The 107,944-nt window shown below is 49.1% G+C and overlaps 2 protein-coding genes across 9 annotated transcripts; one reads left to right on the forward strand and one right to left on the reverse strand.

Annotated features, from left to right (window-relative positions):
- Positions 1-252: 252 nt before the first annotated feature.
- Positions 253-70,514, reverse strand: GTF2IRD1 (GTF2I repeat domain containing 1). 8 transcript variants are annotated; one of them, XM_066202138.1, is made up of 28 exons: positions 70,410-70,514; positions 46,895-47,023; positions 44,730-44,871; positions 41,706-41,852; positions 37,849-38,032; positions 35,983-36,293; positions 35,458-35,547; positions 34,550-34,633; positions 32,985-33,168; positions 32,062-32,087; positions 29,159-29,279; positions 26,686-26,723; positions 25,592-25,672; positions 23,785-23,874; positions 23,172-23,231; positions 22,633-22,698; positions 20,371-20,554; positions 19,193-19,251; positions 18,954-19,019; positions 18,050-18,133; positions 13,966-14,149; positions 13,218-13,246; positions 7,867-7,914; positions 3,793-3,870; positions 2,551-2,743; positions 2,058-2,095; positions 1,232-1,368; positions 253-458 (listed from the first exon to the last, which is right to left on the reverse strand). In XM_066202138.1, the coding sequence occupies exons 2-28, from the start codon at positions 47,015-47,017 to the stop codon at positions 384-386; spliced, it is 2,922 nt and encodes a 973-aa protein (XP_066058235.1). In that variant the 5' UTR covers positions 47,018-47,023; positions 70,410-70,514; the 3' UTR covers positions 253-383. The 8 variants fall into 8 exon arrangements, with proteins under 8 accessions (XP_066058235.1, XP_066058234.1, XP_066058229.1 ...); XM_066202137.1 differs by having other exon boundaries at positions 23,172-23,234; positions 23,752-23,874; XM_066202132.1 differs by having other exon boundaries at positions 23,172-23,234; positions 70,410-70,487.
- Positions 70,515-92,554: 22,040 nt separating this feature from the next.
- MKS1 (MKS transition zone complex subunit 1) lies at positions 92,555-105,671 on the forward strand. Its single transcript, XM_066202031.1, has 17 exons — positions 92,555-92,652; positions 92,725-92,929; positions 93,729-93,884; positions 94,281-94,378; positions 94,572-94,700; positions 95,021-95,125; positions 95,842-95,950; positions 96,760-96,816; positions 97,704-97,746; positions 98,236-98,298; positions 99,335-99,405; positions 100,175-100,238; positions 101,753-101,860; positions 102,384-102,517; positions 103,197-103,279; positions 103,371-103,468; positions 103,939-105,671. Exons 1-17 carry the CDS (start codon positions 92,555-92,557, stop codon positions 104,043-104,045), a joined length of 1,728 nt encoding a protein of 575 aa, XP_066058128.1. The 3' UTR covers positions 104,046-105,671.
- The last annotated feature ends 2,273 nt before the right edge of the window (positions 105,672-107,944 follow it).

Here is a 107,944-nt window from a genome sequence, read left to right on the forward strand (position 1 = left end):
AGCTCTGCACATAAATTTTTACACCTTTGAGCTAAATTAAATGAAGCATCAAAACATTTCAGACCTCTTGGCATCAGCCACTGGTGACACTAAGGATTTACTGAGCAGCCAAAGCCCAACAAGGTCTGTCCCAGGGGTGCCCTTCTGCCCTTATTCTTACCTATAAATCTTATTTATCAATACTATATGTAATAAAATAAGTACTTTTAAGAGCAAGGCAACACTTTTTATTTTTATTTAAAAAGGCCTTGATGGCAGGAATATAGTGTAAAAATCATTGGAAAAACTAAAAGGCATCGATACATATTGGAATATACACTTTTTACATAAATTACATTTATTTATTTTTTCTTTCATTTGAGGTTCTTATTTGATATTGAGGTCTAATAGTTAATAGGTCCTGGGATCTGGACGTTTAGACCACCATAGTCTAACATGTACATGTTCATGGGCCATTGCTGAAAGAGAGGAAGAGAAAAAGAAGGCAAAAGTCTCCGTTAGGACACAACACTAAACCATGCATACATCAAATCTCTGACATGTTCCAACAATTGGCTGTTGCTCCCACTTTCCTAGTAAGAGAAAAGAACCAACCCCAAACCAAAACACCACTAGCAAACTTGACAAAAACCCTTTTAAGGTTATATTTCTCTTGTGCATTTTTTGGGGGAGTTTTATTTGGTATCATCCACAACTGAAGCCAAGCCCTGAAGGAGTGCAGTTGTATGCATCCTCCTCACTTTATCTCATATTTTTCTCACTTTGTGGCATTCTAGAGCTCTGCACTGCTCTCAGAACCGAGCCAAACTTACACCCAGCACAGCTTGGACCCTGGGGAACGACGGGGTTCTGCTGAGAGGCACCACAGACCTGAGGTGATGTCGCCAGCACTCGTGTTTTTACCCACTGGGATGGAGGGATTTGCTTGAGCCTGTCTCATAGGCAGCACCCACTAAAGCTGACCACCCATGAGGCACACTGCAGGAACGCAGGAGAGCCCCAGGGCGTGTCACTTCGCTCTGCTGACCTCCCCCAGACAAACCCTGCAGAAAAAGACAGCCCCACAGGTGTGTCCCCTCCTTCGCCAAACCTGCTTGTGCCATTTTACATCATATTTTACAGTGTTTGTCAGGTAGAGGGAGGTGGTGACAGCTCGAGGAGAACAGAGAGCAGCATCCTGAAGCAGAAAGATAGGTAGGCAGTAACCCCCCTAATATCTGGAAGGCTTTACCACAAGCGAGATCTGATTTGTTGATGATGTAGACTCCATATTGGAAGAAGAGGAAGAGGAAGAAGAGGAAGAGGAAGATACCGAGTTCCCTTCGGAGATCCTCTTCCGCTTCCGTTTGGGAACACTGATGTCTTTCTCTGCAAGGAGAGAGGGAAGGCATGAGGTGTCTGAGCCCTGAGAGTGCTCCCTAAATGTAGGGACTCGTCTTGTCACTCTGACCTGGCCTTCCACAGAGCATCCCCCTGCAGGGATCTGCTGTGCTGCCACAGAGCTGTCAGCCTTCCTCACACTGCAGGCATGCTCCTGCTTGCCAGATCTCCCTTCTCTATTCATCCACCTCCTTACATAAGACTTACAGGATTGCAGTTATCTCTAGGACTGCTAATTCTGACACATTTGATTAAAACTGCCTGAGATCTATTGGGATGATGGGACAGAGAGAAACACATTCCCGGTGATGACAGAAACCTTGCTGCATTAGAAATTCAACTGCTAAACAATGGCTCAAATTAAGGTCTTTAACCAGGGAATAAATTGCTCATGGTGAGTAAATTGCTAATGGCAGAGGGATAATCATATCCTCCAGAACATGCTGGAAGTTTGAGCCAAACAGCCCAGTCTTCCCACAGCTCATGGAAGGGGAATCCTCCAAGAGGATAGTGTAGTCTGGAACAAATGCTGAGCCTAACTTTTTGTAGGTAGGACCGTCTCCCCATCCTGCCCAGGGGATGTGGGAGGTTCAAATGCCACCTCACAACTCCCATCCATTTTCTCTCCCACAGTGCCAGGAAAGCCACAGTTATGTCCTACCTAGCCCTTCCCTTACCTGTTTGTTTGGCCTCGGTGCAGATTTCAGCAAATGGCCTGGGGAAGAGACAAGGAATGAGTCAGTTGTTTCCCCCTGTGCTGGGACACAGCCCAGACCCTGACCCTGACCCTGAACTGACTCCTCCAACACCCCTCTGTGTGGAGAGGGTCTTGGAGCAACCCCAGTGCACCCTGGAGAGAAGGAACCTGAAAGAACTCAACCGGGTCTCTGAGTTACCAGCTCCCATGTCACGACCCTTCCCAGCATCATCATCCCAAACTGCACAAGAAAGGGGGGACAAATCAGCCCTGCTAACCCCTCACTGTGCCCACCCATGGGCAAGTACCTCCCCGCAGCACCGGACAGTGGATGCCAGGGATGGAGCAGGTCCTCCACAGATACGTGGCGGCTCCGGTGGCCTCATGGTGAGTTGCTCTGCTTATGGCTGAAGAGGTGAGGACAACACTTAACAGACAGAAACCTCCCCCATCACAAGGCTGGGAAAACTTACTGGAGCTGGTTTATAACCACTATTCGGATGCTCTCCCGTGCCTTCAGGATCTTCTCCAGCCGATGGATGTCATAGGTATTGGGATTTCGGAAAGGGATATCGTCCGGCAGCCCAGTAACCTCCACAGAGTCAGGACTGTCCCTGATGAGTTTATAGGGCACCATGACAGGCCGGTTCAAGCCCAGAGCCTCTCCTGTAAAGGCAGAACAGAGGACAGCGCAACAGCTTTACCCTACAGGGCTCCAGAACCAACCAGCTGAAGGATCAAGAGCCCTGGGGGACTTCGGGATGCCATGGCTGCTGTGATGCCCAGCTTTTGCTGCAGTCACAGCCTCCCCAGCCATTTTTCATGCACCTGCCCAATTTATTGTCTGCTCTGTTATTCCCCATGTAGAATTCTGTGAGGAGCCTCAGGTGAGTTCAGAACACACACACTGCCACACTTGCCCAAGCCCATGGCTGGACCAGCAGCAGCAGCAGCAGCATGCAAGACAGCCCAGGACAGAGGGGAAATGGAAGAGATTTGCCCATTTCCTCTGTACATCAGCAGGTCTGGGAGTCATTGGGGTGGATATCAAACCCATTCTCATCATCACATCACACATCACATCACATCACATCACATCACATCACATCACTCCTGCCCATTTCTTGAACCAATTTGTCTCTTTGGCCTCCACAACATCCTATGGCAGCGATACACCTCAATTTAATTCCTTGCTGCACTAAAAGCCCTTCCTTCTGTAAAATTAAACCTGCTGCTCACCTCTCTGGGTACCCCTTCATTTCCTGCTCACTGGGGAGCAGAGAACATCCCTCACTCCTGCACACTGTTTCTGACTGCAAGAGCCTGGTCCCACCTTGCATCTCTGCAGCCCCAAAACCTGAAGCTGTTAGTGGCCACACAGCCACATTTCTAACTTTCCTCCAGAGAGTTTGTCCCATCAAAGGCTGACATCAGACTGAACAAATCCTGCTTCCGTACTGCATTTTGCCATAGCCCTTCCCCTCTCCGAGGATGAGCTGTCAACAAAGAAGGTAACGGTCCCAAACCTGCCAAGAGTGAGACACAGGGACATCCCTTGGGACAGGCTGTAACATGGAGCAGCAGGACAATATCTGTGCTGCAGCAGCTGCCATGTGCTTGGGCTACAAGTAGAGGCCTTTGTGGAAACAATTTTAACTGTGGCTGCTCTCAGCAAAACCAACCTCACCCTATGATGTGTGCAAGCAGAGACTCACCGTATTTTTCATTGAAAAGCTCTTTCACTTGCTCTCGGAGAATCACCTTCTCTCCAAGCCTGTTGGCATCGTCTTCATCTGCAAAAGCAAGAAAGAACAGGGGTGAACTTAACTTGTTTCCTTCTGAGCCCCTGGAAAACCAATCTCACTGACATAATGCAGGACAATATCCCTGTCCCTCTGCCCCTGCATGGGCTGGGGACACTGGGCTGGGGACACCTCAGAGGTGCTGCTCTGTGCCTGCACCCTGTGACACCTTTCAGAGCTGTGCAAAGCAGCTCTAAAACGCTGCCAGGTCTCCATTTGCCATGTGCTGCCACAGCTAAAAGCATTTTATATCTACTTTGCGGGGCTGTAAATGACTAGAAAAAAATGCAAAGCAAGGAAGACTCAAGCCCTCAGTGCCATGAATGCTCCCACAAGTGACATCAAGGAATGAGAGAGCACTTTTGGCTAAGCTCCTAAGTGAAGTATTGTTTTATAATATGCCATATAATCAGCTTGGCTTTACTAGCTTTTTTAATTATCCTCATTGTGCTAAACAGTTTCCCTTTCATTCTGTAATTTCAAATGATGTGCCTAAGTCAGTAGATTTTTACACTCAGCTCTTTAGCATCCTCAGGAGGCTTCAGGAGAAATGACTGGGGTCATGACCCTAACCCTTGACCTATGGTCAAATGACCCTAACCCTAACCTGTCCCTTTCAATGCCTTTTTTCCCCCACAGGTATAAAGTACCAAGTGAACACACCTCATCCGCCTCTTGCTGTGGTCACCCCTCCAGCTCTCAGCAAGCTGGGATGCACAATGCAGGACCAGCTCTCAGTGGGGTGGACTCCCCACCTTCTCCCCTCCCAAAAGAGATCCTCACTGCAGCCAAGGCAGGCACCGTCACCCAGGCTGGCAAGCCACTGGGTAAAAATAATGGAATCACTGAATGGTTTGGGTTGAAAAAGACCTTCTAAGACCATCCAGTTCCAACTTCCTGCCATGGGCAGGGACACCTGCCACTAGACCAGGTTGCTCCAAGCCCTGTCCAACCTGGCCTTGAACACTTCCAGGGATGGGGTAGCCCCAGTTTCTCTAGGCATCCTGTGCCAGGGCCTCTCCACTCTCACAGGGAAGAAATTCTTCCCAATATCTCATCTAACCCTGCCCTTTGTCAGTGTGAAGCCATTCCCTTTGCCCTTTCACTCCTGGCTCTTGTTCAAAGTCCCTTTCCAGCTCTCTTGGATCCTCTTTAGGCTCTTTCCTCTTTAGGAAGGGGCTCTAAGGTCTCCCTAGAGCATTCAGGTGAACACCTCCAGCTGTCCCAGCCTGCCCCCAGAGCAGCAGTGCTCCAGCTCTTGGGTAAGTTTGTAGCCTCCTTTGGACTCATTCCAACAGGTTCAGGTCTTTCTTGTGTTGGAGGCCTCAGCCAGATGCAGTGCTTCAGGTGGGGTCTCCCAGGAGCAGATGGCTATTCATGGTGGGTTTTCACAGCATCAGGGTGATCCCTGCAAACCTTGGCATGAGGGATCAAGGCATCCTCTGCCCCCAGCCTGCAGCTGTTTAGTTTCATTTTGAGCAATCACATGATTATGATTCATTTATTATTTTGAGCAATCATATGATTTTTGGTTTGGTTTCAAGTAAACACGTGGCTGGAAATTCTGTTTTAAATGTAAGGTGAAAATCCACTGCATGTCCCTGCCCCCTGCATGGGTCTGATTTCAGTGCTCAGCACTCCAGGCAGAAAGACCCCTAATCCCACATCCTACTCTGCTGCTGTGGGTGCTGGAGAGAAGCTGGCAACCTCAAACCTCTGCACCCTGCTACTGCAGGGTACAGCCTCAAAAAAGCCTCTTCTCCACCTGGAAAACAATTGCTTTGCCTGGATATTATACACACACACAAAAAAAACCCAACCAACCAAAAAAACCCCAAGAACTTTCTGCAAAGAGAGCTCAGGGGCAAGTTGTGTTTCAAATCCAGAAATGGCAACAAAGCAGCTTGAATGGCATGGAGCAAAACATAAATACAGTAGATGAAGATATCTAAGTCATGCCTTGTGGTGCCACTCTGGAGGTCATGGTGGACCAGAGGGGACAGCCCTGTGGGCTCCCTCTGTGACTTCCTTGTCACCAGTGCTCAGTTTCTGGGCTGTATATACGTACCCGTATGATGTAGATGGTAGCAGACAAAGACACACCAAAATTCAGTGTTCTCACTCATTTAATCCTCTGGGACTGAAAAACACAGCAGCTCTTTCCTTTCTGCTCATGCCCCAAGTGACCCGAGAGCAAGAAGCGAGATCCCAAGAGATCTTGTTTTTTCCACCTTGAGGTGGGCACTACTCCCAAATTGCCATTCAAGGACACAAACAAATGTCACGAAAATCCTGGAACTGAGCATGCATAACAGCGAAGCCAAAGAGGAGCCTCCGGCCACTGGCACTGCTTCCCAGGGACTTACCCCTCCGTGCCCAGGCACGAGGGATCTCCATCTCCCTTTGACTACCCATTAGGGTTTGGGAATTTATCAATTCAAGGAGTAAATTGAAGGAAAGAGTAAATCAAGGAAGCCACTAGAGTGCTCCTGAAATGCGCCGAGTCCTTCCCATAAAGCAGGTTTATCCATGCTGTTGGCTTCAGGTCTGTGTTATCTTTTTTTTTTTCTTCTTTTTTTTTTTTTTTTTTTAAATTAAAATAGTAGCTAGTTGATGAACTTTTCTCCTCAATTCTGCTTGCCTGAAGTCAGCACCTCTGCACTCCACAGATGTTTACATAAAACTGGTCACATTTTTAAAGCACCACTTGCTTTTCTTCTATAGGACTTGTCAGAGCTTAACATTTCTTTGAGAGACACCAAGCTACTTTTAGTAATTATTAAAGCTGAGGTTTAGGTGTCTGCTGTTGGGCAATAGAATCCAAACCACTGCTTATACTTCTAATGACTCAACCCCCCCCCACAAAACCAAATCCAAGGTATCCCAAGGTAAATAATGGTTCTGTCTGTGTTCACGGTGTCATGTGCAGAACCTTGATCTTAGTGGTGAAGCCACAGCATAGTTGGGCAGGATACCCAATGGAGCCTTCTTCCTTCCCATGCCACCACCTGTACCTTCAAACGCTGCTCAAGGGGATGCCTGTCCTCTGCTCAGCCACAGCTCATGGAGTAACAACCTCCTGTTACCCAAAGACTTGTTGCAAAGCCCTTTCCATCAGGAAAACTGTCACTGCCCAACACATCCCACTGAGAATATGGCTCAGATTCCTTCTGCAGGCGATCCCAGACTCATCAAAGAGATACTCAGCCAGCAGGCTGAGGGCAGGCTCCTTACAGCAGCCTGGGATCTGACCCTGAATCCTAAGAGGATTCTTTCCCCTTCCACCTTCCATGGCTGCAATTCAGTCATACCCCTGTGTAAATCTGGAATAAACATGCTGACTTTACTGAGGCTATTCTGCAGTAACTCAGGTTTAAATGCAGTTTGAATTTATAAATTCAAAGCAGAGCTATAAACTTGTGGGAGCAGCAGTTAACGCCTAGACCCACAGCCAAACTGCCAGGGGATGGCACTAAGGCTGGATCTGCTGTAGCTGTGCTGTGCCCTGCCACAGGCACAGGCAGGTGAGCTCTTCCTTACTCCTGTACATCAGTCTGTATCTTACATCCCTGGAGCCTTCATGGCTACACACCAACCCTGACCCAGAGTATGCGTTAAAGCAAAGCAAAAAAAAACCAAAAAACCCAAAATGGAAACTCTCCTTATGAAAGGCAAGTGGATTTGTAAGAAATTAATTGCTGGGACACATGGATGAAGGATGAGAAGAACATGGCAGGTTCGTTTGGCTGGAGTGATGGCATCAATGTTCAGGGACTATAGCAATGGTGCTTAGAAATGCAGAAAGGATTAATAACAACAATAAAACACTGTATCATTCACTTGTGGATATCACAGGGAAACAGAGCAGCGGGGAAAAAACAATACCTGAAATTTGGTGGGAGGGTTTAGACATTTTCATTCCCATATTAAATCACAAGTGCATGTCTTGTCTGCTACCACCTACGATGCATCAACTGAGCTACGTACCATTCAAAGCAGCATAGGCTTTTTCCAAAGATGTTATCCGTCTAGGGGCTACAGCACAGGTTAATGGAAGACAAAAAAAAAAAAAAAAAGAGAAAGAAAAAGAGATCCATGAGTGCTGCAGCTTGGTTTCTTGGTCACAAACAAAAGCAAAACCCAGGATTAAAATTCCTCTGGTCCCTTGGCACAGAGACATTTTGGTAGCTAATAACTGCTGGGTAGGTAATAATTTACTGGTGAGCTGGGCTCTCCACCTCATACTTGCTTTGCTAGAATGTGCTTAAGCCTGCAAGCATCCCTTTAGCTATGCCACTCTCCTGAGCAGCTCAAGGTCCACTTGTGCATAAGGATGCATGGCCAAATGGCAGCATTTATGGCATGTGCCAGAGCAGCGGCAGCTGTGTTGCACAGCTGTTCCAGTGCCAGAGGAGAAAAAAAAAAAAAATCTGAGGTTAAAGCAGATGAAAAGCAAATGGGAAATCGTGTCAATTCTGCATCAACAGGAGAATCGGGAGAAAAAGGAGTCCCTAAGGAGAGGCTGGTGCTTGCCACTGACTCCAGAGTGATGAGTGACATAAAAAGAAATTAACTTCCTGTGGGAAAACAAGCAGGGATGGGACTATGGCCAGGATTTGCATAATGGGCAAAAGGAGGAACGAAGCGGCTCATCCTGCTGAAGTCACAGCCACAGGGAGAGCTGCTGGGGAGGTCAGGGCTGCAGTACCAGGGCAAGGAAGGGGCCCAGAGGGGAGGCTCTTGATGCCAAACTGCAGTGAGCTGACACTGGCAAACTGAAGGGGATTTGGGAGACAGCAGGAGCATGTGTCCAAATTTCCTAAGCAGAGGCATAAGCAACCTGAAGTAGCTCCAAACACCTAGCTCAAAAATACGTGTTCCCCATTTCAAGCAGGCTCAGGAAAGCAGCCACTGCAGCACAGAGCTCTGCTGACGCCCTGCACGTGGGAGGAGAGCCCTTCAGTTCAGGGGCACAAAGGAACAGAAAAAACATGTGGTTCTGCCCAGGACAGCTGCAGGCACTGAGATTTGGGTGTAGACCCACATGCGCCGGGGCTCTTCACCCCTGAGCTGCAGAAAGACAAATTCTGCCATCAGTAGTTCCAGCAGTGCCGCTAACTGCCATGCTGCAGGATCCCACCCCAAAATAGGAGATGATCTCTGCAGCTTAGTCCCCTAAATCGCTGGTGACACCCTGTGGGCAACACTGCACTAAATGCTTCTGCAAAGGGGAAGAGATACAGATGGGTCATGCTGGTGCTGGGAAAGCCAAGCTAGAGCCCAAGCCAAGAGGGAGCAAGGTCTTGGCATGGCTTCTGTCAAGGAGGAATGCAGGCAGGAGCACAAGCAGACTGCAGGCAGCAAGGGAGAGCAACATATGGCAGGATCTTTCCAACGTGGCTCAGAACTGGTTTAGAAGAGGCAGCATGGCATTTCCTTCGGTTGGCAGCAACTCAAAGGCTTTTGCAGCATTTCAAGGTGATGTTATGAAATCACCGTAAGAAAGGTAATTAAAATTTCTTGCCCTGCTAACTCAAACGTGGCATTCAGCCTTAAGCATAGGAAGCATCCCACCAGGTTCAAGGCAACTGTCCTGCAAGGAATGGGGTGCATCCCAACGTGCTGCACTACAGCCAGGATGGGATGGCACCCCTCTCACTGTTTGATAAGCACCCTGAAAAACGAGGGGGCTTGGGGTCTCTGAAGGACACAACAGGACACGAGGGTGGTGGAGAGCAGGAGGAAGGAAAGAGCAAAGTGAACACGAGGGCTTGGATGAGCAAGGATGCCACACACAGAGGCAAATGGGAAAAGGAGACCAAAGCTAGGGAAAGAAAAAGGTGATTGGAATCACGAACATGCTTATAAACAGGCTTTGAAGCTCCACAGCTATTCACAGCTATTTTAACCCTCATAATTATCCATATATAAAAATATGTGTTTTTATACACACACACACACACACATATATATTTGACCTGCCTGATTTTTCTCCTTAGACTAGAAAGAGTGACCAGTTGAATACTCAAAAATAATCACCCAGGGCCTGACTGGTGGGTTAAAAAGGGTTGGGGGGTGAAGGCAGATGGATATGGACCTTGAAAAGCAACCTGGTGATGGAGCAAGATGTGCTCAGCCCTCACCACAGCTTTCCTCTTTTCTATTTTTCTTGCTAGGAGTTTCCAATGCGAGGCACATCTCATCAAAGTCTTGAGGAGGATTGTGCTCTTGTGATTAAAAAAAAAAAAAGTATATATATATATAAAGGATGCCTGGATGTGTGGGTTTTTTAATTAAATAACACTGCCTGCCCTACTTTATTAATTGGAATATGGAAAATAATCTATCATGGTGGTAGGGAGCTTGGGGAATAGGACAGATGGAGCTGGTCTACATTTTCAATCAAAGCACATAAAAATTAACATACAGAAAGATTTTGTGTGTGTGTGCTAGATTACTTATGCCTGATAGTATTTTCCAAAGACTCGTATTAAGCCAGTTTTGTATCTGTGCCTCAGGAAAGAAAAAACAAAAGGAGAAGTGTAGTGTTCATAGCACTAGAGCTTCACCCCTGCTCGCTCACTCCTGTTTAATGCTGAAAGACCCTGCTGCTTTCAAAAAGGGGTTTTGAAGGTGTCTTTTGCAGAGCGGAGACCAACAGCGTGGAGAAGAGGCACTGGAAATCAAAAGGAAAACTTCTGAATGCCAGGAGGGTTGTGCTCCTGGGTTAAAGGGCCTGGGGAAGGCATGCAGGTGAAGTGCTGGCACTGGTGGCCTCAGGGCCATCCTCCCACCTTTGAGAGGCTGCAAAATTACACTGCAGAAGGATTTTTTTTTTCCTCAAAAAGAGCCTCATTCCCTGCAAAATCTACCTTCTGCAAACAGCATCCCTGCAGGCACACAGCCCCCAGCTGCTTCTGCACTAGCAACTCCCCCACCTCCCATTCCAGGAAAAATACCATCTCAACATACAGATTATCTTGAGAAAAAAGCACGTGAGATGTTCAGATTATATTGAAATCCTTTTACCTGTTTCTGTTACACTTAAAAAATGGGTGTCCCCAAAACAAAGAGATCTGTGCTCCTGCAGTTACTGGGAATGCTCTTTGCAATGTAGGAGGTGCACAACTTTAAAGCATATGAAACCCCATGAAGGTTTAACTTAAAAGGTTAAAGGTTTAACCTAAAGGCAACTAAAATCACTCCAAAGTGATTTTTTTTTTTTTTTAGAATTACATTAAATTTCCCTTTTTTAAACACGTGCAATCTTCTTGTAATATTTTAGCTAAAATGATCCACAAAACCCATTAGCCTCCCTTACATTTATGATGTTACCTCCTGAGTTTTCCAGCTTTTAGAGACCTCTGCAATGCCATACTTGGGAGCAACTACTGCTTTCATTTAACCCTCCTCTATGAAATAAAAGTGATTTTCATTGACTTTATTTTAATGCCAAGCATGCTGCTGCTCTTTATTTAACATGACAGGGCTTTACTACACAATGTTGAGGTAAAAAGAAGACTCTTTTAATTTAAATTTTTAGTGACCTGTGGCTAGCTGGAAATCATTCATTTTGTTAAGGCAGATGAAAAGCAACCAAAGTCAAGGCAGTGACTGCATCACTGTATTGCCATCAACCACTTCACAGTGGTGGGGTGGGAAAGCAAACAATGGGTTAATTGCTGCCCATGGGGATTAGGGAGGGGCAAAATACAATCAGCTCTTTTCTGGAAGAGACATTCCAGTGGTAATCTGACTACTAGGAAATACTTATGGGTCCTGACACTGTCTCTGAAGACTTGGCAAATATGGGAAATTGTCTACGACAAATTGAGACGTCAAGTAAGAAAAATCCCTCACCTGTATCTGCTCTTATTTAAAACCTCAGTGGGAGGAGGGGGAGCGAAGCACCCAGCCTGGCAGGGATGCTGTGACCTGCTGAGCCCACTCTACTGAAATACACGTGAAATGTGTCTTGGGCTTTGTGCTAGAAGGCCGGGCTGCGAGGGGAGCATTCAGCTGGAGAAGGAGGGAAAAAATGTAGCGCATTGAAAAGAAAATCAATCTCCTCTACATCTCTATTTCTCAGGCTGTGCCTCCCAGCCAGGTAGCAGCATGAAGTATTTGCCTTCTGATGTGCTCCTTTGTTCATGGTGTGATTTGTGTCAGATCAAGGTCTCTTAAAGTAATTATACCATTTAGAGTGGGGAATGGAAAGACAAGATGTGGCTGGAGGAGTGTACACACAGCCATGTAATTCCGTGGAAAACTAGAGTTCTGCAAAACTTGTGCTTCAGTGAGGGCTCATTTTAGGTCCAGCTGATGCCAAATGGCACATTGCTGCTTAGGACCAAAAGACACAAATCTAAGGTCTTGGGGGACCTCTCTGTCATTGGCTTGGGCCCTACACAGGGACACAGAAGTGAACACATGGACCATGTCTGAATTCTCCTAGAAGTGAACACATGGACCATGCCGAAATTTTACTGACAGCTCACCTTTTGTTGGAGTTCTAACACCTTCCTGCTATTCCAAATAAGGGCATATAAATGTTTTCCTGTCTGTCATATTTGTCTTTCCTAAACTGTGCCATTGCCATGGAGGCTGGCCAAGGAAATGGGAAGCCATGAATAAAGATGACAAGGTTCTTTGCACCCATCTGTGCTCTTCCAACAGTTGTAATTACAGACATTTAAAACCGAGACAGGTTTTTACCCACGTTTCTGACAGCAGCTCTCTTTTCAGCAGCCAAGAAATGAGAGACAGCTACTGCAGGGACTCACGGTGAGGGACACTGCTCTGGGATGATGACTTGAGCAGCTGTGTATGGAGCTCACCCTGGACACCCTGTCCTCTCCTCTGCCATGTCTTCCCTGGTATATCTGCCCGTGGAATGTTCACGAGCTGGAGTGGACCTTCACTGCCATGCTACTGCAGCCCAACACGGATCCTTGTGGTTAATCACTCCTTACCACGACCTCCTCTTGCTACCCAACCCACCAGCTCACTACAACACAGATTTATTTTAAGAAAACACTTGAGAAAGTGGGTGATTTCTTAAACACAGAAAACAGATCCCTGCCCTAGATTAGCTCTTGAAAAATGCCATCATTTCAAGGCAACAGCAGCAGTACTGATGGGTGACGCTGAGGCCAGCTGTCTCAGGCAACAAATGCACCAAACAACAAAACCAAAGTGGGAAGCCCAGGAAAGTGAAATCAGAACGACCTTCCTCCAGCTGATAAAATTATTGCTTGCCATCCACAGTTTACAACTCCCTGACCACGACTAAACAGCTAGCCAATGCATTGCTTAGGCAAAAAGGCATCATCTCTTACCTGGTTTGGGGATGAGTCCTTGAAAAGGCCTGTGAAAAATAAGGAAAAAGGAGATTTTAAATGAAATGGTACCAGGAAGCAAGCATGCCTGGGCTGAACACCCTCCCATGTCCCATGGAAGGCTGGGGATCAGCCTGTCCTTCACACAATTCACGTGGGACCAATAGGAGCTCTGTGGGGATGAGGTCCCTGCTCGGGGCAGCATGACGCACCTCATGCTGCATTGATAAGAAGACAAACAACATGGTCCAGCAAAAGGGTGACAGAGCCACTCTTTCTTTCCTGACTCGGCTTACTGTGATACACAGCGGAAGTGCTTTCCCCTCCCTTCCCATGTCCATCCCCTCTGGCTGTGAAATGCAGAGGACCCTGCCACAAACAGGGGGTGCTAAAGCACAGCAGGTCTCTGAGCACTGCCCTGCATTAGCAATAACCTGCCTCATGCCTCCTAAAAAAGGAGCTGGGATTTCTCCGCCTGAAGATCAGTCACACCAAGCACCTTTTTCTCCTATCACTGCCTTCCCCATCATCTCCTCAGGCAGCAGAGGGAAGAAAGCAGGACTGTCTGTCTTACGGTCCCCTCCTTTCTGATGAACCATTAGCTGCCACCTCAATTGCTGTCTTGGGGGACTGGAGGCATTCACAGACCTGCCCCAATGGGGCTGCAGAGCAGGGAGTGCATTTCGGTGGGCTCCCTCCTCTCCCCCTCTCTGGCTGCACGGGATGGCTGACCCCTCTCACCACATACCGTGTCACCGTGAACTTGATTTTATCAGCGACGGCCAGGATCCTCTCCAGGTTTTGGGAGCCAAAGGTGCAGGGCTTCCTGAAGGGGATCCCAGGAGGCAGCCCCTCTATAATCACCGACCCTGGGTTGCTCTTAATGCGCTTGTATGGCACTTGCACAGGGTATTTAATCCCCAAGGCCTCACCTAGGAGAGAAGGGAGTGGTAATTAAGTAGTGAGTGTGCAGGATGCCAGGGATGCCATTTCTGTTGCAGCTCTGGATTTTTCCCCAGCCCTATCAAGGCACAATACAGTGTGGGCGGGCTGCTCGAGGCACCAGGTCAAGGTTAGATCAAGGACCAACATTTTCAGGCTGCCTCCATGAAGACAGTGGAGGGGGCCAAATACAGGCACGTGTGTGCAGCAGAGCTCATGGGGCCGAGGAGATGCACCATCCTGCATGATGATGCCCATGCACTGTAGTGGGAAGGATGGAAAGCTGCTGCTCTTTGCTTTGGGACGTTATTTGGAGATAATGCTACAGGTTATGTTCCCTCTCTTAGGCCTGGCTGCAGGATTGAGGCTACATATTTCCTTGCAAGTACCTGGACAAGTCTTACCCCTGCCTAGAACATGGCATGTCCTGGTTGTGGCCAGGACAGGGTTAATTTTTGCAGTAAGCTGAAGGGGGTATGGCTAGGACCCAGAGGTTATTAGGTACAGAACCACTGGTCACAGCCTTGCTTGGTTTGTTCACGTGGTTGTGGCACCTAATCCTGTATATGCCCGCATACATGAACCATGTGCTCCCCATGGTGCTGTTTTTCAGAGCAGGGAGAGGGGTCAGGATTGCTTTATTGCTGTACTGAGGGGTGTCAGTTTGTAGCATGATAACATCAAGGGCAATGAGGGTCATTTGGGATATGTGCTCAGTGTTGCTCCCCTGCCCTGACCTCGAGTGCTACCTCTGGGAATTCATTAATAATTGTACCTGTGGAGGGAAACAGGGCAGGACGATTCTCCCCAGCTTTCCACCTCCTTTTTCTCCTTCAGGCCTGTTACAATTGTATGTTAAGGAAACCATGCACTTGTTGCTGTCTGCCAGGCCTCCTCAGCGTGGTCCACACCATGGTTAGAATCAAGAAAGAGATTTCTAGGAAGTTATTCAGAGATCTGCCCCAAGGATGGATAGTCATGGAATGTGGTAGAAAATGGACCAAGTCTGAGGGAAATTCTTGGCTCCAGTGGTTTGGAAGTTCACCCTTGGACAACTACAGGACCCTGATGAAGTGACAGACTATTTGCAAGAAGAGTGTTGTGGCACCTCTGGAGAGGAGCAACTTCTTGCAGTGTGCTAGGCCCTGGCTGTTTTTCAGACACTGCTTGTCACTAGACAGCACCCTTGGGAAAAGAGGAGGACAGCAGAGCAGCAGGCACTGTGACCACTCAAACTGCACCTGAACCACACGAACCACTTATGCCATTAGCAGTCACCCCTATAAGGAAGAAGAAATCCAAGACCAAACCAATTCACTTAGTGAGGGATGAAGAGGAAGAAGGGCCCTCACAACAGGAGGAAGAGGCAGGGCCAGAGAAAATCAACCGATCCCACTCCTGGGTGAGCTGTGATACATGCAAAAAGATTTCAGCCACCAGCCATGTGGTGACCCAGCTGCTTCAGTGCAGGGATATCACAGCCCACACTGTGGAACTAGATGGAAGTGAAGCCAAGCAACTGGGATTCCTGTCCTGGGATGTGGGCACTGACAAGGGCACTGGGGAGAGGACAGGAACTCTCAGACTCTGGAGGCAGCTCCTGCCAAGTGTGAGGGAAAGACATTCTCCCAAGGATGATCTAATAGTGCACCCAAGCAGGTGGAACATCATGGAGAAAGGTATCCAGTCCCTGAGAGAACTATCTGTGCTTGAGGCAATCTATAGGGATTCAAATAATGAGCAATCCCCAGTAGATGCAGATGAGGTCCAGGATATCCACGTGGCAGAAGTTTGTACAAAGCACACCACTGTCGTGTGCCCACTCATTGGCATTAATGTCAATGAAAGGAGAACAAACACTGCTTCAGGGGACTACCCAACTCTGGCACTAGGAAGATCATCCTTTTTTGTCCCTATTTACCTGTGCCTTGGCTGTGGAAAGACTGTCCAAGACTGTGGACAGAATATAAAGAGTCCAGCAAATGAAAGAGGAAATGTCCCATGCCCCAGCAGCATGGACCAGAGGCTCTGCTATTGGGAGCAAGTGCCCCTGCTTGAGACAGAGGGGACAAAGCACCAGGTAACCTGTGGTTTTTCCTGCATGGCCACAGAGAGGACATGAGGAAGGGGGATGGAAAACCCACCTCTGCCCTGGCAGCACAGGTATGAGAGTTGAGAGGAAGAACAACCACCACAGGAAATTCCTCGAGGCTAAATGCCACTCCAATCTCCAGTGAGGAAGTCCTCAGAGACAACAGGAGGGTTGATGTTGCTTCCAATCCTCTTGAAGGGACCTCCAGTTCACATTTACAAGCAGTGAGCATGGAGTACTATGGGCTGAACTAGAGGGGCCCTGCCTCCAGCCAGGTGGAGAAAAGGGACAGTCGGATCTCTTGGACTGTGTGGATCCTTGGCACATCAGACCCACAAGCACATAAGGCTTTAGCTGACACTGCTGCACAGTGTATCCCGATTCCATCAAGATGTGCAGGGGCAGATTCCAGCTCCGTTTCTGCAGTGACAGGAGGGCAGCAAAGTGGTGCCACCACGGACATTGCAAATGTCTTTTTCTACATTCCTCTGGCAGCAGAGTGCAGGCTACAGTTTGCTTTCACCTGGAGGGGCATCCAGTACACCTGGAAATGACTGCCCCAGGGGTGGAAGTACAGCCTCACCATTTGCCATGGAGTGATCCAGAGTGCACTGGAAAAGGGTGAGGCTCCAAAACACTTGCAGTATGGGAATGCAGCCGGACAGCAGGACTCAGAGCACTGCTCAACTTGTGACTGAAGTGGATGTGCAAAGTCTAGTGGGCCACAAGCCCTGCCAAGTCAAGGCAGAACCCTGAAGGAGGAACCAAAGGTGTGTTTGGTATGCTTTGTCTGAAGGAAATCACGCAGGATTGTATACATGCCTGTGCGGGTTTGTGCAAAGCTATGATTTAGCAATGTTACTAAGAAATGTGATTGTTGCTAATTTTAGCTATAGCTGAAAAGGTGTATATATATTGAGCTCTGTAATCAATAAATTGGCTTCATGCATGCAAACCATGGAGACCCCATCTCTTCAATCACTGACACTGCAGTACATTGGCGACATCAATGTGTGGGGCAACACAGAAGAAGAAGGTTTTGAGAAAGGGGAGAAGGTAATGCAAGTCCTCCCGAAGGCCAGCTTTGCCCTAAAGCAAACTAAGGTCAAGGGACCTGCCTGTGAAATTCAGTTTTCAGGAGTAAAATGGCAAGATGGATGTTAGATTCCAACGGATATGGTCAACAAAACAGCTCTGTCCTCAGCAAACAGCTAAAAGGAAACAGAGTCCTTCCTTGGGTGCTGTTGGGTTTTGGAGGACACGTATTCCAGATTACAGTCAGATTGTAAACCTCCCCTATCATGTAACCTGGAAGAAGAACGATTTTAGATGGGGTCCTGAACAACAGCAAGTTTTTGAATAAATTAAACAGAAGATTTTTTAGGCAGTAGGCCTTGGGCCAGTCAGGATGTGCTCTACAGAATGTGCTCTACACCAGAGCTGGGGAGAATGGTCCTTCCCGGAAGGAAGGTTTAACCTAAACCACAACATGGAGATAATAGAATTTCCCTGCTCTAGGAACAGGAGGAGCAGCATCTTCCTGTCCCCCAGCACTCACTATGGCCTGTTCCTATTCCCTTCCCAACCTACCACCACTCCCTGTGCTCCCACAGCTCCTGCAGCAAACAGCGCCAAATCCCAGATCCGCTATTCCCTCCTGGCCCTCCTAAGGACCAGCAGCTCAAGGGGGAGATGAGACAAAGTACCTGGCAAGAAGGAATAAGGAGCAGAGGGGAGAGATAAAGAGCAAAAATTAGGAGGGAGTAAGGGGGGGAATAAAACAAGCCTGTTTTCTCACCATATTTCTTATTGAACAGGTCCTGGACTTGTTCCCGCAGCGTGTTAGCAATGTCTATTCTGGAAAGCCTGGCATCATAATTTTCTGTAAAATAAAGAAACAATTATAGATTTCTGCTGGTATATTAAAAGGCACTCTGTGACTTTTAAGTAATGCCATTTTCTAATTATAGGAAAGCCCTTATCTTGCAATTAGCTAATCTGTGGAGTGGGTCATTCAAAGTCCTTAAAAATAATCTAAACAGAAATATGTTGGGTTATTTTTCCCTTGCCTGTTTGCTAAGAATAAAAGCCACGTGAAATTGAAGATTCAGTTGTGATAATTACTGGCATTAAAATATAACACACTCCAAAGCCTCTCAGAAAAGCCAAAGACTTTGGAAAAGCTCCCCATCTTTGTGCAAAGCCTCACAGGCCCCCAGGGCCCCAGAAGAGATGCCTGAGCAGGGGAGCACTTGCCTGTCCAGTCCACAGGCTTCTCACCATCCCTGTGTCCCCCAAGGGAGCCACCATGCTGCTGCCAGCTGAACTCGAGTGGCATTTATACAAACATCACACAGGTGGAAAAAGCCCCAGAAAAGGCAAACCCCTAGGCTTGGAAACTTAATTATGCATCTCACAAGGTCAGACAGGGAGATAAGCCATGTTGGTTAATTAGGGCACCATGCAGAGCACTTCAGGCCTCTTCTTGGACCTGTGGGACTGCCTGCCCTGGCAGTGCATCTTGTCTTCTAGTTGCCTGGTGCTTTCCATCCTCTCATCCCACCTCCTTCTCTCCCTCTTCCCAGCCTTGTCTTGTTCCTCTGCCAACCCACCAAGCCCCAACACCCAGGTCTGCCCCATGCAGCCTCCACAGTGGGCCAGGGGCTCTGCCTCAGCCCCCACATTTGCCTCCAGCCCCACACCTTGAAAGCCCTGTCTCTTCACAGCGTCCTCCAGCAGCACCTCGCTCGAGTCCCTCTCGTCGGCGGCTGAGACAGGGGACATAAGAGGAATTAGGATTCACAGTGCTGCCAAGGGGGATGCATGGGAGGGGGTTTTCAGCCAAAAAAACAAGGTGGGGAGGGAAGGCTGTAGGAAACCATTCTCACTCCTCTCCTACCTAGACCTTAAGAGCCCAGCTGCCAGGTGTCTTTCAGCCTACCTTTGGCTGCCGAGCCGTCTGACACCGACTCCTTTATGCCCTCTGCCAGCAGCTCCGGTCTGGAAAACAGGGAGAGGCAGAGGGCATGTGAGTGACCTCCCTGCCAGTGACAACCTGCTGCTCCAGCATCCTCAGGACACCGCTCCTACAGCCACAAACCATTCCCTCTGTCTGGCTAATGCCATTTAAAAGCTCCTGCAACACAGCGGGAGAACTTTGGACATAGTTTTCATGCTGACAGACTCTTTAATGAGCTGATGTGTCACTCCTTGGGATGAGATTAAGCAGGTGATGACTGAGCAGCTCAAGTCAGCAGCTACAGACTTTTAGTGGATATGGTCCTGAACGTTTCTTAGGGATGGGAGCAGCTGTGTATGGCTTCTTTCAACATAAAATCGACCCCCAAAATTGCCATTTACATTGCCTAATACTAAAGCTGCATAGTGAGGTGATAGTAGGGCTTGTTAACAAGGTGCACTGAAGCTGTGTCACAAAGGAGTGGATCTGAGATCAGGACAGGAGGAAACCCCAAAATATGGCTGGGCTGACCTGAGAGTTGCTATGCTGACACCACAAAATCTCCATGCTTCCAATATTTATTTTCTGTTTCAGTCACCTGCAGCATTGGTTGTGCCAGCATTTGCGTGAGAAACTGCCCCCAAAATACCTAAGACGTCTTAAAATCCATCTCTGCTGGATCTGTTTCCTCTTTCAGGGCAATGCTATTGCATTACATTGGTTGTGGCTTTTCACAGCCCTCCCATAGCTCTTATCCCTTGCTCCTCAGCACAGGGGCAGCATCCTTCCTCATGTCTGCAGCATCCCACGTGCATATACACACATCTGGACCTCAGCTGGAGCCACTTTCTGCAGTAAAACCCCCCAGGGCTCCCAGCCCCTGTCCTTGCTCCGAGATCAAGGCACCCTGAAGTTTAAAGGCCTCTTCACCCATCCTGCTGAGGTGGCCAAACCTTTGCAAAAGCAAGTTAAAAACCCAAAAGACATGAAGGGACAGATGACAACACCATCGCTGCCTCCTACAGATGGGCAACAACCCTTGTCTGCTTCTAATCAAGCAAATTTATTGAAGTGATGGGTGCTCCCCAGCACAATGCACAGCAGCAGGAGCTCTGAGCAAAAACATCCTCCCCAAGGGACAGCCACCCCACCTGCCTTACCTTTTAATGACAAACTGGATGTTGTTGCTCGCTTGCAGGATCTTCTTCAGCTTTGCAATCCCGAAGCAGTTGGGGCGGCGCAGCAGGATGCCTTCTGGCAAGCCCACAACAAACAGGTCCTCAGGGTACATCAGGAACTTGGAGTAGGGGACTTTGACTGGCTCTGATATTCCTATGGCTTTCGCTGCATGGGGACCCAATCTCATTAGTTTGCTGGACCTCCATGTCAGGTCTAAGCAACAGCAACATGGTATGTTGCTGGAGGGATTGAAGAGGCTTTTGGGGAGTTTGTGGTCACTCTGTGCTCCATGGGGATGTTCCTGACACTGGCAAACATGAGATGAGGGACAGAGCTATGCAGCCACCTGGAGATGGCTTTTTGCATTATTACAGCCTGCCTTCCTAAAAAGGCTGCAAGCATCCCTCCACAACACAATGGAAACACATCCCTCCACATCCAGACCCCCATGGAAACCCCTCTGCTAAGTGAGGGGACAGGGAATGTGCCTGGGGATGCCCCATCAGCCTGTGCAGACCAGCAGGGTGAGGACTCCCACTGCTCTGCTAAACACTGCCAAAAGCAACCAAACAGCCAATGTCAAGCAGTGCTGTTTGGATAGATGAAAAAACAGGTTTGTGTTGACTTGGCACAGCCCAGTTTCTGGTAGCAGAGGAAGGCCACAGAAGTGGCTTCTTTGAGAAGCGGCTAGAAGCTTCCACCATGTCTGAGAGAGCCAATCTCTGATGGAAGATGGATATGCTATGGGGTCAATTAGAGCAGTTCTTCTTCTAGTCAGAGGAAAGGAGGAAGCGAGGACGTGTAAGGGAAAACAACACGGTGGCACCAAGGCCAGTATAAAAGAAAGAGGGAGACTAAGTACTCCAAGCGTCAGAGCTGAGATTCCTCCACAAGCTGTGGTGAGGATTATGGTAAAACAAACTGTCTCCCTGTAAGGCATGAAGTCCACAGGTGATGCAGAGATCCACCTGCAGGCTGTGAGAAAAGTGCTCACGCTGGGGCAGGTGGATGCCAGAGAAAGCTGTAATCTAGTGGGAGACCCAAATACAGAGAGAGGGCACCTGCTTCCAAGCTAGAGCAGCCCAGCCTTGAAAGACTGCACCCTGCGGACGAGTGACCCATGCCACAACACCTTTGGGAAGACTGTTTGCCCATGGGAGGGACCCCATGGCATAGCAGGAAAAAGAATCCTCTCCCCGAGTGAACAGAAAAAGAGCTTGAATGACAAACTGACCAAGACCCCCATACCCTATCTCCCTGCACTGTTGGTGGGAAAGAGGGAGAGGCTGGGGGAAAAAGGTGTTTTAAAGGCTTATTTTACTTCTCATTATCCTCCTCTGACTCTGTCAATAATAAATTTACTTTATACTTTTAAATTTGAACCTGTTTTGCCCTTAGACTGTTTTCTCCCAGTCCTTATCTCAACTCATGAGCCCTTTGTTTATTTTTTCCCCCTCTCCTCTGCTCAACCGTAACAGAAAAAAGTAAGTGAACAACTTTCATGGGTATGTGGTGTTTGGCCAGTGTCAAACCACAACAAAGTTAAAACCCCACCTCATCAGTGTGGATGATGACTCCCAGTTACTACAGTAACATGGGGAGCAGTGAGAGCCACTGCTCCAATGGCTGTTCCAGCTGCATCCCCAGTGCCCACCCTGCCTGAGAGATCCTGGCTCATCTCCTTTCCCTGGTCACAATGGGCTTTACCAGCTCAGCTATGCCCCTGGCTTTTGAGGATTGTCAGGCACAGCCACATCTCCTGGTCCTAAAAGTGGCAAAAACTGTCTGCCATCTCTCAAAATGCATGTGTGACCCCACTTGTATTTCTTCTCAGTTAAATAACCTCTCTAAGTAGAGGTGAGCAGAGCATGCTCAGTGCCAGCCCCCACCACCAAGGTGCCACCAGCCCTCCTGAGCCATGCAATGATCACCATGGGTGGAAAATACTCTCTTGAGACTTCAAGCAAGTGATGGGGGAACCACTTTGGGCCTTCCCTCTGCAGGATGAAGGCTGAATGCCATGGCAGCAATTCCTGGGCTGCAGCCAGTGAAACAACTTCAAGGAAACCCAAGGGGAAGAGCTGCAATAACAAGGCTGGAGGAGGTTTCAAAGGCATTTGTGAGCCCAGCTGACAGCAGATGAACAAATTAGATTGCATCTCCACTCTGGGCTGCCGGTTTGGAAATGGCTGGTGACAAAGCCAGCGCCTGGCATGATGAACATGCGTTAATGACCATCTTACCGTATCGCGAGTTGAACAAAATTTCAACTTGTTTCCTCAAATGACTTAAAATGTCCCCTATACCATCTGCAAAAAAACCAAAAAAACAAACAACAATACAGAAAAATGCTCTGAGCAACCAGCTGCTTCCAGGGCAAGCACTGCACAGGTGAGCAGCCCTTGCCTGACTTCTGGCAGAGAGAGCCATTCACTCTCCATGCCCTCAAATCAGTGCTAGTCCTCTGAGAGTGGCCTCCAAACTGACCTCCTAACAAGGAAGGGCAAAGATGCACCTGCTACAGAGCTATGCTAGCAGACAGGAGCAAAAGAAAAAAACATAGAAGGAAAAGTAAATTCAAGCACAAAAGGAGAGGACAGAGCCCAGGAACACAATGATACCCTTCTATGGGCAGAGGTTTTGGAGGCTAAAGGCTAAAAGATAAAGGTTTTGCTGATAACATAGGAAGTTCACAAAACCCAACCTAAAATACATCTGTGTGCACCCATCCTTCCAAAAACCTGCAAGGATGGGCGATGCTCAGAGTTCACCATACACTCACCTGATCCCTCCATCTGCTTTTCTTCGTGTCGAGACTCCTCACTGGCCCCCTTCTCTGTCTCTGCTGAGGAAGAAGAGGGTTAGCAGCAGCAGGCACCAGCAAAACCAGACAAGACATAAGCAGGAGCTCTCCAGGTGCCCTGCAGCCACTCAACTGCTCCCTCCCCTCACTAAGCTCTGAGCATGTGTCCCAGTAGAGGCTGGGCTGGTACCAGCATGCCAAGAGCTGCATTGGCAGAACAAATCCAGTGCTTCCACACACGAGGGCTGCCCACCCTTCAGCATGGGCTCCTTGGGAGAGGAAAGACCCAGGAGGAGCAAGGGCAGCCACAGGGCCAGCATACATCCCACAGGTAAACTCCAGGTGTGCACTGGGCAAAGGGGCTTAGGTTTGCAGCATGCTGGAGCTGAAGAGAGGATAGGAAGGAACAGCAGTGCCAAGAAACCCAGAAGTTAGTCTATCAGAGCTCCCAGCTGGCCTCATTGAGGCCAAGACTCTGGAACTGGGTCTCAAGCTCCACCACTTTGGATCACAAATGGCATTCACTCATTTTTGACACATGCACGAACACCCGTCCTACCGTTCAGTCTCCCAGCTGCTTCACTTCTGGTACCTGCCACCGTTTCCAGGATGTATCTTGACTCATCTGAGGCCACCTGCGTGGGCACCGGGTCGTGCATTTCAACTGGACCAGGTGATCGGTCTGTGGACAAAAACCCATGCGCACCTTTTGTTCTGATGCCAGCAGGACACTGTCCCCAGAACAGCGTTCAGAGGGTCCTGGACATCAGCAAGGGCTGAGTGAAGGGTCCCCCACTCCCAGGAGTCCCACAAACCACCAGAAAATGCTCTGGGGATGCATCTGCCTTCTTCCTCCCAGAACCACCCAGACCTCATCCCTGACACACACCTGAACTTTCAGTCTGAGGGAAAGAAGCAAAAATCTCTTCCTAACCTCCACAGAAGGTGAAGAGCAAAACTAGTTCAAATTATTTACTTGGTTTAATTCCATCTAGACACTCAATTTTGACTTTAAAAGCTAATGCTACTTCGATTTAGCTACTACATTGGGCGAAATGGTTCCACTAATGCTGCCTTCCTCAAAAAATCAACCCTCTTTTGGTTTCCCTTACATTAAACCTGTCTCCCCAAGTGCTAGGCTGTTTAATGCCCTCAAACTCCCATCCAAATTCAGCTTTAAATGAAGTTTCAGCTAGTTTATATACTTCAATCAGGTTGCTTCTGACCTCACAGGCTAAATAATCCCAATTTCACCAATTTGTCCCTGTAGGTGAGCACCTCTTTTCTATTAATCCTCCTCCTTGCTTTCAGCTGTATTCCCTCTGACTGAACTCGATCTTCAAATAAGGCAAGAAAAGGTGGACTCTGGGCTTGAGGTATGATCTCCCTGGCACTGGACAAGTGGTAATTCTTCCCACTCCTCCCATGGACCTCCAGCTTACCACGTATCAACTTTCTCCTCTTCCATTAGCTGCCAAGTTAAAAAAGAAAATGTTTGCTCTACCACTATACCTTGTTCCTTCTCCTCCCCCTAAAGTAACCATAGGTAAGTCTATTCTTCATCAATCCTGGAGTGACTCCTCAACTACCACCTTACTATGGGGACTGCTACAATTTGGGTGCATCAGAGATTGCACTGGGGTGGTGGGGCCTGGTGTCACTGCTGTCCCCAGAATCACTCACCCTCAGGCATGTTAGAGTTCTGTTGCTGCCCTCATTCTGTGGAGCTTATTTATTAATGGCTGTAAAGCACACTGAAAATGCAAACTGCTAACAATCCATTTGTTAAACCCTGAGGATCATCCTACCATTCGCTGCACTGTCCAGGACAGGTAAGTGGAAAACTGACTCTCCCAGCTGCCTCTCAAGCATGTCATCTCCATCACAACCCAATGCCACTGACCTCTCTGGGCAGAAATGTGGGTAATTTCCCCCATCAGTGTCAACAATTCCAACACCTTTTTAGCATAGTGCTTAATACTTAACCTGTCTACTATTAGACCTGTTTTTATGAACTCTTCAACACCAGGCTGGTTTTCTAAATGAAGGACCTCTTCAAAAGCATCCTGTACTCAATACCTGGGATCCTCCACATGAAGCAAAGCAGCAAACCAGGCTCGCTTTCTCCAGGGGGAAGGCAAGATAGGAAAGCAATGAAGGAGAGAGAAAAACAACAAAGAGCCCTAAAACACCTTCCAGTGCTCCCAGGAAACCTCAATACGTTCCTCAATATGTTCTTCCCAGCTAAGGAAGACCATTGCAGGTACGTGGGGGAACCTCACGTGCTGGGAAACACCCTGCAAATGCCTCTTCTCAAAGCAAAATGCTGAAACACCGTGCAGCAAACAAACCCTGCCTGCGCAGCCACCACTGCGCACAGGTGGTACCCCAGCAGCTACCTGGTACGGTGATCTGGATGATGTTCAGCTCGTCTGGTTCGACTTTGATCTGCCTGATCCCACCTAGCTCTCCTGAGGTACCTATGGGGAAAGGCAACGGAAGGCAGTCGCCAACAGGATCCAGCAATGCCACACCTGCCCAATACAGCACCGGTGCAGGGAAAGCGTGACCGGCTGGCACGTGGGGACCAGCTGAGCTTGCCACAACAACAAGGCTTCAGTCCAGTGGCCCAGCAGCATCGAGCCCACAGCATGCAGGGACACCTGTGGGCAGGGCTTCTGCAAACAGCTTGGCTGGCAGGAGCTGTTGGTGCCCTCCAACTGGCAGCTGGACCTTGTTAAGTGCTTGTTTCCTGACTTTCTTCACTTAAAATGAACCGGGCCACCAATGGGTGTTGGTGGAGACACTGGAGGAGCTGTCTCCAGCGGGCAGCTCCTAGCAATTTTTATGCTCCCAAACTCATGCCTGGAACTTGCCTCTGTTCTGAGAGGGCTCACTGCATCACACCAAGATGAGACCAGGTGAACCCCGGCGAAACTCAGTGTGGGTTCAACCCCAGCAGATGAAAGCCTGTGCTGACCAGCTGTCCCAGGAGGAGGCTGCCCACAGTCCTCAGCCCACTTCCTCTTCTCTCGAGATAAATTTCCTCACTTAGGGTGGGATAGATCCACTGCAAAGTGCTGAATCCCAGCTTGCAGCTTGGAAAGGCAAGGCAGCATGGCTTGGTGTGGTTTCAATGGATCCAAGCCCCTAAATCTGTGGAAAAGCTTTTCATTGATGGTGCTCAGAATACCAACACTGCTGACTTCTCAGTGGGGGCTTTCAAAGGAACTCAGAAAACAAAGACCTCCCTTAGCTTTGCATTTAAGCACATGCTTAAGTCTCACTATTTCAATTTACGCATTTTTAGGCCCCAGCTGGAGGGGCAGAGGGTAAGAGCCTTCATCTCTGCATCAAATGGGGATAAAGTCCTTAGAGAACTGCACTGTGGTGCGATCATGCAACGTCACACATTCAAGTTACTTTGCAGGCATGTTTCTCTAGTGTGCCCCCCATAACACTGTCTTGCAAGAGAAAATTAATTATTCCTCACCTGGTTCACAGCCTTCAGAAACATTACACTTCTCAGACCTGAAAAGGAAAGGCAGACAACAAAGGTAGTCATGGTGTAAGAAACGAGAGAGCTTAAAAGGCAGTGGTGTGTGGACTGATCCTGGCAGGAGGGAGAAATGCTGCCTGGTATCACAGAGGGCTGCGAGCTACAGAGGGGTTCCCAGGGTCACCACATCCATGGTCCCAGCAGTGGCAGAGCATCCTTGGCTGGAGGGTCTGCGAGTTTCTCTGCAAATAAGCCCTGCTCTCAAACCCACCCTGGTCCTGCACCCTTGCTGCTGGCAGCCCTGCCTCTAGACACCCATGGATGGAACTGCAGCAGAGAGCTCCTGAAAACAAGAGAGGCTGTTTTTAAGCCCAAAATTTGGTTGGCTCCATCCCTTTGCGACAGAGAGCAGTGCATAAGTATTGCTACAGTGTGGCTGCTCATGGAGGTAAAAAAATAGGGAGAAAGGAAAAATCAATTGATTCGGTAAATATTTATTCTGTTCAAAGCTTTTCTTCACTGAAAACTGGGCACTATCCCAAATTCCCATCTACAGTTAACTTCACATGCTCAGGAATTTACACAAGTTGTTCTGCATCCAAATGAGATTATTTTGCATTCTCAGGATGCATGTGCTTTCTTGTCTCTCTCTTGAATAAGGACAACCATGGCTCTTTGGCAGTAAGGGACCCAAGGAACCACTCAGGAAAACTCACTCCTGCACAATGTCGGTCCTTCAGGGGGAAGGAAAATCCTTCTGAGCCAGCGCCTGTTGGCTCAGGAGGGATGTTCAAAAGCACTTCTCATTTGCCTAAATCCACTCAGGAGCATCAGCAGAACAAACCACAAAATAAGCCAGGAGTGCTCTTGAAATATTCTTCCTAATTGTGGAAAAGCCGAAAGGATCATTGCTCTAGAAGGTACTGTATAGACTACCTGGGAGCCTTGGGAAGGGTTTTAAACTCTCCTACTTCAGGTCAAAGTAAACCTTTCACCAAGGAAATGTGGGGGGAAGGCTTCCCTGGGGAGTGCATTACACCTCACAGTGTCTGGCCCTTCTCCTGGACTATTGAACACTGCACTTTCCCTGGAGCAGGACTCTGACATGGGAGACCATTCCTATGGAAACACCCCTACCAAGGCACAGAGGTTCCTCATTTGGAGAAAGAAAAAAACCCCAACAATCTTGCACAAACCCTCTTTTGAAGCTGAAGATACCCAGAAAGCTGGAGACAAATGCCAGCCCTGCAGGCCGGGCAGCTCCAGAGGTCTCTGCCCTCCAAAGCTGTGGTATTTCAGTACTGGCCATATTTCCAGGCTCACTCTTTGCCTGCTCTAACGCTGCAGGTTCTGCTGTCCCCGACATGCGTTAGGGGCACACAGCAGACACATCCAAGGGGACAAACCTGAAACAGCACTGGGGAGAACCAGAAGAGACTCCAATCTGTCATAGGTTCATGTCATTGAAGAGTCAGTAAAAGGGAAGGAACACAAGGGATGACATGGATGGGACAAAGACAAGTTGCCTTATTTCCCCATCCTAACCTGCACAGGTTAGCAACCACATAGCACTGTCTGAAGCACCAGCTGGTGCAGCTGTCAGTGCTGGGCAGTGAGGCTTTGTGCCAGAGAAGCTGAGGAGCATTCTTCACTCCACTTGTGTGAAGCAAGGCTGGGAAAAGGTTCCTCACTTTACAGCAGTTCCTAATGCTATAAAGTGTTGCCCTGCCTCTCTTCCTTAAAGTGATTTTAAAGACTAAATTACACCTTGCTTCCACTGAATAAAGAATGAAGGAAACTGGGGCTAAAAAGAGAAAAACACCTCCTGGATCTCTCAGTCTGGGTTGGAAAGCTGTATGCTATGTGATATATGCTCCACAGGTGCTGCCAGCATGTTTTGGACCTGTCTAGCTCATGGCACGGTTGTAACAGAAACAAGTACTCTCATAAAAAACCTCCTGCCCTGCTGGAATGTATAACCCCCCCCTTTATTAAACGCACTGGTAGGCTCCCTGTGAGCTTTCTAAACAAGCAACACTTAATTAGCAGGATGCTGCTACAGTGTGGGCTGAGGGTAAATCCTTTAGGTCAAGCATTAACACCAGAGACGGTTCCAGCAGATAATCCCAGGCATGGCCCTCATTTCATCAGTTTTGCTCTAAATTAATGATTCCAAACTTTTGGCTTGCAAAAAGACAGGTCTGCTTGGCCTCCTCCTGTGCTGACTAGCTGTACCACTGCAGTGGGATTTTAGGGAGGCAGGAAAGCAACACCAGTTTAGCCCTTCACCTTCCCATTATGGACTTACAACATCTTCCTGATGTTCCAGCGTACTCATGGCACCCTCCTGCACCCACTGGACATTGCTGATGAACACATCAGTAACCTGCTGTTCACATGAATAGCCCCAAAATAACTCTCTGAGGGATGTCATTTTACAGGGAACAGCAACAGAAGTCCCACTTACCTGCTGTTGGCCTGAGAGGTCCCCACCAGTTCCAGCATGGCCCCACGGTGAGGCTCGGGGGAGATCTCCCGGGGAGGGCTGGAGGGCTCCAGCTTGGTTGGATCTTTGGTAAATTTGCTTCCTGTTGCCAGGTGTGCATGGTGGGTTTTGGGAGAAAAGAAAAACCAGGATTAGTGACTGGAGATGCCAATGTTGCAGCTTGTCCCCCTCCTAGTCCCACAGCTGAGGTCAGGGTGGGAGAGTAGGTTTTCAAATGTCACCTGCTTGCAAAGACAAGGATGCCAATTCCATTGGGTTCAAATGTTAAAATATTAGCAAGACATCTGCTTAAACTTCTCCATAACTATTTGTGTGCTGGGAAGCCCTGCCAGGAAAGAGCACCTCCAGAAAGGCCTGGCTGAGAGGACAAGGGTTCCAAGAGGCAGGGACTAAGGTCAGAAAACCCATGGCCATGGATCACTGCTGTAGGAGCAAGCCCTGGAGTGGGGAGAGCCCTGTCCCAAGGGAGGGGATGTGCTGCACTGGATGGAGCTTGGCAAAACACTGAATACCAGAGACACAGGCAGGCCTGTCTCACAGCTCCAAGCCCACCAAGCAGCAGGAGAAATCTGTCACAGCAACACAGAGAGGGACAGATGCATCCTGCCACCATGAAAAACTTCCTCTCTCTCTCTTCCCTGCTCCTCAGCAGCCTGAAAGGAGCTGAAATGAAGCCTCAACAATGACCTTGGAGATGGAAAGAGTAAGCTGAAGGTGGAGTAGGAAATAAAATCAGGCAGGGAAGGTGAGCAAAGAGCTGAAGAATGAAGGCTGGGGGAAGGAGGGAATGAGACTACATTGTGAGGCTGCAGAAACCACAAGGCGTCATGTTAAATAGATGTTGTCAAAGGCCCTTTGCTGATCTCAAAGCACCATCACAACATCCCCACTCTTCTAAAACATATTCCATCTATGGGAACCTGATGCCACTTTCCTTTTGGTTCCAGCCTGTGAGAAAGGGCAGGGCTCTGGCAATAGGATCAGCAGAAATATAGAACCTTAAAGATACTATTTATCTACTGACAGTCCAAAACGCTCCTTTTAATTTGTGCTTTCTATGAACCAAATCTTGTTCTTGCACCAGCAGAGCCTGCCTGAAGCCGCTACCCAGGGGAGTAACAAAAATAGGTTTCCGAGCAGTGGTGGGTATTTTAATTAAAGGGTGAGCAAAACTTTCTGGGGAAGCTTTGGGATACTTCGCAAATGGCAACTTAAAATACAGCTCCACTCAGAAAATAATGTCTTTGCAGAAATGGCACCTCCTGACTCAGCAGATGCAGGGGTTTTTTTTTTGCACAAGCTGATGTGCTGATGCAAACCACAGAGAGCCAGGTTTAATGGGTTTTGCTTCTGGTAGCCCTGCAGGGACCTGTCAAGAGAGTGGGATCTGACACCCACCTCAGCTCTGCTGGGTTTGCTTCCTCATCTCCAAATATCCCTACCATGTAATCCACAAGCTCATAGCACTGTGGTATCCATCAGCAGGATGTACATGATGCCTCCCTCAGACCCTGTGCAGCCATTATGCAAGGAAAATCCAAGCATCCCAAAACACAGCTCAGTGCTCCATCCCTTGGGGATGGGGTAGAGCTTAAAGAAATCCTTTTCTTGAGGGGAAGAAAAAAAAAAAAGCCATAAATGGCTTTAGACAAAGAAATCCCCCATGTAGGTGGGCCCCCTCCAGGTTCTGCAGGAGGTCCCCTCTGGGTGACTGCAGTGTCATCACACTCAGGGAAGGACTCTTAGGGCTGGGGCTGTCGTGGGGCCAGAGTGATAATTTGGCTGGCAGAGATATCTGGGAAGAAGGAAGCTTTGGAGAGCTACCAGCACGTGTGGTTGGCAGCTCAGGGGAGAAAAAAACAAAACAAACCACCACCCCAAAACATGTCTTTACTTGTGAGCCAAGCCCAGGCAATCCAGGACTTGGGTGTGATAAATTTAGATGCAATGCCATATTCCAGGTGTGCATGAGGGCAGTGGGATGAGGGCATTGCTGGAGTGCAGATTGAGTCTGACAGCATGGGTACCTGTCTCCTTGTATGCGCCAAGAAGCACTTATCATGGAATCACAGAATGGTTTGGGTTGAAAGAGACCTTAAAGACCATCTTGTCTCACGCCCTGCCATGGGCAGGGCCACCTTCCACTATCCCAGGTTGCTCCAAGCCCCGTTCAACCTGGCCTTGGACACTTCCAGGGATGGGGCAGCCACAGCTTCTCTGGGCACCCTGTCCCAGGGCCTCTCCACCCTCACAGTAAAGAATTATTCTGGCTTCTCCAGTTCAGAGAAAAAAGGAGTAAAAACACAGAGCAAAGAAAGTCAAAGAACTCCATCCCCACCATTTTGTCACAGAAAAAATGAACCTTTGGGTTTTTTGGGTTTTTTTTTTGTTTTGTTTTTTTTAACTGTTAGCAGCTGGATGATGCCAGCACGTTCCAGTAAAAAAAAAAAAAAAAAAACAAAAAAACCAAACACAAAACAAAACAAACAAAAAAAAACCCCAAAAAACCTACCAGTGAGGAACACAGCAGTGTTTTCTTTCTCTTGAAAGTACAGATATATACCATATACCGCCTTTATTGTGGCTCAGCCTGATTCAGGAGCCAGCCCAGCCTCACACACCAGGAATTCTCGCTTAAACCTTCAAAACTCAATTTTTAAGGGGAGGACAGAGCTTGCACTGATACCAGGCAAAGGCAATCTCAGCATGTCCTGGTGTGGGGCACAGACAAGGTTTCTCCTTACTGAGCATAACTGCATGTGTCCTGCACTTCCTCTGCTTACAGGTGACATTATTTCAACTCTGCTTCTCTGGATAACCTTTCAATTTTGTGGGCAATAAATCAAAGGATCTGGAGAACATACCTGTAAAAATTCTTTCATCAAACATCCTAGGAGAAAAGGAAAAAAAAGAATTAGAAATAGATGCTGCTAATGACTGAATTGGAGGTTAAATAAATGAATAGCATTAAAACAAGTCAAACTAGTAGATTTTTTCATTCTCCAAATGACTTCTTCAGCTAAAAAAGGCCTTTTAGCCTGTTGTGCAGCCCAGCAACCTTATGGCATGAGCTTTTTAACTAAAGCACCTCTAAATCTGCTTATAAGTCATTCTCTCAATTTAACTTATTAAATGAGGCTGCAATGGGCTGGCTTTACAAAGAGAAACAGTGGCACCAAAGTAGCTGTTTCAATTTCCAGTACAGACAACTGACCACGATGTCATCTGTCTCCTGAATATTGTATTTTGGTGCTACCTGCAACTTTGCTCATAGGAGCCAACTGTGCCCAGGGCCACATTCCACAGCCTGACCCAGCCTGGTGCAGCCTGGACAAAGCAGCTCCTCTATCAACTGACATCAAGAAAGCTAATCCCTTTTAGGTGCCTGAATTCCATCAATGTTGGTGATTTTAGTCCCCTTGGGAGCCGTGTCCAGGATTTTTCTGCGCTGTAGTTTCACATCTCTAGGAAGGGAACAACACAAGTGCTGTAACCACCTTCAAATGTTTGGGGTGGCATCAGCAAAGTCTGGTGCCCATGATCACTTAAAACAGGGTGGCAGAACTTGAGGGGTGATCATGGTACAGCCAACTCTGCCACATCCTTGCAAAAAGAGAAAGAGAGAGATGAAAACCAGAGATTTGCAGGGGGAAAGAGCTTTCAACTGTCTTTCATAAGAGGGTGAAAAGAGTTTTTCGTGTCAAAACCTGCGAGCAGGGAGGGAGCACAGCTCAAACCCCTGACACCCTTGAGCCACACGCTTCCTTTTGCTTTCCTTGCCACCCACCTTTTGATGACAAAATGGATGTTGTGCCTCTCCTCCAGTATCCGTTTGAGTTTGGGGACACCGTAGGTGCAAGGCCTTTTGAAAGGAATTTTGTCTGGGATGCCAATGATCTCCACTGCCTCAGGGTCACAGGCAATCTTCCGGTATGGGACAGGGACCATGTGGTCTAACCCCAAGGCTTCAGCTGAAAGGCGAACACGTGGTTTTTCACTTGCACAAGTGCTTTGTCTTTTACAGATGCTAAAACAAAGGTGTAAGTGCTTGAACTTAAGCAGAGCAAATGCATTCTGCCCTCTTCTCTACTTGTCTCAGAAAGTGAGCCCCAGGAGCAGCTCTCTCTCATAAAAAGGAAAGCAGCAGTAAACACAGCTAAGCGTCTTCCAAAACCCCCAAACATGCCCAGTGATGCTCAAACCAGGAGTGAACTGCCCCAAATATCATTCACAAACTCCTTGTGACCCACTACAGCAGGTTAGTGAGCCCTGTGATTCACAAGCTTCATAGCACATGGAATCATAAAATTGTTATTATTGGAAAAATCCTCTAAGATTGATCTCAGCTGTTAACCCAGCAGCACCATGTTCACCAAACCACACCACCAAGTGCCACATCCATATGCTTTTTTGAACATTCCAGGGGATAGTGACTCCATCACAACCCTGGACAGTCTGTGCTAGCACCTGACCATCCTTTCAGGGAAGAAATTTTCCCCAGTGTCCAATCTAAACCTTCCCTGGAGCAGCTTGAAGCTATTTCCTCTAATTCTATCACTTGTCACCTGGGAGAAGAAACCAAGTCTCACCTGGCTACAACCTCCTTCAGCTAATTATAGGGAGTGGGAAGGTCCCCCCTGAGCCTCCTTTTCTCCAGGCTGAGCCCCCACAGCTCCCTCAGCTGCTCCTCATCAGGTTTGTGCTCCAGACTCTTTCTAAGCTCTGTTACCTCTTGGACACACTCCAGCACCACAAACATAAATCACAAGTTAAAATAAAGGTCTTGTCTCAAGCCCATATACAGGTGACACTGCACACACCTACAGCCCATCTGTAACTCAGGAATTATACAGCCTGATTGGGATGGCACAGCTGAAGAGCCCACCAGCCCCAAGTGGTTTCCCAAGCTTCCACCTGCCCAAATGCCCAGAAGCTACACCAAAAGCACTGCCCATGGCAAAGGGAACACTAACAATATATGCAAGCCATGCAGACGGAGAAAAAAGCAGCTGCAACAACATCCACCTTCTTTTTACCTGCCACATGTACGTAAAAGGGCCACATGCCACCACTCCTGGTGCCCGAGTGCTAAGATCCAGCATGCCACATTCCCAGACAGGGCTGCTTTACAGCCCAGTTATAAATTCCTTGACAATGGTGTGGGGTTCCAAACAGAAATATTGACATAACCTTCAGGAGACTGGGAGCTGCTGAGCTAAATGTGTTAGGAAGAGCAGGGAGCTCTAGCATATGGCTTCTGCTGCTGTGTTAGGGAACAAAAATGATTGCTATATAATGATATGCAATCCACAAGCACTGCAGATGCATAATGGGATATTAACTCCTACTCACCATATCTGCTGTTAAAAAGAATTTGCACGCACTCCCTAAGGGTGTTGATGTCTTCAGTTTCTTTTATAAAACTGTCCCACTTATCTATCAAAACAAAATACAAGAAATAAGAAACTTCCATATGGTTCATACACAGCAGATGCACTTTTTTCCTGCAAAGTGCTGCGAAGCAGGAACAAGACTTTAAAATTATTTCCCTGTTCCTGAGCGAATCTTGCCAGGCTGGCAGACAAGGTTTGGGCCTCTCCAACCCCAGACCTAAGCACTCTCCTTGGCATGTGCCAAGCAGATTCCTAAGAAATGACCCCATAAAATCTCTCAGCCCTGGAATGAAAGACCCTCTTGGACAGAGCCAACTCCACCTGGAATGAACCCTTGAAAGGTACAGCGCTTTCACAAGTGTATCTTTTCTATCTTCTTCTCTTTCCCAATCTTCCCACCCGTATTTTTTCTCCCCTTTAAGGCAGGCATGGGTTTTTAGGCTGCATTGCCTGGAGCTGGGGAAATGAAGCCTCCTCCCCACTGCTGATCCCCCCAGGCACTGCTGCAGAATCCCGCTGGGATTAGTGAGTTTCAGTCATTTTGAGATAATGCCAAGTTTTCAGCAGGTATGTGCTGTTTGCAGCTGGGGCAAACAGCCTCTCCCAAAGCCATGCCTTGGCTCCCTGTGCAGGAAGCAGAGATGGGAATTCCCAGCCAGCCAGCAGTGCTCAAGGACCACTAGAAGCATCTTGGAATGGCAGGGATGGACCGGAGCAGAGAGAAAGGTCTTGGCTCCAATGTGAGATGCGTTGCCTCTCCACTGCAGAGCGTGGAGAGGGCTGGGGGACTGCTGGGGAGAGATGCGGTGAGGGGAAACCTTTCACTAAGGCTGCCAGCTGCCTTTAATGCTGGAGCAGGACACAGACCTGTCTTGTCATGGACGATGGAGAAGAGGATGCGCTTGGATGAGTGCACATTCTGGATGAGGGGACCTCCGGAGACTGATGATTTCTGTCCTGGACAAGAGGGGAGACAAGGAGAAAGGGCTGATGAGAGCCTGACCAGTGCTCCAGGCACCACCACAAGACCCTGGGTGCTGTCCCCCACCAACCCTCCTGTCTCTCCTCCCTGCACCCTGGTCTGCGACACCAGGTGCGGTGCTGGCCAGACCAACCCCTGCCATCCCCACTCCTGCTGCCCTTCTGGCCCGGTGGTGCAGCACCTGTCGTTTTCGGGGCAAAACCAGACGTGTGCCCTGCCAGCACCTCGCAGGCACCCAGGGAAAGGCCGGAAGCAGCGCAGCGTGGCAAGGGCTCTGCTCATTTCCACACAGGCCAAGCTCTACACTGCTTTTCACCCAAAGAACACCCCAGAACCCCCGGCCTGCCCCCTGCCACCGGGGGCGGGCTGCGCACCAGGCCCTCATCCGAGAGCAAACTCCAGGCTATTACCACAGCAGTCGCTGTACTCCTGTGAGGAAGGCACCTTCAGCTCTCCCGCCGGCCGGGCCAGCAGCGCCTCGGCGGCCGCGGTGGGCCCGGGCAGGCCCGAGGCCGCCTCCTGCTTGAGGTCGATGGTGACGGGGCCGGGCAGCGAGACGCCGTACAGGAAGTTGGTGATGGCAATGGCCGAGGGGGCGTCCTGCGCGGCGGCTTTGGCCACGGGGCCGCTGGCACCAGAGTCTCGGCTGCCCTTGGAGGCGAGGGAGGAACAAGTTAACTCGATGTTGGGGTTGGGCTCTCGGCTGGGCTCATCTGCTGGCCTGAGGGGAAGGAAGGGAGAAGAGGAGGGAAAAACAGGTTCCTTTGGGCCCATGGTGGCACTGCTAAGCTGCAACAAGCAAGGACGTGGACAGGGAAGGAGGGCCGTGCCTGGGAGGGTGGGACGTGCTGCACCACCGGCTGCCAGGCTCCGTGATGAGGAGTGCCATGAAGGACTCCTTCTAACTCCTCTAATTACAGGGTTAGAGCACCTCTCCTATTTGGAAAGGCTTGACAGCGTTGAGATTGTCCAGCCTGGAGAAGAGAAGGCTCTGGGGAGAACATACTCTGGCCTTCCATTACCCAAAGGTACCGGAGAGCTGGAAAGGGACTTTTGACAAAGGCAGGGAGTTACAGGACAATGGGGAACGGCATCAAACTGAAAGAGGGTTGGTTTGGATTGGATGTTAGGAAGAAATTCTTCCCTTTGTGGGTGGTGAGGCCCTGCCACATGTTGCCCAGGGAAGCTGTGGCTGCCCCATCCCTGGAAGTGTTCAAGGCAGGGTTGGATGGGGCTTGGAGCAACCAGGGATAGTGGAAGGCATCCCTGCCCACAGCAGGGGCTTGGAATGAGATGGTCTCTAAGGTCCCTTCCAATACAAACCAGTCCGTAGTTCTGTTCTATGATTCAGAAGTTACATCCATCACTCAAACTCCTGAGCATCTTCAGGCACCTAAATGGTTCTTGTCTTCTTTAAGTGGAGCTGGTTGGTCTTACAGTAGCTCAAAGCATTTTTATTAGCTAGGACCAAGCTGCCCAGCTCCATGCCTAGTGCATTTAAGGGGTAAAACTTTTAATGACCACAATCACATGGCTCCATTGCCTATGCCAGCCCCCAGCACCCATGGCACATTCAAGGGGGAGCTCAGTCAGCCCACAAATGAGTTTCAGACTGAAGAAACCAACCTGCTCCACATGAGGCGGGGAGCCACAAGCTCACAGACAGCTCAAATTCTGCGTGTCCTACTTTTAGCTGTCTCAGCCTGATTTTCCAGAAGCATCAAGCCTTTAGAGGAGATATTTGGTCATGCTCAGCATTTTTCTGAATGGATCTGAGGTGCTGCCAGCCAGGCAAATGCAGGGGAAATGCACCTAAAACTACTGAACCCCTTGCGTAAATGTGGCCAAAAGGGGGAGTTTGCTCTGCTGCAGTCCCCCACTTCCCTCCTTGCCTGGCATTAAAAAACCCATTTCAGCCTGGGAAGACACTTGCAGCATTTACCCTGGAAATCCCTCTGGAGATAGAAAAGCACTTAGCTTACCGCAGTGGAAATTTTGGCAGAGACACATAAAAAGATGCAGTTAATGTGCATGTTTACACACACTTTTTATAGAAACGAGTCTGAAATGGACTCAAGCCCCCCAGCACGAGCAAATCTCTGTGCAAGGCTGGATTTGGCACGGCTGGGCCCAGGTTTGTGGGTCTCAAGGAGAAACTGGGACAAGGGAGGGACCCTCCGGCCTGTGCCACACAAAATCATCATCTGCCAGTGTTGTAAGACACACCATCCCAAGGGCTCACTGCTCCCTTGCTCCTTGGAGGTCCCCAGAATTACCTTTTTAGCCTGAAGCGGATGCTGTGGCTGTGCTCCAGGATGGCCATCAGGGATTTCACATCGTACTCCAGGGGTTTCTTAAAGCTGATCCCCTCAGGCAAGCCGGTAACTGCCAGCGAGCCCGGCTCCTTCAGGAACCTCTCGTACGGCAGAGGGACCACGCTGCTCTTCCCCATGGCTTCACCTGGGGAGGGGACAGAGTTACACACTACTGACAAATACCCTGTGCCCCTGACCATGGCTGAGCTGGGCTGGGGTAAATGCAAGAGCAAGAAATACCAACAGAATCATTAGGAGGAAAAAACCCCATTCCTGCCTTCGCACTTAGCATGCAAGGCACTCCGGTTCCTTTCTAAAAGCACTAATTAATAAAAAGCTCATAAAAAGCCAATAAGCAGATGTCTCATCATTCAGGTTTCACAGCAGAATCCTAAGTTAGGGTCACTTGGCACAAGCCCACCCCTGGGAGTGCCCAGCCATATGCCAGGGAGGTACATGGCCATCAGCAAGGTGGGAGGGAGCCAAGGGCTGACAAAGAAGGCAGAGGAGCTCGCAATGATTTTTTTCTCTTGCTTACTGAGATATTCTGGGAACCTCATTTCTAGTCAGTTTTCTTATTTTACCTCCTGGAAGAACGGAAAGCAGTTTGATTGCTGTTGCTGTCAAGCAGCTTTGATTCACTTTGACAGACAAGGGAAAAACCCCAAACCAATAACCTCCCTCCATCCCGCTATTCACAGACAGTGTGAACATCAATACATTTGACTGCATAATCACCTCCAGCAGCCCAGAACTCTCACCTGCTCCCCTCAACACTGGCAAGACAGTCCCACCATGTCCCCACCATGTGCCTCTGGCTCCATTTTACCTCTGACACCAAAATCTCCCAAAGGGGTCAGGTACAAGTTGCTTTCCCCTCCCTGGCAGCAGCATACAAGCAGGGAGCATTGCTTACATATAGGGATGTTCTAAACCAGATAAAGAGCCTTGTGTGCCCAAACCAGGGCTGCCCTACTATGCATTGCAGGCAAAACACCATCAGAAAAACAGTCTGCTCTGAAAAATTTCAAGGAATGGCCAAAACCCTCAAGCTACTCTCTGGGGAAAAATTATTTGGAAACCAACCCATGCCACTGTGATCAATAAACATGGTGTTGAAAGCATGAAACACAAGAAACAGCCATGCAGGGATGCAACCTGTCTGGCAAAGCAGTGTCCAGATGGAGAACACCTGGTGGCATGACACAGTGCCTGCACCTTCATCACCAGGCTGAGGGGCAGACAGAGAAGATTATGGGACCTTTAAGTTGTTGAGGGATTTGATACTGTGGATTTTCTTTTCAATCTTTTATTTTTTCTCTCTTCTTAAAAGAAACCCAAAAAACCCCAATACCAAAAGATCTTACAGAAACACTACAAATCTTGTGACACTTTGTGAAGAAAGTGATTTCTTCAACATATCCTTTGAAGGACTGTATTATAACTAACAATGTGCAACTTGCACGAGCCATTAAGGCCTCTTAGAGGGAGGGCTGGTAATATTTTAATTAAGCAACTAACCAAAGTTTTAAAATAAGCCTTTGAACCATGACACCATGAGTTTACTTTCTGCAAGCTGACAGTTTCTCTGCCCCAATGTGCTGGCTCTAGCAGCTCTCCACCTCCCTTCATCACCTCTCTTCATGACTGGGAGAAGCTCCCAATGTCCACAGTGGCTCCTTGGCAACCCAATGCTCAAGAAATCCCTGAACATATTTTTATGGGGACCATGTTATTGTCAAGGTGACCTTCGGAAGTCTTGTGCTGCTGTGCAGAGACTCGTGGTTTAGCTAAAGAGACAATAATCATCATTAATGCCTGTTTAATAGAAGCCACGGGTAATCAGTCATCCTGTTGGTGCAGCTCTGGAGGGATTCTTTTTGACTGAGCATTTTATAAGATTTTTTGTTTCCAATCCTTATTGATGAAAGGATAAAAAAAAAAGCCCTAAGAATCATAATGTTAAACTCTCCGAGTCCTCTCAGTGTTACAAACAGAATCACCCTGGGGCACCTACTGTCTCCTGTGTATTTGTCCCCACTCAACCAGGAGAGGCTCTTCCCAGTGGGAATGAAGAGAGGGCAGCAAGCAGCTTTGTCAGATTTCACCACAGAGCGGCTCAAGGATGGAAACAGCTGATGTTACTGAAGCACCAGCAAAGGCAGAATTACACCCAGTAATGGCACAAGCCAAAACTACTGTCCCAGGGATGCCCAACCTTCTTCTGCTCTGACAATGCTGGCCATGCTGGCTCAAGGACGTGGCCAGTGTGTCCCCACACACCTCCATACACCTTGAAACTGTAAAAAGCCTTACTAATCATCCAATGGATGGGCTTCCTGGCTCATGAACTCCATGCAGATGCACCCTGATCAAGCTTTTCTAATGCAATTATATATTTATTGTATACCAGATTTTAGTAATTCACATATTCCTAAGAGGACAGCAAAGTTTGGCACTGTCCAGCAGCAGGACAATGAGACCTGCAGCTTGGAGCGGGAATTCACCAGCAAAAAACACCTTCTCCATTCTGTTCCCTTGGTTCTTCTGCATCATCCCTTCCTTCATTCTTGGGCCCAGCTTTCGGAAGGCAGCAATAAGATCTGATTGCTTCCATTAATGGGAATATTGCCTCCAAGTCCTTTAAGTGGCTTCAGAAAATTTCAGTGACTGTCTGTCCCAGGGGAGACAGGGATGCTATCTCCCTTTTCTGTCTGTGAAGCCTGTGGAAGATGCTAGCAGCAGCCAGCAGCAGCAACTCCTGCATGTGAGCCCAGAGTAGCTGGTGGTAGCCCCTGTTATCCCCCTTCTGTTGTGTGGGAATGCCCATTCTCAAATCACACACACAAACAGGGGCAAAGCCTGCACTTTGCACTCAGGGAGACCTGCACAACCCCAGCAGGGTTCTACCAGGCCCTGAATCTCAGACGGTGATGGGGAGCTGCAGCCAGAAAAAACAAACACCCAGCTCCGCAGCTGGTCCAGCCACAGGGCCTGAACTCCCCCAAAGCATCATGCAGAACTAACACAACTCACTCAGCACCATGGGGGAATAACTAGGGCTCGTTTTCCCAAGCCAATATTGCTTTTCCTACCCTGACTAGCACAGCTCTAGAGGTGCTGCCAGGGGATGAGCCAGCAGCACAGCCACTGCTGCCAGCCACTCCATGGGGGTTCCAGTAGATCCTTGTGAGCAAGAAGAAGGTGCTGCTGCTGCTCACTGCAGACTGGGCCTGGAAGGAGCTTTGCAACCCACTGGGTTCCATACCAACAGCCATATGGTCATCTATATTTAATTGCAGAAGCTTTACTGCTGGGGATGATGCATGTGCTGGAATGGCACCACCTCATCTCTTGAAGTTGGGGCTGCAGGGCCACGTGCTAGAAAATCATCTGTTTTCTTTTTAAATAGACTTGCCAGGGAAAAGAGGGAGCGAATCTGCAGAGCTCCAACACAGTGCTATGAAAGAGGTGCTGTGGATGCAGTGGCAGGGATAAAGCTGTGCTTGGACATCACATTCAGGGCATCACAGAGGCTTCCCCTGGTCAGGAGAGACAAAGGATGCTTCATCCAGCACAGGGATTTTTTTGTCTCAGTTTGGGGCACTGGAAAACTAAGAAGCAGTGCCCAAATCCCATCTCAGTGCAGTGCTAACTCCATACAGGAGCACATTTCACCATGCTGCTCCTGCCAGGCACCTGCTCCCATGCCAAGGAGCCAGGCTGGTGATGAAAGCCACAGCTGGTGGCAGTGCTGGGCAGCTCAGTGAGCCCCAGGGACATTCCATATCCCCAAAGGGAAGCATGAAGGTTCTTACTATAAAGCACATCAAACACTTCCTCTACCATCTTCCTGAGGAGGTACACATCTGATCCCTGGTCCGGGGAGACCCTGAGCACCCTTTGCCCGCACTCCTTTGCCTTCTTCTGCACCTCTGCGTCCTGCTCCTTCCTCTGCTGGATTCCTGTGGGGGGAGAGGAGAAAACAGAAGTCACTCTGGGGAGAAGGGGTGACGCCTCTGGCTGCAGGCTGGTGTCCCAGGTCTCCCACCCACCTCAGGCCCCAGCTTGGATGAGATCCCACTGGGTTGATCCCAGAGCGTACAGGGAAAGGCACTGGCAATAGTCAGTGGTGCCAGCAGCAGGGTCAGTCATCCGGTGCCTGCCCCCTTTTCCCTGGCTTTTCCCACTCAGCCAGACTGAAACAGTTATGACTAATTGGGCAGTTCATTTCTAGTCTCTGGTTTCAATCTGCTTAGCCTTCAATCTCTCAGGAAAAGAAAATCCGCCTTTCTTGGAGGCTTTTTTACCCTTCAGCATCATGTAGCTCAGTAATACCAGCTATTTCCTGCTAATTTCCCCCATTAAACTTCAAATAAAGCATATCTTCGGCATTGACTTCTTTGCATCTCTAAATGCACAGAAAATTAAACACTACAAATGCATTACTGCTGCTCTATCCACAGTAATTTGCAAGGGATTTTCGGTGACAAAGGACTAATTCCTTCATCATCCTCAACAGATTCCTACTGGCAAATCTCGATGCTGCCAGGATGCTCAAGAAGGAGCTCAAAGATTCTTCTGTGGAAAAAGTCCATGGCTGGGACATCACAGGGAATGGGTCAAGAGCAACACGGGATACACAGACAACTAGACACAGGAAAGTAAACAGTCACCGTGCCACCCCCTGTAAGGCTCCACATGCCTCCCACATCATGGTGAAACAGGCCCTGAGAAACTTTTCTGGGGTGTTTTACCAAGGTTGTGAAATGCATTTGCATCTGCATCCACCGAGTACTGCCTCTCCCTCCTCCCCTGACATTAATTCTGATCACTGTCAATTCCCTCCATGCTTCAAGAAAGGCAGAACCAGAGGTTCAGATAAAGGAGGACGTTCCAGCAAGGTCTGTGTCCCAAAGAGATGAGAGGCTTCTTACATCTCCAAGTGATGCCTGCTTTAGATTAATTCAGATCTTTCTAAAAGGGCAGCAAGAAATCAGAGGCACTTCCTGGGATAGTCTCCACTGTGTGCCTGGAGTTGTGAGGGCTTTATGGAGCAGAGTTGAGCCTGGGCCTGTATCACTCAAGACAGAGTTATCACATTTCACCCTGTCTGCAGCATTATCCACTTTACTCAAACCCCGTGCTCAAAATTCCTGTTTTCAATCAGACACGACTATTTCTTTTTGACAAAGATATAAATGAAACCAAAGAGAGGGGGATCAGGATCTGGTGCCAGGTGCTTTGCCCCTGGACAGAAGTAGGTCATCAACCAGGATATATCACAGAATCAGAGAACGGTTTGGGTCAAAAGAGACCTTAAAGACCATCTGATTTCACCTCCTGCCACGGGCAGGGACACCTTCCACTAGATCAGATTGCTCCAAGCCCTGTTCAACCTGGCCTTGAACACTTCCAGGGATGGAGCAGCCACAGCTGCTCTGGACAACCTATCCCAGTAGCTCACAACACTCAAAAGAAGAATTCCCTACTAACATATAATCTAAATCTCTCCTCTTTTAGTTTAAAACCATTCTCCCTTGCTCTATCATTACCTGCCTGGGCAAAAAGTCACTCTCCCTCTTTTTTATAAGCCCCCTTTAGTTACTGGAAGGGGCTCTCAGGATTCTCCGGACCCTTCTCTTCTCCAGACTGAACAACCTCTCTCAGCCTGAGCAAACACAAGGGAGTTCCCTCCCTTTGGCCACCCCACTGCCATCCACATCTTGTGGGTGGTGGGAAGGGAAGGCAGAGTTGCCCATGAATGTAGGAAACATCCCCCTAATGCCTCCTGTCCTGCCGAGTACAGTGGAGGATAACTAACAGTGTCTCTTGTGAGAGGGTGGAATAGTAGAGTTGGCCAGCAGCTGGCCAGGGCAGCAGGAGGAGGGGCTGGGCAGAGCCATGGCAGAGAGCTGCTCCTGCAGAGCCAGGCAGTGAACAACCCAAGCAGACAGTGACCTGGGCAGCTTCACAGCACCGGTGTTACCAGAACAAACCCTTCCTGAACAATTTCTCCAATGGTCTTTTTGTCAAGACCATGTGTTTCTCTCCACCGACATCCCACTGTAGAACAGATCTGGGTCTGGTGTCCTCAGCACCACCAAAACCAAATCCCGTTCCAGCTTCTGCACTGAGTGAAGAAAGCAGTAGTTACCATGCTGGGGATGATGCTGTCCAAGAAACAAGGTCTCCATTCACAGAATGGCTCCCACCCTCCCTTCAGCTCCCAGACTGTTTTTTGGAAACTGGCAGAGGTACAGAACTGGGACAGAAAGCTTGCAACACACAGGTATCCCTCAGATACTTGGTGAATCTGATCTGAGAGCTGGGGAACACAGCTCCTGCTCAAGGTATTCTGTTACCACTGTTCATCCCTCAAAAATATTAGCAACTCCACAACCAACACTTCTAGCTACCAAATCCATTCCTGTTTTTCCAAAAGCCAGGAAAAAAGCCTTGGACCAAGAAAGCCCCTTCTGGGAGGATCACTAGGACAAACTATTTCTGCTATGTCCTCAAAAAATATTCCAGTGTTCTGGCAGCACTGCCGCAGGCTAACAGCAGCAGGGCAGCAGAGCAGCATTCCAGCCCTGAGCCACCTCAGGGATGGATGAGAGAAGAGTCAGGGCATGCAGTGCCCTCCCTGGCAGGGAAGAGGCTCTGGCTGCAGTTCCCTCCCAACTTCTCCATCACTTCAAACCCCACCCAGCCCCATGGACTGACAGACAGCACCGTGGTGCCCCCAAACCACAACCCCTCCATGCACTGTAGGAGTCCCCAGCTGGCACAACCGGAGCACCAACCTCGGCATGGACGTGGGTGCCACTGCGGATACTCACTGCAAAACTTCTGGAAGTCAGCCTGCAGCTCCTTGCGGGCGCTGAGGAAAACCCTTCCCTTCTCAGTGCCCACCACGAAGGCGCTCTCCTCGTGGACGGCGATGCAGGCCACCTCCGCGTTCAGCTTGGACAGCGCCGAGCACTGCGGGAGGCACCAGGTCAGCACACACAGCCTGGGGGAGCACCCCTGCTTCCCACCCCTTGCCATTTCCCAGTGGGGTTTGTTGGGTTTTTTTTTGCCCTTCCCATCAAACCAGTGCTCTGGTTTATGTCAGAATTTCACTGTGCGTTTATGGCAATCCCCTAAAAATTTCGGTGACTTTACAGCTCTACGAAAATACCCAGCTGGAAAACAAGAACTGTTTACCCATCGTTTTATTTCACTTTTTCCTATCCTAAAAATAAACATTTTATTGCATTTCTTTAAAAGAAAACGTTCCTGTAAAAAAAAAAAGATCTAACAAAAAACCCACACCACAACCGATAACAATTTGCATTTTTCCACCAGCTCTAATGGAATAAGGAACACAGGAATCTTATTTCAGCTGCAGAACACTAATATGGTCAAAGTCCAGATTAGTTGAACGATTCTTCTTGTACAGTTATGCAAAACAATAAAGAGATGGAAAAAACTTCTTCCATTAATCCATTTTATGTAACATGCCCTTCCTGCTCTACATAATACACATGTATATGCATTTTTATTAGTATTTTTTATATTATAATAGTTACACAGTGCCAGCAGCCTGAGTCATATTCCTACAGCTACAGCACTGGTGCTAGGAAGATGCTATCCCCAGGTCATGATCTAAATCGGTAAAAAAGGGGGGTTTTTCCCATCATCAGCCCTGGTTAGACACATCAACAACCCCACAGAGGTGTTGGAGGATGCTGGCAGCCAGGAAGGGAGCAGGAGAGCAGGGGGGTTACATGGACCAACCCCCCTGAGCTGCCTGCACACACGTACAATGAGCTTCACTGGTGTGGGCTTAAACCAGCTTCCAAGACTAGGTCATCTTACCTCCTGCTCACCTTCCTTAAGGAGGCATTGAATCAAATCCCACAAAACAGATATTTTTAAGGAACCTCCTTTCAAAACTCAGTCACAAAGACGAGTATTTTGCTCAAAAAGTCCAACACTCAAAAAAACAAACACAAAACCTAAGCTATGTGAGATTTGGATGCAGAACAAATCCAAACCGTAAGCCTGCTTGGTGACATGCACATGGCCCTGTGGTTTATTTACCAGGCACACAGGCAGCTAGGTTTCAGTGAGCAAAGAGCCTGAAGTGCAGGGATAAAGGCTGAATTTCAGGAGCAGCTTGGCTCCCTGGCCCCAGTGTAAGCACCTAATAAGGACTGCATAATAATGTATATTCGTTAAGAAGCCAAACTATGGTAACATAATTTGCTGTACAGGATGGCATGTATATAAATCATCAAAGCTGCTTGGGGTGTGTAGGCTCCAGGGAACCTGCTCCTTAGTGGGGTGGTGATGTCAAAGAGAAGGAAATTGGTATTAATGAAAAAACCTCTCCCGCACAGAGAGGAAAACATATCCTAGATAAATACATTACATATGACTTGACTTTAAAAAGAGAGAGCTATTTAGCACATCTCATTGCATTAGACATTTGTTACTACACATCCGCTTTCCCTTCTTGATCACATTCACAGTTAAAAATAAGATTAGCTCTGGTCCACGAGACTTAATCCAGACAGTTATCTTGTTTATGTAAGCACGGCTGACTTAGGCAAGGTTTCCACCGGGAATTCTACGTCAAAAGATATGAAAGTTCTTTTCTTTGTTCTCAGAGATAAAAAGCCATTGTTCTGCTGTTGTGTAAATGCTCACGGTAACATCGGTAAAACAGCAAGAAAAAAAAAAACAAACCAACCAGCCTACAGCCAGTTGATACCAACATAAATATTAATGGAAAAACAATACACATCTGAGATTTACTTGTGCTGACTTTATGATCCTTATGGCTGTCAGGGCAGGAAAGGGTTCTTATTTCTCAGCAGTTCCCTGGGCTTTCCAGCAGCAGAGGAGAGCGGAATGAGCTCACCAGGCATCCTGTGCCAGCCCTGCACCCAGACAGCCTTGCTAAACGGAGGCCAAAGGAGGGAGGGGGATGGGGACAGGGGTGCCACTGGCCTCTTACCATGGAGTCTAAGGCAGACACTAAGCTGGTGATGATTTCGTCTCTCTGGGGAAAAACCATATTCCATTGGTCAGCTCTGGAGGTGGTGAGTGTCACATCTAAAGGCTTCCCTGCCAAGGCCATATTCACCTGAAAACAGAAAACAATAGAAGAGCTATGCATCACTGTTACTAACGGAGAGCTGGAGCTGGCCATCACCACAGAAGCCCCACTACCATCGTGTGCTGTGGGAGCAACGTGCCACAGGTACACAGGGGAAACTGAGGCATGCAGAGAGGCCAGAGCAGCCTGAACCCCACAATCCCCATGAGTCCTCTGCTAAAGGCAGACAGCTGCAGAAGCTGTGGAGCTGTAATCAAACCCTGGAGTCGATGCTGTGTGTACCAGTGGTAGCCAGATCATCTCTGCATTTGGAGCTCACCCTCGAGGAGATGCCGCCATCGTGCAGGGGCCACTGGACCAGCTGCATGGTGGGACACCCCAGATGTCCAGCCTGTGGCCATGCAAGCCAGAGGATGCGGTGCTGAAGAGGACACAGAGCACTCCTGTGCCCAGGCTCTGAGCAGAGGGTGATGGCCCTGTCCCCACGAAGACACCGTGCTCACCGTCCTCGTGCCTCCCGCCCTAAATCCTGGGCAAGAGGAGAGCCTGCCACCCAAAAGTGCCCCTGAAACAGGTCAAAGTCACAGGGTGCTCTGCTTTCACCCCAAGGGAGAGACGCAGCTCATGGCAAGGGATTCCCTAAACAAATTACCCAGCTTTGCAGTTCTTGGTGTCACGGGGAACAGGACAAGGTGGCGTGCAGGGACTGCGTATCTGCAAAGAGGTTCAGCCCCAGAATCTCCATCCCTCACAGCCAAATGGGGAAAAATGCTGAGACCCAGATACAAGTGCAGCAACAGCATCAGGTTTCTGCACCTCAGTGCTCATGCCTCATCTCGACTCACAGTAATGCCAACACTGCAGGAAAACTAAAGCAAGGTCTCACCCTGCTCAAAACACCTGTGTTGGGACACCCACACTCCAGACAGCATCACCCCCAGCACCCAACACAGCCCTCCCAGGTATCCCCTCCGTCTGGAGGGCAGTGTCACACCACCCAGCTTTAATCCTGTAAATAAGGGGCGGCAAGTTAGCTCATAAGCCACTTGAACCCAGATCATAAATCATGTGCTCACAAATGGATGAAAGAGCCTGGAGAATCCCTAACAAGGCCGGATGGGCAGAAGGCGGGGAGTATGAATGGAGCTGCCTGCGCATAACTCAATTTGCCACTCAGTCGATAACCACAGCTGCCCAGCCTCACTGAAAACACGGGTTAAAGGCAAATCCCCAACTTCACCTTCCTGCCCTAGTCTGCACCTGTGTCCAAGCAGAAGGAATTTGAATGCAAAGCAGAGCTGTGCTGCCCCATGAACCTGGGGAATTGCTGGCTTTTAGCCCAAAATAACAAGCTCCCCCTCACTGGCATCTCTGCAGGTGCCTGAGCACACACGTTAAGAAAGAATCACAGAAGAGTTTGGGTTGGAAGGGACCTTAAAGGTCATCTCGTTCCAACCCCCTGCCATGGGCAGGGACACCTTCCACTATCCCAGGTTCCTGGGACAGTCACAGCTTCTCTGGGCAAACTTTTATAAGGATCTGCAACAAGCTAATGAAAAGGGGAGACAAATCCCATTAAACAGTAATGACTGAATTTCAGGAATTGCTCTGGATGAGCCCTCCAGGATTTTCCCCCTGTTGCCAGCTCTTGAAAGCAGCCAAGCAGTGCTGAGGCTCCACTGGCACCTGCAGACAGCAGAGCTGGAACCTCAGCCACACTAACAGCTGCCCAGGAAAATCCTTTTCCACCCATCTGACACTTTCTAACAAAGCCGATGGACATCTCCTCCATGATGATCTTGTGGGGGGAAAGAACCTGGCCTAACTAGGCATCAGCTTGGAAAATAAAGCAGGAAACTGAACATATAGTCCTGCAGCTGGGCAGACCCCAGATGTCCCCATGCCAGGGACAGGTCTCTGCCAGGCACCTCCAGCTTTACCATCACAAGAAGCTGCAGCAACCCCAGGAAGCTATCTGCCTTGCTCCAGCCCTGCAGTTTGTGCATGCATGGATGGACAGACAGACAAGAGCCCATTTCATCTGCAAGCTCCCGAGCAGCTTCCTGAGCACAGCTCTGCAGGAGTAGGGAACTAGAGATTCCATATTTTCACGGATGCTGTGTTAATAGGAAGTGCCTCGTTGCAATTGGCAGGAAACAGCGAGGTGCTGGTGGTGCCAGCGCTGGGCACCAAGCTGAGCTGGGGACCAGCCACTGCCCTCTTCCTGGGAGCATCACTCCCTTCTTAGCTCCCCCAAGCACTTGCTTAGAAAACAGCTTTACTTTGATGCCCATGCATGTTTCTGAGTGCCCTATTTATTATTAAAGATGGCTGCTGTGGCAGGGACATTCTGCTGCCTTCTAGCAGCATTTCGGAGAACCAGTCCCTGCCTTGGTGGGGCTGGTTGCATCCACTCGAGGAGCTCTAGCTGCACCAACCTGCTCAGCCACGGCCTCCCACAGGAATCAGCACTTCCAGGGAAGAGATGCTCCTCTCTTGGCTGCAAAAAGCAAAGCCACAAGCTGGATCTGGCTGCAGAGAGGGAACCAATAGGAAAGACAGGGGTAACATCAATGGGAAGTGGGGCCAGGGTCCCTGCATCCCTTTCCTATCCTGCAGGAGATTGGGACAAAAATAATCTCTTTCCCCTGGCTGATTGTTTTGTAAGTAAAAGCAGGAATCAGTCAATAAGAAAAAAAAAATTTAAAAAAACACCAAAAAAACCCCCCACGACATAACAAAAAGATGACCCAAGTAACACAATGGGATTTTAAGAGATGGGGGGACAATATTCCAGTAAAGCTTTTAATCATTTGTGGTCACAAAGAGCATTACAGTGGATTTACAAAAGGGTGGAATAAAAGGGAGGAAAGAAAACTCCACCAGCAAGTGCTAGGCTTATTTAAATCAAATTAAGACACATAGGGCTTGAAGTTGTTTGTCTAATTAAAGGGAAAGCACTCTCTAGGAAAACTAGGGTAAACCATTCTTACAGCAGTTGGGGCTGGCAACAGGGAGCAAGGTGGGTAGGATGGGTGCAGAGCAGTCTGCCCCACTTCCTGGGGCTCTGGACGTGCCTGTCCTACTGAAATCCCTTCCTGGGACACCACCAAAGGGTCGATGTCACCTTCCACAGGGGTCCTGCTCCAGGTACAGCCCCATCACACCTCTGCAAACTCAATCCCAGGAGCAAAGGCTGGCTCAGGGACCATCACACCACTGTCATGGGGACAGAGCAAACATTTGCAGATTGTTTTTACATTTTTTAAGGGTTTTTTTTTTTTTTTTTAGTTATCAAATTTTATTATTTTCTTAATTATTTCTAATCCACAAAGCAATCTCAGGGGAGCAGGGTGCTGTGCAACAGCTGGCACGGGATGTCATCTCCTGCTTGGCTCTTACGACATGTCCCTTGATAATCTTGGGAAAGATTAGAAACTTGGCCCCGGGGCAGTTTCACTCATGAATCACCTGTGCTGCAGCAAAGGAAAAACCAGGCACTGGGGAGGCTCATGAATTTCTGTGGAGTGGGCCAGGGCCTCCCCAGCCCTGCACCTACAGGAGGCACATCCCCCCACCAGTCCCTCGAACATTTCCATGGGGCAGCATCTCTCCAAGATAAACATCCTCCAGCTGTGCATCCCGCATCACCATTTCCAAATCCTACGGAGCTAACAAAACAGTAAAAAAACCCCACCAGTAAGTCAATGACAACCCTCCAAAGGAAATTTCATGTCAGAAAGCTGTTATTACACCCCTCAGATTATAAACAGGTCCCATTAGGAGAAGTAGAGGGGGGTTATGTGATCCAGCAACTTGCACAGTTTGCCTCTGGCCCATGCAAAGACTGAACTGGCAGGGTACTCCCGGTGTTAGGAATGGGAGAGTTTTCATCCCCCTTCTTCCTTATCTTCTGAAGTCTTACAATGATTTTCAACCCCATGTCACACCCAGAAGCAACAGCATCTTATTTATTAAGCTGAGCTGGTGTTTCCACAGTGCCACAGCCCTTGAAACAGACCCTCCACCGCCATCCTCCCCTTGCCCCTCACCCTGCCGTGCATGAAAGCCTCATACAGCGTAAATCCCCAAACTCTCATTCCTCAAGGGAAGCTGAACGTTTGTCCAGGATTTGCAAATCTAGACTGAATTACTGTCTCTCCCCATACTTTCACTTCTTTGGGCCACCTTTGCCAGCAAAAAAAGGGCAAGGCAATGAACCCTTTTTTGGGAATTACCCAGGGTCACACCCAGGGCAGAGTGGGAGATGCTGTGAGATGGGAACAACTAAGTGCCCAGGAGGGATGGAGCACGTCCCTCGGTCGCTGCTTGTAGCACTGACTTCTGCCAAGACTGGGGTTTTGCTACCAATACTGAACCACAGAGTCATGGAATGGTTTGGTTTGTAAGGGGCTTTAAAAGTCCATCACTTTCCAACCCCCTGCCATGGGCAGAGACACTTTCTGCAAGACCAGCTGCTCGAAGCCCTGTCCAGACTGGCCTAGAACATACTGGGTTTAAACTAATTAATTTGGTTTTTTTTCCTACTGGTCTACTGTGTCTTACAAACATAACACTGTCCATTCCCACCATGTGAGGCATCTCTTGTACTGAGGATGTGGGAAGGACATCAGACCTCAGAAACATCCCGGGGAAAAGCATCCTCAGTCTGGAGCCCTGACCCAAAGCCACTGGTGGATGTCAAGGTCACATATTCCAGCTCAGCCCTTGAGCTACCAACTACACCCAAGGGCAACAGGTTGAAGAGCACTGGCTCAGACCCAGCACCCAGCAAGAGAGATGCAAAAAGGTAGGGAACATCACAGAGAGCCCTAAAGAGCTGCTGCCACTGCTACCTGCTTGCCCTATGGAGATCCCAATATCCTCATGAAAATCCCCCCATGCCTGCCCACCCGGAATGCACAAAGCCTCTGATGGTGTGGGCAAGTTCCCTGTTCAGGGAGCTAAACAGGAATAGAAATTAATGAGAGCTTTGGCAATTCAGCACACTGGGGGTTAAAAAAAAAAAGAATAAAAAAAAAGATGAAAGAAAAAAATTGAGCATTGCACTGGTCCTGCCCACAGTTCCACACAAGAGTGGCAGGAAATTATCCACTTACTCATTTTTCCAGGAAAATTCTACCTGTTGCCTCCGTGGTTCTGATGAGATAGTGGGAGGCCCAAATGAAACAAACCCAGTTCCAGCAAAATAAAAAGAAAAGAAAAGAAAAAAAATATATATATTAGAGGTCAGTCTTCAGATAGATTACAGGCCCTTTACCCTCCTGGGTAGTGGAGGGGCAGCCTGGGGGTACATTAGAGCAGGGGAAAGCACAGCTGGGGCTGGGAGAGTTTTAAAGGTACTTGGGTTTCTTGGCCACCTGAAATGTTTGACAGGCTGCAGGATGTTGGGCACTACATTCAGGCATCTCCATCCTCCCAGGATCAAGGGAGAAGGACCAGTGCCCTCAAGCCCATCTGCTGGGAGGACACCACCAGCCCATAAACATAATGATGAGATGACAGTGATTTTATTTGTAATTGCCTGTTACTCCATGAGGGAATATTTAAAGGAATTTTTAAAGCTTACACTCTGGAAGATACTTAAACAATTAGCCCTGGCTATCATTAAACATGTTTTAAAATGGATCAGGAGTCATCCTCATTGGAGCCGAAGGGAGAATTAATGTCCTTTGCTAGTACCCAGGACAGTGTCCCTGCTCCAAGTGAGGGGCCCATCCCTGTGTCCCATCCAGAGGTATCACTTTGGGGCAGGACCCACACCGAGGGTTATCCCACCAGTGAGGACGGGGCAGTGACTCAGAGGGTATTTCCCTGTCCCACTCCATCCCAGTGATCTTGGAGGTCCCTTTTTTGCAGGTAGTTGTGTTCAGTGAGGTGCCTGGAGAGCTGGAGCCATTTGAGCAAAAACCCCTGGAAACCACATCAGCCACAGCAAGGGCAAAAGCTAGGGTAGGGACCTGCCTTGAATTTCCATTTGTGGGGGGTTTTTTCTAATTGCTTAAGCAAAAACCAGTATGAGTGGAGCAGATGTGACCAAAGCCATCCTGGATGCAGGAGCACTGTGACATGGTCCCATGCTTGCCAAAGAGCTGTCCTGGGGGTTTTTGCTGCAGCAGTGGAGAACCTGCTCCACATGGGCAATTTGCTTTAACCCACCTCTCCTGCCCAGCTAAACCCTAATCCCTTACACAAAATTCAGTGCCAGCCTCCTGCCTCTGTGGCCACATCATCTCCATCTCAAGCCACGCAAATCGTGCCCATGCCAGGACGGTTTAGTGCACCCCGAACAGGTGGTTGGTGAGCTGCTCCATGAGCACCAATGCCAGTGGTACAGCAGATATTCCTGTGGTCCAGGGCACTCATAAAATGCCCAGAAATACCCTCAGCTGTCTAAACACCCTGAAAAGCCCTAATCCATGCCCTGTGTGTGGGTGCCCCTGCAGCACAGCCCTCCTGAGACAAGCAAGGAGCTCTGGGTTTTGAGGGACCAAGGTACCATGCTGTCACACACCCCTGGTGTGAGAAGCATCTGCTGAGGACACATCTGATCCCCTAAACAAGGGTGTCCATGCTCCCCCAGTCCCAAACCTGGTCCAACTGCTGCCCAATAACTGCTGCCACATCTCTCCACACATCCAAAAATTGCCTTTTATTTTGCCACTTTTCACAGAATCACAGAATGACTAGGCTGGAAAAGACCTTTGGGATCACCAAGTCCAACCCATGACCTAACGCCTCCTCATCAACTAAACCATGGCACTGAGTGCCACATCCAGTCTTTTTTTAAACTCACCCAGGGACAGTGACTCCACCACCTCCCCGAGCAGACAATTCCAGCACCCAGTCACTCTTTCAGGGAAGGAGTTTTTCCTGATGTCTAACCTCAACTTCCCCTGGCACAGCTTAAGGCTGTGTCCTCTCCTTCTGTCAGGGGTTGCCTGGGGGAAGAGACCAAGCCCCACCTGGCTACAGCCACCTTTCAGGGAGTTGTGGGGAGTGATAAGGTCACCCCTGAGTCTCCTTTTCTCCAGGCTAAACAACCCCAGCTTCCTCAGCTGTTCCTCACAGGGTTTGTGTTCCAAACCCCTCATCAGCCTCCTCTGGACGTGCTCAAGTGTCTCAATGTCCTTCCTAAACTGAGGGACAGAACTGGACACAGCACTCGAGGTGTGGCCTCACCAGTGCCCAGCACAGGGGCAGAATGACCTCCCTGCTCCTGCTGGCCACACCATTCCTGATCCAGGCCAGGAGCCATTGGCCTTCTTGGCCACCTGGGCACTCTGCTGGCTCATGTCCAGCTGCTGTCACCAGTGCCCCCAGGTCCCTTTCCTCCTGGGCACTGTCCAGCCACACTGTCCCCAGCCTAGAGCATTGCAGGGGGTTATTGTGGCCAAAGTGCAGGACTCAGCACTTGGACTTGTTAAACTTCATGTTGTTGGACTTGGCCCATCTATCCAGCCTGTCCAGATCCCTTTGCAGAGCCCTCCTATCCTCCAGCAGACTGACACATGCTCCCAGCTTGGTGTCATCTGCAAATTTACTGGTGATGGGCTCAATCCCCTCACCCAGACCATCAGTGAAGATATCAAACAGGACTGGCCCCAGCACAGACCCCTGAGGGACACCAGCGGTGACTGTCCCCAGCTGGGTGCAGCACCATTCCCCACCACTCTCTGGGCCTGGCCATGCAGCCAGTTCCTAACACAGCAAAGGACTGAAAGGTTTCAAGCTGATATCAGCTTTTCAAGGTGATACCTTTCTCCAAAGACTGAAAGCAGCAGAGCTGGGGGGGCAAACACCCTGTGGTGAAATCTGGGCCACAGTGCTACCAGCACAGTGAGGATGCAGGCACTGCTTTGTGTCCCCACTGTGCCAGCAGCTCTTACCTCGCTGCCTCTGTTGGCTCTCCCAAACCCTCTTATCTCCCCTGCCTGTTTCCTTCCAAGTGGGTAGTACAGGGCAGAGCAAGTTCTCATGACCAAACACCTCCTTCCCTGTTTTATTTTACCCACAAATCCCAAGGCACCTGCTGGAAAACCTCTTCACACAGACACCGGCACCACAACCCTCACCAGCATCACTGCCTCGGCTCTGCTCTCCCAGAGAATCTGGCACCTGCTGTGGTTTAGTCCCACTTATAACAGAAGCAAAGAGCAAACTGGGGGGCTCCCACACGGAAAAGTGTCTGCCACAGGAATTCCACTTTCCGCCTCCAACCAGGGCATTGCATTCTGCTGCCACCTTGATTTCCTTAAGCCTAGCCTAGGTGCATACCTCAATGTAATATAGTAAAATCATAGTAGGCTTCTGTCTAGTGCAAAGAGAGACAGAAGAGGATCAAGTGCCCTTCAGAAGCTGTTTCTCATCTCCCCTAGGATAAACACTTCCATGGCATGGCAGCTGCTGGGGGATCACCCTGCCTGTGGAGCTCCAGCAGCACCGCTTTCAGCTCCAGAAAAGTTTCCGCACTGCAATCTCACGGCAGGCAGGCGCAGAAGCTCTTGCTTCCAGCAACTGCTTCTTCATTTATTAAAGAAATTTTAAAAACAAGGGCGGGGGGGGGGGAAGTGTTAATTGGAGCATTCCCACCATAGCAGGGAGGGATGCTGAAAGCACCATGCATGGAAAGCTGGATCCTGCCCCAGCAACCCCGTGTGAATGGTTGTGGTCAGTGAGGCCAAGGTGAGCTTCATGGTGGCTGGTGGGCGAGCAGAACCACCCAGCCACAGAGACCTGGGTGCCTGCAGAGCTCCCAGAGCTGAGCCTCCCTCCCCAGGGGGGCTGCCCAGCCCCAAAACTCAGCCTGCAATCAGGGAGCCCTTCCTGCACAAAGGCACACTGCCTGGCAGTTCCTAGAAGGAAAGGCGCAGATCCGGCACCTCAAACGCCGGGGCTCAGGTTGCACTTCCCAGAAGCAAATGGCATGGGGAAGCCAAAATTAGCAAGTTGATAATTCTACCCCCTGGTACATCCCACTGGTCTAGTGGAAGGTGTCCTTGCCCATGTCAGGGGTGGGGGTGGAACTGGATGACCTTTAAGGTCCCTTTCAAACCACATGATTCCATGAATCTGTGATGATCCCCAGCTCCTGCACCATCATGACTGCTGGTTATTGCAAGATGATGCTGGCAATCTCTTGCTCAGTGAGAAAAACGGAGGTGAAATGAACTCAGAAGCCATAGGACAACCTGCAAGGCAGGTCCTGGGATTGCACCAACCTGGGCTCCCAGGTTGCACCCCTCTGCACCCCTCCGTCAGCATTTGGGGCCCACCTTGCATGCCTGAGTGGGTGCTGGAGCAGGGGGAAGGCAGGCAGACTCTGTTCCCTGCCTCTGGCTTGGCAGTGCATACACTCACACTGGGGTTATTTAAAGCCCAGTTTTAACAGCATTCAGCTACTGGTTGCGTGATCAGGATAAAAAATCGCAATCCTAATTCCTGGCCCCCGGTGCCTATGGCAACTGGTATCCGTCTCCTTGGAAACTAATCTCGTGGTATTTGAACAATGTACCAAGGGCCTTTAATCTCCCAAAGACTGTAAATCTTTATTCTAGCCTGCTCTCCTCCTACCCCAAGAGCCAATATAAAAAGCCTGTTGTTTTCCATGAAATCACCAAGAGCCTAACTTGAATTTTATATTACACAGACACATGCTTTTTTGCTTTTGTAAAATAATTTTTCTCCCCACTAAATTAAGGAAAAATCCCATCTATATGATGGCCCTGGTGTTGCAGCCCTAGCCCCACACCCTGGTAAGGGGTTTGCTTTCTCTGAACAGTGCTCAATGCCCTATCCTGGCTCTTGCCTCAACTGGCATGTCCACCTTGTCCTTCTGACCAGACACTGCTCCAGATTATCATTATTATTATTATTAATAATAATAATAGTCAATTATTATCTAGCAAAAGGCTACTCAAACTGCAAATATACAAAAACCCAGCAGCAGCAACTCATTCCTGGGGACAATGAGTCCACAAGTGCTGAGCAGAGGATGTTCCATCCCAGTCTCCCAAATGCTGTTGGGCTCCTCATCTTGCTCCTCAGCACACAACTCCAACGCTTTTTTCTTTTGCAAAGCTGCTGTTGATGGCACCAGCCCCTCCCTAGCTCCCAGACACTGCTCATCACCCACTTTCTGCTCTGCACAGGCAATTAGTTTGCTCTGCATAAGGTGGTCCCTGACAGAGAGATACCACATAATCTCATTATGTTTAATTTTATCTCTAGTATTTCTCTCTGGTTACTGGTGTCTCAGTACTGAGTATTCCATGTGTTACAGGATGGGCTGTTTGCTGATCCAGGCTGGCTACATAAATAAACTCATTAAAAAAAAAAATAAAATGGCTTTTTAAAAAGATGAACGAAGGCTCAGAGATGGGAGCATCTCATGCCCTGAGTTTCCCACTCCTGTCAGCTCCCCGCTCCCTTCTCCCTTATTTTATTTTATGGGATGAGTCACAAAGGTGAGAGCAGGTCCTGGATCATCCCAGCCCCACAGCTGGGATGTGTGCAGAGAGATAGTGCCAGCAGCTCCTTGCCACCCACAGCCTCAATGCCTGCCCACGACTGGGCACCCTGCACAGGGCAGGTGACTCACACTGGCAGTGGAGGAGCCCTGGGTGAAGCCAAGCATGCACCCGCCCTGGTATGACCTGTCAAGTGAGGCAGGTATTGACAGAGGCACAGCCAGCCAGGATCCCCATTTCCTCCCCAGGCAGCCTCTGGCCATGACACCAGCCCCAAAACCTGCAAACCCTGCCAGTACTGCAGCACTGACTGCTGGGTCACTGCTGCTGCCAGACCCAAACAGCTGGGGGTGCCATCCCCCACCATCCCCAGGCACGGACACCAGGATCCAGACCAGCGTCCCCCAACTGGGGCAGCAACGCTGGGTCCTGTTGTGCAGCTCAAGGGACCCCACCGGCTCCTAGAGCCATGCCACCTCCAGCCAAGGTGTCCCCACCCGTGTGACCATCCCCAGAGCTCCCGTGGGGAGATTCTCCAATGTCTAATACACCTTGGGGGTACAGCACAAGATTACCCCCACATCCACAAAGGCCTGCCTTTCTTAACACTGAGCCCTGAGCACCACAAGCCTCGCTGTGCTGATGGCAGCTAGCCACGGACAGGGACAGATGGATGGGACAGACCCACACCCTGGGACAGCTGCTGGTTGCAACCCCCAGCAACACCTCTGTCCCTGGGGGCTCTGTGGAACTGTGTGAAGACACGGGAACCTTCACCTGGGCAGGACAGCACAGCCTGCTGAGGGGTTTGCCGTGGTGCCAGGGTCTCACCTGGTGCTCCCAGAGGGATTTGGACTGCAGTGGGGAGGGAGGGGAGTGTGCCAGCCTAGGGCAGATGCCGCGGGAGTGGCTCTGATCACAGCCCTGATTCAAAGGCTGCCTGGGCTGGCCCCAGGGAGCCCTGTGAGGATGGCTCGGGGCTGGCCAGGACCTGGCCCGAAAACAAGCCAGGTCCTCTCCCACGTGTTTCTGCTTGGAGTCACATCAGGACAAGGTGACGTGGCTGTTGATACCTCCTCCTTCCCAGGACTTGTCATCGCTCAGGCAAACATGGCAGCTTGGGACAGCATTTCCCTTCCCTGACACCTCGAATCACTCCACAGCACACGAGGCCTTTATTTTTTTCTTCTTTCCCAGGAAGAAACTGGCCCAGATCAGCCCTGGTCCCTAAAACCCCTGCTTGCCAGTGGGTCAGCTCAGCTCCCAGAACCTGCAGCCAACCCAGCCCTGCACCTGTCCTGCTCACGCTGTTTCGGAAAGGATTAGCCAGGGAAATCATTGGCAGAGGTGCCCCCCAACACCACGGGGCCAGCAGAGCCCAAGGTCTTGCAGAAACACATGTTCCCTCCTGCTAAATTCCAGCTTAATTCTCATTTCCATTGTGTTATGAAATACATTATCTATTGAAACTAAGTCAACAGTTGTTTGCATTTACATGTAAACACAGTGAATATTAGGAGCAGGGCCAGCATTATATTTGCATCCAAAATGCTGCCTGCACTGCTCTCTCTCCCTGGCTCTTCTCCATTTTTGCAGCTAAAGACACAAGGATGCAGGAGATGGTGAAACCCAAGACCAGAGCAGCCCAAGAAGCAAGAAACCCCTTGTTTTTCTTCCTCTATTTTTATTTTTCTGCAGCAGGAGAAGAAACATCCCTTTAAGCCCCCACACCACATCGACACGCACACCCCTTCATCTCAGGGCCAAGTCGAAACTGCTTCAAATTCCCAATGACACACATATCTTATCAGAGCTGCTTTGCATAATGCATAAATATTTATTTGCTTTTAATCCTGCAAAGCAAACCTGCCTTGTGGCACGTTTCCCTTAATCGGCAGCTCTGGCGCCCGACAAAGCGCCAAGAGAAGCAGCGTCCCAAATTCTGAGCCTACTTTAGATGCAAGGGCAGGGGAATAAGCACCCAAGGTCCAGTACCCACCACCTCCTGGGGTGCCCAGGGCGGGATTGGGGTGCCAAAGCTGCCATAAAGCACCCTGCTTACCTTGCCTCCAGGCAAACGAAGAGCTTGGCTCAGGCACCTCATAAATAACAGAAAATAAATATATCTGCATCGTGAAGCCACGAGAGTGTGTGTGTGAGAGGTGCCTTGATGCTGACTTAGCTCCTGGCTGGTGATGCTTCCAGGAGACATTATACCAGGGAGAGTGGGTCTGGGCCCTCAGAAAAAGGGATTTAGGGGGACTGAGTAAAGGAAGAGCACCTTGTGACAGGGAAGGCAGAGGGCATGTGCCTTATTTTTGGGGTTCACAGCTTAGTTTTTGTACACGGGCTTGTTGAGTTGAAGAATGGGAACCCTCCATGGGGTGGGCAAAGAGGGGACGTGCCACCAGAGACCAACTCAGCTTCTCCATCACTCCAGTTCAGGACAGTGCTGAGCACAGACCCAAACCCCGTCAAGACCCACGCAGCCTCATATGCTACAAAACTTATAGGAACCAATTAAAAAAATGAGAATTTTGAAACATCAAATCACCCCAACACCAAAACCCCCTAATTACCTCTTGCTTCAGCCAGAAGCACAGCAAGCAGCACACTCACTCTCATCCGTCCCCACTGCACAGCAATCACAGCATCTGCATTTGGACCCTTGGGACTGAGGATTCATTTCTCAATCTGTTCCTCTTAAATGGGTGGGAAGCAATTAGGCAAGGGGTGCAGCAAGGGTGTGAATGCTGCGCCAGGGAGCTGGTGAGCACTCAGCACAGCTCTTCACTGCACATGCAGCCAGAGCAGGTAAACACAGAACTACTTTATAGTGGGCAGGTAAATATTTAAATAGGATTTATTTCAGCCACTCTGCCTCATCCTCTGATAACCTGTTGACCCAGACAGAGCCTCAAAAACTGATTCAAAGCAAAATGCTGTTTTTCCTCAAGATGGGAGGAATTACCTTAACCTCTACGCAGGGCCAGTGATTTGAGACTGGGAGGAGAAACCAGCCCAGCCACCCTAAAGAGGCTTTCCCCAGGAGCTGAGTGTGATCTTGCACCTCTCCAGCATCTTCAAGAAGTGCTTCTTACAGCCCCAAACCACCACCCCCCTGGATATCAGCACCTCCAAGGAGGGATACTGCTCCATCCCCAAGAACACCTCCCCCAGCCCCCATGTCCACTGCCTTGCTACTGAGGACACAAAGCACCCCAAAGTGGCAGCCTGCCTCTCTACAGCATCCTTTAAGCTACTCCAAATACCAGGGGCACTGCACAGACCCAAGCAGAAAGCAAAATCCAATGGGAAGGAGGGTTCTGGGCTTAAAAGCCTGTCACAGCATCACTGGGAAAAGTGGGTTAGTAAAGGGGGGAGGGCAGAAAACCCGTTGGCACACCCACAACACACAGGGTTGGGAGGAATGGTGTATGCTGGAAGGTTTTCCATAGGTATCGCAACGGCTTCCAGGCAGGGAGCACATGCTGGGGGTATAGACACAGCTTGGCACTCCCTGAACCAGATCTAGGCACAAACAGTATTATGGGGAGAAGAAGAGAGAGACCCCAACAATGTGTCCTGGCTCACAGACAAGCAATGCTGTACGCACCAGTGGCTGCAGTTTTGGTTTTGGGGAGCGTGGAGCCATGGGGACATGGGGCAGCACATGCAGACAAACAAGCCATCAGCCAGCACTAGGAAGAGAGTCACGCTCCTGCTGCTCTCCTCACCTGCAGCCCTGACTGGAGACATTTTCCCTTCTGCTCCTTTGGTCTTGCACCTCCAAAGTGCCAGCTCAAGCTGCCAACAGGCACCAGCTTCCATGACCCGTGGGGACAATGCCACAGCAAAGTCCATCCAGTCCGGACGTGGATGAGACCCCCATGACCTGTGAAAGCTGTATTCTGCAGCATCCACAGCAGAGACAATTCCACATTATTTTGAATGATCATGTTTAAAATAATAAAGGACGCCTACGTGCTCAAGTGCATTGATGGCAACCCAGCACCAGCCCAGGAGTTAAAAATAGCCCCTCACAGGAGTGTCCTGTCAGCCTTGACCACAGGCACCCTGAGGGACACACACACACTCTGCTCTGTCCATTGGCATCACCACATTAGGCCCATGGTGCACCCAAAGGTCAGCAAGTGTTGAAATATTCATCTTGCTTGCAGAAAAAAAGAGAAAAAAAACCCCAAAAGGAGCAAAAATACATTCAAGGACTCTATGTTGTTAGGGGAGAGAGAAAAAAATCAAGGGGGGGAGAAGATTTATTGGGGTTCAAGCCCCAACCTGAGCAGCTGATGTTCAGAGAGCACTGAGGTGAGGCGCAGGGGGTGGAAGCATCACCCTTGCCTGATGTGAAAACAGAAGAAACATTCACATTACAGCAGTTGCCTTTGATCATGGAGAGCCTCGTGCAGGCAGCAATAGGGCTGGATTTCTGCAGGTGTAATTCCCACAGAGATAAAGACCTTGTTTTTCAATGAGCAGTGGTATTGTACACAAATTACAACAGAAAATGTGGGGAAACAAAGAAGTTTTCAAGAGAGCACATAATCTTCAGAGGGGTGGCACAGGGAAAGCTGGTGGGTGGCTGTGGGAAGACAGCACCAGTGAGAAGTGGGGCTGATCTCACTCTTCCAACCCTCCAAAGGAATAAACCTTTAGACAGGTGGGGGGAAAATTAGCCCACCCAACCCATAATTATTTGAGGGGCACAGATGAAGGCAATGGATGCAGCAGGATCCAGCAAGGAGCCATGGGAAGGGCACAGGTGGATGCTGGGTCTGTCCCAGAGCCAGGTCTTCACTGCGAGAGCTCATATGGGAAGGGATGCATCAGGGAGATCAACTCATGACACCAGTCATGCTTGCCTCTCTTAAATGTCTTTTTTCTCCCCTCTCATTTTAAACAAACAAACAAACAAACAAAAAAACCACCCCAAAACAGCCTGACACTAACTCTGACAGGTTTAATAAATGTTTAATGTCCTGTTAAAGGTCACCACCCACTTGCCGCTGCCTGTGGACCTGCAGGAACAGCACCGGGGTACTCTGCTTGGGCTGTGCTGTTTCATAAGGATCCTGAGGCCCAGCACGCTCCTTTCCCAGCCTGGCATCTCCCAAGGAGCTGTGGGGCACATGCAGTGAACCCCAGCTAACCCCTAACCTTCGATGGGACAGGCTGCCCAGATCAGCTGTGGCTGCCCCATCCCTGGAAGCGTCCAAGGCCAGGTTGGACAAGGGACAGTGGAGGGTGTCCCTGCCCATGGCAGGGGGCTGGAACAAGGTGATCTTTAATGTTCTTTCCAACCCAAGCCATTCTATGGTTCCATGATTCAAGATCCTGGATGAGCTTCATCTGAGGGCATGGAGGAAAACACATTTTAGGGGGCAAAAATACCAAACTCCAGCTCAGGGTAAAATGCTGTAATTTTACATAAAGGGTTTCTGGGAATTTTTCCCTAGAAAGACAAGATGAAATTACAGGCCAGTGATTCCCCTAAAGGGTGCAGAGCAATTTATTTCCAGTGATCCTCTTCTAATGAAGCCAATTTTTAACCTTGTCAGAAGGTGCATGCAGGCTCGGGGCACTGATGCAGCTCCCTTCCCCCCACTCCTGCCTTTTCCAGGATGAAAACCTCCAACCTAAACCCCAACCAGGATGTTTATTTAAGACCCAAACCCCAAAGGCATTTTAAACAAGCAAAGTTCCTCACATATTCTGCTGACCAAGTGCAATCCTTCATGTCAGTGACTGCAAGTTTGCACCCAGGGGGGCGTGGGGGGTCCCTGCTGCTCCCAGGATGGTGCTGTCCCACTGCTCCGGTGGGAGCAGGGATGATTCTGTGGGACCCAGGGACCTGGTGGCATCTTGCGGTGTCTCCACAGACCAGAGCATGCCCACACATCTGGGGCTCCACAGCTCAGCAATGTGGTGGGCTCAGTTTTTGGGGAACTTGCCAATGACCCTACCATCACCCCAACAGCTCCAGGGGGAACTGGTGCTCACCAGTTGGAAGGGTTCAACAGCTCATAGCCCAGCTGATTAAGAGGGAGGAAGCCATAAGAAAAAAGCCCTTCCTCCACCCATACCAGCCACTGGTGCTTCTCCTAGGACACATCTGACACCAGGCAGCAGGAAGTAGCAGGGGAGCAGCAGTACAGCAGGCAGCTCCCCCTGCTCCCTGCAGCAGCGCTTCAGCAGATGGTGGCTCCTAACATCATTATGTTTACCTAACAAGATTGCTTTATTGTAGCCCTCCGACAATAAAGCCAGAGCATCTAAAAGCAGTGGCCAACGCCTGGGCCTTGACAATCCTGGTGCCAAATATATATATATATATATATGTAATTTTAATTCTCTACATAAATCATGATTTTAGAGGTCACAGTAATACACTATATTTTTTTTTCCCCCATACTAAACCAGATGTGACTCACATGCAAGCAAAAAGACATACAATTCAATGCTTTAAATTCTTTTAAGTGCCGGGGTGGGGAGTTGCTGTAGCAATTTGGGTAATGCCAGGGGCACACAGAGCTCAACCCCCAATCTACCCAGGCCAGGACGCCAGAGACAGCATTCCTCCTGGCAAGGACTGTCATTGCCTGCCTGCACAGCAAACAGGGGCCCAGCCTTCTAAATAATAATGCAATACAAATAATAAAAGATAATTCCCACATATTTAATCATTACCAGAGCTCTGGGAAGAAATGATAATCAGGCCCCTACTAATTAGGGAGACATAATCCTGCCTTTCCTACAGGTTTTTCCATCCCTGTCTCCTACGCCGCAGTGAAACCAGCAGAAATCCAGCCCAGTGGGAAGGAGTGTAGCTTTGGTGGAAGCCTCAAACAGATCCCAAAGCACAGCCACAGCGGGCACAGCCCCATCCTACCAGTGCCAGGGGAGACATGCCAAAATACCCGTCCCACTGGACTCAGTATCCACCCTGCCATGAATGCAACCCATCCTTTATGGTACCTCTTGTCAAAGTCCGAGCAGCAGCATCCGTCCAGGGAAAACCCGACCCTTGCCACCGGTGTCCCTCTGGGATCTCAGCCCTGCAGCAGGGAATGGACCAGCAACCTGTCTCAAGCCTCATCCAAGACCTTTCAGCATCCTGCAGCATTCACTAGCACCTGGCACTAGCCCTGGTGTCACCGTGCCACCGACGTGCCGCGCACGCCTCCTGGCACCGAGCCCTTATGAGGGGGACAGGGTTAATATCCGGCACAAGGATTGCTGCTAATTAGCAGCAGGGCTGGGTTTGTCCCTTTCATCTGTGCATCCTGTCAGCGTGGGAGTCCTGCCCACCTCCAGGGAGACACCTCCAGCTTGGTGTGATGGCCAGAGCTGTCCCCACTGCCCAGGGCCAATCCTCTGGTGCTCCCGGGCTGGAACCCAGCAGCAAATGAGCAACCTGGCAGCCAGAGCCACAAGGCAAGGTCACCTCTGGCAGGTACTGAGTACTAGGTGGCTTCCCAGGCAGGAGACACATCCACACAGACACAGCTGGAGCTAAAGACAGAGTGTGATCTCTGCCAAAACCTGGGCACAGAGATGCCCTCATCCCTTTAAAGGTGGGTGAAGCATCTTCCAGCACAGCAGCCAGATAAAACCATGGAGATCCTTCTCACCCACTGCAGTGTTCTCATTTTCCAGTGCCATCTTGCTCTGGAAGACTCCCACTCTATAAGTTTTCCCTAAGCCAGACCAACAGCCTCTATGTTCTTCCAAATAACACTTACCTGTTGAAAAACTTTGAAGTTTTTTTTGCCTTTTTGTTTGTTTGTTTGTTTTTTAGCAAGGGAAGCCAAGGGCTCCTATATGGCCACACCACTGGCACAACCCGTGGCCAGGATCCCATGTATCCATCCTGCCTCATCCAGGGATTTGAAGTGGGACTGAAAAGTCTGCTGCTGGCCATCAAGGCCCAGGCACCATGGTTTTCTCACAGTCTGTGCAACCTCTGTGCACCCATTGCAGGGGAAGGTTTCTCCTCCAGGGTACATCCAAGCCAAGCAGGACACACAACCCTGGCAGTGACAAGCATCCACACACATCACCAAAAAGTTCAAGAAATTATCCAAAAAATTAAAAATGGTTAAAAACATCCTGCCCACCAGTTTTCTTCCCAGCCATCTCCAGAGGGATCTACACCTCAAAGCACCCTCTGGGCTCCCGGGTTTAATTAATCTGCCTGGGGGGCTGTGGGAACAGATCAACGACAGGTCTGTGGTGCCCACCACAAGCCTTTGCGCCCACTTGGATGGCTCAGGGGCACTGCCAGACCCCAGCACAGCCCATAGCGGATGTCACCCATGGGCAGGAGGCATCTGGGCTTGTCCCTTCAATCTCCTGGGGCAGAAGTCTCAGGCATGCAGGTGGGCACCCGATGGCACCTGGACCACCATTTCCAGGTCCCATCCTGGGCCCACACCAACCTACCCACTGGCACTTGCTCTGTTTGAGGTTAGAGATTTAAAGAAAATGAAGACAGACATCTCAGCCCTCATGTGAGAGGTGGAAATGGGCTTTGGGGAGGGACAGGCTGGCAAAGGACAATGACATCCATGTGGCTGTGCAGCAGCAGAGTGATGCTCCTCGCTGGTCCCCTACTCATTCTCCCGAGATTTAATTATCTTTTAAAACCAGCTAGAGCAGCACAGAGCAGAGCAAAGACAAGCCAGAAAACTCCAACAGAAGCCGTTTGCATGGACAAAGGTAAATACTGCTCAGCACAGTCTGCTCCCGAGGAGGGATCCATGCACCCAGTGCTTTTCTCCACAGCATCCCACCTCAAGGGATGCTCTCCCTTGCTCCCACAGCAAAGAGAGCCTTGGTGTGCTCTAGGTAAGTTCTTAAGGTGGTGTTTGGCAGCAGCTCCTGGGCCTGAATGGGACATGAGATGGTCCCACTTGCCCCAGCTGATTTGGGGGGTCTCTCTGGCAGAAACACCCCAAACAGACCACTGCTCCACCACTCCTGGGATTGAAGCAAATTCAGCCAAGGGGGCTGCACCAAGAAAATGAAGCATCAAAATGGCAAAGCAGAAATCCTCATGGCCACAATCCCTAAAGCCCACCTGGGGCCACTGCAGCTTCCTGAAGCTCTTGACTGCTTTTTAAAGACAACATTTCAAGAAATGTAAACTGTACATGCCCTGTGAAGGGAAAGGGCTGCCACAGGGCAGAGCAAAGCCCTGGGAAGCTTCAGACTGCAAAGAGCTGCCACCTCCTCTGCAAACCTCCAGCTGGGGCTGCTCTCTACCCCCAGCCCCACTGGTCTGGCCACAATCCAGATTGACTCCAGATGCCCTTCCCCATAGCTTCCAGCTGGGCTCTTCCCAATGAATGAGCCAAAAAATACATATTTAGCTCATGGATAGCTATCTCCATCTCGGGAGGGGATCCCAGTAGGTCCTTTCCTCTCCTCCTCCCGGTCCTTGAGAAGATCTCTCGTGGTGGCAAACCTCTGTTCCCCCCTCAAAGCCCTGAAGAAGTTTTGTCACTACCAGTAAGGTGTTAACACAGCCACACACGGGGCTGGAGGAGCAAATAAAGAACAATAACACAGCCCCTCACCTGCTCATCATCCCCCTCCCCAAACCATCACATACCATTTGCACCTCAGCCCAGTCATTCTGGAGCAGCAGGATCCATTCACACATTTTCTTCCATGATGAACCACCACCACCTCCACTCACCACAGGCATCTGCAAATGGGTGCTGGAGCACACAGAATACCCGTGCCATGCCCCAGCACCACTGTCCGAGATGGGCATAGCCAGCACCAAGCCCTGCACCCAGCCCAGGGGTCAGCCCTGCAGCAAACATCCAGCTGGAGTCCCCATGCATTCCTCCAGCCTGGCTGCTGGGGTGCTGCTGACAAAATTCCTGAAGGAAGTACAGGGCATTGATAATTGCCCAAAAAAATCTGAGCTATTTCCTGTGGGAGAAGCAGACGGGAATCCCCCATTAACTCCAGTAGCCAAAGGTCGTGTTTCGGCCTGGGACTTCGGGGGTTTGGTATTTTTCTCCTTCCTTTAAGCAGAGCATCACTCCGGTTACATGCAGTGTGCACCATGTGGGACAGCCAGACCTGTAACCTCTGTGCTGCCCCCAAAGCCCACCTTTCCTGTCACCTCCTGCCCCATGCAACGACATGCAAGGTTCTTGTGAAAGGGCTGGGCTGCCAGTTAGGGCACTGTGTCTCGCCCAGGCAGATAGAGCCAGGTTGCTAAACGTGTCCTTGAGCAGCTTCCTGCTCACCTGCCCCAGCTTCTCATTAGCAAACCTGAACGAGCAGCGACCAGTGGCAGCGCCAGCAGCTCCTCCAGAGATGGGAAAGCCCTCTCAGGAGGGACAGCAGAAGCAGGCAGCAGTGGCCACCAGAGCATACCCCTGGCATCATTCCTTGGCTTCTGCAGGCACGATGTGAAGGCAGCTGCCCAATCCCTTCTCCTGTCCACAGAGCGGGGATACATCCCTGGCAGGTGTCACCCCAAAAATGTGGCCTTGAGAGGCCACGCCAGCTTGGAGAGCCAGGTGCACGGGAAAAACAGTGGCACAGCCCCAGAGCAGGGCACCCTGTCCCTTAGTGGCTGCTGCTGGTCACAGGGACTTTGGCTCTGCAAGGCTGAAGGGAAAAGAGCAGGGGACCCACCCACGGGTGTTCATACAACCACACTGCCCTGATACACGATCCTGACACGCAGCTGACACTGCTCCAATGGCAGCACGTGCTGCTGTGCCAGGGCTGGCTGCTCCTCCTGCAGGGGCTGCAGCAGAGGCACTGGGACACGGCCTTCAGCCCCCCAGCACTGAGACACGGCCTTCAGCACCCCAGCCCCTCGGCTGCCAGCAGGGTCAGGTCTCATCCTGGTGGTCCCCATACTGCTTTCTCCTTTCAGAATAAGTGCTGCAGCAGTTCCCACAGAAAGGGATTCTGTGGGCTCACATGGGTAACAACCAGCTTAATGGGTCTGGATGCACTGCTGGGGACTCTGTGGAATTAAATAATCCACAAGATTGCTCCCCAGCTGCAGCACTTCCGACAGCTCCTTCAGTGGGAGCAGCAGGCAGAGCAGACACCCTGAAGCCGAGGGCTCCCGTTATGCAAGGCTACATGCTGATGTCCCCAGGCTGCTCCAGTGTCCACAGCCTGCACGCTGACAGGTGATGGATGTGACAGCAGGCTGGGTGACCAGCCCCAAAGTGCCCATAGCACCTGGTGGTCCCGTGGCTCTGCCGTGGTGCTCAGTGGCACCATCACCTCCCAAAGTGCCCTGGGCTGGCTGTGCCCAGAGCCCACCCAAACAGCCAGGATTACCTGCACAGCCCCGCCGGGTCCAAGGCTCACTCCTGCACAAGGCGCATTAATAGGATCACTCCAATTCACAGCTTATCCCAGATAAACCCACTGCCAGCCCCACAGGCTGGAAGGACAAGGGCACCTGCTCGTCAGGGAGCAACTTTCTCCCTATCACAGTCATCCCTTGGCACTGAAAATCCTCCACTTGCCCCTGCAGAGGATGCCTGTTCCTTCAGGCCATGGGCCACAGCGCCAAGGCCAGTGACCAGCCCGGCTGGAGACCCGAGAGCTTCATCAGCTCAACACCGTGTTTCTATTTCCAGCAGCACTGCTGCCAATCCCCACACCAGCAAGAGGAGGCAAGCTCCAGCAGAGCCCTGCTTCCAGCTCCCCTTCCTGCCTGGCACCGTCCAACACAGCCAGGGCAGGTGGAGGTCCGGAGCTGCCCTCAGGATGCGGGACACCACAGGGCCAGCCTGACATCCCCATCCAACACTCCCAGCAACCCCCAGCTCTACTGCTCCCTGCACCCCCCTCTGCAGCACTATCACCCTCAACCCCTAAAGCCCTCCCAGCCTCACTGCTCCCTGGCATCCCTTCACAGCCCCCATGGATGCCACCAACCGCAAGGCCCATCATCAGCCCCTGCATTCCCCCCACCAGCCCTAATGACCCCCCAGCCCCAACGAGCTCAATACCCCCACCAGCTCTAATATCCCCAGCATCTCCAAGCCCTACAGATCTTCAATATCCGTCCCAACCCTAATACCTCCAGAATTCCTCCCAAGCTCTTTTGCCCTGCAGCATCCCCCAACCCTAATGCCCTCCCCCAGCCCTATTGCCCTGCGGCAGCCCCCAACACTATCTGCTCCCAGTACTCCTATCACCCCCCTGAACTCTCCCACACTGATGAGCCTGGCATTCCTCCCCCTGCATCCCCCCCAGCCCTAATAATCTCAGAATCCCCCCCAGCAACCCTACTGCTCCCCGGCATCCCCTATGCCTTGATGCCACACTGCACCCCCACAGCCCTATCAACCCCCACCAGCCCTAAAGTCCCCCTGAATCCCCCAGCTCCACCATTCCCCCAGCAGCCCGACTGCCCCCAGCATCCCTTAGCCCTAAAGAGCCCAGCATGCCCTCCCGCCCTACTGCCCCCCCAACCCCGCAGCCCGAGCATCTCCCCAGCAACCCTACTGACATCCCCTGTGCCTTGCTGTGCTTTAGCACCCCTGCAGCCGTATCACCCCTACAGCGCTCCTGCTGCCCCTCTGCATCTCCCAGCGCTCACCCTGAGCCCTAACGTCCTGTGCTGCATCCCTCAGCACCACCCTCCCCCAGGATCCCTAACGCTCCCCTGCACACCTCCAGCCCTAACGCTCCCAATCATCCCCCGAATCTTGATGCCCCCTCGCATCCCTCAGCCCTGTGCCCCCCACCCCCAGCCCCAGCACTCCCCCAGCCTCAATATCCCGCTGCGCCCCATCGCACCCACCACCCCCACACGCCCCCCGCCGCTGCTCCCCCCAGGGCCGTGACTGGGGGTGGAGAGGGGACCCGTGGAGAGGGGAGGGGAGGCCAAAACTTTTCCTTACCGCGGGCGGTTGGGGCGCGGCGCTGCTGCCTCCCCCGGCGAGGCTGCGCGGGAGCGGCGGGAGCGGCGGGGGCGGCGGGAGCGGGCGGGCGGGGGCCGGGATGGAGCCGCCTCCCGCCGCCTCCCGCCGCTTCCCGGGCGGAGCCGGTACAACCCGACAGGGGCCTAAAGGAATGAAAAGAACCTGAGGAGGGGGGGGGGGTGTTGTTTTGGTTGGGTTTTTTTTTTTTTCTCCCCCCCCCCCCCCGACACACACCCCAAATCGGGCAGGGAGAGCAGTTCTTTGTTCTGTAATCCCAGTAAAAGTGCCAGCCATTCGCCCCGCCGCTAATCCCAACCCCGCGCAACGGCCGCATCCATTGGCTGCCCTTTACACACGGGATTAACCAGCCCGAAAACGGAGAGGGGGGGCTTGTGAAGGCGGGGGTGAGCTCTGCGAAGTCCTTTCACGCCGCGCCGGGGACGCGCCGAGACGTACCGGGGCCACGCGGGCGCGTCCCCGGCGGGGCCGGTTCTGGGGGTGCCGTGGGGACGTGTCGCCACCTGTTGGTGTTGGCACGGCTGGGTTGGACACGGCACCGTGGGGGTTGGCACCTCTTGGCGCGGCTTGATGCGTCGGGACACGGCGTGGCGTGGAATCGTAGCATCACTTCATGGGTTGGGTTGGAAGGGACCTCACAGACCGTCCTGCTCCAACGCCCCTGCCGTGGGCAGGGACGCCTTCCACTGGACCAGGTTGCTCCAAGGCACCTTCCAACCTAGCCTTGAACACGTCTAGGGATGGGGCAGCCACAGCTTCTCTGGGCAGCCTGTGCCAGGGTCCCACCACCCTCACAGGAAGAAATTCTTCCCTGCCCTCTGGCAGTGTGAAGCCATCCCCCTTTGTCCTTGCTCTCCAGGCCTTTGTTCAAAATCTCTCTCCAGCTCTCATGAAGCCCCTTTAGGCACTGGAAGGGTCTCTGAGTTCTCTAGGGTCTCCCCAGAGCCTTCTCCAGGCTGAACGACCCCAGCTCTCTCAGCCTGTCTGCATTAGCAGAGGTGCTTCAGAGGCACAGCACAGCTCAGCTCAGCAGAATCCAACCCTGCTCAGCTCAGGTCTGCACATCTGGGCTTAGCACGGCCAAACCTGGCATGGGAAAACAACTCACCAGGAGTAAACCATGCTTTTCTGAGTTCCTTGCTGCATGTTGACGAGTGGCAAATTGAAATGAATGAAAAACTATTAAAAATAACTTGACAATATTTTAACCTCTGAAGTTTTAGAAGTACTGACACTTTTCCCTGGAAGTATGTGTTAGGCAGCTGCTCCATTATCTGCCCTCTCCAGGGCCATGGGGAGAAGAAAACATTTTAAGAGGAAACATTTTTTTCCCAGTTTCTGGAGGAGCATAGAAGGGTTTTTTTCTGTGCTGTTTAGCAACATGCACCTTATGTGCCATTCCCGATGTCATCAAGTCTGGCAAACTCATTGCACTCTTAGCCACAGGCTGAGGGCTTCACAGGGGCCCAGCAAATCCCAGCAGGTTTCTAGTAGGAGCACTCAGGGCAAGGCAAGTCCCACTGGGGTGGTCAGAGCAGTCCCTAATTTGTACCTGTGCTGCCTGGGACCATGAATGGTGCTTGAGAACACACTGGCTGACAAATTAAACGACAGATCTTACTGTGAAGAAAGAAACCAGGGCATCTTTTGGCTAATTAACTTTAAGCCAGCACCCCACCAGATAAACAACCACCCACCAAAATTAATTTAACTAGGTCACCAGGAACAGTATGGGGGAGCTGCCAGTGCAGAACAGGCAGATTTCCATGTCCTGCTTTTTCTGCTGCCCTCTGTCACTTCCCCCAGTACACTGCCCACCCAAGCCTGTGGCCCCTGAGTGGGGAAACCTGCATGATTAATAAAAAGAGTGTGAGAAAAAGTGAATTTTAATGCAGCATCCCTGTGCTGTGGCTGTTTACGTCCCCTGCTCTGCGCTCTCGAAGCACGGTGGCCTCACAGTGCCCATGGCAGCAGACAAAGGTTTGGGCAGCATGGAGCTCCTGCCTGCAGCCTTGAGTCAGGCTAATGCCAGCATTTATAGAGAGCTGTATAGATCAGTCAAAGGAACATTGTGGTGTCTGTATTGGGAGAAAAAATTGTGCCCCAAAATGAGTTCAACTCATCCCCACTGCAGATAGGCTGCAGGCAGCACTTTGGGTCCTTTGAAAGGATGCTGCCCCTCAGACCTTGGCAATGAGAGAGTCCAAGGTTCTTTGGCCAAAGACAAGCAGCTGGCTTGCTCTAACAGCCCAGGGAACTTTTCTGCCCTTTGCCTTGTTGCAGCAGAGCTGCTCCCAACTCTGGGACCCGAATGGTGAGTGTTGGGGGTGGCTCTGTAACAGTTGGCTTTGGGGTCTCGTTTTTCTCCTCACCATTAGAGACCATGAACTGAAATGAAGTTGGAGACCCATGGGTGCCACCTTTGGTCACCAGTGTATGACCAGGGAGCTCAGTCCCAATAGCTCCCAGCAGAGCCTAGTCCTACCTGAGTGGGGGTATGAGAGCTAGGGACAGGGAGAGGCCAAAATAATCCTGGGATTTAGAGAGGAAGCCTGGGAAGATGGTGGCAAGGAAAGCAGGGACATCTCCTGGGGCTGTTGCCAGCTGGGGCTGTGGACTTCAGGGTAGAGGTGGACCACCTGGTGGTACTACAGATGTTCCACAGATGTTCCACTGAACCTGAATCCACTCAGGTGAGCTCATCCTCACCCTCTGGGGATGCTCATGCTGAGGGAGAGGACACCTGGTCCAGCTGGGGGACACATGCTATGGCTCAAATGTACCCTTGCATCTCTCCCTTCGAGGAAGAAACCTGTCACAACAGGGTAAAAGTGGGGGCAGGATGTTTTATTTGGGGACCAGAAGACTGAAAGCCATCCAGTGTGACAGGGATGGTTTAATCTGTTCTATCTCAGCAATAAAGAACTTCCTTGTCACAGTGCCAATGAAAGAAAAGGCAACATCACCAGGAAACAATCCTATCTGCAGAACTCTTTTTTTTATATAATTTGTTAATTAATGACTGCTGGGCATCACAAGGATTGTTGTTTTCTCTGATATGCTGATTTCTTCTGTCTCGGTGGAATTGGAGATCACAAAAATATAATTAAAAAAAAAGAGAAAAGCTGCTTCTTCAGAAGAGGGAACAGGGGAAAAGTTTTAGTAAAGTCAGGAGAAATTTAATTGAAAGAATGAGCATATTTCTTCTTCCTGAAGGGGTATTGTGTTCTTTTGCTATAGCAAATTGCTGGTTAAAGCGACCAAGACAAAACAAAATGGTTTTTAAATTATAGATCAAAGAGCAGGACGTTTCTGGAAGCCTACCCCCAACTCATATTCCCAGGCAGGTCTCTGGTGAGCAGTGTGGCTGCAGGGGGCTGGCATCACCCAGAACAGGGCTGGGAGATGCAAAAACCACATGAGGAAAAGCCTAGAGGAGAAAATACTGGGATCTGCGTAACTGGGTGGGAGGCTTTGAGGTTTATAGAGGGGGAAAGAGCTTCTCCAGCCAGCCTTTTCACCAGGAAGAGCAAGATTTTGCACTCAGAAATCGACCACCAGGTTTGGGGCTGTATTTGTAGCAAATGCATCCTGTCACAAAACAGCTCCTGCAAGGAGAGTCGTACTTCAAGGCAGCCCAACGTGGTGTTAATTCTTCTGCAAGGTATATGCTACTGGTAAAAAATCAACCAGGATTCCTTGCAAAACTCAAGATGATATTTGTTGGTCCCAAATATGTTTGTGGAAAGACCAAAAAAATGCCCACCCTCTCTCCATTCCTGGCCCACTGGGGCTCGGTGGTGGCTTACAGTGACTATTTGCTCTGCCTCCTGCACCTCACACACCTCATTGCCCACCAAGTGCCCACAGCCCTGCTGTTTTTTCAAGCTGCACTGCTCAAAAGGTTTGCTCCAGTGTGACAGGAAAAAGGCTTTTCTGTCTTGTAGTCCACTGAATTATTTCCATGCTGCTGAGAGACAGTGAAGTACTGCTGAACCAGAGGTCATGGAGAGCAGAGCAGGGAGATTTCCACGTTCTGGCTTCCCCCATCGTTCTGACCCTCATGTCACCTGGCAGGAGTAAAGGGCCCTTTCCTAAGCTGATGCCACCGGAATTGGTTTTGGCTCAGGAATTCAAGGGATGGAGAATCCTGCACACACCCACCCAAGTACCAGCAAAATCGCCAAGGGACCCAACAACCCTGCCCTTGGTTCTGTGTTCCCCTCTGCAGACTTCGGGCACTGTAAAGGGACAGGTAAGGCCCAACCCATGGAAATCCCGCACTGTGAGGTGGAAAGGCAGCATCAGGGTAATGCACACACCAGGTTTTGGCTGAGCATCACCTCCTCCTAAGGGTCTAGGGGGTGTGCCTGCCTGAGCCCTGCCCAAGGTCAGGCTGTTATTCATCCATTTTTAATCGACTTCGCAGCTGAGGTTACAGCCTCAGCCTTTGAAATCACTGCAGAATTTCGCAGTGTGGCTCCAGCTTTGCCTCTTGTCACCTTTCCCGTGGGACTGCAGCCCCAGCAAAGCTCCTTGCTCTCCCCTTCAAGGCTGCTTTTAGCCCTTGATTGCAACCCCCTGGCACTCTACCTGGCTGAGCCATCACCACTGAAGGCCCCATGCTCTCTCCATCCACCTGCTCCTATGCCGGGAATGAACCAGGGGTGTTGGTTCTCTGCAGGCCTGGGGTCTTGGTGCTGATACCCCCTTGGGGCTGCTGGCCTGGCACAGCCCCCTCAGGGCAGCTTGGGGCACCCACCTGCTCGTGCCCTTGCAGCAGTGATGCCAAGGGCAAGAGGCATTGACGTTCCCCCAGGGTTCACACAGTGCAAAAATAAACTTAACAATGTTATCCACTGATCTGGTAATTAATACCCTGCATTCTTTTTATTGGAATGAGCAAGGGCCAGAACATGCTGGGGGTTTTAATTAGGAGATGGGCTGGAGAAGCACTTTCTCTCAGTTTGCCCTGGGAGGGACTGTGCTGGGGGGGGGTTGAGGTCTGGTCTGCATGGGGTGTCCAGGGCCCCAGGTTGGATTCCTCTGGAGTGGTCCCAGCCCTGCACCCACCATACCAACCCATACATCTGCACTACCTACCCATGCTCTACATCTAAGTGCCATGCCAGATCCCACTGGGTCTTTTTTTTAAGTGAAATACTCTCAAGATCTTTAAATATTTAGGCACAAAATATTTTCCCTGTGCTGTGCTGTGCTCTGCAGCACCCATCCAGGGCAGGGAGCAGGCAGGAATGCTCTACCCAGCAGAACCAAGGATGCCAGGGTCGTTTTGCTCCAAAACTGCTGTATCTGTAGTTGATCCCGCTGCTATTTTTAATACAGATGCCTTATTGAGATTCAAATGAATGTTTCAAATCCTTGCTCCTTTGCATAATTCTTTTTAATTAACACTTCAAAGCTTTGAACACAAGATCCATACTATTTCCCTAACGAAGTTGACTGAGCCTCCTTTCCCCCTAAGCTTCCTCGACACATTTCTGAGGGATAAAGTTGGGTTTGGGGCTGTCTCCTGTGTCCCCTCTGCAGGGGCATGATGGCATTGGGGATCAGCCTCTGCAGAAACAGGAGCTAAAGGAGCAGAGGGTGTCGATGGCTGCAGTGGCCATCACTCACCCCTGCAGCCAGCTTGACACACACTGGGCAGCCAAAGGCCTGAGCTTGGCACAGAAATCACCGTGTTTGAAGTGAAAATGGTCAAGCTCACTGCTTCACCATTCCCTGCTCAAGCACCAGCTGATGCTCTAACACATTTTCACCCCACATCGAATAAAACCTCCCCAAAAAGGAGCATCCCACCTCCAGGGTCACCTTTTGGTCACATTTTCAACCTTCCTGGCACTCAAAAAGACCCAGAGGCACCTTTCTTCCTTCTTAAATTATACTTTGAAAATAAACCTGGAATTACAGTTGTGTTCACTAGGAAGAGCTGTAGCTTTTCCTCAGCTATCCCAAGAGCTGGGAATGATAAAAAGTCCCAAGTATGTAACAGAGACATAGGCACAAAAGAAACAGGCCAGGTCCCCATCCCACCTTTCCCCCGTTTGCTGTACCCACAGGGTCTCAGTTTCTTGAGTGGGAGCATCCTCACTTTGCAGTCTTGGGACTCCAAAGAGCAGCATGGTTCAACACATAGGAAAATAAGCTTCAGCTTTAATTTCTGCAAGTGCAGAAATGATTAGACACAACAAATGGTATAATTAGCAGGATTTAATAAGAGACTGTCCCTGACATGCAAAGGAAGTGGGCCTTTGTTCATCTACAAAAGACATTAATTTGCAAATACTCTCAATAATAATTTTTTGTTATTTAGACTGATATTTTGAAAGTCTCCAATAAAATGAGAAATCTGGACTAAGCATTCCAGTTGCCTTTCCAAGTGCAGGAATCCAGCTTTGATGTTCTTCTTGATAACATCTTTTTAGAGCCTTGACTGCATCAAATTAAATTCTGATTACCCTGATAGTGCAGCACAACTTCCAAATGTATTCAGGTAACTTTGTTCTGGAACGAAATAAGCTATTTTGACAAGGATGCTTGCTAGGCAGGAAAGAGATGGAGAGGAAAGAGCCCTGCCAGTGATGCAGCACATCTCCAGCCTCAATTTCAGCCCTGGGGCTGCTTGGCTGTGGTGCCCCAGCAAGCCAGGAAGGGGGACACAGGCAGACACTGCAAAAGTCAAATTACACCTTTGGTGGTTCACAAATCTCCCAGCACCAGAACCCTGGACCATTTGCCCTTTCCAGAGGTGTCATCCCAAAGGGAGATGCCCTTGGGTTGTGGGTCCTCAGACCATGGAGCATGGCTGACACAGGATGTGCTGTTAGTGCAGGACAGACACACCCATGCAGGAGATATCACCTCTACATGCAGAAAGGCCACTTCATGTCTCTTACCTACCTCCGTCCTGGTAAACTCAGCCTTAAATCACTGGTCTAGGTGTGGGCAGAGGCACAGCATCCCAAGGATGTCCAAGTGATGCCCAAGGCACAGGCTGGGATCCCTGTGCAATCCTCACCCAGTCCATTAGCAGTAGTGCAGCTCCCTGGCCCAAGCTTCACTCCATGGCTGGATGTTAGGATGAAAACAAAGTGCAAATATTATTGTTGGCAGAGATTATCAGCTCCCCCACTGTGATTTCAGCATCTTTAAACTTCATGTTTTATTAATCCTCACTATACAATTAACGGCATCAAAATGTGATGTCTGCAAACAAAGGGATGCACTGCAGCATTATCTCTGTAAAATACAGGGCTTGGGCACTTGATTGTAAATATGCACGTTAAGGCATTATGTAGTGGGGCTACACAAAAGGTGGAGCTGGATTCACCTGCCCTCAGCAGGGATGTGGTTCTCATGGCCTTTGCTTCCTGCCTGTGCATATTCCTCCCAGGGGAGAGCTGGCTCGATGTTTTTCTTCCAGCTCTACTGGATAACACCTCCTGTCCCCACAACCTGCCTTGTCCCATTAAGTGTTCCTAGAGAAGTTTTGGCTGCAAAAGGGGACTTCCTTGTTGACCTGGAAGCTGGTGTGGGGACAGCTCAACAGCTGCTGCTGGAGCTGTCCTCTCCCTCAGCAGCCAAGATGGGACGATGGAGCAGAGGGTCACAAACCTCCTTGAAGCCCCTGTTCAGGGATGAGCTTTGTTAAGATCTGATAAATGCCAGATGCCTCGGCCCAAATTAAGGTGCAAACGAGACCATATGTGACAGTCATTAATACGGATTTTATTTAACAATAATTGGGAGGTAAAGATATTATTCTCTGGCAACAAATTGCCTACATGGAGGGGAAACACAGCAGAGTCAGTAGGACATAGCATCTTTGCCAACAAGGTTCCCAAATGCCGTACAGAGCTTTAAACTCAGCACACCTGGGTGAGGAGACAGTGCTGGGCCCAGCTCCCAACCCCAAGCAGCCCTAGCATTTAGGGATCACCGTGGCCCCTGCCCAGGGAACCCTCACAGCCAATGTGATGTGGAATTGGGATCCCAGCATTCAGCTGCACTTGCTGGCAGCACTTTGCTGGCAGTGTAACCATACCTGGATTAGGTATGTATTTATATCAATACCATTATTGATGTATCATCAATATATATCAATATATGGGTAAGGCTGGAAAGGACCATAGAGGGTCATCTGGTCCAACTTTCTGGCTCAAAACAGGTCAACGCATTGTTTGGGGTGGCATGGTGCTCATTTTAAGTTCTTATCAGCTTGAACAAAGACACCAGACATGTCAAGGGTCTTTTGTGTTTTATTGTACAGAGCCCAGCAATCAGCCCACAGTTTAGACTCAAAAGGTGTTGGCTAACAAGCTCTTACATTTTAGAATCATTTCCACAAGTGGGGGCTAACCCCTTCAAGAAATTCTCAGTTCCCTCAACAAACTCCTCAAAGGTGCTGCCTAACAAGCCACAACACAGTTCCACAATCTCCCCACTCCCACAACAAAGTCCAGCATGTGGGAGAATATGATAGCTGTGCTCTTCCAGGTGGGGAAAGAAAGGCACAGAATAGAGAGAGGGGGAGGGAAAAGAATATCAGCAGTCTGTAGATCTTGCCTTGGTCCTGCCACATGGCTTGTCCAGATCTGGGGTTGAGAGACAAAGAAGAGACAGAGGAGAGGAACAACGAGACAGGGCAAGGGGAGGCAGGAGGAAGATCCACTTCCTTTTGTAATTCACCTGGGTGCATGCCTCTTATAAAAACTAGATTTTTCACTCTGTTTTATTGTGCATGCACAGCCATTCTCCAGGTTGTGACTTGGGGGTGGGGACTGAGCATGACTCTTAAGGCAGAACAGGAAATTGGCTCAGGACAGTGCTGCCCCACCTCTGCAGGATTCCCACTTTCCATCAGAACCTTCCTGTTTTAGCAGTCAGAATATATGAGATAAAACATGTTCAGGCCTGGTCCTCCACAGTCCTGGAGCACTTTGCTTAGGATTGCATCCAGATGGTTCTGGAATATTTCCAGTGTGGGAGACTCCACACCCTCTTCTGAGCAACCTGTTCAGTGCTTGGTCACTCACACAGTAAAGAAGTTCTGCCTCACTTGCAGGTGTAACTTCATGTGCATTGATTTCTGCCCATTGCCTTTTTTCTTATTGCTCACCACCACTGAGCAGAGGCACACTCCATCCATCCTCTTTCCTTATCACAAAAAACTTGAGCTCAAGATTAATTTCCTCCTCACTGCTTTCTTTTTAGTTGGCTGTTTTCCAATGCCATTTACAGACAGAATTGTGTTAAATTCCTGTTGTGAATGCACACATTTCAATGGAAGAGTCTATTTCACAGCAGTAAAGTAACTGAATCCAAAGAGAAAGGGAGGGAAAAAAAACCCCAAAAGCTACCACTACTGTAGCCAAAAGTATGAGAGCTACCCTCATGCATTTTTGTTTCTAATGACAAGTAGCTTTGAAATAAACTAATCACAAAAGCTTTAAAGTTTTCATAAAGGAGAAAGGGCTCGCTTCTGACACCGTTTCTTTATGTTTGCAAGTCAGACTAATTAAAGGCTACTCACAGAAGGGAGGATTTCTTAAGGGACAAAAGGATGCAAACAGCAAGGAAAACATGAATGGGACTCCAGTGGGACAGGAATATTTGAGACAGGGAAATACAAACATGTACATTCCTGACCCATGAAGCTTTGACACAAAAGCAAAAAGAGGATGCATAGATTTTGCAGTTACTAACATCTTTTTGACAGATATTAGTTTTAACTGTTGGATATTAAATAGTACTAATTTTATGTTGACTTAGTTTTAATCTAAATTGTATTAAATTTCATTAAACTTTGAATTTTAAGTAACACACAGCTCAAAAGAGGTCTGCAGTCTCTGCTCTAGAAATATTCTGTGTCCAAACTCTACCAAGTTTTGCTGGCTTGACTGGGGCCTAAGCAACTCTGAACACAGGTATTCCTCCATGCTAAGCTGGCAAGAACTGAGGCTTCTACCCAGGCCAAGTGTCATTGCAGACACTGGGACCATCCAGAGGGACACGTGCATCTGGCACCTCATGGTCGCAGCAGCTGCAGGAAACACAACCATAGAAAAAAACCCCCAAAAAAGGGAAAAGAAAAAAGCTGTTGCTCCAGGGTTAAGGATGTGAAGCCTCTGATTCTCCTTTGTGTTCAAGAATGTTTTTTGTTCCCATTCAATGGTGTACAAACACTCCAGAGAAGAGCAGAGCTGTACCTGCCTTCTCCAGAGCCCCACTCTGGGTCAGGGCTCAGTCCCACAGCTTGCCCTCCCACGGCAACCTCTGCCCTGGGGGTACATCTTATACCACGTGGGGCTGGTGGACTTACAGCTTCACAGAGCTGTCAGTGTTACAAATGGATGTGGGATTTTAGATAAGTCCTTGCCTTTTGCCCAGGCCTCTGGCAGCAGGCAGGAGCTTTATTGAGGCAGCCAGCACCCCAAAACCCACTCTCATTTGCAGCTGCCTTAATAATGGTTGATTTGGTCTATTATCAAATGAATTATTTATTTAATAGACATAAAACTCACAGACATAAGACTTAAAACAAACTAATACTGCACAGGTATAACGACAGAAGGAGAAATTACTAGTAGATATACACTGTAGATACTAGTGGATATATACTAGCAGATACATACTGATAGATAGATATATAGTGAGAGGTTAAAGGTACTGCTAATGTTACAGCTAGTGAAGAAATAATATAACTTAGGAGTCAATGCATCTGTCCTAGGGTGACTTTATGATACAGGTATCCCCAATTATCTGTTCTGTTTATATTGGATATTAAGTTCTGCACATTAAAGACTAGTTCCGAGAGCAAAGGGGGGAAAAGGAAGTGCGCAGTTTGTTTTTAGAAACTGCACTCCCTCCTCCACATTCTCTCTCATGGACTGTGTGTTGTCTGCAGCACGGACAGTGGGAGAGACCTCTTCTCTTTTTTTAGTTAGTGTTTTTGCTAGCTGAGGCAGAGAAGTTCCCTGGACAGTGGCTTTTCTTTTTCTTGGAACTGATTGGCTTGCGCTGGACTAAAAACCCAGAAAAAACTGGGACCTCAAATCTGTGTCCTATCAGGGCCTGGGATGTGGTATTTACCTGCACTAGAGGGACTGATGAGAGACTGAGCGAGCCCAGCTACACCCCATGACAAGGACTTTCTGAATTTGCCATCTCTTCAGAACACTGAGAGGTTTTATTGTTTAAAATTACTAATTTTTTATGCTTGTGAACACTTTGTTTGCTAAATAATAGGGGGTTTTCCACTTTTCTCTTAGGAAATCTTTCCCCAAACCAGTCGAAAGAGGAGCTGCTTGAATCTGCTTTCTAGAAAGACCACTTTAAAAGTTTCCTCCCAAATTTGCCCTAAACTAGGACAAATACATTTTTTGGTGCCCAGTGCGGGGCTCAAGAAAGTGGAAAAGACCTGTATTGGTTGCATTTTGGTTTCACTTACTCTGTATTGGGATAAAGCAGTAACTTACCATCCAAATGTTGGTCAGGCACACATAGAGATCTTTTTCCCCAGTCCCCAGGGAAGTAACCACGGATTTGCCTCTAAAGTCTGGGGAGAAGTCTCCCACACTTTCCTGTGTGGTTTCTGCCTCTGTGATAACTCATTGTCCTAGGTTGCAATGCAAGATGTAACCAGCAGTATGTATTCTATTACCATCTGTTAAAACCAGGTGGCACAGTGTTCTTTATCTCTTCCACCACCCATCCTCCCTCCAGAGGATGTCTGCTGCTCATGGGCCATCGAGGCTCCCTGGAGGGCTGATACAATTCCATCATCCCATGGGGAGACGCTCCACCCAGGGGGAGGAGCCCAGCATTCCTGCCTGGTTCAAACCTGGGATTCAGAACCCCAGCACAGCCTGTTTGCACTGGATTCCCAGAGGAAGACCAAACCCATCTCAGCACCACTGGACCTTCAGAGGAAAACTCACCCTTCTACAGGATCATCTCTGCTCCAACAGAACCACATCTGTCACTCTAGGAGGACTTAACTGGACTGCTCCCAACACCCTGACCAACAGGGTGTCAGGTTGTATTCTGACCCTGTCAACGTTTTCTTTTTGTTTGTTTGCTTTTTTTTTTACTACTACATTTTTATTTTAATATTCCTAGTAAAGAACTGTTATTCCTATTCCCATATATTTGCCTGAAAGCCCCTTAATTTCAAAATTATAATAATTTGGAGGGAAGAGGTTTACATTCTCCATTTCGAGGGAGTGTCCTGGCTTCCTTAGTAGACACCTGCCTTTACAAACCAAGACACTTGTGTGTCTTTTATAGTTTGTAAAACAGTGTCTCTTAGTCAAGAGTATTTCTTTTATCTCTTCCCACATTTGTTCTCCAGACAAAGATATTGATTCTTAGCTGAGGCCTGAGCCCTTTTGGCACCAGAGGTGACCCCTTGCTGGCCCTTTCAGCCCCTGGGTTATCTTTTCTTTATGCACCAAGCATCTGTGGTGGAGAGGAGTGGGGGTGTCTGTGGCCTGCCACAGTCAGCAAGGAGCAAAGAACACCCCTGCTTTACTACAGAGACCACCTGAGCAGGTGGTGCTCTGCCAGCAGTCCCAGCTCATCTGCATGGGTCCCTGCTAAAGCTGTGCTGCCTTTTGACCACTGCGCTTACTCTGCAAGGAAAGAACCTCACCCTTAAAGAAACTGCATTCAGTTCGTGACATTTTATGATTAAAGGGGGATTTAAAAACAAAATGATAGAAAGAAAGGCAAAAATCCAGCCCCAGCCCTAAGATTTAGTGAAAAAAATCCAGGACCTCAAAGATATGGAGCCACTTAATTCACATCATTATAAATTTGGTCCTGCTTGAGCAGGGAGGATGAACCAGATAACCCACTGTGGTCTTTTCCAGCCTTACCCATTCTGTGATTCTCTGTTTATCACAGAGAGGAGTCTCAAACCCACAGATCTTTAGCTGTCAGAGACCATCTTCCCAGGCTCTCAGAAAAGAGCCCTGGCCCCAGTGCAGCCAGAGAGCAGCTCTCCCTGCCTGTGTGTCACATGAAGAGGCGGAATTTCCTGAAAGCCTTTGTGGTTACCCTTTAGAGGCAGGTAACATCTGTATTACATCTGAGGTAACCTTGGGCTGGAGATATGCATCAGCATTTGTCTCAGTTTGAGACAATTTAAAAGAGGACACTCTGGAGTGAGTCGTCTCTAATCAAGTCTCAGCTTTGGTGTGGTTTTATCCTGGCACAATGATTGAGTATATGGTATATACCAAAGTACCATGTATTATTAAAAAAACCCAAACCCCAAAACTGTACTTTGTTGGTGGGGTCGTAAATGAAATAAACTAGCTACCATCAAGAGTGGAGTTCCCTTTCAAATTCAGTTGTGTTATCCCAGGATACCTTTTGAAATTCACTGGGCAAATTGCCTTTATGTTATTACTTTATAATTGCTGATACAGTAAATTGCACCCACACCTGAGAAGTGTATGTGGTGCATAATATACTATAGTTACCATACTGGTTTGCATTTTATGGTAATAGGCATGAGGGTCTCCACCCTAGGAGCTTGTTGATGTGTGAACCAAATTTAGCTCCAAGGGAGCTCCCTGCAGCTGCTCCCAGGCAGCTCCAGGAGCACCAGTGTTTGATCTGGAGGCACGTGAAGTCCCAGGTAGCCTCTGCAGAGTTTTCTAGAGCAGGTCACCAAAGCTCATTGTGTCTTTTAGGGGAAGTGCCACACCTGGTAGTTCTGATGGACATGTGACTTGCAGTAGTGAAATGCTTGGGCTGTCCGTAGAGATCGTAGAATGTACCTAGTGGAAGCCTCAAACCATTCTTGGGGAACTGTCAGTGAGCATTTTGTTTTTCTTTTAAGCCCCCTTGAAGTGTTAAAAGGTGTCAATAAGCTATCCAGAGGGCCTTCTCTAGGCTGAAAAAGCTACTTGCTGGAGGCCACCTCCAAATTTTGAAATCCATCGCGAAAGTTCTATACGTTTGAAGATTGCTGCCTCACAAGAGATGGAAGAAAACTGTTCCTTGCCCTTACCTCCTCTGGGCACCCAATCATCTGCTGAAACCAAACCTGAGGCTAGGTGTTTTCCAGCCTGAGGAAAGCCACAGTCACCCACTTTGAGAAGTCCACCTCAAAAAATTACTGTACCTCCTCCAAAATATAAGGAATCCAGAGATGGCTGCCACACAAAAGATGCCATGACATAAAGCTGTTTCTGGACCTAACCATCCCCAGGCACTCTGTGATCTGCACAATAAACACTAGGTATGGCTGCTTGGCTTCCACAAGAAATATATTGTTACCATCTTCAAGGACCCCAGTGCTAAAGTTTGGATCCCAACTCCAAAATTGAATACATCAAGGGATTGCTCTCACACTGAAGGTGCCAGTTCCAGATGTTCTAGCAAGGAAAGCTCTTGCTGGCCTTACCTTCCCCTGTGCAGCCTGTAATCTAAGCCATAAAATCTGTGGCTGGGTGCTTTCTTTCCCCAGGAAAGGCACTATCATCCTCTGTCAGAAGCCTACCTCCAACATTTGAATACCAGGTCCATAATTGTATACATCCAGGGATTACTCCCACATAAAATGTACCAGGGCAGAAAGCTTTTGCCAGCCATTACCTCCCCTGGGCACAATTAGCTGGGTGAGGTCCATGCTCAGTTTAGCCACTCCTCATTCAAAGCATTTGTTTGCCCCATGTCCATCTTCTGCAGCAGCTCTTCAAGGTTTGGATGTCATTAACTCACGAGTCTCTACTTCAAGCGTAGGCAGAATTGTGCCAGGTTTACCAGTTCACTTGCTTTCTACCCCACAGCTTTAATAACATTTTGCCATGGAGAAACATGTGTCAGCATTTCAAACCGGTATAGCTGTTCAGTGATTCAAGTGTAATTGTTCTTCCTTACCACTTCTAAATTGAAATTAGACTTCATATCAAAACAGTTTAAGTGCCACAAGAGGAGTAAAAGGTAGCACAGTCCTTTGGAATCAGCTGAAACCATGCAGTCTTATACACCCACTGACCTAACAGAGGGTGCAAAACTCAGTATTATATGATTAGGTCCTTGATGTTTTGTCTTTAAATTTGTATATCTCATTAGCTTTAATACTCCAAGCTCAAATCCATTGTACTGGCAATCACAAAAGGCTGTATTAACATCTGCAAACTGGGCAGGTTTTGAATGCAGTTTGCCCAGATGTACAGTGTTATCATTTCTCTGAGTAAAGCTGCTCCTTGAAAAACCTTGGGAAACTTATGCTTATACCAGAAAAGTACTGACCATGAACAGGACCATAAGCTATTCTCAACACCAAATTCACAATGTATTTGCCACACCCTTATAATTTTTCCAGTACATCCTGCAGTTGCTGCCATTTCATTCATAAATCAATTCATTGATGCTTAACTATCGTATGACAAATTATCAGTAGTTTTCTTCTAATGATGGAGTCGAAATGAGTTAAATTCTGCTGTATCTGAAACCTTTGAAGAGTCACTGTCAACTTTGAATCTAGTCATGGGAGAAAAAGTGAACTTAGAGCTCTCTAGCTCTTACCCTTAACTTCCACTGACTTTTGTTTGCCAACAATCAATGCAATTTCCCTGCTGCTATGCAAGTTACTCATAACCTAAGGGTATTGGTGCCTACAGCGAGCCTGTGCTTAAAGTAGAGATGTACACAAACTGAACCAAATATTTGCTTTTACCAGAGCTTAATCAATACATTTGTTGTCGAGACAAAATAATTTAGTGTATAGTTGTTAATGTCCCTTTCATATATCATTGACTGGGAGTTGTAATTTTTGTTTGTATACCAAACCACTGTCTCTTGACAACATTCGGATATTTTCATACAACATTGGCAGATTTTTGTGACACAGATTTTTTTTTTGCTCTTTATCGTCAGACCAACTGTTGCAAAAATGTTGTTTATTTGCTTTTAACACTAACAAACTCTTGTGTGTTGTAGCCTTTTTCTTGGTGCACATAATGTTTTTAATCGATAGACTAGGACATGCAGTGAAGGTGGTTGTTACTTCTTCTTACTAAGGCAAGAAGATCATTAACGGAAATATGCAATAAATCAAACAAGTTGGAGAAGATCATGATGCAATCACTCAAACAGGCGGTTCCCACTCATCAGGGTGAACTCTGTGCAGTAGTGTTAGCTTTAAGGATTTTTACAGAAGAAACAGTTAATGTGATTAGTGGTTCTGAATATGTTGTTTATATCATAACATGAATACACAGAGTTTTTATAAAGGGATTTAGCCATAAGATATTATTTAATGTTACTTATAGGCATTCTTTTGTTGCTCATAGGTTGTTCATGTTAAGAAACTTTATCAACAGATATTAATAGAGGTTTCTTTAGAGGGTATGTTAGGGAAGCCCTTCCAGTCAAGGTCTTGGCTCTGGCCAAGCCCTGGCCTTGGCTGGCAGGGGAAGTATGCCATAAAATCCAGGTGTTTCTACACTAAAAATGTAATCAAGTCACTTTGACTTGCTGGTTTGGTATTATAACAGCTGGACCCCCTTTTGAGGTAAACTTGGAAACCTTATCTGGGAAAGGTCCTCCTGGTCCTCACTGTGAAATGGGGCTCCCCAGCAATTGTAGGCTCTGGGTGAGTATTTAGGCAGCTGATTGTTTTATTAGATGTATTGTTGTACTGTTCATAGTAAGAGAAGTGCATGTTATCAAAAAACATAAAAGGGGGAATGTGGGTCCTCAAGAACATTTTGTCTTCTCAAAGCTAAGGGTTGGGACCAATGGTTGGGAGAAGAGCAAAATCTTTCAAATAACAGGAGGCATTTGAAGTTAGCTTAGAGAAGAGATCTGTAGTGGGATGGGGCCCTTGCAAATAAAGAAAGAGGGTTTTTCCTCAGGATCACATAAGCCTTTTTCAGACAGGGCAGTTTCATCCCATTTCCATGTTACTGTGAGGTTTGTCATCAGTCCTCCATGTTATTTGCCTTCGTCAAGTCTTGATGTCATCATAGATCTTTTTGCCTGAAGAGCCTATCTTTCAGCTCTAGTGCAATCATCAGTGTCCCAGTCCTACCGACTCACTGGCATAGCTGCCCTTGCATGCCTCTGAGTTTATCACTTATGGGTCTTGCATCCTGGCCATTTTTTGGTCATCCTTTTGGGATGTCACTTCAAACTTCAGCAGCAAGCAGCAGAGGTGTCCTCTAGGGATTCCCTTGTACTGCCTGGTAGTCATTCTCTGATTCCCTATGCATCTCAAGCTCCTCAATCATCCTTATAAACAGTTTTGTCACTAACTATTTGTAACAAGCAGTTATGTTTCACTGTTAAGTGCTACTACTGCTACAGAGCGCTTTTTCCTTCAGCATCATAGACATATGGGTCATCTTGCACAATGAATGTTTATGCTATGTAGTTTCTGTCCATTGACTTCTGTGTTGTAGGGCTCCATCACATCTTGATGTCACTGTGGCTGTTTTTGCCCTGGGAGTACATCACAGGCCTTAGGTGCCATCACCTGGGTCTCAGGTGTGTGTACTCCTCAGCATGAAGCCCCTCGTGTCTGTTTTCATGCACTGCACGCATGGGTGTGTCTCACATGTCTGAGTTTCCTGTGCAGTCTACCTTACCAGCATTGTTCCAGACTGCATTGGCAGCTGCGATCTCTAACTGTGTACTTTCCTGGGTTGAATTTATTCTAGCATTTTCCAATTTTTGCTTTTTGAGTGAAAACCAGAAAAATTTGGTTAAAACATTCCTTTGTGGCAGCGCTGACAGAGCTGGGGACATATTGGGAATTTATTTGCCATGAACATGCCCGATGAAACATGATTTCCAAGGGTTTAAATACACTGTAACACTTAAGATTACTCACAGCCCCCCTTCACAGTTCCACCTAGTTCAAGTCAAAAATGCTGTCTCTGATTTCTTCTTGGTGTTCTTTTGTGCAGCAAGGCTGCCATCTAATGTGCTTTCTTCTGGTATTTTTGAGTAGGGGGGCTTTCATTACTTCATCAGAAAGTTGTCTTTATCACTGTCCTTTGGGTGGCCCTTCGTGTTGACAGTCTCCTCCGCATGCGTATTCCACTTCTTCTGAGACCCAGTGTTCTTATTTTATTGTTTTAATTACTACTAAGACACTGTATTTATCATCAGTTAAAAGATAACTTCCTCTTTGCTAAACAATACTTTATTGATTTTGCTCCTCTAGCTAAACAATTCTCTATTCATTAAGTTTTCTGGGGTGTTTAGGTCTATGGAGTAATTACCTGCAGGTGCAGCAAGGCTACTCCTTAATTTTCCCAGAGTTTATACCTTGTTCTATGGATACTAAATTAAACATAGGTTTAAACTAAGAAAGCTAAAATTACAAAGACCAAAACAAAATAAATTCCTTAGCTGACTAAGGGACAGCACCTTGCAAAATTTAGGGGACCAAAAAACTCCTGGCTAAATGCAATTGATCTCTCTTTTCAGAGACCGAAAGAAATATACAAGATGTTCTCATGCACCTCACTTCTGTTTTGGTAGTACCTTCTTTGATATGCTGTTTTGTTTGATTTCTGTACAGTGTGTCTTAGACCCTCCACATGTGGCTGTGTTAGTTTTGTAGGTTCCATTGCCTGAAAGTGTATTGGGTTCCAGAATAATTCTTGTGCAGAGTTATCTTATGTCCTGTGTCATATTTGTTTATATTGGGTGCACTGTGTGTCTGTGTGCCAGTTATGCTTGGAACTGCCCTACCCTGGTATGTGGAGTTAGGATTGGGTAGAATAAGAATAAATCTCTATGGGTCATCCATTTTATATGGGTCTTGGGTAGAAAATGGAAAACAACATGAGACACTCTACAAGCATCAAAGCCATCCAAGACCTAGAAGTCACCCCCACACCCGGATGATTTGGAGCAAAAAGGACATTTCAGCAGGATGCTGAAATACCAAGTTCCCCTACTGGAACAGAACAATGTCAGACTTAAGGTAATCACTAATTCGAACCCAGCCACGTTTCTCCAGGCTTCAAAGAAAGCCCAGAGACCTTTATACCATGACTGACTAGGAAGCATTGAACAAGTGTGTTGTGGCAGACTTGATCTCAAGAGTGATCCCATGCAAAACCCAAAAAGAAATGAAAAATCAGAAGAGCAAAACACAGCAAATTATTTACTCAACACACCAGTTACCAGGGGAAGATGTTATACCATGAGGTCATTAAAGTGATTCACATTACTTTGATTTCAATTATGCTCAAAATAATTTATTGTCTCTTTTTCTTCCCTGAGAAGACTTTGGAGCATAAGAGGGGTCAGACAGCGCTCAAAGCCCTGGAACACCAGATGTATTCTCAGCAATTGTGTGCATGAGGGATTATACTTAGTGGTAAAAAAAAAGAAAAAGGAGAAGACATCAAAAGAGCTGAAAAATCAGGGAAATCAACATTCTTGAAGTAGTCATGTCTTTTAGAAATACCCTAAAGTCTAGAATTTATACCATACTATCTTCCTTGAAGTTCTGTCAAATGCAAGCTTAAATGAAGAAAGAAATCCAGAATCAGTATCTTACCTAGGCAGAGACGTTCTTGGAGCTCAGCCACACACTGGAGATCAGCTTTGGAATAAACTGGCTGGACTAGAGGAAGGCCATTTGTCAAGCTGAGCCGACTCCTAAAATCGTCAGCCAGATCTGATAGATCTTGGGAGAAGAAAACTATGTTACACTTTCCATATGAACTTGTAACTCAACACTAAAGAGTAATTAAAATTATTAATTTAAACCATTCACTGCAATCCTTCCCATGAAAATGCTGCCTGCACAGATCAGAATGACAGGACTTCAGTGTTGAAGCCCTAGCACCCTGACCCCCCTCGGGGATCCAGAGAAGCTGTGACTGCTCTCACATCCCTGGAAGTGTCCGAGGTGAGGTTGGATGGGGCTTGGAGCAATCTGGTCTAGTGGAAGTTGTCCCTGCCCATGGCAGGTGGATGAGACAAGATGATCTTGAAGGTCCCTTCGAACCCAAACTGCCCCGAAATCCTCCGCCCAAATACCCCGGGCCGGTCCTGCTTTCGATACCGGCGCCGGAGGCAGCCCTGCCGAGCCCTGCCGAGCCCTGCTGCTGGCTCGGTTTGGATTCGGGGCACCGGGCAGGCGAGTGTGGGGAACCGGGACTGGTCGCTGATGGCCGTTCCCGGGGGACGCCAGCTCCGGGCCGCTTAGGTAGGCGCGGCGATTTCCAGCATGGAATTCCCAGAACAGTCCGATGGCGTGCGAACTCTGAAGAACCAACTTCCCGCCCCGTCCGTTCCTGCCGCGCGCACAGCTGCTGCTGAACTTGTATTTCAAATAGTTTATTCAGTGCTAAAATAACTTCCCACTTCCTCGAGAAGCCGAGCCTTCGCCGGGCTCGATCACGGACTCGGCGGGACGTGCAGTGGCTGCGGGGGAAGAACGGGGCTGGGGAGAGCGGGACTTGGGGGGCAGCAGAGCCGTGGGGCTCCGCAGTCCACGGCCACCAAACCTCCATGCGAGTGGAGTGCCCCACATCCCTCCGTGTGACAGGGTCCCTTCAACAGGTTTTGACGGTCAGAATTTGAAGAGCCAAACTACTGATGTCACATTCGTCATGACAGTAAGAATCGGGCTGTCAGCATGCGCTGTCTCTTGCAACAGCTGGGGGGATTTCAAGCCTTTAAGAGTCCCTGTTAGAATGAGGAAATCTTGGGGGTTCGCTGCAGGTTCTGATGGTGACATCAAATTTATTGTGTGGCCGCACATGACGTCTAGTGTTGGCTCTGGATGCATGGCATAAGTTGTGGGCATTGTGGTTTTTTGAAGCATCAGGGTGGATGAGAAGCACAGTTTTCCTCAGCCAAATAAACATTCATTAGGTAGGTGGGTTTGAGAGGAAAGATGTGTGTTAATGTCTTTATAACTACTTTAATAGGTGAAGATATGGGTGTTAACGTCTTTAAAATGGGTTTAATGTCTCTACTAACTTCAAGCAGCAGGTTTGTTGCAGAGCCAACACAGTTTGGTTCCTGAGATAGACAAGAGTCTGCACAAGACAAGAAGCCTGAACTTCTGAACTTTGGGGTAAAATGACTGGCTCAAGGGGGAAATATGAGGAAGGTGGTTCAGGAAGGCTGGGCCTTCCTAGGACTTCAGCAACGGGAAAAGGAAGAGGGCAACACGAGGCCAGGAGTTTAGGATGAAAGGGAGGTTGCACACTCCGAAACCCAGAGGGAGAAATCTCTGTGGGTGTGTGCCCCAGTGGCCTCTCTCCCTTTATTCAAATAAAGTTGAAGGACTCCTCTGTCTCCTTTTGGGACATAAACGTCTGGCGTTGGTGGATTTTCCTGACAGGTTCATGTGTATTTTACTGTATAAAAGATGCAACTTTTAACCTCTTGGTGTGCCTGCCTTGTGGAAACCACTCTGCACCCTGTATTCTTTCTTAAAACAGACTGTGTCTGTGTTTAGCAAACTCCTAAAATTGGCAATAGCATGAGGCTACTGGTGGTGTCCCTTGAAGATCAGGGGCAGACTAGGAAGGGGGTAAAAAATACCCCAGGGAAGGGCAGGTTCAGGTGGCTCCTTACACACAGGTGTGCGCCTGGAGCTCCATCCACAGTTGCTGGAGATTCCCTCAGCATTTCTTTGGGACTGTTGATATGGGGGGCTTTGGCCTGGGGCCTCCTGTGGAGGGATGTGGCAGACCCCCCTCACAGAGAGGCTGTGTAGACCCTCACAGGGAGGGATTCGGGAGACCCTTCCCTGGAGGCCCTGGGACTCCCTGAGGGGCTGTGGGTACCCTCACACAGAAGGATATGGAGACCTCCCTATGGAGGTCATGCAGACCCTCACATAGAGGCTGTAGGGAATCCCTCCAGGGGCCGGAGGCGTGTGTGGGACGTTCCCTCACAGCCAGGGATGTGCGGGGCTCTCCCTCACACGGAGCGGTGTGTGGGCCCCCCCTCACAGGCCCTGTGGGGACGCGTGTCCCGCGGAGCTCGGCGGGCTCCGTGCGCGGAGCGGGCCCGGCTGTGCGGGCGGCTCCGGCCGCGCGGGGGCGCTGCCCGGCCGTGCCCGCCGGTTTCCCCGGAGCGCGGCCATGGCGGCCCCGGCGCGGGGCGGGGGTAGCGCCGTGTGCCGCTCCCGGGACCCCGCCGTGTACCGCTCCCGGGACCCCATCCGCAACCTGCGCCTACGGTGAGCGCCTGCCCGGCCGCGGCCCCGCTCCGCCGGCCCGCGCGGCCCTGACGCTCCGCTCCTTCCCCTCAGGGTCCGTATCCAGCGGGTCTCGCCGGCCGGGCCTCTCCTGCCGCGGGCGCCGCCGCCGCCGCCGCTCGCCGAGCGCCCGGGCCGGGCCGAGCGCGCCGGCAGCGCGGAAGCCGTGCCGCTGCGGGTCACCGCAGGCGCCCAGAGGCCCCCGGAGGATGAGGAGGAGGTGGTCGAGGTGGGGTGGCAGGAGAAGCTCTTCAGCCAGGTGAGCACACGGGGGCGGAACGGACGGGACTTCACGGAATGGGTGAGGTCGGAGGGGATCACTGGGGTAATCTAGTCCGACTGCCCTGCTCAGGCAGGGACCCCAGAGCACGCTGCTCAGGTTTGTGTCCAGCTGGCTTTGAAATACCTCTAGTGAGGGAGACTCCACGCCCTCTCTGGGCAGCCTGTTGAGTGCTTGGTCACCGCACAGGAAAGATGTTTTTCCTCGTGTTCAGGTGGGACTTTCTGGGCATCAGTTCCTGCCCATTCCACTTGTCCCATTGCTGGTCCTCACGGAGCAGAGCCTGGTCCGTGCTCTGACCCCTCCTTACTAACAGGCAGGGATGAGGTACCTTCTCAATGTCTCTTGAGGCTGAACAGCCCCAGCTCCCTCAGCTTTTCATCGTAAGAAAGGTGCTCCTTCATGAATTTTGTCACCCAATACTGAACCTGCTCAGGAGCTCCATGTGTCTCCTGTCCTGTCCTGTCCTGTCCTGTCCTGTCCAGAACTGGATAGGCTTGGGAGAGCTTCCTGACACCCCATTTTCTGCACCTCACTGTGGGGTTCCTTGTTTCAGGGCGAGCTACTGGATGCCCAAGGCTTTCCAGATGTGCATCAGTGGATGCTGGCTGCCCCATACCTGAGCAGTGCTGGTGCTGCTCTGCAGCCTGGGTTATTTGCTGGGATTCTCAAAAGGGTCTTGTCTCTGGGATGGCTTTGGAAAAAAGCTGAAAAATACTTGTGGCTTTGCCAAAGCTGGTGAAAGGCACCTGTTGTGCTTTACCTGTGGTGCTGTCAGTTTGAGGTGGACCTGTACCTGAAAGAGTCAGCCTGCCAGACTCCCCTGGACCGGCAGTACCGTGAGGAGATCCAGAAACTAGAGAAGGCTGGAGGTCGGAAGAACTGTCGCATCTTCACCTACACTGACCACGACCGATTCACCAACCTAGAGGAGGTACCAGCTCTTAGTTACTCCGTGTCTGTCAAAACTTCCAGTCCTACTGCAGAGGGAACATTTCTTGGTTCTCAGCCGGGCAGATACCCTGAGTGCAGGAGAACACACTGCTGCAAAGCAGTTTCCTCTGGTGCCCCAGACCTGGGGAGGGATGTCCCTGGTTCAGAGCAATAGTTGGGGCAGCCAGAGGGACTTGGCTCTGTAGGAGCACTGCCCTATAGAGACCTCGCTGGGTGGAGTGAGCTGTGTTTTGCCACCAGAGCAGTGAAGGAACTCTGCAGTCATTTAGCCATTTGTCCTTGCGTGTGGTTGTGTGCATACCTGTTCCCTCCTCCAAGAGGAGAGCTGTGTTTGGGAAAGATGCCCAGTTAAGGTAGTTCCTGTCTGTTCTTCCAGCTTTGCCAGAAGGTTACTGACTTGGATCATGAAGTGCCATCATATCTGGTCGAGAGGATGGCCAATGTGAGGAGGAGAAGACAAGACCGTAGGCCTGTGTGAGTTCAAACTCAGGCTTGGAGCTTGTTCATGCAGGTTTTGTGGTGTTGGTGCCCCAGCTGTGAATCAGCCTGGTCTGTGGGAGCTGGTGGCTTCTCTGTGTCACATGTAATCCAGCAATGTGACTCCTCATCATGGTGGGTTTGGTGCTGCTGAGGTGAACTGTGACTGGTGCTGTTCTGTTGTTGACAGAGAAGCAAGTTCTCTGAAGTCAAAAATCATCACCTGGGAACCTTCAGAAGAATTTATAAAGAACAATCATGTAATTAACACACCTGTTCAGACCATGTACATCATGGGGGACTTGGGACCTTATGGGAAGTAAGTAAAATTCTGAAGTGATTATAATTTACCAAGAGAAAATCCTTCTTCCCTCCTTACTCAGAACTCCTGTTTCTTCCATTAGTTATGGGGGGAGAATTCCAAGAGCTCAGTAACATGGGCTACAATTTCTTTCTGCCTCTTTCTTCAGTTGGGAGGTACCTGAGTGTATATCTTCAAAAGGCTTCTAAACCAATGTAGGAAAGTGTGTACGTGTTCCCTTCTCTACCCCCAAGTTCCTTTATTGGCTCTGCTGTTCCAGAGCACAAGAGTGTCCATGTTCTCTGTTTAGACTGTGTTTTCCTGATGTCCTCCTTCAGGCTTGGCAACAGGGAGTACGAAAATGTGCTTTGCACAATCAAGGTGGATGGCAATGGGGTGATCACAGTGAAGCCTGACTTCACTGGCACCAAAGGACCCTACCGGTGAGTGGAACAGGGCTGAGACTTCTCCTGGGGCCTGAAATGGCTGTTTCCTGGTGACTCTTTGGGCAGGGGATCAGCACTTAAATTGAGAAATATTTCAATTATTTCAGAGCTTTTTAAAAAAATATTGTTGTGCTTACTGTGCTTAAGCTCAGTGTCACTGCATTTGTGCTGTGTGGGCTTTGGTGCAACTCTCTAGGCATGCAGGTTATCATGGAATCATGGAATGGTTTGGGTTGGAAGGGACCTTAAAGCCCACCTTGTTCCACCCCTTGCCATGGGCGGGGACAAATTCCACTAGACCAGGCTGCTGCTAGCCCAATCCAACCTGGCCTTGGGCACTTCCAGGGATGGGACAGCCACAGCTGCTCTGGGCAGCCTGTGCCAGGGCCTCAGCACCCTCACAGGGAAGAATTTTTTCTTAATATCCTTCTAACCCTGCCCTCTTATCAGTCTGAAGCCATTCCCCCTTGTTTACTACATCCCTTGTAAAATTACATTATGCATATGATGGACACAAGCAAGTCTTCCATTCTGAGGGAATGATGTTGGCAGGCACTTTGGGAGCGAGGAGAGACCTGTGAGTGCTCACAGCCTTGTCTCACTGACCAGGCTGGGTAGAGGGGACACTGCTGTGACAGGAGGGCCCCACTGGTACCTGTGCCTATTCTCTGTGTGATGGGGGAGCTTTTCCCATGTGTTTTGGTACTCTGCAGGATCGAGCTGGACAGAGAGAAGCGAGAGGTGTGGGAATACACTATTGAGAATGCATCTGCCCAGGTGCAGCCAGAGGAGGAGGAGCGTGAGCAGCGTGTGTTCAGAGATGTGAGTACTGCCCACAGAGCTTATTCACTAGTTCTGAGTGACAGAGGCAGCTCAGATCATCATGGAGATGTAACTGCTGGTGCTCTGCACACCTGAAGTGACAAAATGTCACTGCCCTGAGCCTCATCATGCTTAGGGATCTGAGAAGTACAGCTAATACTCCCTGCTTCATCCCTTATTCCTCAAAGTGACCTTGTCTGTAGTTGTCCTGCCTCTGGCTGCAGTGCTTTAGGGAGTGAGAACTGATGTAAGAAACCACCCAACTCCACGCCTTCCTAGTGTCACCTGCCAGTGTTTTTCCTTCCCTTTTGAGCAGTGGGCAAACCTTTTCCTTAATCTTCCTCTTTCTGCCTGTATATTTATTAAATGATACCTTGTTACCTGTAACATCCCAGGATATTGGGATCCCATTTCATATCTCAATTTTTCTGAATTGCCTTTTTGTCTCTTGACAGTTTATGAAAGTACTTTTTGGTTTAGATGATTTCACTATGCTGATCTCTGCCTGGCCATTTCCTTGGAGTAGTTTGTACCTGTGTTTTTCAGATATCATTTAAGATCTGATTCTTCAGAGCTTCTTTTCCCTTGAAACTGGCCTTGGAGAACCAAAGCTGAAGTTCTGTGCAGTGTTAGCAGTTATGCATCTTTGTTCTGTTAGATACTTATATTCTCCATATTTGCTATAATAACCCCACATGTGCTAAGCCTGGTATGATTTGATTTAAATTATATACAGTTTAAGTTTGGCAGTACATAACAGCAGATATAATCAAAATGCCAATTTCTGTTGTTGTTGTTTGTGTTCCCAGTTGTACGGGCGGCACAAGGATTACCTCAGTGGGCTTGTGGGCACAGACTTTGAAATGGTGAGTTCCAGAGGCACTGGCAGGGACTGGAGCTCTGTTGTCTCTGGGGTCTGGTGACCTGGTTCACACAGGTGCCACTTGTAGCACAGTCTCCAAAGGCTGTTTTGCTCTGGAGGGAGGTTGGCAGCTTTTATCTTGTGGCTTTGAGCAGAAAATTGGGTCGGAAGGGACAAGTGGCAGTGGATTTGGGGTCTGCAGAGATCCATCCTGCCTGTTCAGGGCCTGCTGAGCACTACAGTCTCTGTGAGGCTGTGTGCAGTGCCTCAAGACCTGTGATTGTAATACTTTGAGAAGGAAGTAGGGTTTATGTCTTCAGGGACAATGATTGCTGTTAATTTCTGTCAAACAGCTCTATGTGCCACTTTGTGCAAATAAACAGCCCCTCTCACACTCAGACTCCTGCAGTTTCCATTCTCACTGAATTATCTGCACTGCAGTCTTTTTTTGCTCAAATACTGTTTGCCAATACAGTGAATAGAAATCAGTGAAATACAATACAAAACAGTGAAAGTTGTGCTTTCCAATACTTTATCAAAGTATCTTGGGCAAAGAAGGAACATGACAGAAGCAGGATTGTGATTTCTGCAAGTGACTTCTCACTGTGTTTTATATCCATCTTGACACCTGTAAGAGATATATTTACAGAACAGTAAATTCCTGCAGGCTGGACATGTGGGGATTTGATCTCTTTAGAGCCTCTTTCCAGAGGGACTATTCACTTCTAGAAGTGATAGGACAAATCATGCTTCCTCCCTGGCCAGAACAGTAAATCATTCATGTCCAAAAACCTATGAAATACCTGTGTGAGATGCTGTTGGGAAGGAATTGTTGATGTTGCTCTAGTGGTTGTTGAGCTCTTTATCTTGTTTATCTGCTAATTTTTCCAGCCTCTTCCTGGTACTCTGAGACTTTTCGTGAATGGAGAAATAGGTGAGTCCTTTTTCTAAACAGCAATAGGGGCAAATATGGACGTGCTGGGATGGCTGAGGGTATGATCCAAGGATTCCTGAATTCCCAGATTCAAGAGACCCTAGAATCCTTTACTTCCTCCTTCTCCTCCCTGTTTCCTGCAGACTAATCTCTTAAGAGGCATTTACACGTTGGAGGTTATGAATGCTGTAGCTGTTCTAAGAAGGCCTAGATCTGAAAAAAGGAGAGCAGATTGCTATAATCTCCATTAACTTCCCAAAGAAACCAATTAAATGTGTGAACTCCCTCATCTGGTTAGAGATACAGGGACAGGGAAGTCTGGAGAAGGAATCTTCTCTGCGGGTCATCTCCTGTTACTTTGAAGACATTTCCCAGCTTCCAGCAGTAACTGATTTACCTTGAGGTTATTGGTGGAGGCTCTCCCAAAAATCCACAGTGAATGATGGAAGAATTTGTGTGGAATCAAACATCTGAAGTTCATTCTCTCAGTTTCAGCTCAAGGCTATGAGTATGACAACCTTTATGTTCATTTCTTCCTGGAGCTGCCTAACCGTGAGTATTCACATTCCCACCCACATCACAGCAGTTTAAGAGATGAAACAGCCTTTGGCTGATCCATCAGAGCAGCTCTGCTGGGAGTCAGCAAAAATGAATGTTGGGGCTGGGATCTAGTCAGAGCTAAAATGGCAGAACTCAGGTCAGGTTGGGATGTAGACGTGGTGATGACCAGTCTATCCAAACTTCATTCCTTATCTTGCAGAGAACAGCCTTCCTGTGCTCCCCACCACAGTGACCTTGTCTGATTTCAGTGCTTGCCATCATTTTTTGTGCTGATATTGGCATATTAAAAATTTTGATGGACAGATAAAGCTCCCAGCACTTACGTGCATATCCTGCTGCATGGTTAGTTCTTAAGCTATGGCTCTGACTCCCTTCTCTGGATATATCTGTCAAGACACCACTTCTGCTACTCAGTACATTTAGATATGGCTCTGCTTTTCTCTTGACATGAGTTGGTGCTTTTCACAGACAGTTCAGGGTGTTCTAAAGAGCAGTGCCTGGAATAGGACAGGGAAAAGTCATATGAGGAATAGCTGAGAGAGCTGGAGGGGCTCAGCCTGGAGAAGAGGAGGCCCAGGGGGGACCTTCTCACCCTCTACAATGCCGTGACAGGAGGATGTAGCCAGGTGGGGGTCAGCTCTGCTCCCAGACAAGTAACAGGACAAGAGGAACAGCCTCAAGTTGCACCAGGCGAGGTTCAGGTTGGACATGGGAAGAATTTCTCTATGGAAAGGGTGGTCAGGCATTGGAAGGAGCTGCCCAGGGCAGTGGTGGAGCTCCCATCCCTGGAGGTGTCCAAGGAATGCCTGGATGTGGCATTCAGTGCTCTGGCCTGGTTGGGGATCTGTCACAGGTTGGATTGATATTGGAGGGCTTTTCCAACCTTAACGATTCTGTGATTCGCTGAATGTCAGGGTGGGTGACATTATTTTTTACCCCAGTCATCAGGGACTGACGTTCTTCTTTGAGCTTCTCCTGGTTTGTGAGTTTGGCCTCACCCCAAGCCTTCATCTTCTGTTCCCCCCAGAGTGGTCCAGCTCCCCATTGCAGCAGCTCTCAGGAGTGACGCAGACCTGTGCCACCAAGACAGTGGGCTGGGTAAGGACACTTTCAGACCTGCAGAGCAGTTTGAACAGACAGTCTCTGGAGTGGAACATGTGTAACAAACTACAGATATATTCAGCAAAGGTCCTGAGTTGAGGGCTCCCTTCAAGACCAGAGCATATTTGGGATTCTCCTTATTCGAATTATACTTGTCAATTTTTTCAAGGGGCCACCGTCTCCAAATAAAACCAAACCAAATAAAACTACTCCCAAGCATTTTCTGGAACTTCACTTTTTTATTCATTCTTGCTGACTGATTGCCTTTGGAGCTTTGATTTTTGTATTCTCCAGTGCTCTGAGTTAACCAAGCATGGTTCCAGCTTGCCTGGGGCAGGAATGTGCAGGCACTCTACACTGACTTTGGCTTTTATAAGCTTTTAAATGTATTTTATATATTTTCATATTACAAAAATAATTATCATACAGCATTTCATTAATACCATTTTTTGAGGTACTGTGCTTGGATTGACCCCTGTAAAGTTTTAAGGCTGTAGTTATGCAATTGACTGAGTTTTCATATGAGGTGTGTCACTCCCCTTTTCCATTATTTTCAACATCCTATTCCATCGACGTGGCACAAGGGAGTGTATGCAAGTCCATCCTGCAGTCACGTGTTTGTTAGTGGGATGTAATTGATCTTTTTGGGCAGCATCACCTGCTTTCTACCATTAGTTCCTTTCTCCCAGTTCTCTATGCCCTCTGCAATGCTGTTGATGAATTCTCTTGTCCAAGAATCTGATCTCTGCCCTGTTCTTTTTTCTAGGATAATGTGGCATACTTCTGCTACCCCTTCACGGTGGAGATGTTTTACACACAAGAAGATGAAGGTGTGTTTCCTTGTTACTCTGAAATCCCTTGGTCCCACTGTAGCCATCATGCTGTCTGTCCTGTTGGAGAGGAAAGAACAGAGGGAAATGTTTCTGGTTCAACAAAAGTTCACCCTGTCACCACACAGCCCCTGGACACATCCTGTGTTTGCCCTGCCCAGGAATCCATTAGCATTTTTATGGATTCATTAATGTTGCCCTGTTTCCAGCCTGTAGGCAGCTTTATCTGGTTAGAAAACTACTTGGATCTTGGTTGTCTCTTAAAACCTGGTGTGCAGGGCTATGTTGCTGTGCCTGGTATGCTGCACAGAGCCCTGGGATGCTGCAGCTGGAGAACCAGGCAGCTTTTTTATACACAACTAAAACTCTGTGCTGACTCTTATATTTGTAGACGTGCTCAGTGACCTGTATAATCCCTAGAGAGTTCATGTCACTTTGAAACTTCAGCTCTATTTTAAGCTGGGCTTCTCTGCTGCCTGTTCCTGCTGCTGCCTCACCAATGCTATTGCTCTGTGGATACAATTGCTAGGGACAGCACTGTGGCATGCCTTGCCACTTGAATCCAATGTACACTTTGGATCTGGGTATTCAACCAACACTAATGATTTTTCAGACTAGAAGGAACACAGTGAGTTTGTTTCACTGTGAAAAAAAGAAATGCTTGTAGAGATGTAGGACAATCCAAGTTAATATTTCCCCAATAGCAGTGGGAAAGGTCAGAGATAAACAGGTTCTGTTGTTTGGCTTCAGATCATTCACAAAAGATTGTCTTGCCTGCTCAAAGATAATTGACAGCCCAGTCTGGACTTGCTCTTAGAGAATTTCCCCTAATTTTTAATATCAATAATTCTGTTTTCAGCTTCAAATCTGAGGGTTCAGCTTTTACAGAGGAAACTAATCAACCACAAATCTTTGGTAATTGTAGAAGTTAGTAGTTGTAGTAATTGTGGAAGAAATACAGAAAGGACAGTGGTGGAAGGGTGCTGGAGTGTATCCAGAGAGGGAGCAGAACTGGGGAAGGATCTCTAGCACAAGGAGTAGCTGAGGGAGCTGGGCAGACTCAGCCTGGAGAAAAGCAGGCTCAGGGAGGACCTTCTCACTCTCTACAATTCCCTGGGAGCCAGCTGGGCGTTGGGCTCTACTCCCAGGGCACAAAGGGCAGGACAAGAGGAAACCTCAAGTTGCTCCAGAGGAGGTTCAGGCTGGACACTGAGGTTCAGGAGGGATTTCTTCACAGAATGGGTGTCAGGCACTAAAAGGGGCTGCCCAGGGAGGTGATGAAGTCTCCTTCTCTGGAGGTGTCCAAGGAACGACCAGAGGTGGCACTCAGTGCTCTGGGCTGGGTGACAAGTTGGGGATTGGTCACAGGTTGGACTTGATGATCTTGGAGGTCTTTTCCAAGCTAGATGATTCTCTGATTCTTTGGCTTCCTATAAGGGGAGTTGGGCTTTTAGCATTCTTTTTCTCAGTGATAGTCTTCTTCCCAAAGCTGTGACCTGCTCCCCATCTTGCAGACAGCCTCCCTCAGTGGCCTGTTCTCTACTTTGAGGTCCTGTCCCTGGATTTCTGGCAGAGGTATCGTGTGGAAGGATATGGGTCCTTGGTGCTGCCAGCAAGTCCAGGTAAAGCATCCTTGGGACATGGTGTTAATTTTCTGGGAGAATGAGTTGAGTAGTCCTCTTGGGAAGTGATTCAGCCAGTCCCAGGGGTTTGGTGTACTGAAGGGAGCAGTCAGGTCTCTGGGCTGCAGCAAAGAAGGATGTGAGGCACATCTTGAATTGCTGTCCTTGATCCTTTGATACTGCCATCACAACATCTGCTGTGATAAAGCTCTGGGGTGATGCTGTGCATCCATCTTTACAGTGGCAGTAACCCTCTGTGTCCCACATGGGATCTGGGTGTGACTCCTGACTGTTATGAGGAGATGCTGCTATTGGGCAGAGGGTACTTTCAGCATTGGCTGTGGGACTAGAATGGGCTGCCTCAATGGGAACACGCTTTTAGAACATTTCTGAGACTGTGCAGTGTTTCCATTTCTAGACAGCTCTGGGTTGGGTCAGTAGGTATGCACCTGCCTTTGCTGTGCTCTGTGACTGAATAAATCACAGGTCACAGCAGCTAAGCTGTCCTCTTGTCCTGGACCAGGTGTCCACATGCTCACCATCCCTACCTGGCGTCCTGTGGAACTGGGAACCGTTGCTGAAATGAGGAGGTTTTTCATTGGGGGATCTCCTGAGCTGGAGGACCTAACCTACATCCGGATACCATCGACCTTCAAGGTGGGCTCAGCTGCAGAGTAGCCTCTTGCCAGGACGTGGTGCATTTTGCTCTTGGTTCAGGTGTCCATGGTCAGCCTGGACCAGATCTGAACAAGGATGAGCTGCTGGTCCTGTCCCTCTCACTAAAGAAATGTCTCCTCTGTGAGTCTTGTGGTCCTGAACAGAGGAATGAGCAAACACTGAGGCAGAGCTGTGTCTTCTGAGGGGTTAGCAGCTTAGAGAAGTAGGGGAGCATGGACCAAAGCCTTGGCTTATCCCTGCGTGTAAAGGGTTTGTCAGGTCAGCATTTGGTACCAGCCGTAGCCTTCTGGGTTTCTGTGAGGAATTTGGGCCGTATTATGCCTGGAACAGCTTCCTGAAGCAAGAAGCTGATGAGTGTGAGGCAGGTAGAAACTTCATGTTCTTCAGAAAGTTGCAGAGGTGACTGCTGGTGTAATGAGCAGGGTGATAGTAGCAGCTTTGTGTAGGAACAAGCCCTGATGCAGTTGTTGAAACCCTGCCCCAGCACTACACTGTCAGCTTGCAAGTGTTCAGATCCTGCCCTCAACACAGCCTGGAACTATGTGCCCTTCTTTCCAATCATGCGGGGAAGGGAAGGCTGTGCCCGCAGGAGTTTGTGCTCTGGTGGAACATGCTTGTTTTCACTGTGGGGTTACTCTAACCTGTGCCATCCCTGCAGGGAAAGCGCTTGAGCCGCTTTGGTTTCCGGACAGAGACCACAGGGAGCGTCACGTTCCGGCTCTATTGCCTGCAGCAGTCCAAGTGAGTGCAACAAAGGGAATATGAGGTCTGTAAACTCCCATCTCCTGTGCTGGTTTTGGCAGCCCTGACCTGCTGGTGTGCTTCTGTGCAGAGCCTTTCTGGAGAACAGCGCCCTGAGGCAGCGCATGCAGAGTGTACTGGACCGACTGGGAGGCTTCAGCCAGCAGAGCTCTGTCTACAATGTTTTGGGTAGGGCCTTCAGTGTCATTCTGTCTTGGTGAGCTTTGCCTCCCTTTTTACAGAGTGGGCAGGATATATCAGCATCATCCATTACTGTGGGAGTAATTTCCCTCCCTGTGAGCTCTCAGAGTCTGTGGCAGAGGTTTAGTGTTCTGCACTGAGCTGGAAACTTCAGGAGGCATCAGCTCTGAGCAGGCAATAGGGATAACCACTGTGTGGGGGCACAGCCTGGACTGAGCTGTCCAGTCTTGCCTGGCACTGGGCAGAGCTGGTGGCACTAAGGCACAGGCTCTGTCTCTGATTCCACTGTGTACAGAAATCAGAGAGCAGCTGGTGGAGCAGCACCAGGTGCTTTGGTGGTGTAACCTATTCAAAGGGATCATACACCAGGAGAGATGATATTCACTGAAAAGACACATCCCTCCCCTTCCCTGAGGCTGTTTTATGCATTGTGGCCTGCTGTCACCTCTGTGTTGCAGAGGCTTTCCAGCGGGCACGGCGCCGGATGCAGGAAGCGCGGGAGAGTCTTCCCCAGGACCTCATCAACACTTCTGCCTCTACTGTGCCCCAGCCACCAGAGCCATGAGCATCACCTCTGCTGCGTGGAGCACTTGGCATCCTCCCTCCAGCACAAGCTCCCACCCCTCAGCAGGAGTCCCAGTGCTGGTGCCTGGAAGCTTCAGGAGCCTTTCCTTTGTTGTTTTCCTTGGATGGGGAAGGGAGCTTGTAACGCCTCCAGACCCAGGATTTGCATTTCCACAAGTATGTTTCAAGTATTTTCACAAGGAGCCCTGTTTTTCAAGGCCCTTTCTTACCAGACTCTAACAATACAGACAATTTTTTACATTTCTTCTGAAATACTGTCATGGAACCTGTGAACTCTGTAACACCTTTTCAGGGATTGAAAAGGAAATGAGAAAAATACACATGACTTGGTAAATTTAGTTTTCTTCTTAGAGAAGAGGGTGATGTTGAAGGTCAAGGCATGGATGCTCTTTCAGATTAATGGAATGAGTAGACAACTTATTGAGAAATGCTGATAATTGTTTTTAGCTGTTGTGTACAGGGCAATCAATAGTAAAATTAATCCATCCATCTCTACCTTAAGACTGATTAATTCCTAGAGAGAGAACTCTCTGACACATGTAATATGTGAAATTAAAACAAAGGAACACAGATGGAGAACTGGACAAAAAGGTTACATTCTGCATTTCCTTGTATGTGCCCATAATATCTGGCTCTGCAGTGGTGAGCAGAAAGTTTCTTTGTTCAGGAATACAATTGAAAACACACCTTCCGCTTAGTTCACCACAGAGCTTTGGCTGGGGAAGGTTTGCAGACAGTGAGAGCAGTTGATAACGTTTGCACAGCAGCTGAACTTTGAACTGTTCAAGCTGTTCATTTGAGGTTGATGTTTGTTGGTGGTTCGTTGTTGCATCTCTGATTGCAGAACACTGTGGTGCTTCCTGAGAAAGCTTGTGTTTATGCAGTTTCTTCTGTTCTTTTCTCAGTTTTTTCCCCTATTTTTATTTCTGTCTCAAGTTCAGAGGAACATAGCTCCCTGCAGACCGACAGTGCTGTGCTGGTTTGTGCACAAGTCACATTTCCATGTGTTTTCTGTTCCAAATAAAGGATAGGAAGAAAAATCTCAAGCTCAGACCATGCAGGTTTGAATGTGTCTGTGAATTTACGGTTCAGAGGCAGGATATGAAATATGAATTTGCCATCCTTCTTTTGCCCTACTTGTTCTTCCTTCACAGAGAACATGAGACTCCTGGTTGCAGCCGTGTGTGTGGTTGTTAGAACATCCCCTTACTCCCTGGTGCTCCACTGTTTTCCTCACTCCCTTCTTGCCATTTTGAGGTTGTCCCAGTCTTCAATGAGAAAAAAAACTCCAAAAAGGAGTCAGCAACTCTCAGAGTTTGTTCTGCCTTGACCTTTGCTGTAATTCCTAGATCTGTCTGGCAGCTTGAATCTGGCAATTTCAATTATAAGGGGACTTTTGTTCACCTTCCTTGCCTGTTGCCCCTAATTTTGATGGAGGAGGCTACCAGGATGTGCTGGAAGTGTGGCCTGTGCAGCAGAACAGTGTCCTTGGCCTGGAGCTGGGTGATGTGCCTGGTGCTGATGTGATGACTTCACATCTGGTGCTGGAGCAGCAGAACTGATCTCTGTGTATAATGACTGACACAGGATAAAAAGCATTCAGTGAGTTTGTAGCACTTGTTATCTCTTTATTTTAATCATTATTCATGTTGTGGCCTTGTGTGTTTATCACACCCATCTGGGTGTTTTGTGGTGCTTATCAGCAAGGGCTGAACTGCACCTCTCTGAAATGCTTCTCAGGATGGAGTTAAAGGTTATGAGAATAATTTTTAATCAATAATGTAATAACACACTTTTTAAATCCAGATGATGTCAGTGGCAGATCCTGTTAGGAATTTTCTGATGAGGTTGGGTTCCTGACTCATTGCCTAGTTTTATGGCAGGATTTAGTGTCCTGAGTGTAAGATGCACTAAGATTTACATAATTATATTATTTTTCTACTTAGAACTCTGGATAGAGAAACTCTAGAGGAAAATTTTAAAATTTAAAATTACTAAAAGTAAGAGACTGTTTGCAGTTCTTCACTCCTGTGCTTGCAGCCTCCTTGGCCTGACAGTGCCAGTGGTGCTGGTAAAAGCTGGTTTGAAGAGACCCCTCAGCAAACGCTCTTTAAATTTGCAATTTTCTAAATTAAACTAGCAAATTTCCATATACATGTACACAAAGGAAAATGTCACTGGTCTTTTAGTCACAACTGGCATTTGTGCTCTGAGCCTGCCAAGGAATCTGGCCTGGAGAGGAGGTGTGCACAGCTGGAACTGGAGATCACCAAATAGATTGGAGGGATGGAACGGAACACCTTTCCGTATGAGGAAAGGCTGTGAGAACTGGGATTGTTCAGCCTGGAAAAGAGAAGGCTTTGGGGTGACCTAATTGTGACCTTCCAGTTCCCAAATGGAGCGGACAAGGAAGATGGAGAGAAACCATTTACAAAAGCCTGGAGTGACAGGCAGGGGGGAATAGCTTCCCACTGACAGAGGGCAGGGTTAGGTGGGATATTGGGAACAAACTCTTCCCTCTGAGAGTGCTAAGGCCTTGACACAGGGCAAGTGTGGCTGCCCCATTCCTGCAAATGTTCAAGGCCAGGTTGGACAGGACTTGGAGCAACCTGGTCTAGTGGAATTTGTCCCTGCTCATGACAGGGGATTGGAGTGAGGTGAGCTTTAGGATCTCTTCCAACCCAAACTGTTCCCCGAGTTCATGATTCTATGGCTGGAGTGGGGTTGTGCATTTACCTACTGTGCACGGATGAGGAGATGGGACAGGAGATGTGCCCTGGGGACAGGCAGGAGGGGAGACCAGTGTACTTCCTGGAGCCACGAGAGGGTCACTGCATGGAAGTGTCCCTACAGTTCTCACTGGAAGGGTGCCCATACAGGGAAACTCAACAGGAGGAGTGAGAGGAAGGACTGTTGTGGGTGCACAAGAGCTTGGGATGGGTGGGCATGAGTTAACGGGACAGGGGAGCCCTGAACTGAAAGGGGAGGGCAGGAGGAGCCTGCAGCAGGCACAGGCCAGGAATTGCTGCAGATTCTTGGGGGTCCCAGAGTGGGTCTAGCAGTGAGACTTGGGGGTCTGTGCATGGCTGGCAGACCCCCAGCTCTGGCTACACCAGCTGCAGCAGCATAGCTGATTTCTCTGGAGCTTTGTCTGCTTCTTCCTTTGAGCAGACTGGAGCTATGTTAAGTTTTTGAGAGCCAATATGTCTGAGGCTGAATCCAGCAGCCTCACTGGTGCTTTGGGATGCTTTGGGATTCGTAGGGGCAGGACTCAGCCCAAAGGCCCTCAGGGCCTTCCAGGGTCAAATTAAATGAGCTGTGCAAACAAAAGGGAATGGCAGGAATGATAGCTTGGTGGAGGAAAAGGCTGTGGGCAGTTGACAGAGCCTGCATGATGCAAATACATCCATTAGAAATTCCAGTGTAAATGTAATAGAAAAAAAACTTCAAACCCTAGAGATGAGTCATTCACATGATTGGAACAGCTTCCCACCAAAGTCAGACTGCAGGAATGGGTTCTGGTTTCAATGGAGGAAGATTTGGGCTGTGATAACTCCAAACTGGTGACTTGCCAGCAAATGTCAAATGGTGCTTCAGCTTTGCCCCATCCCAGGACTGGAGATGTGTAGCAGGAATTCCATCCTTCCTTTGTGAAGGATGCTGGGATGTAGGGATGTGTACCAGGAGGGTGTTTGAGAAGGACACTGGGATGTGCACAAGGAAGAATGTTGGAGAAGGCTGTTGGGGTGTGCACCAGGAGGGGATTTTGGGGAGGACATTGGAATGTGCACCAGGACAGGTATTTGGGAAGGATATTGGGATGTGCACCAAGATGGGGGGGTTTGGGATGTGTGGAGCTGCCAGCTCTGGGCAGGAGGA

Source organism: Chamaea fasciata, unplaced genomic scaffold, assembly GCF_029207755.1.
Source record: "Chamaea fasciata isolate MVZ Bird 193981 ecotype frontalis unplaced genomic scaffold, bChaFas1.0.hap1 SCAF_21, whole genome shotgun sequence".
NCBI lineage: Eukaryota > Metazoa > Chordata > Aves > Passeriformes > Sylviidae > Chamaea > Chamaea fasciata.

Coding starts and splice junctions, on each gene's coding strand:
- MKS1 (XM_066202031.1), top strand. CDS start 92,555: ATGGCGGCCCCGGCGCGGGGCGGGGGTAGCGCCGTGTGCCGCTCCCGG. Junction 93,885..94,280: donor GATTCACCAACCTAGAGGAG/GTACCAGCTCTT, acceptor CTGTTCTTCCAG/CTTTGCCAGAAGGTTACTGA. Junction 100,239..101,752: donor TTACACACAAGAAGATGAAG/GTGTGTTTCCTT, acceptor CCCATCTTGCAG/ACAGCCTCCCTCAGTGGCCT.
- GTF2IRD1 (XM_066202137.1), bottom strand. CDS start 47,017: ATGGCCTTGGCAGGGAAGCCTTTAGATGTGACACTCACCACCTCCAGA. Junction 7,915..13,217: donor AGGACTCATCCCCAAACCAG/GTAAGAGATGAT, acceptor CCTGTGCTGTAG/CCCCTAGACGGATAACATCT. Junction 2,096..2,550: donor GTGGTTATAAACCAGCTCCA/GTAAGTTTTCCC, acceptor TCTCTTCCCCAG/GCCATTTGCTGAAATCTGCA.